Below are 123,570 nucleotides of genomic sequence, written 5' to 3'. Positions count from 1 at the left end.
TATGTGTATAATAATTACACATATATAATATATATTACACATATATATATATATTACACATATATATATATTACACATATATATATATTACACATTATATATATTACACATATTATATATATATTACACATATATATATATTACACATATATATATATATTACACATATATATATATATATTACACATATATATATATATTACACATATATATATATATTACACATATATATATATATAATTACACATATATATATATATATTACACATATATATATTAATATATATATATGTGTAATATATATATATATGTAATATATATATATGTGTAATATATATATATATGTAATATATATATATATATGTGTAATATATATATATATATGTGTAAATATATATATATATATATGTGTAATATATATATATATGTGTAATATATATATATATGTGTAATATATATATATATGTGTAATATATATATATATGTGTGTAATATATATATATATATATGTGTAATATATATATATATATATGTGTAATATATATATATATATATATGTGTAATATATATATATATATATATGTGTAATATATATATATATGTGTAATATATATATATATGTGTAATATATATATATATGTGTAATATATAAATATATATGTGTAATATATAAATATATATGTGTAATATATAATATATATATATTATATATATATATATATATATATATATATATATATATATATATATATATATATATATATATAATATTGTTGTTGGGGGTTTTTGTCCAATTTTGGTGTGCTATTTAAAGTGATTGCTGAATTTTCGGTCCAGAATTTTCATTTCGGTGCATTCCTATATACTAAGCCAGACACTGAAGCAGTAGGCCTACACCACATCAATGTTTGGCTTATTATATAGTGATAGGGGTTATGCTACATTATTGGCAATGTCTGGCTCAATGTATAGTGATAGGTGTTATGCTGTACCCCAGTCAATGTGTGCCTCAGTATATAGTGATATGCTGTACCCCAGTCAATGTGTGCCTCAGTATATAGTGATAGGTGTTATGCTGTACCCCTGTCAATGGTATGCAGTTTTTCCCAATAAAAAAAATAAATAATATATATATATTGATCCTTTATGCAGCCCGGAGCCCCCGCTCATGATTCGCTCATAATTAATTTTTGCGGTGAGAATTTCACCTTTAGAATAGACCATGGAGTCAAAAGGGTTGGAAATATATAGCTCCACCAACTTTATATGGACTGTAGAAGCATATTGTGCGCACAAAATTTTGGCTCTGGGAAAAATTTTGCACAACAGAAATTTTCTGCGCACATCACCCAAGAAAAATTAGAGGGAACATAGATTCTAAAGTATTTTTGAAAAGTGTTAACACATTTTAAAATGTATAGTATGAACAATTATAGGCAAATCTCTTACTTTCTATTGTCAGTTTTGTTTTACACGCACGTCCATTTTATTAACCTGTAATAAAAGCCTAAAAGGAACACTCCAGCCCTAGTATGCTCTCTAATGGATATGATAGGTGCATTGCCAATTTAAGTTTTAATTTGTGTCCCTCTTGTTAACGGATAGGGGTATTCTGCAGAATCCCCCTCAAATCAATTTGCCACTTTCCCGTCTCCGAGCTGAACAGGGCTCGGGGAGAGGACATGACCGCAAGCCCCACCATACTGCCATGAGTGCACGTGAGGGCAAAATGACGGCTCATTAGGTGAAGATCAGGGAGAGGACATCACTGCAAGCTCCACCACTGGGTTATGTCCACAAAGATATTGACAAGATAGAAGAGAAAGCAGATTGAAGATGAACAGAGAACATAAAAGATAGAAGAAGAAGAGCTTAGCAGAGAATGTAGGGATTCTTATAGAGAGCGTGTGAGAAAGTGAATGGAGGCGCTGGGCAACAAATTTCTATAGCAAGATCCGCCGTCCACATGCGAAAAAAATAAAAGATGTCATAAGGTTTGGACAGCAGAGGGGGCTGTAGACTGCAACTTCTTCTATAGAATGCAGAACACTTTAATATGCATTCTTCAATGGGTGCATTGGACTTTACCCTTGAGAATTTTTTTTTTTTATATAGGGATAATCTATATTACATTTTTTATGAAAGATACTCTAAAGTCCAGTGGTTCATGCTACTTTACAAGTTACCTAACCACATGTTTTGTTTAATTGTTTCCGCTTACCCTCTGCTCCTGGATCTGAGCCTTCACCACTTTGTACTCTGCAGAAGGTGGCTTTTGGTTGGCAATCAAGTCTTCTGTGTCGGTGAGCCAGCTGAGCAGTGGTTCCAGGGCATCCTGGAATTTCCCACAATGCAGTAGGGCCTCTTGCAGTTGTGTCACACGCTCTGCCACCTGTGTCACAAAAATGATCACTTACAGGAATATTTCTACATCTGCAGGAGGCAAGGGTGCGGGGGGGTTGGGAGAGAAAGGACTGGCACCATTTATTCCTGGATTTGATTAAACAGCCAGCTTGTAGACATATTTCCAGGCTGATCGAGTCAGATGGTCTCATCTCAACTCCTACACGCTGTCTCTCTGACTAGAAAATTAAATCTAAATCCTCCCACCACATCTCTGTGCAATGGAAGGTGTCAATCCTCCTTTGGCTAATACAGAATGTTAGAATTCAGATAACATACATGTTTCCCTTCACTCGCTTTGCACCGGCCTACTCCTCTCCGGCTCACAGAATGGCCACGGTGGACTAGCTCACCTTTTTGTTCAACGTGTTCCATTTTGTGTTCAGCTCTTCTGTGTCATGTTCAAGACCGTGAACATCACAGTTCTTGTCGGCACTTTGGATCAGACCCTGTCCAAGTCCATTAACCTGCTGCAATCTGACCTGAAGAGAATCCACGTGTTCTTTTTGAAAAACCTGGGGAAAAAAATCAAACTGCTGAAAGAAGCCATGGTTAACATGTTCTTTTATAACCGATTAGATGAATGCCTCAAAATACTACATGATATTCTAAAACTGCGAGAGGTTATTTTTCTTGAACTGGCAGCTGTGATCAGTCTTATCGAGATAAAATCTTGTTTCAGATAATAAGCTGGCAAATAAAAAGTCATAGTAAAACAATAATGCATCATATTTATAGCTATGGTTATTTTGTGGGATAACAAGACTGGTAAAGTGGTGAAAAAAAAAGAATATATGGCCAAGGTCTACTAGAAAAGCAGTTGGATGACAGATTTAATTCACAAGCATCAGATACCTATAACTGCAGTGACAGGAAAATATGCACGTATATCATCATGCAGTGTATTTTCTTGGTATAAGTATGAGCAATTTAATAACTTAAAAGCAATCATATTATAAAATAGCAGAAAAACAATACATGAAGTGCAGATAAAACGACACAAATTGGTAATAGAAAGTGAAAGGGATATGATCAACTAAAGTGCTTCCAATAACATCCTGAGCGGAAATGTATAGGTCGTTTACCTATACATATACCCACACGTGTGCCAACCAAATTTACTCACGATCAGGAAGAATTAACAATTGATTTCTACAGTTACAGTAATATTTTCAATGATAATGTTGCTTTAAAGTGTTTTTTTCCCCCCTGTAGTCTACTATGTGCTTGAAACATAGGGTTTAAACATAATATTCTCAAAGACATCCAACTGATTTTCTGTTTCAACCACTGAAATTACATAAAATCCTCCAGCAATTTTGAAGGATCCTCAGGACATGCACACACACAAAAAGGTATTCTAAAAACCTTCAGAGCTTTCTAAGCTTCTGCCACAAAACCGGCCGTGTGATACAAACATCAACGTTTACGTTTCCTAGAATATACGGTACATTTATTTTTAGCGGTTTACTTTTGTTCTCTTCAGATCTTTTTTTGTGACGTGTCAGTTTAATTAGCATGCTATGCCAGTGGCCCAGTGTGTGAATTAAAGAACGAGGACCATGAGATTTTAACACTTAATCGTCCACACACTGGCTATTCAAAGCACATAAAAACCGCTACGGAGGGAAAAATAAGAACCCCCAGTGCCGCCAACATAAGAGCAGGGAGAGATTAAATAGTCAGGATTGTACACCGGCGACTGAGAATTAGGAGGATCTCATCTTAAGTGCTGTTGAAACGAAAAACCACTAAATGAGAGTTATGCATTCTGTATTTCTTAGGATAACAATGGCTGTCACTTTTGGTTCCTTGCAATCCAAGGGAAAACCGCTGTAAACCAGCTCTGCATACATACAAGGCTATGCCGTGTACTATATCAAGAAAAAAAAATGTGCAAGATGTGAAACCCGCTCACATGAATTCACTTCAACTATACCCCAGCTGGCCTAGGAATAATCCACACGGATTGCCAAACATAGTAACATAGTTCATAAGGTTGAAAAAAGACCAAAGTCCATCAAGTTCAACCTATATACATATTGTGTCCCTACTGTGTTGATCCAGAGGAAGGCAAAAAACCCTTATGAAGCAGATGCCAATTGCCCCATACCAGGGGGAAAATTCCTTCCCGACTCCAAATATGGCAATCAGAATAAATCCCTGGATCAACGTTCTGTCCCTATTAATCTAATATCCATAACTTGTAATATTATTGCTTTCAAGAAACACGTCCAGGCTCCTTTTGAACTCTTTTATTGAGTTTGCCATAACCACTTCCTCTGGCAGAGAGTTCCATAATCTCACCGCTCTTACTGTAAAGAACCCCCGTCTGTGCTGGTGTAGAAACCTTCTTTCCTCCAACCGTAGAGGATGTCCCCTTGTTATAGATACAGTCCTGGGTATAAATAGGTCCTGGGAGTGATCTCTGTACTGTCCCCTTATATATTTATACATAGTTATTAAGTCCCCCCTAAGCCGTCTTTTTTCCAAACTAAATAACCCCAATTCTGATAATCTTTCTGGGTACTGTAGTCCTCCCATTCCCCTTATTACTCTGGTTGCCCGTCTTTGAACCCTCTCCAGCTCCACTATATCTTTCTTGTACACTGGTGCCCAGTACTGTACACAGTATTCCATGTGTGGTCTGACTAGTGACTTGTACAGGGGTAGAATTATTTCCTTGTCGTGGGCATCTATGCCCCTTTTGATGCACCCCATGATTTTATTTGCCTTAGCAGCAGCTGCCTGACACTGGTCGCTACAGGTAAATTTACTGTTAACTAAAACTCCTAAGTCCTTTTCCATGTCAGTCGTCCCCAAAACGTTTTTGCTTAACCAGAACTTGTACGTTATTCAACAGCACAGCCCAATAACAGTACTCCAAGTAACACATTGCTTAATATGGGGCATATTGCATAAACTTTTGGGATTCCACTCAGTGAGGCTGGCATCTAATAATGGGTCATAATAAACATGGTCATCAGACACGACCTGTTCATTTCAAATGACCTCAGCACACACAGCATTAGGGTATTTAGAATGTATTTATATATTATTAATATATTATTCAGCAACATTATCATGGCTAAAGTTACTAATAGTTTATATATGATTGCCAGCATGCAACCTGCACATTTACCGACTCTAGAACTCCATTTGAATCATTCTTTGCCATTGCGTAGGACACCCCATTTCTTCTACAGCTACTATGTACCGTGTTGCTGCTCAGTTGCTGTGGTAACCTATCATTTTACTTTATCACGAGTGATCACGGGATGCTTGTTATTCTCTCAAGATGGTGTCTTAATTCAGATATATTGCAAAGTATGCTGTGTTTCGTGCTCATAAGAATGGGATATTACTAGGATCTTTCACCTTTCTTAACTGGTTTCCACAAAGACCTACACATTCACAAGTACCTGCCCCCAAAGCAGTTAACTACACAAAGGTTCCAGAAATGTATGTATAATATAGTAGCCAGGCAAAAATAGGGGTCAGAACTGGATACACCCCTAGAGGTTATTACACATTAAAACGTGTGCTTATTTGGGCAAAATCAGGTTTCAGTCAGGTACCAGCAACACCATTATAGAAGGAATACCACCACCTATCCAAGACAAGTCAGAACGGTTGGGAGTATTTCATTATTCTATCCACTAGGGAGCCCTGTCAATTGAAACAATGGGAGAAACAGTGTATCAACTTTATAAAGAGCAAGCATGCAAAAAAATAAAGCACACGTGTTACTTAGCGTAGCTTTGTGCGGTGTCTGGGAGGATCACAAACTGAGCATATTCACGTGTGTCTGGATCAGTACGTAAGTTTTTAACCCCTATACGTTAAAAAAAAAACGTGTCTTTGAGTACGATGAATACCGATCAGCCAGGACTTCCATGCTTCTTGAGTTAGAAAGCCCATAGGCACCTGCAAGGCTGTGCAAACTGTATTGAAGCACGGCAGGCAGGTCAGGATGCAGTTGCAAGGGAATAGGACTTATTGGGACCGTATTGCACAGAGTTTCTCAGTTAGTGCTATACAAGTCAAAGAAAGGTTTAATAGATTTACAGAGCTAGGCAACTTGTGCATCACAATGCTTTCTGTCCACATAAATCCCCATCGACATGAACTGTGGCTCAACTTGCAGAATCCCTCGCCACCCAGGGCTGGCCGAGCACGCATACTCTTAGCACACGCTTTTATCCAAGTGTGTGGAAGTTAACCCAGTTAATATCACAGGCAGGGACACAACTGTGTCAATTCTACCACTAGATAACTCCAAGGCAGTTTATCACACGTATCACCCTAGGCAATAGGTCCTAAAGACATTTCACAGGAGAAAACCAGAATTTTAAATAAAGCATATATTTATATATATATATATATATATATATATATATATATATATATATATATATATATAACATATTACTTGAGTGCAGAGAATAATAGCCGTGAGCTCTTATTTTACTTCACTAAAAGGCATCTAAGAAATGAGAAGGAGGGGGCCAGCCGGAGTCTAGGGCGATACCGAGCGAGCTATTAAAAGCAGGATAAGGGGGTATGTGGATACCACATAGTAGATTAATACAAGGGAGGCTTTGAGAACAGATTTCCAGCACTGGAAAGCAGATATAAACAAAAGGAGGTGTCCACTTTTATTCCTAAATTCTAGGGATATATGCGTGGTTAACCCCCCGCCCCCCCAAAAAAGTCCTGTATATCGTGAGGCAAAAATTAGATGGCATACTTGCAGTAGGTTTGGTCTTGAATGTCCCTTTAAAAGTATAATGAAAAAATACACCTTAAATAATAATTATGGCACAAGACAAGACTATCAATCCAATTAACTCTTGCCTATCCAATCATATTAGAGATACCACCACAGGCTGGATCTAGCACCCAGGCAATGATATATCCACAGGAACAGACACATCTACCTACTGTAAAGCTATTATACACGTATGTATGTGAATCACAGTCTCTTACAAGTAAGTGAGTGTTACTGAATTACAGTAACGCGCTGAAATGTTTCTCAAAGACTAATCTTCACTGCATTGATACCTAGCAACCCATCTGTGAAACAGATTAATGTATATTACAAGTGCAATATGCTGTGGGTACTCAGTAAACAGTGCTTTGACACCTTAGCACCCAGGTCCTTAAATGGAAGAATATTCTGGAGAGTAAGAATATGAAGGCAGGCGGGCGGACAGCCTCATGGTAATAATGAGGATGTGCTATGTGTCGAAGTAGATGAATGAATCATGTTACCAACAGATGTGGTAGAATTACAGATATTATGTGAACGCGTTTGGAAGACAAACTATAGGAGGTGGTTTTACAAACTGGGTGGGACAGCAGAACTTTGAGCTTCTGGATACTTCAATTGTGTTCAAATGCTTAGTGCCCTTTGTGGGTTCAGAATTTATTGTTCAACGCTAGGTTCAGAAAGAATGTTCTGTGTCTGGGTCTCTCTCGCCAAAGGAAAAGAAAACGTTTAGCAAATTCCGATGCTGGAGAAGAAGTCGGCTCACATTACAACTCTGATGTGCTTCACAGAGAAAGGGAACAGCCTTCTAACAAGGCAAGGGGGGACCAAGCTCCCGACATTCCACGTACTATCGCTAGTTTACATTCAAATTCAAGGACCCAACTGGAAACGAGCAATACGGCGAACTCCAGCAACAGGAGGGGGCATACTTTGAAATACCCCATCAAACAAAACTCCTTGTTGAGCTTTCACAGTATCTTGCGTCCTAAAGAAAATTCCATGGCATTCTTGTCGTAGAAATTCTTCCAGCAGCAGATTTCTCTGTGCTGGATGTGCTGGAGCTCTCCGCCTACATTGAGCTATGAAAAGCACTGAACTAGTGATCTATAATTAACTGTTGGGTGAACAAACTGTATGCTAATAAGGAATGCAGTATTTTCTGCAGTTATGTAATCACAAAGTCTCATCTTTTTTTTCTGCAGATCATGCTAATCAGAATGTATAACTTAATAGGCGCTCGATAAATCATGTATCTTCTCGAAACTATGTACTGTGGATTAGTCACTTTTTGTAGTTTGGTACATGGATGCCTTTGTATATATCTATAAACTAAAATATGCAGTATCTAATATGATATTAAAACAAGGGAGCCGCTATTTTATCTATTTTGTCCTCATAATTTGCTTTTTTCCTCCCCCTTTTTTTTTTTATTTTTTTTAAAGTTAGTGCTCCACGTTGGTATAAGCTGATTTTATTGACCTTTCAAAGTTGTATGGTAATGGAAACAAGGAAGACTACAGAACAGCTTATCTAGTGCGAATTCTGATGGAGACTGAATTTGCAGTGTTAGATGCATAATACAGGCCTCAGTGGAAACCACAGGAACCGCATCCCTAGCTGTCATAAAATAAATACTGACATGCGGGACACCCACAACATTAAGAGTACAACAAACAGCACGGTAAACGATTTATATCACATAAACCATACTAAAGAGCCTATCGACATAATTGAATACAAACAGGTGAGAAAAATAGATACCTCTATATCTGGACACAGATGGTCTGCTGCACCAGAAGGCACACTACTGAGGTCATCTTGGACAGGTGAAGTGCTACATACTTGTTCTGTACTTGTGCTCTGAGAGGTGTGGTCAGGACTTAATGTTACGCAGGCATTTGAATGTCCAGTTGCCACCAGACTACTGTCCACGGAGGATGTTATTGCCATAGTCTGATCCTCTCTCTCAGATGGTTCAAGTGTCCACAGACATTTTGCTGCAGGCTCTTTGTCAGTGCTATGAAGAAAACAGGGAAGTGGTATCTGTGGTTCAACCACAGTGGGAGAGTGGCACAATTCCTCTGCTTTTGTCTGCATTGCTGAAGGATTGTCTTTGTGGTGACTTTCATATGGCCGTGGTGAGAAATTAGTTTGCAGGCTTTCTTTAAGTGCTGTGGTTGTGGGAACAGGGCCACTCTTTGACAACACACAGTTTTCATTAAAAGTTTCAAAAGGCAAGTGAAGACTGCAGGAAGACAAACTGGCTTGTGGCGGTGTAGTTGGGATGTTTTTGCTAGAAGCCGGGTAGGGGTCTTCTCCAGAATATTCAGCTAAACTGACAAGATCTTGGCTGCTAGCAAATGTGTAAGTGCTAAAAGACTTGTCAAGATCAGTATCCAAAACTGGCAGCTCTGCTGTGCTAGACCCTAAGCTTGAAAGATAATCACAGGCTGGTATTTCTGAAACATCTTGTGTCATGGTTCCAATACCATCATCCACAGGAGATAATACTGGCAAAGTTTTCCCTTCAACAGGTAGCACATTCGGGCTTTGCGCCATAGAGTCAATTATGTCAGATGGGAAGGTGTCCTCTGCGTGACTAGTGGTTGCCATTATACAGTCTCCATTACTAGCACCAGACCCGAGGAGCTTATCAGCAACAAACTCTACACTTTCTTCATGCAGTCCCCCTACTTGTCCTCTGATAACCTGTTCCTCCATTACAGCCATGCTGCTAACCACAGATGAGGCTTCAGGGTCTTGCTCCGTGTGACGGCTCACTGAAAACAGCTCTTCAAAAATAAGCATGTTGGATTCGATGCCTGTCCGTATAATTCCATTGTCGACAACCAATGTTTCTTTTCCATTTACTTTAGCTGCACCACGTTGCAATGAGTCTGTATTAATTGTTTGGTCACTTGCTTCTCCGCTGTTATCATGGCAAATGTCACCCACACAAGAAACGTGAGAACTAGGGAGATTGTTTAACAAAGTCATGTCTTCTGTCACTGAACAGTTTAAATCAACACAGTACGCTGCACTGGAGACCAGAGAGCATGGTTCTGCAAGCTCACCTTCACTTGCAACCTCACCACAGGTATAACTTGCATTAGTACCATCATTAGAAAGGGTCAAACAATCACCAGAGGGTTCTGGACTCTGCATACATGTATTTTTCTGCATGTCAGGTACAGGCGAGTTAGAATCTTCACAGCGGGCACGTGTAGGTTGAAATACTGACTCTACGTTTTCTGTAATAGAATCTACCACGTCCCGTGTATTAGTCAGCTGTGGTTCAAGAAGGTGTTCTAACTGTTCTTCCCTCTGGCTACCCTCACAGAAGTCATTAACATTAGCTGACAAGTGTTCATATGGCCACGTATTAACCAGTGATTCGGGAAACTCTGGTGAAAGCACAGGATCTTGGGAAATATCTATCTTAGCCAGAGATGTACCAGGGAAGGACACAACTGCATGCGAGTCTGAAACGTCTGCCAAACATGGATTTGTTTGCCTATCATTGTGTTCAGTAACTGTTAGATGCTGTGTCATTATTCCTCGATTGGTTTCACTGGTTATACACAATACCTCTTTCTGATCAGCTGCCTCACTTGTGTGGCAATGTGTTTCTGGTTGAGGAGTACTCGATGTTTGAATGGCAGGAGAGTTGCGGGCAGTTTCACTGCCTTGCTCTGGTTCATTTAAGATGTCCGGGGTATCCTGTAACGTAGCAGGCACAGATACATGCAGTACTTTCACAGGTTCTGTTAGTGTTGCATCGTGCTCAGGACCTGGCCTGTGAAGCTCTTCCTCTGCCAGACACTGTTCCTCCAAATCCATAAACAGCTGGTCAGAGTCTGTATCTGAGTCGGAATAGCTGCCCAATTTACTTAAGTGTTTTCTCGAGGTTGGTTGTGCACCAACGGTTGTGGGGCAGCTGTACTGTTCGCTTGTTTCTTTTGAAATTGGCAGAGGGCTTATTTTATCAGTGTTGAAGGAAGTGTGGGCTCCTGAATTACAACCTGCTGTATCCAGCGTCCTTTCTGCAGTTATAGTTAACCCTCTATCTTTCAGTTGTTCTGGCAAACAGCCCCTGCTGTTGCATGTCAGAATGGCACTTTCTTCCCTTAATGATTCCAAACTTCCCTCCCACCGCCCTTCTGCTTCCATTAGTATTAACTGTTCATCTTCCTCAAACTTCAGTTCAGATTCTGTCTTCTCCCTCAAATTTGGCACAATCAAAACATTTAGTGACTCATCCAACACTTCATCACTTAAACAGGGAGATAAGGGTAAAGTTTCTATAACACATTCTTCATAAGCCATGTCGGTGGTTTTATGGTGCCCATCAACAAGGCTGCTTTTTATAAAACTCTTTAATGCCCTAGGCCATGTGGCACTAGGAAAGCTATGCCCAGTTTTTGCACGGGTGCACAAGCTGGCTGTGTTTTCCTGCTCTAACAAAGGATCATTGTCACATTCACTGTCGTTATAATAATCAAAACTCTGGACGTGCTGGCATCTCTGGTCACCTTTATGCTCTGGGTTACCCAGTACGGCAGGAAGTAACACGGGGGTTCTGCTTGGTTCTGAGGTGGAAGATATGGATTCAGTCTGCTCACAAGGTGAATGTTTGGCACTGCCAGGGAGGAGGTGGCTGAACTCTGTCTTGTCATGCAGTGAATGGGTCGATGTGCCTGCCTCTGACACTTCACTGAGGGAAGCCTCAATACGCTCTGCAAACTCAGGAAAGTTGGGAGGCATGAATGCTTTCCAGGACCTGCGGTTGACATTTTCTTTACGGTCCGGGTTTGGCCTCCGTCGCGGGGGAACGGGGGCAGATTTTAATGTATCATTACTGAGTTTGAGAGCATCAAATATCACTCGCTCATCCAGCTTTTTAGTTTCCTGTGCCTTGGCATCAAGTGGACTAGGTGTTCCCAGAGTCCCGTTGCTTGATAAAGTGCATATTTCTCCTCGCTCCATTGTACTCTTGGATGGCTGTTTGCATCCTTGGTCAATCTGCTCATTAATCCTCATTGTATCATAAATAGACCTCTGTGGCACATAGCAGTCTTCAATATAACCATCCTCATCCTCTCCCTTCCCCAGGCAAGATGGGTTTTGTCGTAAACAATCTGGGCGGCTAAGTGGTTTACCCATCTTTCACAGTTTTTTGGGTTTAAAAAAAAAATAAAAAAATCCTTATCCTTTATATCCGAAAGAAATCACATTTGTCGACAGTTTTTTGAGCTTTATGTATCCCCATTATTGTCAGGCAATGCTTTACAAGGTCAAGTTCAGTAGACCATAGGAAATTGCTGATGATGCCAAGTACAAGTACAGTATATACATATATGCCAAACGACACCCAGACTGTTTTCAGAACTGAATAAAAGCAAACTTGGATTGTGCAGCTCTCAGATTACAATCCTGCGCAACGAATACAGGCATAATCTGTCCCCAGTGTGAGAGTAGCATCCTACTCGCCTGTTTCTTGCTCCCAGCCCTGGTCCAGCTGCAGGGAGCTGCCAGACGTGGGTGTTATTATTTGAAATGAGCCTGTGAGCGGATATTCCTGGAAGTTCACAGACAGGAAGTTCTTTAATACGGGCAAACTGTGCAGCTTCCTGTGAGAGGCACATCATGGCATTGTGTCCTGAAGACACAGCACCCTCACTCAGCCTTCCATCAGCTGTGTGCGTGTGTGTGTGTGTGTGCTACTAGATCATCCTCCACTGCTCTGTACAATACTGAAATAATCAAACCATTTCTTCCCTGCTAAGTGTCAACCCAATACCCTTTCCTATAATGGGTTACAATAGTGATGCACAGTTCATTCATCAACTGGTTAAATAAAGCTAATGGAGCTCACTCTCTCCCATTTGTGCCACTAGCACAGATAGCGCAGCACAAAGGGGGTTGTGTTGAATTTGCAGCATGCCGTGTGAGTGAGTGTGGTATGTGAGTGAGTGTGGTGTGTGTGTAGAATATGCCCCTTACCCTCTCTCTGCTTCGTGTCCAGGCAGTGAAAACTAAATAAAGCCAAACTCACACCGCACAGTCCTCCCTCAGAATAAGGCTACCCCCGCTGCTGAAGGAAGGCTGAGGAGCAGGCCTCGCTATTTCAGGGGGTTCCCCGCGCAGACAATGCCCATCAAGCAGCCCGAAGATAACGGGGACCTGTCTCCGGAACGAGCGTCGGGAAAACAAAGTTGTGCGAACAAAGAGCTCTTCCCCGCGGCTGCGCTCTCACCGAGCCGGGTAGGCAGGGCACGTATCCTGGCCCGAGAAGAGTGCTGCTGCCCGGGAGACCCGCTGCTTCAAGCGGGTACTTGAATCACTGATATCCGCTCTCTCCACTTCAAGCACCAGGGGCGGTGGATACGGTCTGAGAGGATCGGGCAGAGACGGAGACCCATCCCGTGGCTGGCACCGCCTCCGGCGCCGCCTACAGGGCTGGCACCGCCTTGAGGACCGGCTAAGGCCGTCTACGCTTGGCACCCACCCTGCTTTCAATGATCTCGCTGGCGGGTCTAGGGCCAGGATAAGCGCGGAGAGGGATGCGGTCACACGGCACTCGGCTAAGCCCAGTGTTTATCGGGTAGGCCGTAGACGGGGAGTGAAGCAGCAGGTGGCAGGAAGCTATTACTGTGGTGAGAACAGGGCCCAGTCTGCCTGGCACAGGGGAGCAAGATTACGGGCACACGTGGATGCCATCCACAGGGAGAGGAGATGAGGGGACTCTGTAAAGGAGGAGAGCCCAACACTGCTGCATAGTCTCACCGACACCCCAGAGCAAGCACACACTATCACAAACACACACACACACACAGGGACACACTATCACAATCACACACACACACTATCACAATCACACACACACAGGGACACACCATTAGTATGTCTGGCATTCCATACCATACCCCACAGCTTCAGGCTAACAAATGGGATTTATGGACGGTATATGAGATCTTGCTTGGGCATTGCATACAATAGCTAAAAATGTACTTTTATAAATGGATCCAATGCCTGACTTCAGAGTCCCAGAGAAAAAATGCCACTCTGTTGCCTGGAAATGATAGATAGCAAATGAGATCCCCACATTATTTTTACAGACTTAAGGATAGATTGTAAGCTTGCGAGCAGGGCTCTCTCCACCAAATGTATCGGTTTGTCTTAGTCTGTCAATTCTTGTCTTGTCATATCCCTTGAATTTATGTATTGTATTAAGCGCTGCGTAAACTGTTGGCGCTATATAAATAAAGGATAATAATAATAATAATACAAACAAAAGTCCTTTTGCACATAAACAGCCAAGTGAAGTATCCAACCGAATGTGACACCCAACTTTGACTGGCCTTGGGGATGTAGGAGTTAGGGCACTCGAGCATTTACTATGGGTGGCTTCTAAAAACAAACACATAACTTTTGTCTTGCAGGATCCACTTGGGAAGAAAAAGTTTGCCTGCCAAACGCCTGACAAATTTGTAGGTAGTGAGGTACACATCTGTCCGCTGCTGTATGTGAAAACCCATTGCCTTCACGTTGTACAGTCATATACCGTATGTATTGAAATACACAAAAGGACACGTTCTTGAATTACTCTCCCGAGAGCTTCCGGGAAGTTCTAATACACACTCTATACACGTTGGCTTGTGAATCTCATTGATCAACAGTAATGTGCAGACGTGCATGCCTCATACAAACCATACAGCCGCAGAGAAAGGAGGAAGTCATTGAGGCATCTGTCACTCAGAGACAATTTGTAGGTACCGAGGTTCTAGTTTGCTACTAAACCCAAGCATATCACAGACACGCATCCCACCAAATTCCAGGGATAGCACAGACGACTGTCTAACCGTGAACCCGGGTGTTTCGAGAAATGTCTGCCACAATCATGGACCATATGCCAGGCTATAAACAGCTCCCACACAGCTGCAGCCTTCCGCTGGGCCTGATCCACCTACTGATGGTAGCATGAAGCTGGGTGTGTCAGGAATCCACATTGTGATACCGCAGCACACCCAGACACACAACACTCTTCGTGAACACAACTGCATCTTCATGCATATTTCAAGAAAATAACATGGGTAAGAGTGAATTTAGCATGGCAAGGAATAGGCAAAGCTCTGCCGTCCTGACTGGCTTAGAGTTCCAGACCTTGCGTGATATGTCTTGTAGAAGACCAGTGTGATATAAATACTACGCACTCACTTATAATTTAATGCATATCTGAACAGTGATTATTTTTGCATATCCGAAGGATAAGTGTGTCTGGTTGTCCCTCATGAAAAGACCATAGCGCTGAGTTATTCACAGAAGCGCTGAGTCATTGGTTCAGAGAGTGAAAGATGTTGGTGATGTCATCTTTCCCAGTAACTATCGGTAAAATGGAATCTGTAGATCTAAGCGAGAGGACAACTGAATACAAGGCTAAATGGTTTAAAAAACATCAGGGTATTGTAGTGCCTGCAATATTATTCTGTAGCCGCACCCAAATGAATGCACTACTATTCTGGCTCAAATTAATTCCTTTGAAATTAAACAGAACAATCTGACAAACATGGAACTTGACAGCAGATAAGAACCATTTGGCCCATCCAGTCTGCCTATTTCCCCTGGCGTAAAGGCTCTGACCTCATTCTGCCCTTGGTCTTGACTTAGATTCATGATAGCTTAATGCCTAATACATGTATGTTTAAATTCGATCACGGCCCCCACTTTTGCTGGGGGGGGCTGTTTTCTTATCTACCACCCTCTCAGTAAAGTAAAACGTCTCTGACCCTTTGGTTTTAGACTATGACCCCTTGTTCTCATATTTGAAATAAACTTCCCTCCTGTACTTTGTTAAATCCCTTTATGTATTTAACTGTGTTTATTACATCTACACTTCACAAATGGAACTCCTTTAGTCTTTAATGATCATTTTTAAGCATTGAAAACCATTCACAATTTTAGTAGCCCTCCTCCAAAATGTCAATTTCCTTCTGCAATTGAGGTCTGCAGAACTTTACACAATACTCTAGGCAGGTCTGACCAGAGATATGTAAAAAAAGCAGAACTAATGCCCTGCTTGATTTTCCCAACAGCACAAATCCCTGTTGTCGCTGATAGAACGGTGCCCCTAATGCTATATTCTGCCTTGGAATTTTTAATTCCCAAGTACATTATTTCACATTTATCAACTTTAAACTGCAGCTGCCACATACTTAACCACTTATAAATATCTCCACTAAAAATATTAAAAATGATGGGTCCCAGCACTGATCCCTGAGGTACCCCACTAGTAGCAAGACCTTCTTTTAAATATACACCATTAATTACAACCTTCTGTCTCATGTCACTCAACCATTGCCTTATTCATTCAACTATTTTAACATCCAAACAGTGCAATTTTATTTACGAGTCTAATATTAGGGACAGTGTCAAAAGCCTTACTGAAATCTAGATCGGTTACCTCCACTGCACACCCCTGGCTGCCCAATCCAAAAATGTAATTAGAACAATCTTTTCCTTTCACATGGTTTTTCATTTATTTCACAACTACTGACTTAAGACTTACTGGTCTGTAGTTGGGTGAGTCTTCCCTTGTACCCTTTTTGGGCAAAATTGCCAACTTCCCATCTTCTGAAACCACCGTCAATAACTGATTACATAGGTCTGCTGACAGTTTCGCAAAGGAAGAATCTAAAGCTGTTTTAATAAAGTTGGGTGTATCCCAGGGATTGGTCCATTTTTACTTTGGAGAGTTCCAGTAGAACATCTTCCTCTAACTTCTTTAAACGTCTCCCAATTTCTCTTTTCTAACGATTTCCCTTGACCTTCCACTGTAAAGACTGAACAGAAGTATGCATTTAGGCAGTTAGCTAACCTTTTTTCCCTTTATTTGTCTGTAGTCCTTTTATACATTTTCTCCCAACCTTCTAGCTACTCAGTACAATTATATTATATGCCTTCTACAATGCTTTTTTTGTAGTGTAAACCATTTTCTAGGTTTTTTTTTTAAACTGGTTCCATTCCCCTAACTTTGTAGACTGTCATTGACCATAACGTCCTTTCAAGAACGAGTGCCCAGAACCACTATGCAGATTTAAGGTAGGGCCTTATCACTCTATACTCTATACGTTTTCTATACTTTTTCTGACAATCTTAACAATTTCAGAAAATTAATAAAGATTTAACATAAATATTTACTCAAAATTCAAAATGTGTACTTCATCCCTTGACTAACGTAATTTTGCAGTTTTGTATGGTCAAGGTGTCTATCAAGGTCTAGGGAGGACATAGGTACCTATAATTCCCATTCTCTTTAAATCCTATCTAGACTGAGCTAGACTCCAATGACTCCAGGGTACTTTTTGCCCTGTTGTCCCCTCCATAAGTTCCACCACTGGGCAGGTGCACACGATAGCCCAAGCAATTACTCTCTGCCACGGTGTCTTGGTTTGCTACGAACCCCAGGAAGCAGTTTATTACCACTGTGGCCGAGGATATTTGGAGTTGTGGTTAAGCAGTTGCTAATCTATTGATTACTACCATCAGCAAGGATTTAGTTCAAGTATTCCCTTTGCCGAAGACAGGTGACCCTAAGGAACATAGTATGATTTGCCTTTGTTGTAGCACCACAGTAAAATATAATTTTTTTTATATTGGAAACAAGAAATACATGACAAATTCTCTACTAAAGGTAATGAGCTAGTAGGAGTGTAAGAGGGAAGGGTAAGAGGGAAGAAGGAAGGGTAGCATTACTATAACCTGGGTATACTCACAGATTGCTACAATCCTCTGCGAGGATGTGATCCTCAAAGACAGGAATTAATGTAAAAGAACGCAGTGACTTGTTTGATCCGATAAATTATTCAAAAATCACAAAGAGAATCAAGGGAGCTATAACACAAGCTATAATTTTATATACATCATTACAGGTTGGTCAACATCTAAAAGGTTAATATACTTGGGGCTAGATGCATAGAACACCGTGCAAATGAGGCAAGTTGGCAGCCTCATTACGTACTTGAAATGAAGGCCACCCTTCAGCTACTCATTTTACTCAAGCTATTCCACAGTAACTCATCCATTCACCACCAAATACACAGTGACCAAGCTGCATCTGAACTTAAAACCTAAATGCAAGTTTTCATATACCTCTATTGTGTTAAGGATGTATAAGACTCCCACTTCTTTAATATATGCTCTACAGACATGTCTACTGCACAGCTACCTCTTCTTCACAATGTTGGGAATACTCTGGCTTTGATTTCTGGCCTGTGTTCCATACACTGTTAGCCTAATTTTCACTCAATTTGATTTATTGATTCTCCAAAGAGAACATACAGGCACCTGAGGGAAATGAGGCGAGATTTATTGCCCAAGTATCCTCTGCACGATGATGTTATTACTTCTTCATCTGGCCAGAGAAATCATAACTTCCTGCCATGGTATAAACACCTCCATCCATGGAAAGTCATATACACAAATATGGGTCTCTATGCCCTGTATCTGACAAAGCATGTGTGTAGGTCATGCAAAATCAAATTCTCTTCCTGCGATTGTCTACACTTCCCATGAGCTCAGTGACTACTCTCGACTTCCAGAAATCAGTCGCCAGGCCGTGAACTGTACAACCTGACTTACTCATTGTTGCCAAGAAGGTTTTGTAGTGCTGTGAAAACAAAATGACAATACTCTCTAAGCACTTTTAATTATAGCAGCCCACAGTACGGTCAATAGCAAGAAAACATTCAAATAACCATTAACAGTTATTTCCTGTTAGGAACCAAATCAAGAACCAGACAACCTAACTTCACAATACCAGAACAATTCACAGCTAACATTATCTCACATAGTCTGTGTCTGTATATCTGCCTCTTGTCTCACTTAATTGCAGTTGTTGCTCAGACAAGGTGTGAAACACCTGCCCTCCTATATGGAATGATTCTGTCTGACCACGTGTTAGGACTCACCTGGAAAGTGGCTTGCTTGGAAATGTAGCTGTGGTGGCCTCATCATAAGTTGACAGATAAGAGTTACACCTCAGTGAAACTTCAGGGACTGCAACCTTATCTCGCCTTGCAGTCAGCAGGTAACCCACCCAAACATTGTGTCCCACTCACTCTAATCCTCACCATGAGCCCCTATTTGTTCTCCTCAACCCTATTCCTCAGACACATTTTATCTCTCTTTCCAATTAACAACTCCACCATAGTCCACATATTCCCTTCTCTTCTGCCATCACCCCACATACCCTGCTATCCTTCCTTCTAACCCCCCCCCCCATCACTAACCAATCTTTAGAGAAGACATCGAATCAAACACTGGACCCGCCATTACAACCTTCTCCTGCTCCTCACCTTTCAAACAAACACCAACATTTCCTCACATTTCTATGGTCCTTCTTGTCCTCTCACCTCACCATCTGCTCTATTGACCCTGCTTGACCCTCTACAAGCTGGTTTCATCCACAGCATTCCACCGAGACTGCACTCACTAAAATTACTAAGGACCTTCTTGCCACTAAAAAAAAAGCTGACTTCTCACTACTTCTATCTCTTGGGCATCTCTGCAGCCTTTGACACAGTTGACCACCCTCTCCTTCTACAAACTGTTCAAGCTTATGGCATCCATAACACAGCTCCTTCCTGGCTGAAATCCTACCTCTCTGATCACACTTTTAGTGTCTCATTCAATGGAACTTGCCCTCCACCCCCTCAACACTATCTGTTTGTGTTGCTCAGGACTCCGTTCATGGGTCTCTACTTTTCTCCATCTACACCTCTTCCCTTGGACAACTCTTATCTTCATTCTACACCCTAATCTACATTTCCGCTCCTGACCTTTCACCCCGTCTCCTAACTCGCCTCACTGGCTGTCTTTCTGGAATTGCATCATGGAAGCTCAACATCTCAAAGACAGTTTATGGTTATCCCTGCATCCCCTCTGTTCACAGTTTCTGACATATCTCTATTACTGTTGACAACTCCACCATCCAACCAAGAGACCAGGTTCGCTGCTTTGGTGTCACACTTGACTCTGTTCTCTCCTTCATGTCACATTCATTCTTAAAATCCTAGCGCCTTCACATGACGAATTTGCCCATTCTTCTCACTTGCCTATCCAGGATTTCACACGTGCTGTTCCCCTTCTCTGGAATGCCCTAGGCCTTTTAATCAGACTCTCTCTCTCTTGAACACGAACTTCACCCCACCTTTTTTGAGAAACCAATGAAGTCAACAACCTCTACAGATCATCCTGACCCAACTCATCCCTATCCAAGCAGTCCCCTCTAACTGTTCGTAAAAGAGCAGGGCCATTTTCTGCTTTGTACCCACTTGTTTTAATTTCTCTGATTGTAAAGTGCTACAAAAATCTTCTTCTATATTATAGACGCATAAATATGTTTTTACCTAAGCAAGAATGAACTACACACGGAAAATTACAGAAACCAGGATTAAATGTATCAGTGGAGATACAAGAATGCACAATGCATAGGTGCCAACAGTAAAACCTTACAAGCCATGGTGTTTTGGCAACCAGAATTCATCCAAAACACATATTTCTACACTATGAGCTATTACGATAGTACACTACGCAGCATGAGTGTTATATTTGCAAGCTGGCAAGGTAGTTGAGATCAATGGATGTTCGTGTGGTAACTCAAATCTTTTAATTGTATTCTATTTCATCAATAAATTGAATGCAACAAGCTGATCACAGTTTACTGTATGTACAACGAATAAATAAATCAAATAAGCTAGACGTTCTTACCTTGAAATCATCCAGTTGCTGCTTGATTGTATCTACTTCAGTGCCTACCACACCCTGAAGGGTACTGCTGCCCTCTGCAGTCATGATCTGGTGCTTCAACTCATGCAACTTCTTATTGAAATCATCCACTCGTTGTAGAGTGGATTCCAGCTGCTCTTGACGATTCCTGCCCCTTTCTGTGAGTTTAACACACTGCTTGTTTAGCGTACCAAGCTCCCTCATTAGCCCTATGAGGTCCGGGCCACCCTCATTTTCTAACATCTCTCTACATTTTTTTTCCGAGCTCTCAATGTCTGATTTTAGGCCTTGGAGTGCATCTATAAACTTTTGGACAGCTTCAGTCTGGGACTTTAGGCAATCTATATCTCGTCCAACAGGACCCATATTGTCTAATTCATCATCTAGATCAGTAAGTTGGGAGAACATGTCACGAACATGAGAGTGGAACTGTCCAATCCCTTGTAGCTTACTCTCCATACTCAAGCAGCATTCATTGACCTCTCGTTTTACATTCTCAAAGTCTTGCTGCACATCATCTGCCTGTTGTATGAGAGTGGACACATCAGAGCCTTCAGGGGCATCGCCCGTTAAGCCTTGGATTAGATCTTTCAGGTATCGGATTTGAGCGTCTAAAGCTGTAAGCATGTCTTGGTGTGATCTCATATTTTCCAGATTTTTACTGCTGCATGCTTGAGGACCAAGAGCAGCATAGATTTCTAGAAGATGCTTAGCTCCTTCCAACTTTTTATCAATGTTTTTAAAAGTGTCCTTTAGCTCTCTGAGCCTTACTGCCATTTCATCAATAGACCCAGCTTTGATATGTAGTTGTTCTGTGATGCTGTCCACTCTCTGGTTGATATGGGCCTTTTGTTCCAAAATCTCATCATCATCAATTTCTGCTGCCTCAATTAGAAGGTCAGCTGAGCTGTTCATCATCTCTAGGAGGGAACGTTTCTTATCTATATCACCCTGTAGAGCTTTTGATCTGAGAAGCTGGGCCTCAAGTTGGACTGGGTCAAGAGTCACCTCCATTGCCTTCATCTGTGCCTCACAATCTTCCAACCAGGGTAGCAAATCTTCCACATGTCGTCCATATTTCTGAGCCTTTTGCAAACAATCCTTCAATCTGCTATGTCTTTCTGTTGCCTTCTTACCCAGTTCCTCCCAGTTCGCCTTAAGGCTTGTTAGATGATTCTGTAGGGTAGTCTTCTCTTCTCCAGGCTGCAATGACAGCAGTAGAGACTCACCTTCATTAATAATCATTTCATAGGATCCACTGTTTTGGTTCAAACTCTTCTGAAATTCCTCTTGGTCCTGTAAAAGGGTCTGAAGTTTCTCCAGTTTGGAAGACACAGGAGAACACTTGGCTAGCTCTATCTGTTTTTCATCCAACCAGTTTCTCAACTCATCAAACATCTGCTGGAATTGCTGGGAACTGGCGAGTGCCGACTGAAGCCTATTCACACGATCCGCTACAAGGTAGAATGTTCAACATTAATATAACATCACAGAAACTTTCAGCAGGTGTGTACTATACCAAATGTTAGAGAAATATTAGAGACATTCATGAGCTGTACACAAATAACCTATACACTAATCAAAGCTTCAACTTATTTTCTAATAATGGTATGTTATGATAAAACTATCAGAGGATTCAATTTATTACCTAAATTAATTTCATAGTACCAATTTAAGCACAGAGCTACTAACCAGCCAAATCTTCCATTCCTTTGAGGGGGAGAGCAACAGTGTCTAGTCGCTTTTGAAGCTCATCCTTCAGATATGGTTCCACCACAAGAGCAGACAATTCATTGCAAAGGAGTTGAGCTTCTGTAACTTCTTGAGCTAGAATGTCCAAGTCGGAGCGAATTCCACTGGTTTCCTGCAATTGCTGTTTCACAGCATCAGGCTGAGTGATAATGGCTGGCTGAGCTCCGAGCCTCTGACCAGCTTGCTTAATTCTATTTGTTAGACCTTGAAGGACATCCTGATATTGGGTACTCTTCACGGTGGCCTGGTCAATCTGATCAGCCCTTGAATTCAAGCGATTAGTCAGTTCTGTCCACTTCTTGCTGACCTCATGGAACTCTTCTTCCACCTGGTTGGTGGAAGGAGACTCATCTCCAGGACCGGTTAGAATCCCATAAGCTGCATGTTTCAACTCTTCATACTGGTCTTTGCGTGCTTCAAATTCCTTTAGCATAAACTGTAATAGAAATAACATGGCAGTGTTTGTACAAAGTGACAGGGCTGAATATACAAAATCAAGACACAACAGAGCAAACTACATAAATCAGTAGCTTCTATCCACAAGAGGATAACGGTTCTATGATTCAAAGTCATGCTTTGTATCAACCGAATATGTCGACTTCTCTTCTTCGATCAAAGTTTTCATTAAACAAGTGGATTTATTTCTTTACCCTGCTTATGAATAACATACCGTTTAAAATTTACATTAGCAAAGTTAATATTAAGAGGCAAGTAAGAACATTTAGGATCAACAAGAAAAAAAGGGATAGAAAGTGTCCTCCCATAACCCATGACAAGTGTTCTAAATATAAACCACCATAAAGAAAATTGATGGATTTTATGACGATCTTATCATAGAAACATTAAAATACAAAAACATACATTAATTCTCAAAGCAGTATTCCAAGGACTTGTTTATCTAGTTGCAGGTGTGAATATTGAATATGTGCCTTCAGCTTCTCAGCAGACATTTTTATGTTAACCCTGAGTGTCCTTTTCTGTGTGACTCTATGTGCAATGAAAGGTTAAGAGTGGACAGGTGGTTGGCTATTTCTTGCTCCAAGTAAGTTAAAAGAAACTGACCAAGTCTATTCAAGGACCACAATGAGGGGGGTCAGAAGTGATTGATCATCTCAGCTGCAAACATGGTCTTTGACATAAACTGACCATAATAGGATGAATGGTTTTCTGTATCTTTCTGTATGTATATTTCAGGACACTTGCTACGTAGACAGATCTTAGCACGTAGCTCTCTTGTTTGTAAAGGTATATAAGACATGTGTTGTTTTCATTGAGAGAGAGTAGTCTGGCTGATGACACTCCCTCGTGTGCACGAGCAATAAAATCTGCTTATTCAACTCTTTTGGGAAGAATCTGTGTCTCAAAGTTATTGAGCATTCACAGTTGGGGGCTCGTCCGGGATCCCACATTTCGGACTCAGGATCCAGACGGTGCAGACTCACGATCCTTTACCCAACATTGAGCTCATCTGAAAAAAGGTAAGAGGCACCTCTTTTAAAAGAAAGCCTTTAGTGTAAAGTATTGGGTAGAGGATACGGGGGTCGGCCACTGGGTACCTATCTGAATGACGGGATCCATAAGAGTTGAGTAAGTAAGATGCATGCATGTTATTCTATTTTGTATGTTTATAAGAAGTAAGTTATTGTATTGTATGGTATTGTCAGAAGTTGCAACTAAGTTGAGTACATAGCCTAACCCGCTATTGTAGAAGTACATAGCCTAACCCGCTATTGTAGAGTATATAGCCTAACCCGCTATTGTAGAGTACATAGCCTAACCCGCTATTGTAGAAGTGCATAGCCTAACCCGCTATTGTAGAAGTACATAGCCTAACCCGCTATTGTAGAAGTGCATAGCCTAACCCGCTATTGTAGAGTACATAGCCTAACCCGCTATTGTAGATTTGTGTTTTGTGTAGAGGAGAATAAGATGGGAAATCTTTTCTCCAGAGTTACCCCGGGGTCCCCTCTAGAAACCATGATTAAGAAGCATGGCAAAGAGATGGGAAAATATATGCATAAATGGAAATTGGCCTCAGAATCAGATGAGGATAATTTTTATTGTTGGTCCTCACAGGGATCTTTAAATATGGAATCCTTAAAAGGACTCTGTATAATTTTAAAGAAATACATTTCACATGTCTCCAAAAATGAATGGAGAGTGTTTTGTATGTGGTTTGGGGAAGGTTTCAAAATCTGGAGAAAGCATAATGCTCCACTTGAAAACTCCCAACACCCTCAGGCGGCCGCCAGTTCCCTTTATCCTGTTAGGAAGAAGGAAACTGATAAAAAACTGCAGAAAGAATCTCAGAATGTTGTACTTGTTGATAAGTTATATCCTCCATTGCTTACTAACAATGATATGACTATTGATGATTTGATATTTAATCCTCCCCCTTATAATCATGTTGCCCCTGGAGCTGATGCTCCTGTCCTCATTCCTGAACCTGTTCTCACCCCTCCCCATTCTGTCCCAACACCCTTTTCATCTCTATCACCCTTATCCCAATCTACTGCTTCCCCTCCTCCTCTGCACCCAATTTCCCCTCCTCCTTCTACTGATGTTAAACATCCATATGATTTAAGAAATACAGATAAAACTGTTAAAGTAAAACAGATTGCTTCGAGCACAGAAAGCATGTATCCTATGAGAGAAATAGGACAAATGGATAATGCTGGTGTTCCCTTTACCATTCATCACCCTTGGGCACCGGGAGAACTGTTAGTTCTAAAACAACAATTTCCCCGTCCTGGAGATGATATTACTAAATTTTGTGATGTTTTGAAAGGACTGATGACTGCTTATGACCCTGTTAAACGAGATTATGATCAATTGTGGCAGATTATTTTAACCAGTGCAGTTTACTTGTTTTAAAGCAGCGTTTCCTAAAGTAGTACATGATTTTAATTGGGATACAGATGTTGAATTGGTAGAGCGCAATGCTGCCGCACGCAAGACATTGAATGATAATATTATTAAAGCTTTTGTTGAAGGATTTCCTCAGAACACTGACTGGACTAAGATTAACACTGCTTCACAGGGTAAAAATGAAAGTGTTGAAGAGTTTGCGGATAGAGTTAAAAAGTTGGTGAAAGCATATAGTGGTGTGAATGACCCAGAGAGAAACGCAGAACCTATGATAGTTGCTGCATTTGTGAAAGGATTGTTACCAGAGGTAAAGAAGGGAGTAAAAAGAGTGGTGATTGGTTGGGAAGAGAAGAGTTTAAAAGATGTGGTCTCTGCTGCAAAGCATTTTGAGAAATATAAAGAGGATTCTAGAGAAAGGCAGAGAGTTGCTGAAGTTAAGGAGTATAGAGCTGCAATGAGAGCAGTGGTCTCTGCTTCACAGCCTGTGGCTGGAGGGGGAAGTACTGATCAGTTGGTGCAGCAACCTGGAGGAAACGTGACATGTTATAATTGTGGCAAACTTGGTCATATGGCTAGGAATTGCAAATTCCCAAAAAAGAATGTGAATAATGGTGAAGGTTATAGCTTTGACAGACGGCAGTTCTCTAGTGCAACCGGTCAACAGAGAGCAAAGTGGGTACCCCCACTATACAGACAGGACAGTAATGTACGAGATTGACTAGTTAACACTGACACCCATGCTCCTGCTGTTTCTGACTCATTCCCCACTATAACGGCTGAAGATGAAGGCCCATTTATTAAAGCAAAGGTACAAGGTAAAATACTGAAATTTTTGGTAGACACCGGAGCTCACCGCTCCTGTCTGTCTAAAGACTGGATAGGGAAATTTCCCTTAAACTCAGATCTGCCAGTTCTTGTAAAAGGTGTTGGTGACAAAGCAATTCCTCACCCTGTTTCTCAGCCTCTAAACTTTCAATTGGCAGGAATAAATTTACAAGTAAAATTTCTCGTAAGCCCCACTTGTCCCATAAATTTACTAGGAAAGGACTTGTTGTGTGATATGGGTTGTACCATTTCTTGCACTCCTAATGGCCATATTGTTTTAGAACTTCCTGAGTATGAGGAATTGTATTTGGGTAGATTAGAAGAAGTGATCAAAGATAGAAAATCAATGTCTACGATTGATTTTGATATTGCATATCCACTGACAGAGCAGGTTACAAATGATATATGGAAAGGGCTACCTGAATGGATATGGGCAGTCCCAGGTGATTCTGCAGGGTTGATTTGGGAAGAACCCCCGGTTAAAATAAAATTAAAACCAGGTGTCAGTTTACCCAGAGTTAATCAATATCCTCTCAGCAGAACTGCTTTGGAGGGCATTGTCCCTGTGGTACAAGAATTGTTGCATCAAGGAATAATTGTTCCTACCACTAGTCCTTGTAATACTCCGATTTTGCCTGTTGTAAAGCCAGGTTCTGATCCCCCTAAATATAGGTTTGTACAGGATCTGAGAGCTGTAAATGCAGTTGTTCAGCCCATTTTCCCTGTTGTTCCTAACCCTACTACTATCCTGTCCTCTATCCCTTCAGAGGCTAAATATTTCACTGTAATTGATCTAAGTTCTGCTTTCTTTAGCATACCTTTGCATAAAGACAGTCAGTATCTATTTGCATTTACATATCAAGGGCAACAATATACGTGGACACGTATACCCCAAGGCTACACTGAAAGCCCGGCCCTATTTTCACAGGCATTGAGACGAAATCTTAGTGACCTCGTTCTCCCTGGTGGCTCCACACTTATTCAGTATGTGGATGATTTACTTGTCACATCCCCTACTGAAGAAGTTTGTGTTGCAGATTCCTTTCATCTGTTGCAGGAGCTGGCTAGGAAAGGACATAAAGTGAACAAACAGAAATTGCAGTGGTGTCTCCCTGAAGTTAAATACTTAGGACAGCTTATTTCCCATGGTTATAGGTCTATCTTCCCTGATAGATTGACCCCTATTATCAATTGTCCAGTGCCCCGTACAAAGAAACAAGTACGTGCTTTTCTGGGAATGGCAGGATACTGTAGACAATGGATACCTAATTTTTCTGCCCTCTCTAGTCCACTGGTTCAACTAACCAGGAAGGACGTTTCTGAACCAGTCCCTTGGGATGCAGAAACTGAAGAGTCCTTTATTTCTTTGAAAAAGGCTCTTTGTGAGGCCCCTGCCCTGGGTCTTCCAAATTACAATCTAACTTTTACTCTATTTTGTCATGAGTCCGAAGGACAAGCCACAGGCGTATTGACACAAGTACATGGGGGTCAACAAAGACCTATTGCTTACTACAGTACACCTTTGGATGCAGTAGCTCAAGGTTTCACCCCGTGTCTTAAAGCAGTAGCGGCTGCTGCTGTTTTAGTGGATCAATGTCAGAGTATAGTACAGGGACATGACCTTCATGTCATGGTACCTCATGCTGTATCAGCACTACTATTGCGAAGGTCCACCCAATTGACTAACAGTAGACTGACTAAATATGAAGTGATTTTGCAGGGTACTGCAAATGTAACAATACATAGGTGTTCTATCTTGAACCCTGCTACTTTACTGCCTACAGATTTGGTAGTTCAAGATCACGACTGTTTAGAAATCACAGACATACAACAGAAACCTAGAGATCAGCTATATGAAACACCTTTTACAGATGCTGATCTAAATTTGTTTGTAGATGGCTCATCCTTCATTGACCCAAAAGGACAAAGAAGGACTGGCTATGCAGTTGTTGACTGTTTTCAGGTGATTGAGTCAGGACCTTTACCTGCTAATTCGAGTTGGTGGCCCTCACTAGAGCATGTATATTAGCTACAGGAAAGAAAGTGAACATATATACCGATTCTAGATATGCCTTTGGAGTTGTGCATGATTTTGGTGCCATCTGGCGATTGCGAGGTTACCTTACTTCATCAGGTTCCCCTATTCTTAACCATACACATGTAAAAGCATTGTTAGATGCTCTCATGATGCCTAGTGCAATAGCTGTAATTAAAATTGCAGCTCATACCAAGGGCACTGATGCAGAATCGAAAGGCAATGAGTTAGCTGATAAATCTGCTAAAGAAGCGGCAGGCTTGCCCTTCACATAACTTTTTCAAGGAGCTGCTAATGCAGACCCCACCTCACTAACAATTCCCATTTGATTTAAAGAAATTTTATTCCCAAATTGATGAGAAAACTCAGCAATATTGGGAACAAAAGGGAGGAGTGGAAGAAAATGGTTTTTACCTCCTGATTTGGCTCCCTATATTATCAGACTAGTGCATAGCCTGAGTCATGTGTCTAGTGAAGCAATGATAAAAGCTATACTAGCTGATTGATGGGCCCCAGGTATACGGCCCCTTGTTAAAGAATATTGTGAACAATGTGTTATTTGTCAACAGCACAATGTGGGTAAACGAGTACAACTATAAGGGCATGGGAAGACTCCGTGTCCCATGGGACCCTTTAGAAGTTTGCAAATTGACTTTATTGAAATGCCAAGATCTTTGTATTATAAATACGTCCTTGTTATTGTGTGTACATATTCCCGCTGGATAGAAGCCTACCCATGCCAACGTGCAGAGGCAAGAACAGTAGCAAAGAAACTACTACAGGAATTTATTCCTAGATATGGTATACCTCTGCACATCTTTTCAGATCAAGGAACGCACTTTACTGCTGATATAGTACAGGAGCTTGCTAGAGTTTTAGGTATTGTGTACCATCTGCATTGTCCATATCACCCTCAGAGTGCAGGAAAAGTAGAAAGAGCTAATGGAGTCTTAAAAAATAAGATTAGCAAAATATGCGCAGAAACTCATATTCTCTGGCCAGAAGCTTTACCCTTAGCATTAATGTCTATGCGAAACTCAGTTCATGCAGCCATAAAAGTTACACCTCACGAGCTCATAATGGGACGTCCTATGCTAGCAGCTAATTCACTAGAAGTATTAGTGCATGATCATGCTATGATAGATGACACGATTAGCGTGTATTGTAAGACTTTAATGAAGTCCTTTAAGTCTCTCAAATCACAGGTGCAAGCAGTGCGCACGGACACAGAAGACGACAAACCAATTCACCAAATCCAACCAGGAGAATACGTATTGGTCAAGAGTTTTCAAAGAAAGAAAGTTCTTCAACCTCGCTGGAAAGGCCCATATCAAGTCTTGCTTGTAACTAACACAGCTGTAAAGGTAGCCGAGATTGCTTCTTGGATCCATTGCAGCCATTTAAAGCTTGTCCCGATTCCAAGGAAATCAACAAGTTAGTCCTCCAACAGGCACAATAATCCTAGCTGACTAACCAACGTGGGAAAGCCGAGAAAGGCCAAGAGGCCACTCGTGAAACCATGCAGCAAGATATTGGAAAAGCCGAAAGAAAGATCTTAATGTTTTTTGCATGTCTTGTTATATTGTTTATGGGATTGTGCATGTCTGTAGAATATTTGTATCAGTCTAATACAGAAGTTGTCAACTCTATTGTCAGACACAAAAGGGAGGAGATTAGAGTACCATGGGAGAAAGATAATTCGTATATTGAGATAAGCAAAATTTTTTATAAAGCTTCAGGTGTTAATCAGTCATGTTGGGTATGTGGGTTTGTTCCACATACCGCAGACACTCCCTATATTGGGTATCCCTATACTAAGTCAGAAATTTCTCAAGAACTAAAGAATGGGTTTAGTTTTATAAAGCCTGAAATTGGAGATTATTCTGATAAAACAAGGAGATTAACCCTGATTAATACAGCAGATCAAGGAGGATTATGGGTACAAAGAAAGGTAGGAGAAAATTTAGTAGGAGACTCTAAATTAAATTTAAGTAGCACTTGTGTCAGATATAATTTCACCGATTATGAGTCAGATGGATATTTCTGTACCAATGACTCTAATGAACTAAACGTTGCAGAAAAGGCAATGTGGGCCCCATCTAATGATAACTGCAGGAATCACAGTTTACCCCGAAGCATCTATTGGCTATGCGGTAAGTGGGCTTATAGAATACTACCCTGCAACTGGAAAGGAAGTTGCTATTTAGGGCGAGTGTTGCCTGCTTTTACCATAAGAAAGGATCTACCAAACGGAAGACTGAGAAATCGGAGACGTGTCAATGTAAAAACCAGTACGACTGAAAATGTTCTTCTATCTATATTTCCCCAGATAGGAGTGGGATTGGCTTTAAAAAAGATAAATGAATTAGCTGAAGTATTAGATAGTGCCTTGAACTATTCCAGTGATGCCATCTCCATATTAAATGCTGAACAAATCCAAATTAGAATGATGGCCTTACAGAACAGAATGGCTTTGGATTATATTTTAGCATCTAAAGGAGGCGTGTGTGCTTTAGTTAAAGATCATTGCTGTGTGTTTATCAAAGACAGAAGTGGGGAAATAGAAACTGACTTAGATAAAATTGGAGTAATCCAGAAAAAACTACGTCAAGTTAATGAGGAATGGGATCCATTTGGCCTTGAAAGATGGCTCGGTTCACTTGGAGCAAAACTGGTGACTGGTATGATTGTGGCTTTGTTTGTTATTGTATGTGTGTATGTTTTCTTTCTACTAATTAAGTCGCTGAGTGTAAAGTGTACTGGCACTAGCCACGCAATGCCTTTGTTGGAAGGTGAAGAATCCCCCGATTTTAAAGACCCGGAAACTCTGGATGACACATTGTATGACGATCCGCATGAAAAGGAATTAATGGACGCATGGTTCACTATGCAACAAGCTCCATCTCGTCCAAATACAAATTATTGATTACTTAACAGGATCTGTTAAGAATAAAAAGGGAGGACTGTGAATATTGAATATGTGCCTTCAGCTTCTCAGCAGACATTTTTATGTTAACCCTGAGTGTCCTTTTCTGTGTGACTCTATGTGCAATGAAAGGTTAAGAGTGGACAGGTGGTTGGCTATTTCTTGCTCCAAGTAAGTTAAAAGAAACTGACCAAGTCTATTCAAGGACCACAATGAGGGGGGTCAGAAGTGATTGATCATCTCAGCTGCAAACATGGTCTTTGACATAAACTGACCATAATAGGATGAATGGTTTTCTGTATCTTTCTGTATGTATATTTCAGGACACTTGCTACGTAGACAGATCTTAGCACGTAGCTCTCTTGTTTGTAAAGGTATATAAGACATGTGTTGTTTTCATTGAGAGAGAGTAGTCTGGCTGATGACACTCCCTCGTGTGCACGAGCAATAAAATCTGCTTATTCAACTCTTTTGGGAAGAATCTGTGTCTCAAAGTTATTGAGCATTCACACAGGCTACACACTTTCTACATAGGCCACATTCATATTTAAAGGGTTCATCTTGTTAATTTTATGTTGCTGGCATTTACCAGCCAGAAACATCCCATGGCATATACGTCAGCCCACATGATTCATCCCTTGTACATTACACAGATAAAGGGGCATGTTTACCACGTCTCATATTCAAAATAATTCTGGGCCCCAGTCAAGTAACCTCTCTGGTGGAGCAAGTTAAACAAGAAACGTCCTGTGCATAAACGGATAAATCCTTCTGTAGATGCAGAGAGTCTGTAAACTATTAGGGACTGTTGCCTCATCCAGTAAGATGCTCCCCTTTACCTGAACTTGTTGCTTTTGTGCATTGAGCATGTTGGGATCAACAGAAAGGGGTCCAAGAACACTCATCATTAACTCTTTTTCTGTCAGCCAGGGGCGCAGTTGGGACGCTGCAGTCTGGAAGGTTGCCAGCTGGTTGGCAGACTCCTCAAGTTTTTGTTGACGTTCTGACGTTGCTTGATTGGCTCTGTTCCATTTTTGGTCTAGGTGGGAAGGTTAAAAAACACCTGTATACTCCTCATTTGTCATTAAATGGTTAAATACACCAACATAGTTATGCTAAATGCTGTGACAAAGACAGCTTAACACACCTTTGCCATGGGAAATTTGATAAAAAAAGTCCTATTTGACTAAATTTGGCACTCATGTTATGAATAAACCTTACATGTCAACAGCTAAAGGGCTCTGATGTTACAGAGGATCAGTCTGAGGTAGCATTGAGGTATGGCCTTTTTTCATTTTAGAAATGGGGGGAAAAATAATGTTAGCACAGCGGTAAGATTTTCAAAATGCAGATTTGGGTTTTATGGTTAATCTCCTTATTCTTCCTAGTGATGGTAACTTGGGTACAAGCTGAACCAGTCCCAGGGTGCCTATCTGGCAAACTGGGCAAATGCCAGGTTGGCTGGGGCCAGAAGCAAGTGGCTATCTTTACTGCCACTCTCAGAGAAGTCCTGTTTGAGCGCAGTATGGATACAAATGGCCACACGCTGCACAAGTGAAGGAGGGGAGCGTGAAGCCACCCAGTGTACCACTTTTCTGACACTAAGCTGGACCTTCACTTTATTGACTGATGCCTAAATGCCATTTAACTATAGAATAGTACGCACTCTGTCCTTTCCAGTCCCATATAACCATTACAATCAAACTGGCACCAAGTCCTACAGGGATTTAATAGCGAACCTGGCTTCACAAGGTCTGAGCTTTTTCCCTTCCTATTAGTACAACTTGGACAGGCAAGTGTGTTAGACTTTACACCGTGCATTACCTCACAGGTACATAGTGGCTATATACTGTATAAACACAGGGGCTCTCTTTCATTCGACTTGATGCCTGCCAGATACTTACTAAGATTTTCCAGCATTTTTTTCCAGGTTTCTGCCTCTGGAGAGTTTGGATACTTCTCTAGCAGCTCTCTCAGGGAAGCTTTCAGACTTTCCACTTTTCCAGAACTCTTCTCCAGTTCAGATATGAGCTCCTGGAATGGAAAATTGGATGGTGGAAGCCAACTGACAACATGCCAACACAGTATCTGCACAGCATAATTTTTGCATCATATATTTTATAGCAACTGCATGTGCAAGGGTGAATTTAACATTCCAAAATGAAATTCATTTTGAAATCAAAACATCGAGTAAGGCAAAAAATGGTTATTTTTGCATTGAGATTGTCTGCTTCAACCTGTGGAAATGTATTTCTGTACACTCTTTCCATAAAGCAACTATGTGCTTGTGAAACCATCTTCTAAAAAGTCTACAAAATAACTAAAAGGGTTTCTATAAGACAAGCAACACTAAAACTGTTCTAATTTATATCTGCAGCTGACAATGTAGTTGCTTTCTGTTCATTTACCTTGTTCTGTGCAGCCTGGGCTTTCACCATCTCGGTCTTTGTAGGAGACACTTTGACTGCACTTATGACATCCTCTTTAGACTCCAACCAGCTCAGCATGCAGTCAGCTTCTTGCTTAACCTTTTGCATGCTTTCCAATGCCGAGGACAGCTGCTCTTCACGGCTTTGCAGTAAACGGCCAAGATCTTCATATTTCTGACTGGTTTCAGATAAGTCACACTGGATGCCAGTCAGATCTGGAAATAAAGAAGTGTTCAGATGACAGGCGTGTGTGTAATATCTCTACACATATATACGTATTTTGAAAATGATATGTGAGATGACACAGGGAACACAGTAGATCTGCATCCTCACCTTGGCAGGTATGGTATCCATTAACATTCCCTACAGGACTCAAGGAAGCCATCAGCACAGAACCTGAGCAGGACAAGGAGGCAAAGCAGTAACAACACAACCACATTAAGATTGCAGACATAAAACGCACGCAGAAAATATGTGTACGGCTACTATAACCCTGTACCACTCTCAAAATCTCAGCAATCCCCTCAACACTCTCAGAAATACCACCATCTCTATCCAATCTTCACATAGCACCACTGCTTATCTGCATATGTACTATTACAGCATCCTTAAATCCAATAATTTATAGGGTATTCCAATTCATTAGGCAAAACTTGCAAATCAGTTTCATAAGTGACATGGTAGATGACCAGAAAATAATATAGCTGAGCAACACTTGGATACTTTTTGTCCCCCCTGGTGTTAAGAGATGAAAATTCTAATAAGTTCCAAGGGTCTTCGTGCATCCAACCTCTGGTTAATATATTATTGAAATGCTAACTTATTCAAAGTCAGATTTAACACCTCTATTTTGTTTGCGATTTATGATCCTCCATTCTTCTCTAACTCAGTCTTCTGGTTTCCTTCTCCTCACATATCCTCTGCTTACTCTGAAGACCCAGCTCTTGCTACTACCATGCTCTCCACTGAGGTTATACATGGGAGCTTGCTCCACGTACATATACTTTATAAACATATCAACATGAGTAAGCAGTAGGACAGACTCAAAGCAGTGAATTCCACACAAAAAAACACCCATAGCAGCACTAAGCCAGAAATACAATCAGTTTTTGCGTGACAGCAGCCCAAGCCATTGAAACAAACAGAAACTTGTTGTAAGAGTTCTACAAGAGTCGAGCACAAACGTGTGGCTTCTGTAACAAGCGAAGGTTTTAAAAGGACTGTGGGTAAATTTAAATATAACGTTTAAGAGGCCAACATAATTTTTATTCTGAGAACAGCGAGGCAAGTTAGGTTTGTGTCACTTTTGTGGTGCCCAAGAAAACAAACAGCTTATTATCCTGCACAGTGATTCCCCCTGACATCAATAGGAAAGAAGCCCCAGGTATGTGGTCATTATCAGGAGTGGAATCTGGTGAATTTGTCTCTAGACTGTGAGCAATCAACCCAAGCGCAACCGACCATGCCATCAGTATGAAAGCCTGTATCCCCCTTCTTAGAAAATCTATAATATAGAGAAGGGATTCTTACATATATATTTTTCAGGTGGCAGGAAAAGTGGTGGGTAAAGGGAAAAAAAAGGTAAAAGTCAAACTAAAAAGGAGGTGACAGAAAATAAGAATAGGAAAGAAGACCAAAGTTTTAAAGAGCAGCGAGGGAAGAACAGGCAGGATCGTGTCAGAACAAGAGCAAAGGACAAGAAGAAGCAATAAGAGTAAAGACAAAAAAAAAAAAAAAGAGTTGAAAAGAGACACAGAAAATGCAGATATAGTAAAACCAGGGAATGGGAAAATTGCACAAGGAGAGATTATGAAATAAACAAATTCAGGAGGGGTGGGAAGCAGAGGGGTGAGAAGACTGGGAAGGGAGTCAAAAAGCCCAGGTACTTGTCTGAAGACATACTACGCCATGAGGAGACTTGAAGTGAAGTAGTAGTAAGATCAGGATGGAGAGTGAGTGTTGTCTGTGTGCACACCCCGCCATAGGAAGCCAAAGGAATACGTTGTTAGGGTGCGTAAGGGGCTCATTACCTCGCAGCTGGCTCTCGGATGCAGTGATCTCCATAATACGGCTCTCTAATTCGGATCCCTTCTGTGTGATCGCCTCCATGTCAGGACCCTTCATTTTCCATTCCTGAAGAAGATCCTAAAGGACACAATAAAAAGGTAAAAAAAGAAACGGACAGAAGTCATAAATTCAGTTGACTTCAAATAGCATGTTTGGCCCTCAACAAAAAAAAAAAAAATTGGAAAATATAGTTAATGGCATATTCCCTCATATTAGTATAACCAGGAAAGCAGTGTATTAATACAATAATCTAAAACATTTGTATAATTATCTTATTTAAAGTTACCAAATTTTTATACATTCAGAATGAACCGTCTCAGAAAAAGCAGCATCCATACAGACACAGAACTCTTTTCTATGTAAAGAACACGGTATTGTGCTTTGTCTCTGAAGATCAGTTACCTGTATTTTCTGTAGCCTGATCTGGATCTCTTGTGTTCCAAGGGAGTCTTCTGCGGCTGGGACATTTTCTTCATTGTCCTTCAGCCATTTTCTCATGATTCCAACCAACTTCTTGAAGTGCTCTAATTCTTCCTGGCAGGACAATGCATCGCGTTCCCTGAGAGGGCAAGCAGTTATTAATGATAGTTTGTGGTAACCAGATAAAACCTGTCAGTACTCAGGCTTACCTTTCTCGTGCAGCCTTTTGGAGCTCTGAGAAGTCATTCTTTAGAGCCTGAACCTTCTGCAAATGCTCAGTGGCATCAAGAAGAACAGGGTAAGTGCTTAGCTCATTTGCTAATGTATCCAAGGTAATAAGATGCTCTTCTTGTTGCTTTATCTCTAAATTCAGCTCCTATTGATGAAAAAAAATAATCTTGTATTTAGCAATAAATACCACAAATCCTATATATGAAATGGTGGATGGGGATGAAAAAGGAGAAAAATACCTACATTCTTGCTTCTGTAGAGTTCTATGCACACCATCAGAATAATCACACACATTTTCCAACAACATGATAAAGTACACATGTGTTTGTAAGACCCGTAATAAAATACATAGTATGAAACATATACGTTTGTATGGTACATGAAACAAACCTGGATTTGTTCAGAAAACTGAGCGATGTCTTTGTCTGGTTGATTTCCAGAGGCCAGTAGCTGAAATCTGGTTACGCTAAAATCTTTTAGGTTGTCCGATAACTGTTCATATTTTTCCACTTTTGGTAATATTTCTTTCAGCGCAGACTCTTGCTGACTCTGTCTTAGACACACTTTATTGAATCTTTCAGTGACAGCCAAGAGCTTGCTCTGAAGGGCAGAGGCTGTGGCGCTGTCTGCCGTTTCCATGAACTTCGCAACCATTTCTCCAGTGGCATCAAGGCTGCCTCTCCGACTGCCGATATCTTGTCTCAATTTCTGGAAACAGACACACATGCAGGGAACCAAAATGGTCTGTCAGATGGGTCTGAATATCACAGTCACATTAAGCATCCATTATTGATTGAACATAAAACTTGTGATCCTAAAAATTTTTTAAAAAACTACTACATATATTTATTATGCAAATATAGCATGTCATTCAGATTGCTAAAGATGTCAGGTCAGGCTCGGATTGTTTTTAGGTAACTTTTCGATTGTGTTCTCGGGTATGATTCGTTAACAGACTGAAATCAGTTAGATGGAGGGGGTTTTTTTGCAAAAAGGCCATCACTGAGAATAAAAAATTAACAAAAAAATGTGTCAGTATTATAAAAAGTAAAATACTGCATTTTTTCAGATAGGCGTAAACGGAATTGCGATGAAAGTTAAGAGCAACATAAGTCTGCTTATGAACTTCATATTAAAATGTATATGTATGCAGTAAACAATAGTTTGTTCTGCCAAGGAGAGGCTTGCAAGTACGACTAATTCAGCCAAAAACCTAGGATGAACAGAGAGCTACTTATATTTTACACTCATAGTTTAAAATGTAACTTCAGTTGAGTATATAGGAGTATCTTGTTTGGCAAAGGACAGTAATTAGTTTTGTGTCTCACCGTGTTCGTAGCGAGAGATTCCTGAATGGATGATGACGACATAGGAATCTGTCTTTGGTCTTCAAGTGCCTTCTCCATTCCCTCAAGCCAATGCAGAAGATTTTCCAGGCCTTCCTGGACACTCTGAGACTGTGCTACTGATTTTTGCAGTACATCAGAATGAGCAGACATTTTGGTAGAGAGATCTTGAAATTGACTGTCTATAGAATCTGCAAAAAAAAAAAAAAAAAGTACTATTACTTTAAATACCTAAAGATACACTGGAGATATCCTGTAGTGTAATTCCATAATTTTAGGTTAATGCAGACCTGTGGTGGCCTGGATGCTCTCACAGTCTGGGGATGGGTCTTCTTGAACCTCTAGCAGTGCCCGTAGAGCCATATGAACTTTCTCCACCTGCACCTCACGTTCAGCAAGATCGCCCTGCATGCTCTGTTAGAACAGTGGGAAAGGTGGGGTGATGTTTTTACACTTCCGCAATAGAATATGCATTTTGCAAACCATTAAACGCAAGTACCTAACAAACAAACTCATCGGGCAGTTTTACCTTGGCCTTCTCCAACTGTATTTGCAATGCGTCTGGTTTGGATGCCACCGGCTCAGATAGGATGTTCTCTACTGCCGAGGCTGTATTCTGCAGCCAAGCTAACGTCGCATCAGACCCTTCCTGGAACTGCTGGAATCGACTTAGTACAGAATTCAGATGAGAGCCCAGCTTTGAGCACTGTGATGGGTAAAACAAAAAGGTTTACAAAATGTATTAGGAAGCAGAACGCGTATCACGTTAAACACCAGTAAACCAAGGAAGATACACTGTAATATTTTTACTTTTCCATTTGTTGCAAAGACTGGTATTATGATTTTTTTCATACAGGGTCCAAGATAATTCTGTTTTGGTGCAGGGAAATCTTTTAAGCTATCTAAAGTGTATTTGAACATTATTAAGGAGAGAAAAATAACATTTCCAGTCACAAAAAGCTTTCCAGAATTTATTTTATAAATTAAACCTTTTCTGCACTTTTATGATCACAGCTCGGTATGCACTAGAAATGAATCAGATAGGGTCTCGGTATCTTGACACATAAGGTACGTTTTTAAACATATGATTACCTTTGAGTGCAAAGCGCTGTATCTCTTTGAGGCATCCTCAAGTTTGTTTTTCACTAGACTTCCTGCAACTGCCACCTCAACATCTTCCTTGCACTGGTCGGCTGCAGCCTTCTCTGCCTCTATGGCCTTCTGGCCAGCTATGGTAATATAACGCAGATCTCCTTTGTGAGAAATAACATCCTCAGAAAAATCTGCTTGTTGATGGAGCAAGTTTTGTACAGCTTCCGCGTCTACTTTGCCCTTTTGCATGTTGTTTAACAACTCCTCGCTTCGCTGAAGCCAACTTTCAAACTCTCCATGATCATGAAGAAAGTTCTGCAGCTCATCTTTAAGGCTCTGAGCATGCTTCAATTGTAACTGTGCCTGGGATAGAGATGTTGAGTATTCGTCCTTTAGCCGGGCCAGCTGGTCCTGCAGCTGTTGCCGCTCCTCTGTTGGAAGGGAGCTGCCATGCTTGTCCAGGAAATCTTGCGCTGACTGAATGGTTAAGATAAAATTTTGCTGCTGGGCCCACATCTCCTGATGCTGGGTCTACAGGTAAGGACATTGAATAAAGAAACATCATTAGCTACCAGCAATGGCAAATCTACTAAATTATACATCTTAAGAACACAATATTCTTGTACTGCCAGTGATTAGTAGATATAATATTATATCTACTAATAGTCGTAGATTAGTGTAGATTCTGGTCTAAAATGAAGGAATATCATTTTTGGCAAAAAATAGCATTTTCATTTTCTTTATTTAGGTTTATTTGGACAACAATCTGAATAACAATCCCATCACTGCCACCAAAGCCTTTGCGGTTGATTCTGACACTTGCCAACCCCAAACCCCCATTTTTTGTTGTCTGCACCTTCTTCCTCTCATAGAGGTTATTAATCAGGTCGATGGCTTGGTCTGTAGCAGGACCGCAATTGGACATCTCTGATTTACTGGTTTCTCTTCCATCGGTCAAGGTGGCTGGCTGCTGTGAGATAGTAGGGAGAACCTGATGCAGGAGAGATTCAATCTTGCCCAAGTTCACTTTCAGCTCTTCCGCAGTCTTAGACTACAACAAAAAATAAAGTCAACATTCAACCCAGGCCCCCAAGCCAAGAAAGTAGTGGTAGAAAATCATTTTACTATGACAGAAATAATCAAGCATTATAAAGGCATCAACTGCTCTCAGCAGTCTTACTTTCTTGGTCTCTTCGAGAACAGCTGTGCTCACTGCAGTCTCTAGCTGCTTCTCTGCGTCTACGGTCTTCTCAAGTAAACCATGATATTGTTCTTTTGCCTGTTGAAGTTTCTTCTGGAAGGCTTCTAGCTCTTTTGGATCCATTTTTGTCTTGTTCTCCACTAGGAAATCCTCAGCTGCTTTAAGTACCTTAGCAAAATGATCACCTTGAGCTTTTACATCCTTACGGAGATTCTAAGGGGCAATGTACAATTCATACAGTTAGCTCATGTAATTTTTTATATTTCCTCTGTTAAAAAAACTGGGCAATATGACTTCTAAACTTACCCTTGTAGTACTGACATTTTTTATTACAAAATATGTTAATAAGCTGGTCACCACCTTTGTTCCAAACGTCTCAAGTAATGAGCTGGATGTGAAGAATACAACCGACGGCAGATGTGGGCAGTGTCGTACGTTACCTGCATGCTTCTGTGCTGGTCCTGCAGTGTAGACAGATCCCGATTCCCTTGAATGGCGCCATGATCGCTCACGGCTTTCTCTGTGCATTCTGTCCACAAGCTCAGCTCTTCTAGTCCTTGAGCACAGACAGCTTTCTGCTCCTGTAGTGTCTAAAGGGAATAATTTACATGAAACATGGATATTCTTAATGAATTTACAGCACACACAAAAAAAAACCAAAGGAAACGGCACAGAAAGGAAGACTCCAGAATTATAGAACATTTCCTTGCAAATCATGACAATCAAAAATAATTACATAGTTTGATTAAATTAAGTTGCTAGTACTGTTGAGTTCACCACATTCTGGAGTCTGAGCCATGCAATGCCTCTTCCTCTGTCTTAAGCAATTTTTGGATAAAGGCTGAGCACGATGTGTCCTGTCTACAATTTCCTATTGCGCAAGTCATATTTTTTATTTGCAAAGAGTGGATATGTACGCATGTACCAAGCTCAACAACTTGGCCTGTGAGAGAAACTCTTCACTGTTAGGGGAGATAAACCTAGAAAAGCAAAGCAAACAAGAGGTTAAACACAGACAGACAACATGACCGATACAGACAAGGTTAATACAAACATGTCAACATTAACAAGGCTCCGAGAGCACGTAGTACCCAAGGGGTTTCAGTCAAACTGAACACACATTTCTTTCCAATGTGTTAGTGAGAAAATGTTTCAAGCCTAAAATCCGAAGCAAAAGAAAAAAAAACTCATCCTGGTTTTTGTACGCCACACGTGGTCACACGAGGCAAGAAGGACAAAAAGAGATTGTGCATGGATACATTTCCTTCTCAGCGCACGTGAGTAATGCGGAACTGCACGCATGCTGTCTAACCTTTATTTCAGCATTGTGCTTTGCATGCCGCTGCCGCAGCTGCATCACTTCTTCTCTTGCGAACAGCCTCTCTGACAACCCCCTGAAGGACTTTTGCAGCTCATTCAAGAGATGCAGCAGAACGCGGCTCTGTTGCGGGGTCAAATCCTGAGCCTTTTCTGAAATAAATAGCTGAATCTCAAAGGCAATGTTGTCCAGTTCTAGTCTGGTATCTGCAACAGGTTGCTTCAAGCTCTGAAACAGAAAATGAGGGAACAGAGTTATTCGCATTTTGGCAGAAGTTCCTTCCCGGGTTAAGTCCGTAGATATGGGGAGATTAAGAGTGAAGAACGAGAGTGTGAGTGAAGAACGAGAGTGTGAGTGAAGAACGAGAGTGTGAGTGAAGAACGAGAGTGTGAGTGAAGAACGAGAGTGTGAGTGAAGAACGAGAGTGTGAGTGAAGAACGAGAGTGTGAGTGAAGAACGAGAGTGTGAGTGAATGTAGGCCTACGTATTTCAGGATGAAAATTCTGAGCTTTTTGCTTTGTTTTCATCTGATTCCTGGGGAGACCAGCCTTGTTTTTGTGACCTAACATGAAGCGCCAAATTTACCAAAATTCAGTAACTTTGCAATTTGTACAAATCCGAATGCACAAGTCTAGTGCTTATCATGCTAACCACACTAGTAGCAAATACATATGCCAAAATATTCTTGCCTCTACATGATTATATCTCATCAGCAGAGACTTGTAATCTCCCCCTCTGGCAAGTAATAGAACAACTGTATGTATTTGTACTTTTAGCACTGAGATCTATTCACCAATTAGAGCGCTGAAAGAGGAGCTTGCAGGAGCGTTTCAGCTCTTTCGCTTCACTATACATGAAAGTCCAACCACATTGACCCTCAGTGGCAGTAAGAGCTTGGCTGGCCCTGTATTATGTGTAGTTTAATTAGCTCCCCATTCAATTATAACAAATGACAGTGAAAAGGACAAGACAACGGTCCATTAATCTGGGTTTTGGTAATCACCTCCACAATCTCCAGATCACTCTTAAACGCATTAGGATCTAGCGCTAAGTCATCACTGGTCTTCAAATTGTCCAATGAATCTGTAGCGTCTTTTACCCACTGCAAAAGAGACTTAAGTTTGCTTTCCAAGCCTTCGTGTTCAGCTACGACTTTAGCCTGCAAGTAGAAAAGCAGATAAGCTCCATTCAATATACAGCGCCCAAGTAGTACAAATCACTTAAATCACCTCTGAATAAGACTCACCTTTGCCATCCGCAGAGCAGAGTGAAGCTGCTTGACCCTAGACTCGGAGGTGTCTCTGACAGAAGTCAGTGATTTTTCCAGGTTCTTGGCATCTTTCTCTAAAGCCCTGAGGAGCTGTTTTGGGACTTCCCGGAGCCGCCTAGAGACGATTCGTTTCACCAAATCCAACTCCTGACTCACCGGCGATAACAGGTCTTTCAGTTCTTTGTCCAAGATCTGCACAAACAATTTTTTTTTTAGAAAGCCATGCTCATGAATAATCATAGTATTGCCTGGTACGAGATGATTAGTTAACTACATATTTTCAAAAGTACAAAAGCTTTTTTAGGTCATACACAACATGCAGTTTTCGAACATGTATTCACTAACTAGTGGGTTTTGCATTGACTATTCCTTTATGAAGGTCCAACCTAGTCCTCTCTTACCGAAGCTTGCTGAAAATTGTATTTTCATACAGCAATGAATTCATTGCGTTTAAAGGTTTCACCTTGTCTACAAATCTCAGAGTTTAATGAACAGAACCATGTGTGTTTTTATTTGTTTTCAACTCGTTCTCATCAGTGCAGCATAGGCGCTCCTAAAACACTACTACTGAAGTGGTCTAGAATGCTATTCAAAATATATCATATTATTCTATGCTACCAAACTGTTACAGGCCTCAGTAGAAGTTACGCTTAAGGATTTAACTATGCAGAACTAGTATTTTCTGTTACATAAGATTTTTTTAATGTTATAAAATTAGAATGTTTTTGCTATTCTGTAAAAATGATTAACAGCTTGGTCGTGGTGGTAATTTTCCTCTCCTCATTTTTTTTGACCGTTAGTACTATTTTTGAGGTAGCGTTACGCAGGTCTAGTTATTATACCCTATATATATATGCAGATCTTTGCTTATAATGTGGGGCAGACCGAGAGACAGAAGCTAGACTTCATATTGAGTCTGACTGGTATGTTTATTTGTTTTTTTATAGGCATTCTATGTTCATTTTGGATTTTTGTAATTTTTGTGATCTTTAATAAGTAATTACTAGATTGAATTCTTAGTGCTTTCTTATAATTGTGCTCACAATTTCATTTATTGAATGTGAGACCTATTCACATGTATAAAATTGAGATTTGGTAACTTAGGGTGGAGAATAACCTCTTCTTAAGACAGTGGTCTGATGTCATAATTTCATGTAGCCCACCTGATGGTAATATATAAATAAAATTAATGTAGAAACTCAGATAAAGGTCATCTGTACCTTATGTACCAAATACAACGAAACTGCTATATATGCAATATCATGAGAGAGCCATGCTAACTTTATTAACATGAATATTGTGAATACTCGTTTGACCGCTATGACTATTAAATACAGTAACATAAAAGCCATGCCATGCAGCTTGATATGTAACCATCATTTTTATAGTAAACCCTGTAAAAAAAAAAAAAAAAAGAAAAAAAAAGATCTAACCTAAAGGCACCTTGGAAAATTGACTACAGGATTGAAAAACGGTATAACAAGCACTTGTGCGTAGCACAGTTAAGGAAGTAGACCATACTGCTGCTTTATATCGTGATTTGTAATCGTACAAACATCAGTAAGAGCTGCGAGTGAAGCCAAGCATGCGTGCCACGTAACTTATAACTACATAAAATATTGAACAGGAGGTCCACAAACACACTTGCCATATAATAATGTAAAATCATGAATCAGAAAGGACCAATATTGAAAATGATGTTACTTGTCACTTTGCCCAAGCTGACGAAGGTGTTCCTACAATAATTGTACAACTTTGTATCCAGTAATGAGACTAGTCCAGGCATGTCCAAAGTCTGGCCCGAGGGCCAATTGCGACTGATAAGGCCCCACAGATAAGTTGCCCAAATATAGATCTGTTTTTTTGATATTAAAGGCAGAGTGATTTAACACCTGTTTAGATTTGTCATCCAAGTCACAAAATGAAAAGTATGCCATTTTCAATAAACGTTGCATAAAATAGTTAATTTCCATTCCATTTTAATGGTTCAAAGAATGTCAGGCAACATGGTCGGCCCTCGCACATGTTCACTTCATCAAATCTGGCACTCTTCGAAAAAAGTTTGGACATGCCTGGACTAGTCGCACTCACCATTGGAGGCATGATACCTTGGGCAACTTTTCTGCACTGGCAAAGAATACCACAATGTATATCATCAATGTAATACTAATATCAGCATTTTACCTCTGTCTGTCTCAGCTGCTCTTGCACCTCCTGTAGCTCCAATGGAACAGGGCAAACAGGGCCCAGTCTCACTTCAATATCCCGCAGCATAGAGAGATAAGACACAAGGTTCTCCTCGTGCTCAAGGCAACTTTGTTTAATGGAAGAAGCATGAGAATCCTAAATGAAAGAGACAGTAAGGGGTCAGTTTCAAAATTCTTGTTTTAACTCAATTTGTTAAAATGTAAATATTGACGTTCCCCAGGTTCCCTATACCTTCGTTTTTTCCTGTTTCACAGGCTTTTATGTCAATGACAGACAGGGTGCTAGTGGCTCCATCTTGAATGTGGTCTCCATGTGGAAATTTATTGTGTAAATAAATATGACTTTATAAAGCATGAAGCTTTATGATGTTTATGATTTATAATGTCAAGTGCATTTAGTTTTGCAAACAAGTAGTTTCTTACATGTTCTGTTTAATCATGAAATATACTGTAGAGGTGGCTATTACAGTTTTAAAATGCTCACTGTTATCTTAAAAAAAAGCTTACATGAACAACAGTGTTGTTACAAAACAGCCACTTTGGTTTAAAGAAACATTTTTTGGAAGATGTTTTAAATGGGGCCGCAAAGCAATACAAATTATTCTTTGGACGTGTTTACAAACTTCCATAGCGCACCTAATGTGTTTTTGTTTTGGTGCATATTATGTAAATGATGTATGCAACCCTTTTTTTTTTTTTTACACCATTTTTTATAACAAATGTTTGTAACTGACCTTGGCATGTCTAATATCAAAACTCATGGTGAAATCTATAAATGGACATTGTAAATGCATGTGGCGTAGTCTACAGTACATTTATTCACCTTGGGTGTTTCCTCTGTCGTCTTTCTGGCTGTATTATGTGGTTCTAAAACTTGCTGAACATTATCTCCAGTATGTAGAGGAATTCTGTTTTGAGCGGTTCTGGTCAGTTGTGGAGGGAGCCGGCTTAAGCTGGATCCAAAAGTATCCCGTTCGCTTTCGGTCAATGAAAATTTATCATACTCTTGGTTGTCATCCTTCGACTCTTTTACATTCTGAAGAACAGACTCTGTTATTTTCTCTGGATCCTGAACTGTGTTGCTTGTATTTTCTTTGTCCACTTGCTGAAGGACATTGTTAAGTGCCGACGTATCCAGCTGGCCTAGAGTACTATCTGAAGACAAAAGCTCTACAGCCTTTAAACTTTTAGCTGTAAAAGAATTCTCTCCATTACATGTCATGCTTTGGTTAAGTAGCTGTTCATGGACAACAGCAAACTGGTCTGAGAATAACGGCTGTGGTTTTGGAGTTTCTTCAAAGAAACCTTCCTCCGTCACACTTCTCTCTAGATCTGTTTCGATCGGTTCAGCTGCCAACGTGACATCTCCCATACATGAAAATTCATTCTCTGCACTAGGCACTGGGTGTTCAATCCTTTTATTTTTAACTGAAACCTTTTCCACAAGAGTGGCATTCTTTTGGTTTCCATCCATTTCAGAGATATGAGAACTTTCACAGACTTCTAGGATCTGATTAGTAGGATCGGATTCAGTAAACGGTGAATCAATTGTGTCAAGTACTGAAAATGCTGAAAGCCTGCTTACATGATCTTCTACTTCATCCACTGCATCCTGGAGATAGGATTTATCAATCTGGTGGCTATCATCTGCCGTCAAATATAAAGAACATTGTTCCTGGATGGTTTCGGGCTGAGACAGAGATTTGTTGGTTTCAGATGAGTGCAAAAGTTTGTCATATGGACTTGTCCTCTCAATAAGTGCGCCTTGCCCATAATGCAATCTGTCCTCAGATGACACACTCCTCAAGTTAGTTTGCACTAATGTATGCACGGATCCTGGAGAACTTATTATGTTCTCCTTACAAACTTCTGGTGTGCCATTAATTTCTTCAGTCAAGTCATTAGGATCAAAAACATTTCCCTTTTGTTTTGCAAAAAGTAAAGAAGAAGCAGTTGGTTCGCGTCTCACAAGTAGCTTTTGCGATGTTAAATCAGCCGATGGACTTTCCAAAAGCTTTACATTTCTTGCATTGCACAGCTTACCGTTTGCTGAATCATCCTCTAATGAATCAGGATCTAAATCTTTCCTATACTCTTGCAGAGGAGCAATCGATTTACCTTCTGTCATTACAGTGTCTGCTCCCAAACTCTCAAACTGAAGTTTTGTGCTAGTGTTACAGTCTTGACTCGGGTGTTTTACTGCATCCGTTGAGAATGCATGATCTGTAAACTTGACTTCCGAGAGGAAATTAAGATCTAGAAATCGCTGTCCGGTAATAACGTCAATTTTACATTTCTTTACAATATCTATATATGGAATCATTTGGCTGCCTTTGGCCATACTTGAATGCGTTGAGGCTGTTACGTTATGGTGAACCTTCAGGGATCTTTCGTCTTGATTTTTAGATGCTCTCAAACCTTCACCAGGTGATATGACTGGCTCTAATTGCTTCAGACATTCATGCTCAGCAAGACCTTTAAATAAATCATGGTTAATTATTTTGTGTTTTAGAGCATCACTTGCCGAAAACCTCATTCCTGATGAATTGTGAAGTATTCCTCCATCAGCTATTTGTTTGGTCAAATGAAGAATAGCGTCCTCTCTGCTAATAACACCCTTCTTAAGGGCTTCAACCACAGATAAGGTTTTCTTAGAATGTGGATCTGTAATTCCACTTGTTTCAATCTGCAGACTAATCAGTTTTTGTTTTGTTGTTTTATCTGTGCTCTTTCCTTTGGAAGCCTTCTCCAGCTTAACGAGGTCATCTTGGTCAGAGGACTTCACCAAATTGAGACTGGAGGCCAAGGTAACCGATATTCTCTTACCTCTCTTGATATCAAATATACCACCAGTGATCACTTGAACGTCTAAAATTCTTCTGGCCATATCTTCATCTACCAAGCCAGCGATCAGGGCATCATGCACAGAATAAAGGGTATTGCTTTGGACATCGACAATACCACTAATTGCTTTGTCAGATGTAAAGACCCTCTGTAGAAGTGTTTCATCCATAAGCCCCTCATCTATTACATCTGGAATGGTTAATGGCTCACATGTCTTTGAGTCAAAGAAACCTGAAAACAGACCAAGTCTTTCCATGAGCTTTAGAGCTGTGTGACTAGAAACTGTGCCAAGAGCAACCGCCTCATTGAGAAGGAGCTTTTGATTGGAGTTTGCGTCAACTATACCACCGTGCATCAACTGCTCAGTCAGGAGAGTCAACGTATCTTCTTCTCCTAACCCAAAATTATATTTACCAGCAGCACCAGAATCTCTCACCACATTCGAGGAATTAGTTGGCTCCTTTGACACACTCTTTAATTCCAGGTCTTCTGATTTTATTTCAGAAGGCATGGGTTCTACCACCAGCTGTGCAGCACCCTTGTGATTCAAATTACTTTGAATTGAGACATCTTGCTCTTTAAAATCCGACATTATTGTATCTCCTCTGTCAGAATCCTCTGGTACAGAATTTTCCAAGTTCAGCATGATTTCCCTGGGGGAAAATGAAGGTGTTCTTTGAGCAATTGTTAGAGTCTGTGGCTGGGTAGCAACTACATATGCATTAGCAGAACTTTGTGATGTTGCATTGGAACTCTTAATCCCACTGATAAAAGAGTTGGACATATCTTGCAAGCATGAATCTTCCTCAGAAGGACTCCCCACTAGTGGCCTTTCAGGGTGTTGTAATGGCTTGTCCTCATTGAAATTAGTTTGAATGACTTGTTGGCTTTGGTTTTCTAAAGACTTTTGAAAGGAAGGAGCTGTTGGCACCTTTGTATTAGGATGAGTTGATTCCACAGATACACTGCTCCATGTTTCTTGCTGATCCGCTCTTTTCAGATTTGTATGGTCTACCGTGTCTTTATCAACATGATCTTCCTTCCTGGACGTTTCTTTCCCAACAGAAATAGAACTAGAAATGGAATGTTTTCTGTAGGCCTCTGGGAGTAATTCTGAAATACTGATTTCTTTACTGTTGATAAGCAATAGTCCACTGTGAATATTTATGTAGCTGAAGTTCATAAGTTTTTTATTAAATTCAGTTTGTTGATTTCTGTGCATATCCCAAACATTGCTCTCTGTAGGATATGTGCTGCTATTCAAAGATGCGGAGGCTGGTTGGACTCCAGTCTCCTTCACATATCCTGCTGTATGGATGCCCGTTATGTCAGGAATCACTGGGGACTGTAAAATACCAGCAGCATGTTCATTTAAAATACCACGTTGGACAGCAACTTCCCAAGACAGGATTTCTCTGTTTTCTGGCACATAAAGACCATGAATTCTTTGTCTATGTTCAAGAATCTTAATAGCCACGTCCTCAGAAAGAACTTGCTCCTGAATAGCATCTGCAATGGTTAGTACTTCCCCTGATTCAGGCCGAAGGAGGCCCCTGAAAATCCCTAGAGACTCCAAAACAAGTAAAGCGTGTCTGGACGAGACAAGACTGTTTTTCACTGCTTCATCCAGTGTCACTCTTTGTCCGGTTGCTATGTCTATAATGCCTCCATTCTGAAGCTGTTGCACAAGAAGAGAACAAGCGATATCCTGATCCATTAAATTATGTTTCACTGCTTCCTCTATAGTCAATCTATGTCCTGTTTTGGGATCAGGGATTCCACCAGCAAACATCTGAGCTTCTAGAAGTCTGATTGCCACCTGTCTATCAATTAAGCCTTCTTGACCTGCACTGAAAATGCTGACTTTCTTCCCAGACCTCAGGCATATCATATCTCCTGCGAGCCGTTTAACTGGAAGAAGTTTAAGTCCTGTGGACTCTTGAACAATGCAAATTTCCATTATTTCTGACAATGTCACTTTCTTTGCAGCATTTGGATCAATAAGACATTTAGAAGAGACCTCCAATTCTCGCTGTAGCTCTCTACCAATGAGCCCATCCTTACAGGCATTATCAATATCTGCAAGGTAGTTTCTGGATGTCAGCTTCAGTCTTCCTGTTGCAAAGCATATCGTTAAGACTCTCAGACCCACATTTTGTTGTATTTTATCTTCTTGTATTGCTGTGGTGATGGAAAAGAGGTTTTGCATTCCACTTTTACTGATGTCCACTAATTCATGAGCATGCCTAATATTTTGAAGATGTAAGAAAAGCCAGTTATCAACAAGATTTCTCTGCAAAGCTTCCTCTAATGTCAGTCTTTCATTTGCCTTGGGGTCAATCAAACCGCACAGAACAGTCTGGGTTTCCAAAAGCATTAGGCCAGTTTCTCGGTCAATGAGTCCTCTCTGCATAGCATGGAATATGGAGAAGACTTCCATGCAACCAAGGTCTATTACACCAGCTATTATGTAATGCTCCTGAAAGAAGCCAAGGTCAAAGTTAGGCTCAACCCAAAACAAACACAAACAATTTGAAATCAGCCCAAATTACACAGTGGGAAATAAAAAAGAAAACAAAGCAAAACTATAGCTACAAAGCAGTAAAGAACTCTTTCATGCATTATATTGCTAAAGCATTGACTACATGAGCATACATTTTAGGCCAAGACATTATACAGCCAGGTGCGTAGCTGAAAGCAGCAGGACCCCAAAGGTTCTTTGTAGGGAAATCATCTTGATTAGTATAGAAGCTCTAAAAAATGTAGTACTGGTGAATAGACTGAAATAGAAAGCATTGAAAGTTTTCGAGAACTCCACCCATAGATTCTGCTTGAGCCTGCTAACCCATCACCAAAAACCATCATCAGCAGAAGCCCTCCTTTACCCTAAAACCTTTTCTGCATATTCCATGCAACTTTCTTTTCTACCTTAAAAAAGACAGGATTACGTTTTCCTCTAACCAATTTCTATGATCGTGTTAGTTTTATTTTATTAATTGTGAATTAAATTATTATATTAGACACCCAGATCATAACAAACAGGAAGAAACATCTTAACGTTGCACAACGAGAGATGTTATTAAAGAAAGGAAAGAAAGATATTTACTTACCAAGGTTGAGGCGAGAGCCATTGCAACGTAACAAAAAAGAGAACCTTATGCGGAGAGGTAAAACACACGGGAAAAGCTTGGGTGTTAGCGTCCAGCATGCCAGCATTGTTTGCGACAAGGAACCCCACATGGGGGGGGATCTTCCATTCCTTTTTTTTTTTTTTTTTTTTTTTTAACACGGGGTATAAGTGTACACTCTGGACTGTTAGTTAAACTCATAAGCAGGGAAGCCAGTTATTTTTTTACGACATAAAGAGGACACATCGTGCTCAGTACAAACAGTGACCTTCCACTTTGGTTAATGGTGCTCCTCTTTTCAACAAGTTTTGTTAAAAGCAAAACAGAAAACAGACAAATGTGCAAACACTTTAGTGTCTTAAACAACTCAGGCGTATGGGGGTTAGAATGAGAGACAACAGTGAGAGACAAGACATGAACTCAGCATACGGTCCAGGCAGTATTAAACTGATATGAGAGTCGCCTGTGAGGAGTGGGAGGATTAAAGTGCGCCAACAGCTTCGTAACAAGACTACTCGGTACGACTTACTAAGCAAAAATACTGCTAAACTGCTGTAAATACAGGATTACCAAATATCATATAATAATGAAAGACATTGGCAATTCAACATCGATCGTGGCATTGATTTTATTGCAAAAGTGGGTCAACTGTTTTCCAAACTATTCCGAAAATTAGTTTCTGTTTTCATCTGGAGGACATAAATATTAGAGTGAGTAGGAAGCGCCATGGCTTATATCACGATATTAATGTTATGGGTGATACAAAACCCAAACATGAAAAGTACGTAGACATGGGTACATTATATGGGTAAATCACAGGGATTTATTTTTAGAGGGGAAAAGATAAATTAGCTATCAACTGAACATTTAAAGATCATTACACTTAACTGTCTTGTTCACTTTGAACTGATGTAGCCTCTACTCCTCGCTCTCCAAACAGGCAACAGAATGAGAACAAGTACTTTTAGAACATACAAAACAAGACCAGACTTTTCACATTATAGAATATGTATGGTCTAGCACATGTCTACACATAATATAAAATATATCAGAAAACATATACATGTGTACATAAAAAAATACATTAAATTATATGCATATAAATCAGTATAAGTGTTGTGTACCTTCTGATCTGCCTCTTGTGCCAGATGGCTATGTAGCTGCTGTATCTGGTTATCAGATTCCTCACACAACTTGTCGTAGGTTTCCTTCAATTCCTGAATCTGTTTAGAGATGTCTTCTTTTTCCCCAGCTGACAACCTGTAGACAGAGAAGGGATTTGCTGGGCATTTCAAGCTTGGCGGACAGAGTGAGTAGAAACTGGACATAAGCCCTTACCTATCACTGTTTTTGGCCATGAAGATCTGCATGGATTTCACAGAATCCAAAATGTGCTCCTTTTTAGACAAAAGATCTTCATGGAGAGCCTGTGGAAAGAAATTAAACCAAAAGAAATTTTAGGACAAGGTTCTATGACTATTATTCTGGACGTGATACAACCAATTGAAACTTTAAATTTGGGGATTATGGATCTGTATAAAAAAAGTGAGAGACTATGTAATGGAGGATGGATTAAAAGAGGCATACTATACAAAGTACAGAGGACATAATACAATTGTGGGCTTGAGGAGTGTAAAAAGGTGGCATTTTAAACTAATTGGTTTATCATACCTTTTGTTCAGAAATGGACTTCCTTATATCAACCCGATCACCTCGGGGGGGTGATAGCACCTGCGACAGGCCAGACACCCAGCTGGAGAGATGCTTCAGATCCTCAACGTGCTTCTCCTTCTCTTCCTCAAGTAGTTTCTGCAGGTATGAAGAAGAGGTTAGGATTGCAACATTAACATAGGATATGAAATCCTATGGTTTTAAAAAGGCTACGGTGTATTAAAAAGTAAAAACAAGAAGATTGGCCCTACCCAAATATATCATAATTTTAGAAAAATTGGATTAGAAAAATACAGCTGCCCAAGACAGTGTGGCATTTCTAACAAAGTTTCAGAAGAGAAGGCGAAAACAGCGTGTGCCAGGAATGAACACAAGGAAAAAAGGACTGAAACAGAACTGTCACCTCTTCCTCCTCGAGCCTCCTCAAGGAATCACTGATATACTTGACGTGCTGTGTAGTCAGAGTCACAAGGGCCGTGTACCGAGTGCGGAGGTCCATGAACTGCGCAAAGTAGAGGTGCTATTAGAACTTACTTTGAACAGGAAAACACCACCAGAGTAGGAATGTAATTGAATTACCTCTTGTGTAATGACATCAGAGGATGAAAACATCCGTCTGCGCTTCATTGGTGACTTCTGCTGTGACTCCACAAATGCTTTGTAAGTCATCAGCTGCAATTCATAATCCTGCACCCCAAAACAAAAAAATGTTATGGTAAACAGGAAAAGTTTATTCATATGGATTTTCTCAAAGTCTGCTTCCATTTTGCAAATGAGATATCTAGGTTAAAGAGTAGATAAATCTTGCAGGCTCAATTAAAAATAAAAAAGCTAGATGTGTATTATCCAAGGTGAAAATGCAAATATATTTTTAATAAGCAGAAATCACATTTCAGTCTCTGCACACGCACAGAAACCATCAGATTCTCAAACTCACCTTTACAGACACAGAGTATTGCTGGGATAGGGACTGACAATCATCCAGGCGGGACTGATTCTTTTCAATTTCAGTCACTAGAGCCTGGAGGCAAAATATAAGCAAATAATGGTTAAACCATTTGTGTACCATCGTAATGGAATTGCATGTCGGCAACCTCTTGACAATCTCCAGAGGAAATAAAGCAGGATGATGTGCTCTTTAAGGAAACTGATTTTGGACACCTTACTAATATTAACAGTAGAATATGCCGCTATACGACTGATGATACAGAAGGGGATAACAGAAAAAACTTTATGGAGCAACAACATGAAAGTATCAGAACAAATAATGAGATAAAATGATACCCCCCTATATTGTGTTTACCGTCTGCTGGCTCAACTGCTCCGATAAGACCCTCCTGTCCTCAGACTGGCCGAGCTTCATCATCTCTTGCTGTGATTTGGTGGTCTCAAGCCAGTGGATGAGACTATTGTGGCGGTCTCTGTAATTTCTAAGCACTTCTTGTATTCCAGCCAGTTCCATTTGGCTAAAAAAAAACAAAAACAAGACAGGATGATCTAGATAACGCAAATGAGGAGGAAAAAAGGTTATTTTATGAAGGGTAAACAGCTACAAGAAAATGTATAACTGAAGTATTAAAATTAAACTTCTACAAAATACACCAACTTTATTTTCGCTCAGTAAATGAAAATGTACTTTATGGTTTGGCATTTGGCAATAAGCAAGAAGGGATTAAAGAAAGAGTGAAAGACAAGGCGATTATACCGTGTCTCCATCTGAGTGTGCGCTCCACTCCATCGCTCCCGGAGCTTGGTTGTTCTTTCTAGGTAGTGCTCCACATCTAGACTGCGCTCCTGGCTCTTCTCTTGCAAACGCTCTTTCACTCCTTTAGACTTTGCAATATCTTCCTCGAGGGCAAGGATTATGCGCTCTTTTTCCTCTGCCTCTTTAAGCCATAACTGCATGATATTAAAGAGAATGGTGTAATTAATAAAGCAGCTTCTGCAGCTCATCTGTACATTGTCCATCGAGAATAACCATATTATAGCATACCTGCAGTGTATCTTGCTGGCACTGAATAGCTGCAGGATCTGCGGGAATAGAGTCCTCCTGAGTTAATCTTGCCTCAAATCCTTTAACCAGGGCTTCTGCTCCTTGCAGACTTCTGATAACCACATCTACTGTCTTTAGCCTGACAAATGAAAAGAGACAAAGTCATACATGAACAATAAGCAGAAAAAAAAAAAAAGATGTTAACCGGAAGTCTTTGGGGCTGCCTAAAATGCATAAAACTTGATGTAAATCAGTCCAACATCACTCTCTGTAATCATGGTTAAACAAAGTAGATTTAATATACAAGGGGGGCACTAAGCAAACCCCACAAAAAAAAGAAAAACTAGATTCCCTGTGCACTACCAGTGTACAATGCAGTATACAGCTATGTATGTTCTATGGAGCTGTCTAGCTCAACATACTCACTTCTCTAGAAACACAGAAGACAGCCCATACACATTCTCCATCTTCCCAACAATTAGATCCAGCTGGGAGCGCACATTTGGGGTGCTTGAGGCAGAAGGTGACTTGTGCAGGAAATGATCACACCGCTCAGAAACCATAGACAACTCGGATTTTAATCTCTTCAACTCTTCTTGCATCCTCTGTGGTACAACACAGGAATAATTACGGTTATGTATTTGATACTGAAGAGGATTCTAAATATCTAAAATTCTAAGACTGCACAGACCTCTTGCTCGGATATAAGGATAGCGTTGTCGTGCATAGCATCAGCATCGCTATTGTATGGACTCTGTAATTTCTTCACCAGCCGCTGTTCACAATCTTCCAGATGCAACTGGATGTTCTGGAGCTCCGATAAATAGGATTGAGCTACACATTCATCTTTATCTTCTACACAGAAAGGGAAAAACAAACAGCAGAACATAAAGTTATTCAAAAATCACAACTTAAAATGGGGAACTAATGGGAAAATAACTTGATACAGTAGTCAATAAAACAGTTCCTGTAAATACAAGAAAAAGTGTGAGCTCAGAACATACTAAGTTAATTCAAGCTTGCCTGGTAATGCAGCTGCACTAACCAATGTTCAATGAAGCCCATTCTAACCACAGCATTTCGGACACCAGATCTCGACCTGATATTTAATGACACTGCTAAAAACTATTTGCCATCACAGGACAGACTGAAAATTGAACTCAAATTTAGCATTCTAAATTTAGTCAGAGGGTACTTGGAAATTGCCCTTAGGAAAATAGTTATTCCACTGTCCTCTCGCAACACATGTACATGTATATAAAGAGCCTGACACAATCACAATCATCTTCTGCTACCATTGATCAGGAAGCAATCAGCTATAAAGTGGCATAAGGATGTGGTAAACAGGCCCGTGGGGCCAAATTTACAAATCCGGGTCTGTTAATAGGACTGAAATCCAGTCAATTTATCTATGGAATACAGACGACCTCTACAACAGTTCTCTACTAAACATTCCCTATCATTTATCATGCTCTAAAAAATAAAAATGGATATAGAGATAATGGTCTCAGAGACAGTAAGAGACTTACTGCTAAGCTGGGTATATTTTGAGTAACTCAGGATTCAGGACCTCAGAGATCCCTTAGTCAGATGGTTAACAACTGCCATTTAAAGAAACCTGTGAGGTCCTTTAAGGTTACATGACTCTATACAAGAAAAGTTAGATTCAACCCGAAAAGATAATACATTTTAAAAGCACGCAATCTCGATTCACATTTCTCACCAGTCTCTATCAGATCCACAAATTTCCGGCACTGTTCTTTACAATTGTCCACTTCCTGCTCCATGCTTAGCCGATCCGTTTGCGTGAAAATTTGCGAGTCCTTACTGTCTTCCAAGAAGTCATCCAGATGTGACTGGAGGATGGAAAGCGTCTGAAGACGCTCTGCCAGAGGCAGAACCCTAAGCTAAAGACAGAAGAGCATTAATTGTCGATCTAACAAATCACCAGTGGTGCTCAATCAAGGCTCACTGACCACTCACTTTTTCCACGGCCCATCCTTGCACAATATCCACATCTTTCCGAAGGTAGTGCCAGGAAAGCAAACTTTTATTATTGATGTGTAATTGGTGCCACAGAGACATCACTTTTTGATACAGCTGCTCCACCCTGCACAGAACAAGTAGTGTCAGAAGCTATCTACGTAGTGTTGCACAGGTGTAGAAAACAGAGTCACCGAGAATGTGTTACATCCGAAAATAAACTTGATTTACCTGCTAGCCATTTCTACTGCATCCTTGTTGGGAGGTGGGATGAGGAAGCAGACAGAGGGCACCATAGCCTCATTGCCTGAAGTGCTAATCACCTTCCACTTTGTCCTCTGGGAATTATCTTCTAATACACATTCTTCATTCCTTGCAATTGTTATCTAAGAACAGCAACATATTACCAATCAGAAGATGAGCACAATAAAAGCTTTGTCCATTTCCTTGGCAGGCGTGTTTCGCAAACCCATACCTCTATTTGACGATAGTCACATATGGCTCTGATAGGCAATGTGCCACTGAGACCATGCTCTGGATTCCTGGGTTTCAGCTGGACAATGTTTTTGGACCTTCCAACTAGACTAGCAACTGAGCTCCTGGACTGAATTAGCTGCTCCTTCTCATCCTAAGTAGAAAAGAAACATCTTAAATACATGATGGTTACAAAAAGAAAGAAAAACTTTGGTAGGAGAAATTTGAAGTCTCTTACCATGGAGTCCTGCAGAATGTCTTCAAGTCGATTAACACTAGTGTTCCGGTCACAGGAATATTTCCTCTTGATTGAATCCTGCAGATTTCGCAGGTAAGCCTCTGATTCCCGTACATCACTGAAGAACTGTAAGAAGAAAACGAGTGGCCAATCATTGTAGACATAAAACAGATACACCACTAAAAAGAGAAAAGTCGGGCAGTATACAACAACAAAAGTTACCTGAAAATACGCAGCATTTTCCTTCACATGTTGCTCTACACAAAGGCAAAGCTGCTGGACCCACTGCCACTGGGACATAACAGCAGCACTGTAGGCCTAAAAAAAACACATCAAAGGGATAAAGACACTCTGAAGAAACAGTAGATTTTAGACAACTTTTTACATGATAAGGAATTTGCATGCACAAGAATTTACTTTCACCAAATGTTTACACAGACAAAAGGGCTCTATCTTGGACTTTACGGTCATATACACTAGAGCTACCACACAGCACAAGTTAGAAAGTGTGACTCTTTACTTTAAGCAGACAGAGATCACACCAACACATAACGCAGATTCCATTTCATTGTTACCTCCACTGTTTGTTTTGCAGGGTGATTCTCTAGCGATAGCAACTCGGCTGTTTCCTGTAGGGACTGAATCACATCCTGCTTATCATCCAGCTCCTGTGTCAGTTCCTGTGACAGTAAATAGAGAGGTGAAGCAGCCGCCATATGACCGTATATATGACCATACAGCTTAAAGCAGGCTTGCGCGGTAAAATGGCACGCTCAATTATTTCTACTTACTGTAAAGTAATCTTTCTTAGAAGCTATATTTGAATTTGAATCACTCCAATCATATGCCAGCTCTTCCTCTTCTTTCTCGTTTAGCCAAATGATTTGCGCCGTTGCCCTGGACACAAAGTCATGAAGGCTCTGCAGGTGGCGTAGACGAAAACTGGATGTTTCCTGCGCAAGGGAACACCTTTCAGTTATTTTATACAGAGCCAAACGTCACTGCCAGTCTAAGCTGGACTGGATTTGAAAAGCACTGTGAGGTTTCGGGACTGATTTTACAAAATTTGCTCACCCTTAATTTGCAGTATTGCATTTCAAGTTTATTCAGGGTCTCTCGGTAACTGCTATGGAAATTTGGTGACATTTTAGCCTGCCAAAAAAAAAAAAAGAGCAGCATATAATATACAGCAAACACCACAACAACCCCATCTAAAAATGTCCATTCCACACACTAATTGCCAGGAAAGCAAAAGAGAGGCATGTCCCCATGAAGAAACTCTTATTACACCTAGTATAGTATTGCATAGTGGTTGAGCTCAATGTACAAACACTAGACTGTTTGAGTTGAAATCAGAACAAACCTAAATGTATACATACATCTGCTTGTAACACACTCACTTCATAACTTCTGGCTTCTCCAAGACTTGAGCTCAGCTCTTCCACACTGCTGTGCACTAGATGTTGATTTTCAAGTTGAGCCTTAACACTTGGGAGGTCGCTGCCCCACTCTGCTCGCTCCAACTTCATCTAAAACGCACACAAATACAGTAACCAGTCTTTAAAAGCACTGATTGCGTAAGCATAAAACTACACGGCCTACTAAAATGTACTGAATTCCAAAAGAACTGCATCTTCTTTACTCACATCTGCAGGACCTATTGTCTTGCCACAATCAAGCTACTTTAATTCCCTCCGTTATCCTATCTGCATCTTACAACCCAAGTACCAAGAAATCTTACACTGTTCCACCTCCATACCTGCATCTCTTCCACCCAAGCAAGGAGCTCATATACGAATCGCAGGCTGCCTTCATCTTCCGATGAAGACAAAGCAATCAGCTCTGTACGGCTCATTGGCTTCCGGAACCAAGATGCAGAAGAAGTGTGTGAAGTTTGAAGGCTTTGTTGGTAAGACGTATTCAAAGAAACAGATGTTTGTAGGTTTGAGATGGTAAAGTTCCCCTTCCTGTACAGATTAGAACATTCCAGCCTAAGGGTAAGGAGTTCATCCTGAATCCGTAGAACTCTGGTGGAAATAAAAATCAGAAGCTAAAGCGTTTCTTTCACAAGTATCCCTGACAGCAGAAAGCAAGTGTCATCCACCATTTACATATGAAACCAAGTTGGTTCTGAGGTACCCCTCTTGCATCAAAGTACTCGAAAGTTTGAGAAACTGCAAGTAAAACCAAGGTTGAGAAGACTAACATGGATAAGCTTCATTTCGTTTGAATGGCGAATTAGTTTTTTGATACTAATGTACTCGCAACTGTTTCCTACAACAAACACATTCAATAACCCCGAAGAAATACCTGAAAGCCAGCTCCTCCACCTGGAAGTATTTCTCATCTCGAAGGATTTGAACATCTGACTGCAGCTGACAGAGGAGCAACTCAATTTCTTGCAAGAACTGTACCACTTCTGTCTCTTGTTGAACCCTCTGTCCACATTCAACGTTGGCTGCATCCTAAAGTACAGTCTATATGTTATTTACTTCAAAAACACATGAAAACAGCAGCTGGGGATATACCGCATGTCACAAACGTAGCGCAAAGAATTTAAATGTTCTAAACAAGAGAAACATGATCAAATGATACAGATCAGATACCCCACTTGGAGACCAGTGTCCACCAACTGCAAACAGATTCCAAATGAAAATAAGAATAATGAACTCCCCAAAGCAACTTACAGATTGTAGTGTATTCCTTGCCAATGTTAATTTTTCTTCGCAGCTCAGACACCCATTTTGAATTCTGTTGGCAATCTGAAGTAGCAACTCCAACCTGTGAAAGCAAAGAATCTGTGACCGCTATGCCCAGATACAACAAACACTCAACGAAAAGCAACGCACAATTACCTCTCTACAGCCGGCCGAAGGACCTTCTCTCTTTCCAGCATAGAAAGGATCAGCTTCCCCCACTGTTCCTCCACATCATTTGGATGAAATGATGAGGGCAGCTTTATCCGGCCAAATTCAATCCAGGCCTAAATTGAGGAAGAGTTATAATATACGTACATAACATGAGAAAACCAGACCAGAATATGAAACTGATAACACCAAGTGAAAAAAAAACAGAGGAATGTTAAACAAATGAAACAATGAGAATTATAGTAAAGTAATAAAACACTTTAAAAGCAAATCAATACTGCAACAAAGGGGACGGAGAAAAGAATGAAAAAAACAAGAAGGGGTTAAGAGGTACAGAAAGCAAGGAAAGATAAATAACTAAACAAAGTGGTTGCAAAAGAAAATGCTCTGCTTTGTTTGCAAGAAAACGTGTTTATTAACCTGTAACATCTGGTATAGGTTTTGGATTTGTCCTTTTTCTTGTTCTTTTGCTGGGATCTCTGTCTCCTTCACATGCACATACTGGTTATAAAGTGCCTAGAAATAAACAGACATCTATGAGCACCTTTCTCATCATGCATATGATGTAAGATTCCTTCTCTATACATTAGCATGCTTTGCCATACCTTTAGCTCCACTGGGTTCTGCGGAAATGACTTATCAGACATCAGAAGAACATGCTGACGGATCCACTGCATTAGGGAGACAACCCTCTCCTGGTATTCCAGCCAGCGTGAATCCACTTCCTGCGGCAAGAAGTAATTGTCAGGGAGCTCTTTGTGTGCTTGATGTCCCAACCACTGCTAGAAAGTACCAATACTAAACGTACCGTGCAGCTGACACCGTCTGCTCCCTCTGGGACTTTGGGAAAGGCATCATATATTGAAGACACGTATGTGATAACAGACTTTTCATCGGGAGAATCCACATCCACATCTACAGGGTGAGAAACCAATGTAACATTACAAATGCACAGATGCCAACAAAGCTAAGGGAAAACAGAAAATAAAGCACTCGCCTTCGGCATCGAGCAACCTGGTGACTCCAAGGACTTCTGCTATCTGAAAAGCCTGTTCTAAGTTTTCCCTGTTACTCTGGACTTCCACCTTCTGCATGTCCACCATATCAGGTCTGAAGAAAAAGACACTGCATGAAGACCTGATCCCAAAATTAGTGTCCATTGAAACTCTCCAAGATCCAGAGAACCGGGTTCGCTTACCTGTACCGGTGAATAAGTGCATTAAACATCTTCCCGTCACTCCAGCAGGACGAGAAATTGGTGCATTTTAGCCCAATGTACCCAGCTGTCACCTTCTGCGTCCATAGGAGCAGTTTCTCCTTGGCAGACATATCTCCAGATTCCCCACTGACATAAATATCAGATATCTGCAGGAAGAGATCACAAATCCAATCACTACTAACACTTGGAAAAGCAGTTTCTCCTCATGGTGCATAAATATAGAAAGTGTGATGTTTCACAGCAGCTTTGCATCCTGAACATTTTCACAAAAACTCTTCAACATGCAGATCTGTAGTTTTGTTTGGCAGACATCTGCAAGAGCAGCAGAATCTGAAGAGACTAATTCAGAAACTGGTTATAATGAACCAATTCCCATGTATCCGCACCAGGAATAATGCCTCTTTCTGTGCTCTGCTCCACACCATCTACAGTCAGCAGGGTGCACAATCGAGAGGGCGCCACTAAAAAGGTGTCAGGACCAGGTCCCACCTGCGCTGGCTGTGAAGAGTTATCAATGCAGTATCCTGAGGAAGAATGATCAGGCCCCCATGGCCGTGTGGGAGCTACACTCCCTTTTGCTGCGGTGTCTTCTGCCATTTCCACCGGTAACATGAAGGATGAGCGAAGTCCAGAGCTGGTGACTGTGCTGGGGCAGATTACCGTGACCATAGCTTTCTGCTGTTCCTCACCCCTTACAGGTAACAATATTGCTCTGCTTTTGCCCGCACAGCCGAATTCTACCACGGCACTGACTGACCTTTGCTGGCTGTCTGCTGGGTTTTCTACTATGCGGGCTATGACTGTGGTTCCAGTTAGTGGAGATCCTGGGATAAGTGTTGGGTTCAGCAGATAAGCTCTCTGCACCTCTCCGTGCAATGTTTCTCTAACCTGAATCACTTGGCCATCTTCCTCGGGATGGCTACTGGAGCTCACAAGATCTTCAGCAGACATACATTTACCTTCCATATTATTATTATCTACCTCCACCCTCTTTTCCTTCTGTGAAGCCCCCTGGACCTGCGGCTCTCTACAGTGCACCTTTTTCTTCTTCCAAAAACGTCTTTTTTTCTTCCCAGGATGCGGCTCCTTTTTGGGCTCCTTTGGCATTTTAACACAACTGACAGTATTCCCCATGTCTTTAGAGCCGTGATGTGCTACATTTGACCCAGGCATCCAGCACAGAACAGAATCCACCCCTCACGGCATCAGTCTCTGCTTTCAGCACAGACATGTCCCCGGAGAGGGAGGGCCACACATCCCCCTTTCATCCAAGGGTTCGTCGCTTGCCTCAGACAGACATCTTACAGACTCAGACATCTCCCTGCATCTCTCCGCAGTGCACAGATCACAGCCACCTTACACCAAGCCTGGAGCTGATTGGATGCAGCTCCGATGTATTCGTGAGGTAGATAAATCCCACCCAGCATGAGGAGGGAGTCTTAGGAATAGACGGGGTGGGGGAATAAGGACGAGGTTAGTGGAAGGAAAAGGAACGTAGAGTAAAACGGAGTGAGCAGGCAAATTTAGCCTCTATGGGGGAAGCAGTGCAGAGCTTTAACAAGAAATGTTACATTGCAAAGCGTTACTGAATGCTATTTGTACATCAAATGTAAAAGCAGCAGAATAGAGGAATAATATGAACAACAGCAACCAAACTCTGTTCTGTTATGAAAAATACAACTGAGCAGATATTTTAATATTTTTTTATACACATAATATTACATAAGGTTTGGGCATAAACCTCTGCCGGGAGTCTACTCTATATCAGTTTCCTTGCTGAAGCCAGCGAAAATGGGGAAAACAGAGAAAGAGTCAACAAAATGTAATGTTGACAATTTCATGGGAAACATACATGGGAAAATCAAAAGAGCTTGGATATACCCTCGCATCCTTCTAGATTGTAAGCTCATTAGAGCAGGTACCTCGCCTTTTGGTTTCAAATTGTTATATGTCATGCACCATTACGTGTGTGTGTGTGTGTGTGTGTGTGTGTGTGTGTGTGTGTGTGTGTGTGTGTGTGTGTGTGTGTGTGTGTGTGTGTGTGTGTGTGTGTGTGTGTGTGTGTGTGTATATACAAACACACATATATACACACACACAGTCACTAAATATCAATCACACTGTCTAGCAGACTAGACCGATCACAGCTGGGTTCAATCCTCGACCCAGCCACTTGGGGAGATGACATAGTAAGTGTATGGTACCCAGGGCTGGATTGCAATAGCATCAGCTGGTTGATGCCAGGTAAAAATTAACATTAGGTTGTGAATATATGGTATAGTCTCCCAGCTGATGAGATGTTCGAAATAAACAAAAATAAAAAACACTGCAAAAGCTTAGGGTCAGATGATGAAACATTTAGTAAAATTCATATTTAATTATACGTCATCATTTAATCACTCGCCTTTCCTCCAAACTCCTTGGGTCAGTTAAATTAACCCTAACCATAATTTACAGTACAGTTTATTAAATTCATATGCCATTTTCATACCTGGAAGTGAAGGATTATGGTCCATATCAGTCCCAGGGTCAGTTTTGGGTTTCCATCTGTGATGTCATCATTCCTGATGTTTACCAGTTTTACCTAAATCAACAAATATCAGGTTCATTATGGTAATGCTGGCCTTTTGCAGGCAACGTCCCATTGGTGTTTATACTAAGGACCCAGTAGACGAGCTCCATTACCTGACGCTGCTTAAGAAAATCCAGCGCTATCTGTACATTTTGCAGACGATGAAAACGCATCCTACCCTTTTCTCTGGGCTGAAAAGCAAAAAGGCAACTGAGATAATGACATGTACAGGATCAAAAGTAGCCAGGAACATGACAAGAAAAAATGAGGGATATAGTACCAAAGCGGTGAGCGAAATGGGCAGGAAGTTAAAGGTAACAACGTTTAACAGAAGGAACACAGAGTGGGGGGAAAAGGCAGAAAAAGAGGGAGAGCAACAAAGACGAGGAATGTGCATGAGAAGACCTGTCGGTGGGTTCCAAAGAGTGGAAACAAGTGAGAATATTTGAATATTTGGGGGTTATTGGAAGGGTGTAGTGCTGTAAAAAATTGCCAGAAGTTTGTGTGTTAAAAGACACTCCACACCCAGTGTCTCCTTTTGCAGATATACAGCAGTCACTACATTTCAACACATGCAGAGTGTCATCTGGCAAACACGTGAGTTTATAAACATGGTTAGTGTGGTCCCCTCATGCTGAACATTAAACAGCACACATCACTCTCCTTCCCCAATGTGCAGGCTGTCAGATAACCCACTGCGACACCCCTAAAACCTCAGTTTTTGGGGCCTGAATAGGTTATCTGACAGAGTGACAGCTTTGGTGACATACAGCGTCGTCAGGGTTGTCCTGTGATTCCTCCCACATCAGAAGGCGGCGGGATGGCACCCGGTTGAGTCGCTGGCTCCGTGGAGCCTCTGGGTCCTTGTTCTGATGGATATGGCAATGACACTATGAGGGATATGGGAATGGTCTATTAACCGTGCATGTAAGGGCAGCAAGGAAGAGTTACTTACCAGTCTGACCCCGGACAGAACCTCCAACAAAGAGATGAGATTATGTCCATCCCTGAGATCTTCATAAAGATCATTGATGTGCTTGCGAACCTGTTCAAGTAACAAAATGGAGACATGGGTGGGGGTTTAACAGGAGAATACCAAATGATTGTATGAGATTGACAAAAAGATTTATTAAGGAGGACTGAAAGTGTAGTAGAACATGCTAGAGAAAATAAGCAAGAGCAAAAAACAAAAGATACATGTACGTGAGGCTAAGAAAAGCATACATGATAAAGTGATATATCATTATGTCCCAACATGCGTTAATCTTGGCAAATTGTGTATAGTCAATGTTATTGTTCATTTTCAATTTCCCCCAGCGCTACAGAATCTGCTGTAATAAATGTGATGCAATATGATTTCTGATAAACCATTTTATTATTTGTTGTCTTATATGGCACCATCATGTTCTGCAGCACTGTACAACGGGTAAACTGGAAATAACAAGTAGCGAAAAACATAAGTTGACTGGAAAAAAAAAAAAAGAGGTAGAGAGGACCCTGCTCAAATGAGCAAATTATATAAGAGGACGAAAAGTGAAGGTACCTTGATAAGGTGTTTGTTGACCCACTTGGTAAATGTTTTCTTCTGGACTCTATCTCTTTCATCTGCAAAGAATGGGGATAGTAGGAAGATTGAGGCATTATTATATACTTGGAGAACAAAAGGGAAAAAATGGCTTTTATTTCTAAGGTGGGAGCAATTGACCTCTCACCCTAGATAAAGAGTCTCCTGTCCGTCAGAAAAGAGATTACCATAATCCAACAAAATTCCCAGTGCAGCCCAGTGTCTGCCAGGATTAACAGACAGCCTGCATAATCCAGAAATACAGATTGATTTTAGAAGGAAGATAGGAAAACTAGACATACTTTCTGATTGAGGGGCAGCTGTATCACACAAAATGCTTTTTAGTCCAGCACCAGAACACTAGATGCACGTTAAAGGACTGACTGCACACATTAGATTAGAAAACTTCTACCTGCAACATAGAACACGCATACACAACTTCATCCTGCGGATGTTAGCTCAGCAAACGGATTATTGCTAAATATACTAAAATCAGACTTCGGTGGGGGAAGTAACTTGAGAGTGAGAACTTTTGAAACCACAACAGCACTTCTACCAGACAGCCATCTTACATCTCTACCCTTCATGGGAACTTACTGACCCATGCAGCACATCAGACACACCAGGTGGGTACGGGGTGCAAGCTGGTCCACCATTTGTCGCATAGTAGAAAGTCCTTGCACCTGGCTCCGTGTCAGGGTACCGGTCATGACAGGATCCGGTGACAGCAAGTCATTTCTCACGGGCTCCTCCCACATCCTGCAAATAGCTCACGGGAGAGCGCGCACGTGGGGCTTCTTATTAGGGTGCAAGGAAGCCGTACCCAGCCAGATGAAGGGTGCTCCCTCTTGGAGAACTGTTGGTTGCGAGTCAGGAAGCTGTAGCAGCCTGAGGCCATCTAAACTCCACATCATCTTCAGGTATGGACCCGCCCCTCACTAACTGGGACATACCAAGAAAGCCCACTTCGCTCTCCCCTCCCCTCACCTGCACCTTAGTTCTCCCAGCTCAGACTTTGCTTCGAGTAAAGTAGAGAGACAAGAACGAGTGCTGACACTTCTCCATACAGAAACGAGGGGGAGGGAGACTGCAACCTGCAATCCACTGTCCAGTTTGTCACATGCTGAAATTCCAGCATTACAAAAGCCACATATCCATCTGTCAGCACACTGAGCTGTTAGCAAGGTACAAAACCCAGGTCCCTCTGACATCAGACAGTGACACTTTCCCATTAAACACTCAAGTGCTACCAGGGCAACCCAAGTCACAGCAGCCCAAGCTGAAGCCCCTGTGTGCGGTGAGCACCATTTAAGCTCAAACATCTGGCAATGGCCCAATTTCTGCCCTTTTATGTAACTACCCCCGATTTTCATGGACACCTAAATCTTGCTAAACAAGCAGCACTACTAAGTGAGACAGAAGAGGAACAATGTAGTCACTGTTCACAGCATGCAGTATAAATGATACTTGTAAACCTCCATCCTTGGAAGTATGGGCTCACGTCATAGCTGTGAGAAACCCTAATGTCCAGGCAGGGCATTTGACCACATACTATGTCACAAGCTTAACATATAGTAGTGGCAAGAAACAAGCAAAGTATTTAAAAAAAAATGAAAAAAAAACTCTGTAATGAGTACTTTACACTCCATGATTTGCACAGACATAACATACATTCACTCATACACCCTACAAGTTCTGGTATAAAATGACACATAGAATTAGTTGGGGGGGGGGCATTTTTGAACAATTTGACGGCATTTATTGCTTTTTGTGTACTAAAGGGGAAACAACCAATTTCTTACAGGATTTGCAGGCCATCCCCAGCATGCATATTATAGATGCAGCAGTGTAACTACACAGAGGAGACAGAAGGAGGGTGTCTATAACATATATGCATTATACAAAAAGCTCACCCATTAACAATAAATGGTATTGTTGTGGAGTGTGGAGGCAGGGTAGAGGATGTGTGATGGGAGTGGGAATGCGGGTGCCCAACAGGTGAAGAGGCATCCAAGTGAACGGCATCAGATGGTCGTATACAATGATGGTTACGCTAGGCTGCCATGGGGCTCAGTAAGAGGCCCTGCCAACCCATGCTGGCCCTTCAGAGGTCTACCATTGCCCAAGAGGCTTTAATCCAGAGCTCAATAAACCCTGATCGCCATGGCGACTAGAAATCACTCTCTGGCATCCATGGTTCATATCATACTTTACGTTCTGGTTACAGCTCAGAGGTATTATGTAGGATAATCGTAGAATGAGGATATATCGGTGCCTGTCCCATAGCTTAGAAAAAGGACCATCTGCCTCAATCCCAGAGTCGTCCCTGTTGCAGAAAACATACAAAACTCGAAGGCTTTGAAAGCAGGGGTCGACAAATTTAGCTTGGTTCCAGGAGGCAGCCAAAAAATGTAGGAGCCATTTTTCCTCAATCATGTTTTTCCCCCCATCTATTTAAGGTTTTATTAATATTCCCCTGTCCTAATCCATCATCATATGTTGTCCTCAGTACACATAGATACACATAGTACGCATAGATCATTTATAAAAATGTACTATTCTACAGATAAAGATATCTCACAAAATATATGTAATAAACTATTGATACATACATTAAATATTTGGCAAATATATCAATGATAATCCATTTAATAAAGAATGGATGTTTAAGACTTGAGAAAGGGAGAAGAGCTCCCGAAAGCTTGTCATTCCAAAATTCTGTTAGTCCAACAAAAAAGGTATTATCACAAGATACTTATTCCATCTGTTTTTTGATATTGACACCACTGGATTTATATAGCTACAACCTCTACTCTACTCTACTATATATATATATATATATATATATATATATATATATATATATATATATATATATATATATATATGTATACACACATACACACACACATATATATACACACATACTAAAAATAGACATATATAAAATATATACACTTTAACACTATACATGCATACCCCGCTTTTAAGGACCTTCACTTTGGGGACATAGTTAGAGAGCAGCCACTCCCCTGTTTAAGTACGCTCGTCTTGCGAAAATAGACACAGACCAGTATGAAGCCAGCATGTCTTTTGCATGTTTGAACATTTTGTGTTTTGTGAATCTGGCACTACAATACAGTAAATCCACCAACTCTATACACTTACACACATAGTCTGACACTACACTATACAGACACCCACACACACACGCATGCATACACTACCCCTCGCCCCACAGCCACTCCTCTCACCTTGCAGAGACCTGCCATGTTGCTGCCTTTCTTCTACCTTGGGGTAAATTAATGCACGTTATGTGACTTCAATGGGGGCCTTGCAGCCCCCGCTTCCATGGCAACCTAGGGTTCGTCGAGCCCTGTCCTACATTAACATATACAAAAGCAAAAACACTGGCAAATATTTAGAAAGCTGCTCTGTGGCAAAGTGCAGAGTTGTCAACGCCAATACTTTGCATTTTGGGATTTGAATGCTGTAGAATCCTTTATCACCAGTATCTTTACCAACACTTATGAGAATTAACAAGTGAACTAAGGGGTTTCCACCTTCAAAGCTGATAAAATACAGTCATAAAGCATAGAAAATGATAGTATGGCAACAGGTGGGTTGCAGCACTCTCTGCTGGCGACAGCAAGAAAAGCGGCCTGCACTAATGAAAGGCTTTCCTCGGTCTAACAGAGCGAGTCTGGGAGGTCACTGAGGGGAAAGATGTACCCTCCCCCACCACAGGCTAACCGTGGGGGTATAATCTATGAATGCCAGGTCAGCAAACAATATATAAACATCAAAAAGAAGGTCATGTGCACAAGGTGACCCAAGCAAGGAAAGCAACAAGTATGAGCTTAGAGGGTTACTGAGGGATAACGACAAGGAAAAACAAGTGAAATGGGTAACACAATGGTGTTTCAAAGCGTAGAGCAGGGGTTCTCAAACTGCGGCCCTCCAGCTGCTGCAGGACTACATCTCCCATACTCCTCAGCCAGCCCCTTAGCTGAAGGAGCATTATGGGAGATGTAGTCCTGCAGCAGCTGGAGGGCCGCAGTTTGAGAACCCCTGGCGTAGAAGGTGTAAAGTCAGACTGGAGCATAAGAACGTTAGCAGAAAACTTCATTATGGAGTATACTGGGACCTGTTTGAAGTTATTTTAATAACAACACTTCTCTTTGGCAACAGCGCAAACAATGTTTTCTTATATACAAGGGCAATGACAGTTCTGAAACACTAGCTATAATGTTTCTATCTGAAGCATGGTGAGAGGAGCTCCCCGCTTATCACGCAGGGACACCTTGCTCTGCACTGCCTGCCACAGCACGTGACGAGAGACAGCAGAGAGGCCTATCGCACAAACGAGAGCAGAGGAAGCAAAGGAGACAGGAACACTGTAGAGGAGAACTTACGAGGAAAAGCAGGAAGCAACACAGATATTAGAATGTGTGTGATATGGGGGAGTAATGGAAAAGGCATAGGTATACTGAACATTGCATATAAGTAAAAGGATATGCAGAAGGAGGAGGGGGGTACAGAATTACTGGTGACATATACCAAGCCATACACTGCACCAATGCAGACACAGGTCCTAAAAACATATACAACAGTGGCCTACAATATAAGACAAGTAATAGTCCTATAAAGCAAACTCAATTGTCTGATGATGATAGGTTAGTGCCATACAATAGGAATTTTAACTTATAGAAATAAGAACTTATAGATTTCACTTCTTCACTTATAATGCCAACTTAACCTTTAAAAGGGAACTCCCACCATACCTGTATATTCTTTAGTTATTGTCCTGTGCTTGTAAGGAACATATGTATGAAATAAATCTCACAAAAAGTCAAACAGTAACTTCTGAATTAATTTCTTGCGTGCACTCATCTACCCATGATGCTCTATTTGAAGCCTTTTGGAGATTGGGACACAGAACCAGCTGCAATGTAATCATGTAAGTATATGCTGTAAACGGCATCAAGTAGAACTACACATAGCACGTATTATTACAAAAATAGCAAAATGCACTTGAAATCAAGGAGATACCCTTGCAGGCACACAAGTGACAAAAACATCACAAAAAACGTAGCCAGTAGTGCTAGTACACCCTCTAGGAATTAAAGGCTTTGTCCAACAAGTACAACAGTAACACATTTACAATATGACAAGAACAGGCAAAGTCAAGAACACACATACCTCGGAGATTATTTAAATCTTGCAGGAACTTCTTGTAGTTGGGAACAGTCATTGTCATCTTATGCAGTGAAGTATTAGCGGTCACCTAGTGAGTAGCTTGTACCTCTGTAACCTAGAGGTGAATGATCCCGGTAGCCAGCAGCCCTTCCTCCCCCACTGCCGTATAAATACCGGTCCTTTTTACACACAGAAACTGTGCAAAGCACCTGGGTATGTAAAGCTATCAAGAATTGATTTACACCAAAATGTGACACTTGTAATTCAAATTGACAGGTTATGTCTGCTCATGATATACACAAGGAAGTCACTTCACTCTTACGTGCTGAACTTTACACTAACCCAGCCAGTCAAACCCTCCAGCCGTAGTATCAGTGCCCTCTGAACAAACGGATCATAAACATCGCTGCCTACTTGAAATTACCCAAAGCAAACATCTATACTAGTGAAACTAGGATGCTGTATCCCGGTCAGCTGGGGGGAGTCCCGATGGCACAGTATTGTGAGCATTCCCCTGTGTTAGGAGTTTGAGGTTCGAAGAAGACTGTGCACATTAAGGGGCTGCATATGCTATGATGGGGCTGGGAGGGGGCTATAGGATTGGATTTCCTCACCTGCTCCCAGACAGCTGGCAGACTCAGGATGGAGTAAGACATTAACATGGCCATCAGACAGTTGGATTACAACAAAGTCTCATATTCACACTGTGGTACCACAGTCTCACTGCCAAATAAAAGTCATCAGCCATTGTTTCCTCTCTACAGTGAAGTCTCATATTCAGCCCTAGCCCTTTATTGATATAACTTCCTGTTCGTTTGCCAGAATATAATTAACCATAATTACCAATGGCAAGTAACCATATGTAATCATCAGAACTAATCTTGCCAACACCTTCAATAATGGTTTTATCAGTGAAATCCATTGATCAACCACAGAATATAAAATCAAGAGTCTCTAGCCGCTAGCTTATAAATAGGTATGGCTGAGTAGGACTTGAACAACCAACACACACACACACTAACCCTTAGAAACAAAGTTTAAAAAAATAACCAAAACAAAACACATAAAACCATTAGGTTTTTTAAAAAAAAAATCTCAGAAAAAGGTCTACTTTTAAAATTAGGAGTTCTCAAATCATACATTAATTGTAAAATGTCTTAATTAAATGAAAGTTAGTAGCCATCCGACACAAAAACTTTAGACGAATACAGAGTTAAAACCCCTTCATCTAATATGGTTATACAGCTCTGCCAGTGCAAAATGTTAAGAAGGGGTAACATCTTAGCGTCATGGATCCTAAATCATTATGGCTAGTAAATTACTTTGTTTCTTATACTGGTTTCTTTGTATCTATTCCTTGTCAAAGCATTTCAAACAGCCAAAGATACTTATTTTAGTGGGAGCGGTTAGAGATGTGGTCAATGGAAGGTTGTTACTTTGACACCTATTAATGATTGAGAAGACTGTTTTTATTTACACAGTTTCACTTGGCGACTACAAACCGCCTCCTGGCATCAAGGCTTTTGCAGGGCTGCCATCATTCGGTGTAGCATAAGATGTTAGTGTGTGTGTCTGTTACTGTCTGTTAGTGTGTAAATAACGTAAGTGTATGGCAAGGCTCGACAAACCCCGGGTACCAGGTTGGATAATGTATGAAAATGTAAAAACATGATTGGAGAAGAAACAAAAAGCTGACTCCTGACTTTTATGGTTGGCTCCAAATTTGTCGACCCCTGCAACAGTTAAAAAGAACCTGGCATAGTAATCCCTATACTGGAGACTGCTGCATTCCCAATTGGGGCACAGTAGGATACCACAGTGTTGGCCAAGAGCAAGTGTCATGTGGTTGCTGGGCTACAACTCCCAGCAGGCTTAGCCATCCTACCAAACACTAAAAGCAATTACTAGGTGCCAAAGTCAGGTTCTCTGTGTCCCACATAAATGCAAGCCTGCTGTGTGGATTAAACAGCCGAGAACTTTAGCCACATATAAAAAAATAAAATAAAAAAACCCAGCAACTCCATGATTAACCCCTTCATTAGAAACAGTACTCCACAAAACCTCAACTTATTCTCAAACATTCAAGATATCAGTTGGCCTATACAGGCCTCAGTTCCAGCAATTCCTTCCAATTCAGTAACAGGAACAACCGGGCATTAGCCATACCTCCCAACCCCCAAGTAGCAATGTATACTTTTTATTAACACTTCTATATGAATCATTCCCCGTCCTGCTTGGAGTCTATGCTTCCTCTTCCGAATTCCATTATTTAAAGGAACAGTCTATTACTCTTTAAACTGTCCCAATTCACATTAAAAAAGGTAGACGGAAATAAGATTCATAAGAAATAGGAACACTCAATTATATACATGGTGGCTCCATGAAACCGAAAGCGACACTAAAATGCATTCGTTTTGCTTTCGGCTGTGATCCTTGAAAGCCTTGTAATGTGAGGTCATCCAGGCTCTCTAAACTTGGAAAATAGCGTCGATAAGAAAGCGGTTTTAAGTGTCAGGGATTTTACTAGAGATGTTACTGTTAGATGCCCATATGTATATCCTAAATAGTTTATCTAGAAAAGTATTATTGGGTTTACCATCTAAAATATCCATGAACTCAAGATTACTCAGGACAGTCTATGAACTTTAACAATACTGTCTGCAGCATTTGTCAAACACTGTGTCAGGTTAGTTATTATTCTAATCTTTTACTTATATAGCGCCGACAAATTACGCAGCACTTAATACAATACATATATTCAAGGGGAAGACAAGACGAGAATTGACAGACTAAGACAAACTGATACATTAGGTGGAGAGAGCCCTGATGGCAAGCTTACAATCTTGAGGGAATGTAAAACCATCAATCATCAAAGCCAAAGCATGTAGAATTCATTGGTATTAACATGGGATGATAAAATCCACTAATCGTATGGATGCTATACATTCATTGCACTACCCAAATGTATACATATCCCTTTCGTGGCCAGAGCTTTTTTGCCATTTGTAGCATATCTTTGTTCAACCATTTTTCCCCTTTTCCAGGTTTGTGTACTGACACAAATTGTTTATTTATATTATTTTATTTTTAGACAATTTTTTTTTTCCAGGAGGTCTCTCAAGGATCTCTCTTGTAACTAGATAGTACCCTTTATGATGTCATGGTGCCATCCCTGGAGTCCATTTACTTACTGACTGATATTTACTTTTTTTTTTAATTCTCATAACTATTATTATTATTTTTTACCTTTTTATATTTAGCGGTCTGATTAATGTAGCTGTAATTCTAACTCTCTCACTTCATTATTCATTGTGAACACGCACTTAGATTTCCTATCACTTCGACTGACGTGACAATGTATCCCAGCATGCAACAGACCTTCTCATTTCAGATTCGCTCTTTAATAGCTTTTTAATCTTGGTAGCAATTTTAACTCCTACAGAAAGCTAGGAATAGAGGAAGTTAACATAATTGCCCACAATGCTAAAACACATAGCTCTGAGCCATGTAGCCTTTTATTATATTAGAGTAATTTTCAACATAAAGCTACAAGAATCAAACATCGCACAGCCTGATCATGCAGATCATATAGGCCGGTGCCAGGAGATGCAGCCCCCTGTGTTAGACCAATGTAAGCACGCGGATCTAATACTGTCACTTCTAACAGAACATTATTGTGACTGTGTGCAAAGATTTTTTTTTTGGCACATGCCCTTTATTTTTTCTTAATAGCTTATTGTCCTGCATTGACATTGAATAATAGTTGACATTGAAAGTCATTTCCTCCGATTCAAAATAGCCTGGTAAACCTCTGCTTCCAGGCAAGTTCTTGGGGCAGTTTCCTCTCTAATCTGCGTGTCAATTTTTAACCTTGCTCCGAATGTATTAGTGGCCAGCACTGGATTATCACCTGTAGCTTGGGGGTCATTAGGAGTAACCTAGACAACCGCACACAACAACTACTGCCACTTACTTTATAGTATGCGAGTCTAGAACAGCAAAACAGAATCCTCTTCTGTAGGATTCTGATCCGTTCAATGTCTTTCTATTCATTAAGGAGAAACAGGATGCTGTATGGCAAGCATGCGGTGCACACCACTGTATAGTGGTGCATGCCTGGTCTATACAGGTAAATCACTTGGTTTTCTAAAGGCTTTTCACTAGGTCATAGTTTCATACTCAATATTGCAGTGCAGGTAATGGAGACATTTATTGCTTTGAAAGGGGGCATTGTTGTTGGTCAAAATACGCAGAATATAAGAAAGTAGCTTTTCAGTGAAAGGGTTGCAGAACGAGAGGTAGAGGTTACTATGGCAAGGGAATTTCAGTATTAGAGTATCCTGAAAATAAGAAGAAGCCAAGTAATGCGTAAGGTATTGTAGCCGGTAAAAAATGGTCTTCTGGTTCGGCTATAGTCACATTCCTGCTTCTATTGCTTCCTTAACACAGCAGTCCCACACATCCCTGCAATGCAGGAGGCACACATTGCATTCATAACTCAGGCATACAGGAGACACGTCCAACACAGAATCATAAAATCTCTCCCAATGCAGACAGGCCGAGAAACACGTTACAACAAGCACAAAGAACATACGAGCATCTGACTCGCGTCTCGGTAACTTATGGCCACATGAAACACAGTTGTTCACAGATTTGGAACATGTGAAGGGTTAATAAAGCAAATTTTGTAGACACCAGAAATTCCAGTTGGGGGAGAGACAGAACAGCTGGGAATCCCATAACCAGTTGCTAGAAAATCTTATAACCAGCTGCTGCACCAGTAAAACCAGTCCCCTTACAAACCACCCCAGCATGACCAGTTCCTCAAACCAGAAACACCTTATTAAAGAGTAACTGGTCGCACACATATTAATCAGACAACTGAAATATACCCGTCAACGTTCTCAAGACAGCAGAGCGTGATCCTTTTATGGGTGGATGTTTGGAATACTTCAGTAGTCAAATATTTCACAGATTACTGGGTATATACAATAAACATGATCACACCCCAGGTAGGCACATTCTCTTCTCCTAGCATCCAAGTCTGATCATTTCTCTGTCCCTGTATCCAGTGTCCAGGGCTCCTGTCTGTTCAGTCCTCGTTTACATTTGAGCTCTGTGCAAATAATCAGTGTGACAAGCGCTCCTTACGTTCATCCTTGTCATATCTTTATGCCGCTTGCCGCTCAGTAGTTCAATTGAGCAGCACCCTTCATTCAAGCTCTCCCTGCATGTGTACTTTCCCCACTATTCCGGTACTTTCTATCTCTAACACCATGAGGCATGTTATTTGAAAAGCATTCCTTGCCCGTACCATGAGCCAAGCATCTTAATCTAGCCCGTTTCGTGAAGACAAAGACAATCCCCGAATATATTTAGCATTCCATAAGACTATAATGTGAAAACACGAAGAACTCGAGAAGTTGCATAATAGGATACAATTATATGTTCGGTGAAAGCAGTTACCTTTTATAACAATCAAACTAAAAAGATAAATTCTTTAAACACTAATTGTATTAAGGATCACAGCTACCTGGCTCCTAGGATTTAGCGTGCCAATGTTTAGTAAATAAACCAGGTTTCTATGAGAGGGAATAAAAGCTGGACCATAACTACAGATTGTTGCTAAAGTTGAGGAAATCAAATGGATTTTAAAACAGGAATTCATAATGTTATCAGTTTAAGGGAAAAGTGCTTTAAAATTCCACCTAATGAAAAGCCTTATAGGATAGATACTCACAGAATGCGGTTTATATCCATACATTACCATGTAATCCCCGATTTATATTGGGAGTGCTTTTTCATGGTTCTAGTCATAAGTAAAGCACACAATTTTCATTGAAGCATAACAGCACTAATACATGTGTAAACAGTCACGTTTTTACACCAGACATGAGTTTTATGTTTGTAAATGTGCCTGACATTGTGTATACTGCAAAAAAACAAACTTTTTCACTTTAAAAAAAAACATCAAAAACAATGTAGCCCAAAAGCACTTTTTCATTTCCATTCTGTCATATTTGAATATGCCTATCATGCAGAATTATAATTTTTTCTTCTTATACGCATGTATGTTAACTAGAGCTCACGTGTTCATTAATTGTAACAAAATGACCAATAAAGGAGAGCCAACAGCTTAGCTCATTTAATCCCCAGTCTGTTGCACTTCCTCAGCACACCCTGGCTATGCTTCTGTGGCTAGTTCCAAAAAAACCTTAGCCAATTGAACTATCCAACCTTAATCAATGTCCTCAGAATGCCCAAGAAAAGGAAGCTTCTTATCCCACTCATCGCAAAGAGATAGATAGATACAGGGCCGGCCTTTGGGGTGTGCGACCTGTGCGACCGCACAGGGCGCCACACTCCAGGGGGCGCCGCCGCGGGGTCCGGCGCCGCCGCCGCCCGACGACTACGCGGGGTCCGACGCCGCCGCGGGGTTCGCTGCCTCCCCCTCTGGACCTAGATTAAAACATCGGGGGGGGGGGGGTTTGTTGTTTTTTTAACTTTATTTAAAATCCTCCATGTTAAATAGTTTTTTTTTTACTTTATTTAACATGGAGGATGTTAAATAAAGTTAAAACAAACCAAAAAACCCCAATGTTTTCATTTATGACCCGGGCAGGGGCGCCGAGCGGTTGCTCGTGAAGTTCTCAGCAACCGCTCGACGCCCCTTACTCTCCGTGACTCCGTCGCGGTGCCGGCAACTCATGTTGAGCGCCGGATTATTCCGGCGCTCAACATGAGATGCCGGCAGGACTCCTCAAGGTAAGTTAGGATAAGGAGAAGTAGGGAGAGGGGGGGTAGTTTGAAGGGGCAGAGGGGGGGTAGTTTGAAGGGGCAGGGGGGGTGTAGTTTGAAGGGGCAGAGGGGGGGTGTAGTTTGAAGGGGCAGAGGGGGGGTGTAGTTTGAAGGGGCAGAGGGGGCTAGTTTGAAGGGGCAGAGGGGGGGTGTAGTTTGAAGGGGCAGGGGGGGTGTAGTTTGAAGGGGCAGAGGGGGGGTGTAGTTTGAAGGGGCAGAGGGGGCTAGTTTGAAGGGGCAGGGGGGGTAGTTTGAAGGGACAGAGGGGGGGGTAGTTTGAAGGGACAGGGGGGGGTACTTTGAAGGGGCAGAGGGGGGGGGTAGTTTGAAGGGGCAGAGGGGGGGGTAGTTTGAAGGGGCAGAGGGGGGGTAGTTTGAAGGGGCAGAGGGGGGGGGTAGTTTGAAGGGGCAGAGGGGGGGTGTAGTTTGAAGGGGCAGAGGGGGGGTGTAGTTTGAAGGGGCAGAGGGGGGGTGTAGTTTGAAGGGGCAGAGGGGGGGTGTAGTTTGAAGGGGCAGAGGGGGGTGTAGTTTGAAGGGGCAGAGGGGGGGGTGCAGTTTGAAGGGGCAGAGGGGGGGTGCAGTTTGAAGGGGCAGAGGGGGGTGTAGTTTGAAGGGGCAGAGGGGGGGTGTAGTTTGAAGGGGCAGGGGGTGTAGTTTGAAGGGACAGAGGGGGGTGTAGTTTGAAGGGGCAGAGGGGGGGGGTGTAGTTTGAAGGGGCAGAGGGGGGGTGTAGTTTGAAGGGGCAGAGGGGGGGGTGTAGTTTGAAGGGGCAGAGGGGGGGTGTAGTTTGAAGGGGCAGAGGGGGGGTGTAGTTTGAAGGGGCAGAGGGGGCTAGTTTGAAGGGACAGAGGGGGGGTAGTTTGAAGGGACAGAGGGGGGGGTAGTTTGAAGGGACAGAGGGGGGGTAGTTTGAAGGGACAGAGGGGGGGTAGTTTGAAGGGACAGAGGGGGGGGGTAGTTTGAAGGGACAGAGGGGGGGGGTAGTTTGAAGGGACAGAGGGGGGGGGGTAGTTTGAAGGGACAGAGGGGGGGGAGTGAGGGGGGGCACCAGAGGAGTAGTTCGCACAGGGCGCCAGAACACCTAAGGCCGGCTCTGGATAGATAGATAGATAGATAGATAGTTAGATAGCAACCGCTCGACGCCCCTTACTCTCCGTGACTCCGTCGCGGTGCCGGCAACTCATGTTGAGCGCCGGATTATTCCGGCGCTCAACATGAGATGCCGGCAGGACTCCTCAAGGTAAGTTAGGATAAGGAGAAGTAGGGAGAGGGGGGGTAGTTTGAAGGGGCAGAGGGGGGGTAGTTTGAAGGGGCAGGGGGGGTGTAGTTTGAAGGGGCAGAGGGGGGGTGTAGTTTGAAGGGGCAGAGGGGGCTAGTTTGAAGGGGCAGGGGGGGTGTAGTTTGAAGGGGCAGAGGGGGGGTGTAGTTTGAAGGGGCAGAGGGGGCTAGTTTGAAGGGGCAGAGGGGGCTAGTTTGAAGGGGCAGGGGGGGCTAGTTTGAAGGGGCAGGGGGGGTGTAGTTTGAAGGGGCAGAGGGGGGGTGTAGTTTGAAGGGGCAGAGGGGGGTGTAGTTTGAAGGGGCAGAGGGGGGGTGCAGTTTGAAGGGGCAGAGGGGGGGTGCAGTTTGAAGGGGCAGAGGGGGGGTGTAGTTTGAAGGGGCAGGGGGTGTAGTTTGAAGGGACAGAGGGGGGTGTAGTTTGAAGGGGCAGAGGGGGGGTGTAGTTTGAAGGGGCAGAGGGGGGGTGTAGTTTGAAGGGGCAGAGGGGGGGTGTAGTTTGAAGGGGCAGAGGGGGGGTGTAGTTTGAAGGGGCAGAGGGGGGGTGTAGTTTGAAGGGGCAGAGGGGGCTAGTTTGAAGGGACAGAGGGGGGGGTAGTTTGAAGGGACAGAGGGGGGGGTAGTTTGAAGGGACAGAGGGGGGGTAGTTTGAAGGGACAGAGGGGGGGTAGTTTGAAGGGACAGAGGGGGGGGTAGTTTGAAGGGACAGAGGGGGGGGGTAGTTTGAAGGGACAGAGGGGGGGGGTAGTTTGAAGGGACAGAGGGGGGGGAGTGAGGGGGGGCACCAGAGGAGTAGTTCGCACAGGGCGCCAGAACACCTAAGGCCGGCTCTGGATAGATAGATAGATAGATAGATAGATAGTTAGATAGTTAGATAGATAGAGAGAGAGAGAGAGAGAGAGAGAGAGAGAGAGATTATGATAAAGAGAAAGGCATCAAGACAGAACAAATTAACTTGTAATAAATGGAGAACAAAAGACAACTGGTGATACAGCTCCAATCTTGGCTGTTGCCCAAGATGCTGCCTGCTCCATCCAACCTAGGACCTGGCCTGTAAGTGCTGGCTGCCTTTTGATGGTGGGCACTAGGAAAATGTCCAAATACTGCCCATGTTTTGGTGCATCTAAATTTACAATGTCAACTATTATTTTACACAGTTTCTGCCCATTGTAGACATCCATGGAATTTGTTATTAACAAGTAATCCATCTGCTCATGATTGATCACCACACGAGCAGAAACCCCATGACCAACGCAAGTGTGTGCTTGCTTTTGCATTCCCTTATTCTGTCTGGCTCTACCACGATTCCAGGTGAGGTATTCCATGCACAATGTATTCTCTGTAAACATTTCATATTCTCACAGATACCATCTTTCAAACTCAAGCTTGAGTTAAAGACCCTTTGTTTTAAAGGTAATTTTGAAGTATGTGGGAGAAAACCCACAAGCCTCAATGCATGCCTCTACCATGCGTTCCACTAGTCCCACCCCTGGTCTGTCCTCATCCCATGACAGATTAAAGAGATGCAGGAAGGAAGCTTATGTCTGGGACACACCTGGTTGTCCTAACAGCGTCTATCCTGGGGGGGGACACACCCTCTCTCGTGCGTTACTTCCTCCCAGTCTGACACCTCTAAGCTCAATTCTCAACTTTATTAAAATTACACGTGTCCTTAAGTATGCAGCTTTTCCTTAATCACATTGATGAACAGGAATTTTATCATTTATAGTTAAATATACATCGGTTCTAGATTTCAGAGTCGGAACATCACCCTATGTTACCCTTAGTATTTTGTTTTACTAGCCTATCAGGATTCCTAATAGAGAGTGGACCTATCTCCCACAAATACATGGATCAGATCCATTAAGGGTTGTATATAACACTTTATGTAGACAGTGTTCTTATACAGACTCCCAGAGCACTATATAGATGAAAATACCTGGCCGCTGACAGCAAAAGATGTGCCCCAATTGTGGGGAGAGCACAACATCATGAATTCTGTTGCGCCTTAGACTTGATTCGTTAATAAGTCGAGCATTTGGCTGTGTGATTAAGACTATTGGGGAGTTTGTGTTCCAGATTCAGCCAAGATAATAATAATGCTAAGTTGCATTAGAACCTTTAAGAGCAAAAGGGACAACATTCTTGAAAATGTTTTAAATTTGACACTAGCATTAAAAACAGAGGGAGCCCCCCTTAAAGCATACACACCGGCATCCATTCGCTGCCAGCTATCATGTTTTACCAGCCTATTAGCATGGGCAAAAAAAAGATTTTCTCTTCTTTCTCATCTATCTGATCATTAAACATGTATTAATGGGAAACATATACAACATGAACATTGGGATGTCTGAGATTTCATTGGGGGTTTGTAGTGCGATTTTCATCACAAATAGCAATGGTTTTGGGAGATGAAGAATAATAGTATACCTTATTTCTCTTAGGCATACAGCAGAGTATTCACTACATTTGTTTGTTCCAAGGATAACGCTTTAATTTAACCACTTCACAGTGCTGTTTCATATTCCTCCTTGTGTGTTTTATACATTCCACACTGCCCCTTACTGTTCTCAGGCCTCTACCTTCCAATCTCTGTTATATCTATACAATGGCATCATCTTGTACAGTCATCTTATGACATCAAAACTGTCAAAAAAAGTCTCCGGATCAATACCGAGATGCATTGATATACTTGGGTTACAGCCTAGGACTTCCAATTATGTATAAATGATTGAAGTCAATGGCACACCTCCAGGGCTCAGGGTGAGTGTTATTACTCACCTTCTCAAACAATATGTCTTATAACGCACGATGAGACTGCATCTTCCCCTAGCCTCAATGGCTCACCCAGTTCCAGAGGAGCAAACAATATGTGTGCCACCTCTTTGGCAATGAAAAGTCTTATTCTTCCGTAAGCACAAAGCATTCTGTTTAGTTATTCCTGTGGCACCAATCTATCAAGACTGTGATCTCATGAGATCATCTTTAAGTATTTCTTTATCGTCTATTCACATCCCATGTAAACAATATATAAATATATTAATGTATATAGAGTTTTATGATGTAGGAGAGTGCTACTCCCACAAATATTATTATTGTCAAAGTAATTGGTTTACTTGTGTCATTGTTACACCCAAAATTGTCTACACTTGTCCCTGATACACCCATGTGACCTGCTTACTCCTTTTATTCATATAAAACAATAGGCGGCCAGTGTTATGCTCCAACGTTGTCAATACCCCCTAACTTATCAAAAGAGCCATCATTAAGAAACAACAGAGGTTGCCGTGCGTGCTGGGCTGTCACATATCACAGGCTTCTATCTATGTCATTACTACACCCATAACTTTTCCCGGTCACTGTCCCACCCAGAAACGTTCCATATTTATCCACTGTTACACCCCAAGGACTATCCCTTGAAATAATAGCTGCAGAGAAGACTGTGCCTTATGCTGGAGGAGGACTGTGACTCCATTTACAGTAACACTGACACATGCCAAAAATCCCCTCCTCATGTCTCAGTTAAGCCGCACACGGTGCCTCAGAAAACACCTCACACCAACCCCCAAAATGCCCCCTTTTTCCTGTCACACCCCAGCACTAGCTGTTATTGTTCAGTGTCGGGCTAGTCCTTGTCACAAGCTGGACCTATATCTCTGCTGTCAGACCGGCCCCAGTAAACATCGCTACGATGTCTCTCGCTCTTGTCACAGGCTCTCTCCCATCACATGCCACCTAGCTATACCGTCTCTTATTTCATATCACAGTGCTGTGTCGCCTCTTTGCTGTCTCGTCCTGCTTGCACCTAACAGGGTAGCCGGGAGGTCCCCGAGCACCTTTAGGACGCGCAGCACATCAGCCCTCGGTATTCCCTCCTCAGACGCGTCTTGCCCCGGTACCTTTGTATCTCTCTAGCACTCCTTCATAAGCGCGCACAAACTCATTCTCCTGGCTCCGATCCGTCGGGAGTTGTCCCGGGATATACCCCGACATGACGCCCGCTCCGCCAGCTGTGTGCCCGGTACCCGCCGGACAGTCGGGTGTCTGTGAATCCAACTTCCGGCTCCTGTCCCCGCCCCGTAAGGAAAAACCGAGGAGGACACCCTGCTGTTCGAGGGGGAACTACACCTGGCAAGTCAGTGATAGACAGACACCCAGTGGCCATTGGCGGAACCGCAACCTGGACCTAGGCTGGGAGACGAGGGCCATCTAGTTGTGACTTGAGTATTGGAAGCGAAGAACGGCTGCGTCCATTACTGCACCACGTCGACAGGTAAACCGATGAGAATAGTAGTGCTCAACATGAAATATAAGTCCACATTCGAAAGTATAACCTAGGGAGGTAGTTGACATCTCATCATCGTTAGATGTACCTGATTGCACATGGTGTGCAGCTCAAAGAAAATTTGCTTTTCCACCAAAATTTCTCCTTAAAAACAGCTAGCTAACTGATAAAAAACATCATTTACGCAGCCTTATTGCTAGAAAAGCGCAAAAGAAGTCAAAGGAAAAGCACAATCGCATAGATCTATGGGCAAACTTTGATGTGGAACCAGGCCCTTGAGGGATCAGTTTTTATAACTTTTTATACATAAAGCTAATCAGAAAAAAAATATCTGAAGCTACATGTGTGAGGAGTAAAAATAGTAAAGCGCCACGCTCACCTGCATCCAGACCAAGGACCAATATGCCGCCAAACATCTAACGGTACAATATCTACGAGACCAGAAATTAGGACAAATAGGGGCCCTCGGGATCATTTCTTTTACAGCGACCTTAAGGTCAGGGCTGATACACAACACATATCACAGTTAAACTTCAAACATAGAAAAATAGAATCTGACGTCAGATAAGAACCATTGGGCTCATTTAGTCTACCCATTTTCCCTGATGTAAAGACTTAGACCTTAATCAGTCCTTAGTCTTGTCTTAGATTCAGAATAGCTTTATGCCTGTCCCATGCGTATAAATTCCCTTACTGTATTAACCTCTACTACTTCTGCTAAGAGGATGTTTCACTTATCTCACTAAACTAAAAGTGAGTACAGTGAACACTTTCTGGGCTCAAGCATAAAGCATAAAGATGGCTCTTATCCCAGTCCCTTGCGGGCCTGCCCTTTCTTCAGAGCTACTCAAGAAGGCAGGTGAAAGATCACCCAGATTTCAAATGCTCGGAAAAATACCCCTCGTCTTATAGTCGAGGTTGTCTTATAATCAGAGCTCAAATAGAAGTCTCCCTGGCAGCCGGTGGACGTCTGCACTGTGTGCGCAGACAACCTCCACTGCTGTGAGTGACATGATCTTCTGGTGCTCCACAGCGCTGCAGTATCCTCCTCTCATGCACCTGGTGAACGTATGCGTGATGCATACGTTGCCCGCGGGCCCCCAACTTCACAAAGCAACATGTCCCACAGTGGCACCTTTGTCTTAAACAGCTTGAGAGTGCCACCTTTGCCCCAAACAGCTTGTGAGTGCCTTTGCCCCAAACAGCTTATCTGTGCCATTTTTGTCCTAAAACAGCTTGTCTGTGCCATCACTGCCCCCCCCCCAAAAAGCTCCTGGCACTCCCCCTATAAATAAAGTTTACAATACTGAATAAAATCCGTGATCCAAAGTGGGCATGTAACCTATAAAAATAGGGGGTGCAGGACACTTGGAAGAGATTGTCCTATAAAACTTCTAAATTAATCTGACCTCCACTAAACATAAAGCTCTTTTCCCTGACTTCAACATTACTGAAAATGATACCTATATATCTCTGAAGCTCTCTTACAAGCTACATACATAATTTTGTATTTGGTCTATCTCTGCAAGCAAACCTAAAAGTCTCCATGAGGGTTACAGGCTTATTGCTCTAAATCTGCAGACAGATTTAGATGAAATAACACTCCCAACCACTTTCTCCTAAAATCATTTTGTCGAAAAACCATCAGTAAAATCCACGCTGTATTAGTTGGGATTAAAGAGATTTCCAGATCAAGCCAGTTTTTCCTCCCACCCTAGTTTTTGCTAAAAATGGGTGGGAATGCGGTATAAAGAGGGATTATACCGCATGTTCATAATATAACTGCCAGTATATAATATTAATATAAAAAATAACTATAGAATGATATTCTTAATAGAAGGATCAGAGAACAAATGATGTTAATGGGTATCCAAAATAAGCTCCTGCACTGTGTGCTCACATCAGAACCAACGCCCTGGAACAGAGTTTGAATGCATTTTTTAAATGCTTCTTATCCATTCTAAAATTGGCTAAGGAATATATAAGACAGTTCCTGGGTTTTTACACAGATGCAGCCATGAGATGTTATTAACGAGACTGTTAACATTATCGGTCATTTATCCTTAAAAAAACAACCTCACTAAAGAAGAATGTTTATTAAAGTACTATCTTAATACACATTCTTAAAAAAACACTTGCCTAAGGTAGAAGCTGCAGCTCTGCAAGCTGCCCTCTTCTGATTTAAATTAAGAAAAGCACTTTCAGTACAAGGCGTCTGAATAGAGCCCTGCCCTCAGCATTTGATGAGCCAGTGCTGGAGTTGACTGGCAGTATTTCACATGCAAGGAAAATAGCTGGGGGAGTGGGGGAAATGCATATAGGGGAATTCTGCAAACTCCCCTATGCACTACCAAAAGGGTCTCAATCGGGGCTGGATTAACGTAGGGGCTGATGGAGCTGCAGCTCCAGGCCCCTACCTGAAAATAGGCCAAGTCCTTGTGGGCCGTCCACACTGTCCCTAATGCGGGGCAAAACCTTGCAGGATTGCCAGCGCCCTGCCGCTCACCTGTGCGTTGCTCGACAAACTGTGTGAGCAACGGCTCTTGTACTGCCCAGGGGAAGCAGAAACCCAGCAGAGTCATCACATGACCCTGCTCCGTTCCTGCTTTTCTTGTGCGTTACAAGCGAAGTGCTCGCACAGAGCGCAAGCAACACAGTGGGAAGCAGCGGCCCCAGTGGAAGATTTCTTTTGAGGACTTCAATGGACAAAGAAGATCTGGCCCTTCCTCTAGTTTATCCTATGGGGGAGTGCAGTTCCACACAAGGAATATTGAGGACCCGGTGTCTCCCATGCCCTTACTTTTGGCACCTTGGAGCATGATCACCTAACATCACACAACGAATTGAATCACAACACCTTGGGCTTCAGAAAAAAAAAATATACAGCCTAGGGAGATGTACGTACAGTGGCAAGAAAAAGTAAACCCTTTGGAATTAATGTATAAAATTGTCTTAAAGTATGATATACCGGTAATCTTTATCTAACTAATGAACAAACAAGATTGTAACTAATAACACACAAATGATTGTTTTGTTTTTCTCCATATTGAGTACATTATTCAAACATTCACAATGTGGGCAGGAAAAAGTATGTGAATCCCTAGGCTAATCACTTAGTTAATTTGAGTCACAAGTTAGCAAACCTGGAGTCCAATCAATAAAATTGGATTGGCATAAAAAAGAAATAATTGGAACTGGTTAACATCTGTTCATGAGTCTTCCATATGCAAAACACTGAAAACACATGGAGACCATGGCAGGACACCAAGGAAGAAGCTGTTGCGCTGTTGTTTGCCTGAAGTTTGACAATCCGCAAAGCTACCGGGAAAATACTTTGTGGACTGATGAAACCAAGTTGAAGAACACCCAGCACTAGGTAGGGCTTAAAAAGATCACGGCATACCCACATGAAAAGATCATCTGAATGGTGGTATGATGTATGAAGCATGATGATTTAGGGATTCTTTGCTGCCTTGGGGCCTGGGCAGCTAGCCATCATCCAAACTGTATCAAGGTATCATACAGGATAAAGTCAGGGTGGGTGCCGGCCAGCTTAAGCTCAGAAAAAGTTGTGTAGTACAGCAGGACAATGACCCTAAACATCAAAGTAAGTCTTCTACAGAATGGTTTAAAAAAGAAAATACCTCTTTTTGAGAGCCCAGACCTTAACCTATTGTAGATGCTGTGGAATGACCTCAAGAGAGACGTTCACACCAAGCACTCTAGGAATATGGCTGACCTTTAGCAGTTCTGTAAGGAAGAATGATCTAAAATTCCTCCTGATTGTTGTGCAGGTCTGATCCGCAGCTACCAGAAGCTCTTGTTTGAGGTTATTGCTGCCAAAAGTTATTAAATCTAAGAGTTCACTTAGAATTTCCACCAGCACTGTGAATATTTAATGGGTGTGTTCAATAAAGACATGAAAGATTCTCGTGGTTTGTGTGTTAGCTTGAGCACATTGTGTTTGTCTATACTTGTCAATCAGATCACATTTTATGAACAGAAAACCTGGTAGTTCCAAAGGATTCACTTACTTTTTCTTGCCACTGTATATCCATTTGTTATTATTATTGCAATTAATAATCAAAAATAAAAAAAACCATCAAATAAAAGGAATACAATGCTGAAAATATATCTGAAGTCCCTAAACATTTTTGTATTCAATACATATGCAAAGTAGCTCTCAGTTGTGATATGTAACAGAAGGGTTGAAGACCCATGTTGTGTGGTAACTAAGGAAGACTAAGGAAATTCTGTTAAGTATTTACCCCTTCCCTATTTAATCAATTTTTGTTATTTGTCATATTTTTATGTTTTTAGATCATCCAACTAATTTTAATATAAGGCAAACACTAGGCAAAAACAACACTAGTAAACACAAAATGCAGCTTTTAACTTGTCATTTAAGATAAAGAGTTATTTAAAAAACATCCATGTAAAAAAGTAATTGTCCCTCTAAACTTAATAATGGGTCCTGCCACCCTTGGCGGCAACTGCAATCAAATGTTTGTGATAACTGGCAATGAGTACCATATTTGCTCGATAATAAGGTGACCCTAGTTATAAGTCGACCCCCCAAAATTTGAATATTAAGGAAAAAAAGAAAAAGCCTGAATATAAGACTGCCCTATAAGAAAACAGTTTTACTAGTAAATATTAAATCATATGTAAACTATTTTTTCATATTTAATAAAAACTATGATTGAGACAAAATGCATTTCATGTTTTTATTTCCTTTTATTTGCCAACCTGCCCCCAGATATGCCTTATAACCCCCCAGATACGCCTTCTACCGCCTTATATGGCACTCTGCCCCCCAGAAATGCCTTATATCCCCCTATATGCCACTCTGCCTCCCAGATATGCCTTTTAACTCACCTATATGCCACTCTGCCTCCCGGATATTCCTTTTAACCCCCTATATGCCACTCTGCCTCCCTGATATTCCTTTTAACCCCCCTATATGCCACTCTGCCTCCCTGATGTGTGATGCGCACAGACAACCTCCGCTGCTGCTGCCGGCACTTTCGCCAGGTCTTCTATGAATGAGCACCGGAAGGTCATGTGATGCTTGCGCTCCGTCATAGAAGCCCCAGATGAAGTGCCAGCAGCAGTGGAGGTTGTCTACGCACATCGCAAAGACTTCCACCGCTGCCAGAGAGGAAGATTCAGGTCTCTTGCAGCGCTGTGGGGGATCTGGATCTTAGTCTTGTAGTCAGACCTCTATTTGAGGTCTGATTAGAAGAAAACCTCTGAAAAAACCCTTTCCATCGCTGTGGATGTCAGATTTGTTTTAATTCAACCACGCTGGAATGTTTTCGATCATTAACTGCCTTTTTAAGGTCATGCCACAGCATCTCAATCAAATTTAATTCAGGACTGAGAACCTTCATTTTGTTTCTTTTGAGCCATTTAGTGGTGGACGTGCTTGTGTGCTTCGGATCATCATACTGCTGTATAATTGATCTTTAGGTCACAAACTGATGGCTGGATATTCAGGATTTTCTGGTAACAAAACTCATGGTTCCATCAATTATGGCAAGTAGCTCAGGTCCTGAAGCAACACCACACCATCACAATACCCCCTGTCGTGTTTGCCTGTTGGTATGATGTTCTTGTTGTAGAATGCTGTGTTGGGTCCCATTTTTTTGTGGGATCATGAACACTGACATTAGATGAGGCAAGTGAGGCCTGCAGTTCTTTAGATGTTTGTCTGCGATCTTTTAAGACCTCCTGGATAAGTCTTTCATGTGCTCTTGGCAGAATTTTGGTACGCCAGCCACTCCTGTGAAGGTCCTACTGTTTCAAATTCTCTCCATTTGTTGGTAATGGCTCTCATCATGTTTCACTGGAGTGATGGCTTTTTTACCCTTTAAGACTTGAATTTCTTTAGATTGCTTCATTGTATGCTGCTTTTTGAAACCTTTTACCATATTTCACTTTGCAAGACAGGTTCCATTTAATTGATGTTCAGATTCAGGGCTTATAACAATTGAGAGCAATTATGCTTTGGCCAATTCATATAAACAAAACCTCTCATTTATATTATGTTTATATATTTGTTGCCAACTTTATTAGGTGAGAAGCGCAGAGGGTTTTTTGTTTTTTGTATACACTGTACAGCTAATACGCTTACAATACAATTTGCAGCATGCTCACACCTGTTTGGTAGGCCTCGTATTACACATTTGTATTATTTCATCTTAGCGCACCGACATTTGTATCTTCTCTGCTTGTAATAATCTTGTCTTGGTGTGTCTAATGAAACTGAACTCAATTTACAATTCAATTTGGTTAATTGATTTATTTAGTAACCAAGGGACATGCAATAATTTTAAAACTACATTTTCTGTTTATTTGGATTATCTTTGTCTAATATTAAAATTCGTTTGATAATCTGAAACATTCATGTGTGGCAATGATGCAAAAATAGAAGAAATTGGGAATACACTTTCACAGCAGTGTATGTTGCCTCTCTTTTAAGTAAAACTATTGCACTAATGACTCTCCATTCCAAGATGCCTCAGTATTAGCAACTCAAAGTAAGCACTCATCATAGCAACGTTACCATGCCTCCACCCCTACGATCAAACCAATGTAGCTAATAACAATGTATTCAGAAGTGTGACTGATGCAAACTGCTTATTCATGAATTCAGATCATGTAACTATAATCTCCCTGTTTAACCCTATCACTGCCAGAGAGCTCACAGGATACTAATGGGGAAAAAAACACACACTCCTGGGCTTCACTAGATGCTAAGAAAAAAATGTTTAATATGTTTATTGTATCAAATTCGAATGCCTAGCCACTTTAAAATTGCCCCACAGTTCAACGCTGTGCAAGCAGACATAGGGAAATGGTGATGGCCGCGGAAAGCAGCAGGAAATTCTACTGAAATGGCAGATGTTCCTAAGCATTAAATAGGCAGCTTTAGCTCACAAAAGTATGAGGTTCTGCAGAGCTCCTGCTGCTGCAGAGCGGAGGATAATGTTTCTTCATCAAACACACTGAGCAGTGATATGGGCGAAACCCACACATCTGAAGACAAGCTGAACACCAAATATACACTTGGATGTTATCCTTAGAACAAAGGCAAGGAGAAGCGGGAGTGAACCAGAGACCCCCTTCCCCCATGCAAGGATATCCTCAAAAAGAGCTCTGTTACTATGGCAACCAGAAGAATGGCTGCTCATGGTTAGGAGTTTCCATGGCAACAGATAATGCAAAATCAGCTTCCCATCAGTATTTAATCCTCAGGACACTACTGTTTTTTTGTATAAACAAATGCATATTTATATTACATACACAGCCCTTCCCAAAAGCACAAACACACAAATCATTTAGATGAAGTATTGTTAGGGAGGGGATCATGACATCAAAGGTAAGGAATGCATGTTACACATTCAATATATATCAACGTATGCTGCTACAAGTTATGTATGACATATATAGGCTGCCCTGCCAAACTTCTCCAAGTAATGCTTTGTTTTATATTGTTTGGGGTTTTTTTAAGTTTCTCAGTCTAATCCCATAAAAGACACAAAAACGTGTGTGAACTTATTGCAATGGTAGTCACAATGACATCATCTCCCTTAAACTCATTAAAGAGGAGGTACCTTACCTCACCCAAGACATCAACCTTATATAGCCAGTGAGTATAAGAGAAAACTCTAGATGCAGCAACATCTCTCTGCAGAAGAGGACCTCACTAGATACTCTCTAGGGATAATGGATAGCAGCTGTGACTTATAATAATTAAATGTGTAGTATGCTGTAGGACAGGAATTGTTTAGCTCCAGCATCAGATTTTGCAGACTTTGTTGAGCACACTCAAATGCCAGCCTAGAGTAGGTTATTGGCTTTGTAATAGCTAAATGTTGCACAAGACAGGTGTGCATTTAAGTGTTGAGGGCAGAGCAGTCAAACTGTCAGCCTCTGAAGGCTGATGGAGAGAACTGTAAGTATGTTTTAGTACATCCGTAGTCAAAGACCCAAACATTTTTCCTTGCAAGGTGGCATCTACTTGACAACCTACAGCTCCATAACAGCTATTGGCCGTAACGTCTTTTACAGGGATAACATAGTAGCTACAGGTTATCATAGCAACCGTTACACAGTGTGCACTTTCCTCACCTGCAACCCTGACCACAGCTCTCTCTGCAGGATCCAGCACTGAGTCCTTGCTCTTCCTCTTCTTCTGTTCATGGCGTGGCAGATTCCAAGGGAGAGTATCGCCTGGAGGACACGGTGACAAACTTCCAGACCTCTCACTGCGACAGGACCTTTCACTACGGTATGACCTCTCACTGAGAGTTTCTTCATCTGAGGATGACATGGCTGTACAGGCGTACATACGTCTCTCTAGGTATAGAAAAAAAACTAGGTCTCAATTGCAAAGGAAATCTACTACTGTAAATATCTGTCTTGAGTCTAATACAAACACAGTGATTGTACTGATGATTGCACTGTAATGTGTAGATAATAGAATGTGCAGGTAAAAGATTAGGTGTGAAATAATGTGGATCAACACAGTGATGATGTGTGGGATGACATGTTACACGGGACGTCATTCAGTGAGTGAGCACAGGATGCATGACAAGTGTCAAAATACCAGGAACAAGCTGGCCAAAGGTATAGGAGACAAGAGTCTAGGACTGTCTTGAAGGTAGGTCAAATGGGCCAGATGGACTTCAAAGAGACTTAAACCAACTAAGATGGATAAAAGCAAAGACAAGAGTGGAAAAAACAAAACATTGAGATGTAATGAAGAAGGATGCTGTGACTCAGAGCTACTTAGATGACAGAGGAGAAGATAAAGGATCCTAGGACAAGGACCCTATAACTTACAATACTTGGGAAGCATGTGGGGCCCATAAACACATGATTCCCATGGTTCCATTTACTTGACTGTTTTGTGTTTATGCTAATCACAGGTTAGATGTAGGACATGCTACACATGTCTGTACATAAGCCACATTATCATATAAGGTTTTCGCAATAAAAATAAATTGTCCAGCTTCCCACACTATAGTATGCTTTCCCATAATGCATGACATAGCGAGCTGAGATGGACTTTCTTTATATGTGCTTAAAGACACAGGATCTTAAGTACTACTTAAGATGGTCCCTAAATTGTAATGCCCACGCACGCATAAGGCAACAGTGTAATGGAAGAAACATGGCATGCTCTTTCTCACGCTATAAAGTTGAGATCTATAACATATATCACCGGAGTCAATTGAAATAAGCATACTTGTTTTGCAATGTTGCGTGCCTGCTTAGAATCTAAACATTTAATTACCTTTTGTGGTGGCACACAGCCCTTTAACTTGGAACAGGTCTGCACTTCATAATGAGAAAGTAGACATGAAATGATAGGGAACAAGGTCTAAAATGAAACTAGTATGGGAACATTGGTTGAGGACAAGCAGTGAAATTAAGTTATTGCAATCCAGTGCATTGAGGTATGAGGTGCTGTGGAAGGGGAGAGTTTTTTTTATACAATAAGGAAACTGGGGTTCATGGGTTGTTACAAATGCTACCATAAATTAAAGGTGACATCATAGTTTGTCATTGAGATTAATGTGCTAGTGTGTGAGTTGCAGTGAGCAGGTGAGATACACTGGCTCTTTTACAGCTGATGGAGGAAGAACACCAGCAACACATATTTTATGACAGGACCTGTCATCTTGAATGATCCCACAATTGCATGTGCCTCAAGACAGCATGACATCACATTACACTTATTTTGCATTAAAACATTAACTGAGATGATGTAATCTCGGGTCTGTGGTTTCATTTCATTGCAGGTTATGCAGTGATAACAGAGGTCTGATACATTATAAAAACTCCTAATGCAATGCAGAAGTTAGATCCTTGTTGACTTTGCATATCACATCATCATATTGCAGAATTGCACGTCTGAACATATTCTATTTGAATAAGGCCCACTGATAAAAGCTAGGCAAAGAGATCTGACATGCAACCATAAGGAGTAAGGGAATTAACATGGTGACATAACCTTACAACAATTTACAGAGAAGACATTGGATATGGCATAATGAAAGCACCTTCCATATGATATGACCTATATGATGACAAGGTTGTGGGTGTTATATGATGACGAGTCATTGCATATGAATGCACCTTTCATGATGATTCATCTTTATGTTGCAATGTTATATAGTAGCCTGTATTATGGAGTATGCTATATGTAATATGACCCAACATGGTACATGGTGAATGGATCCTGCATGCTAGTGTGGCAGTCACTTACCCCCTTGTGACAGGAGGAACCTAAACTATGGGGGTGTGATGTGTTCTGTGTACAAATCCCCCAAAGAAAGGAAGCATCCAGGCGAGAGGGCACTGTCACATCCAGTGGCTGTCAGAAACAATGTCTCACCCAGCGAGACAGCCAGTGACCGCTTACAACCAGGAAACAAATATGACATCCAGAGCAAGCCTCAGAATGCAAATTCAGTCTAGGCACAACATCAAATGAAGAGACAGCCAGGCAAATGATACGACATCCAGAGACAGCCAGTGCCACTGTCACGTCCGGAGACAGGCGCTCGAAAGTGCCAATATATAACAAGAGATACAGAGGAACAGCAAGAAATAACAGATGAATGTCCAGGCGGAAGATCAGAACGTTATTACACTGACAGCACCATCATCAGCAAAGGCATATCACATGCAGTGTGTGTGACTGCGGTGCATCCACAGAGAGACAGCCACACGATGCACAATAGGGAAATCGCCAAAGCTACGACATCCAGGTATTTACAGAAGGGTCGATAAAAAGGACGTCCAGGGATAGACGGAGACCTCCCCACTCCAGAACCGGTCTGTGCTCCCGATAGGGAGGGGCTGCTGTACAAAGAGCCTCACCCCGATCTGTGCCCGTCGTCCGTGTACATGTGTGAAAGAGCGGCACACGTGTGTATCACAGACTCGTCACTGCACACATATGACACATACATACATGCTCCATTTGGGTACCAGTGACTGCAGTGAGACGCTCCAGCGCTGTGTGTGAGGAATGGGGAGGGGCGTGGCCAGCTGTGAGGAAATCAGGAGATCCCCATCCGTTAAACACACACCTTATCATCGAGCTGTCTGCATGTTCTTCAACTACCCCAGGCCCATTGGTTATCCTTCTCTTTCATGTGGATGTCTCTCTATCGTGTATCTTTATGCGCAAACACACATTGGAGATATATAAATATATAGAGATAAACACAATTGATATATATATATATATATATATATGTATATATATATATGTAAATATATATACATACATACACACACATACACTATATAGAAATATAAATATGTAGAGATAAACACAATTAATATATATATATATATATATATAATATATATGTAAATATATATACATACACACACATACACTATATGGAAAACGTGACATCCTGACACCAACAGGGACTTCACATTCTAAATACATAGACATTAATATGTAGTTGGTCCCCCCTTTGCAGCTACAACAGGTTTTTTACTCTAATGGGAAGGCTTTCCAATATGTTGGAGTGTTTTTTGTGGAAATGTTTGCCCATTCATCTAGTAGAGCATTTGTCAGGTACCAATGTTAGATGAGAAGGTACCTGAGGACCTCGCAATCTCCATTCCAGTTCATCCCAAAGATGTTCAATGGGTTGAGGTCAGGGCTCTGTGCGGCCAGTCAACTTCTTCCACACCAAACTCATCCAATCATCTTTATGGACCTTGCTTTGTGCGCTGGGGCCCATTCCACAAAGTAGGAAGCATAGCATTGTCCGCAATGTCTCGGTATGCTGAATTATTAAGATTTCCCTTCACTGGAAGAGAGGGGCCAATATTAATGCCTATGGAAGTTTGAAACTCTTCGGCTATAGTGTATTGGTGACTTTTAGACACCATGTACCTCAACACTTGGTGACCCTCTCTGTGACTTTACCTGGTCTGCCGCTTCATGGCAAACACTTCCACTTTTTAAGAATACCACTTACAGCTGACCGTGGAATATCTAGCAGGGATGACATTTCACAAACTGACTTATTGCAAAGGTGGCATCCTTTCAGAGTATTACGCTTGAATACAATTCACTGAGCTCTTTAGAATGACCCATTTTTCCACAAATGTTCGTACATGCAGACTGCATGGCTAGGTGCTTAGTTTTTTTACACCTGTGGCAATGGGTCTGATTGAAACACCTGAATTTAATAAGAGTAGCGTCCCAATATTTGTGTCCATGTAGTGTACATGCATACTCCCTCCCTTACCCTCTGCAAGCCTCTCCCTCCATCTCTCAACTGCAGCTTTCCTTTCCGGCAGTGAGCACCCTCGCCTTTAACTGCGGGGTCACATAACCTTGTGTTATGGTGGGCTGGTCCATGGGTACCACTCTTTGGGTGGGAGGCCACATTAACACACAGGGGTGGGCTGACCTCGGGCCGGTCCAAAATTGTTCACAAAGGCCTGGGTCAGCCTGCCCCTGTGTGTTGCTGTGGCACCCCTGATGAGAGGCACCTGGGGCGGACTGCAGCCCCAAATACGTCACTGCTCCCGGGGCTTTTATGCAAAACGGCGAAGCTTGCGGGCACACCTTCTCCCTTGATTGGTGGAACAGGAGAGAGGCCATTTTGCAGGAGTGCACCGAGTGGCCAGTAATGCAGATAGATTCATAGAGAAAGAGAGGTGCAGAAACGCTTCTCTTTTTCACAAATCTATCCAGAAAGAACCCCTGGGACCCATGTGAGAGTAGACTCTGGGTAGGGGCTTTTTATGCCGCTTCTTGTAAAATGCAGCCCTGGTGCTATGTAGCCCCTTTATAGATACGTTTCATTAGTCATAATGCCCAGCTGGGTGATTATTAATGAGCTGACAGAAGAAAGAATACAGAAAACAGAAAAACAAGGTGAGGTAAGACACGGAAACAGAAGTGGTTGTCAGAGATGGTATGCAGACATCGAGAGAGAGAATGACAGTAAAATAAATGACGGAATGCATACCAAAATTCGTATCTCTCTGCTTTGTTTTAGGGTGAAGCCAAATAGTTCTGCAAAGCATTATAGAGAGATGGAAGGCTAGGAGTATCTCAGTTTGAAATGTATGTAATATTAATAAAATAAAAAATAAGGTGGCTGTTCTGCTAAACTGTTTTATGATCCTCGGGGTAACATGAGTTCAGTAAACTTGGAAATGGGGTTATCACCCTTTCATAATATTCTTGTTTCTATGTCTGGATTCTCCCTAAGGCACCTCATTGGGATTCTGTATAGTGAGGACATGGCTTCAGCCTGGGCATGTGGGTCAAGTCCCAAATTTTTTCCTAGATTTTGCTAAATCTGCTCACACAAATATATGTACACTCACCTACATCCAAACACACTCTCCCTCACGTATACAATATACAAACATACACACACACCCATGGCTGAGAACTTTCTAAGTGAGCCGACCCTGACATGCTAGAAATATTAACCCTTTCATAGCCAGCCATTAAGATTCAAATGTGTTAACCAAATGGCTCTGGTACTGGTCCTCAAGGAAACTTTGACTAAGTCATTACTTAAAGATACACTAAATTGAGTACATGCATACATGTAGGACCATTAACCATAACATAATGGTAACAAAATGACCGACTGGGAATCTTATATATGATCACAGCAGTGTAGAATAGGAAGGAGACAGCTCCAGACTGTGTGACCCTGAGAATTTGTCCCTTCACCCTGAGGTTCCCCCCGCATACCATACACACCTATAATACATGCATACACACCTACAACGCTTAATGTGCATGAAGCTGGTCTTAGTGCTGTCATCTTATGCACTGTACATATTTTCTCTGATCACGCTTTCACGTAGGCTATGCAATTCAGCTTACATAACTATTAATTTTGCAATAATAATACATTATTATTATCCTTTATTTATATAGTGCCAACATTGTACCCAGCAATTGGTAGACTAAGACAAACTGATACGTTAGGTGTATAGTATATATTATTAATTTGTATTTTATTTAGTGTACTGAACTGTAAAATGTAATATCTGGAAGAGTGACAAATGTGTTGTAATTAAAAAAAGTTAAAGGAAAAAGGGTCTGCCAAAATCACAGTTCACCTTAGGCCAGGGGGCCTTAAGGAAAATAAGACAAAGTTTTCTTGGAATCTGAAGACTAATATTGTCTATCAAGGAATTCAAACACTGTATAAGGAAGTGGACACCTGCCCTAATCACTCTGTTGCGGCAGAAGAACTTTATCATTGCTTCTGTACCTGAAAGAAATTACAATGTTAAGCCTTACCCCCGAAATGGCGATATTGGGGTCTTGAGTGATTATAGGTACTCCTATCCTAAATTGTTACAGATTATTTTGGCTGCAGTCCAGAAGGCCATTCTTCACCAATCGAAACACCGTTTCATAATAAATTTGCCATTTAAGATGGACCCACTGGAAGCTACCTTACAGAACAGGGAAAAAAAATCACAACCTGGTCCCCTTATATAAACCTATTAGATTTAAGCCCCAAATTCTTAATAATTCCAGCACACAAGTTGTTTTTGTGAACAGGCCTTTAGGGATACACTCCATACAGCCAGAATCTTCCTGGAACCCATCTGGGAACCACACTACTTAAAGCTTAATATGGTGAACGCATAAGGATCGAGGTACGACACCCTGGAAATAATTACACATTTGTAACAGTGTTTGATACGAATAAAACGTGTTAAAGTTATTGTTTGCGTTGGTTGAAGAAAAAGGAAGGACTATTGCTGTTGATGTTCACAGCTGGTATGTCTACTTAACAGTCAAACTCATCTCAACAGGTTATGCTTTCTTGGTGCACTGACATGTACCATCAAAATAAAATAAAGTCACAGTGAATCAGACAGTTTTATTATGGTGCCTGGAAAAAGAGCTGTCTAGATTAAGCAATCATTTTACTGTCTTACTAGCTATATATTTAAGATGGATAGGGGCATACTAGTTCAAGAGAAGACGCGTGCATTGTAGGATCAAACCACAGCCAATTACCAACAGGTTGAGCATGAAATGCTGATCTCAACCTATTCAAAGTAACAAGTACCGTAATATGATCTGTTGTGCGGGGTTACAAATAAGGCTTAAGTTTGGTGGAAAGGGCAAAGAAATCTTTTTTTAAGGAAGTTTTTGAGGGGAGGAAGAATAAATACAAGGTAATACAATGCCTCACGGTGTGTAAATTGTGTTGTTTGTTCATGACATGAGATTTCTTTTCTGTGATCAGGTGCAGTTATTACGGGTCGTGAATCAGTGGTTTCTCAGGTTTCTGTTTTTCAGGAAGGGGCATAGAATACTGCACTTTTTAGTGCTGAATTACCTCCGGGTTTAGTTTCAAGAGATATTGTAGTAGAAACATCGAGGAAAGATTTTTTTTTAGGTTTGTGTACTGGAAAGAGTTTTATATTAGTTATCAGATGTGTACGCACTAGTGATTTGTCCCATTTTTAACTGCATTTTGTAGCATTTGCAAATATGCACAGGAAAACATTCTCATAAAATGAAATGTATACATTCCATCATTTATGTTTTAACCCAAATGATTGTGGGTCTGTCATGACATGATATATTAGGCCGACTAGCCGGCTTGCGTGTTAACATGTATAATTTGTGGTCAGACTAAATCCTAAAACCAGCAGGTGAGGGAAAATGCACTGGAGCCATTCTTGAACACAATTGAAACCAAAAAGGAAATGCATTTGATGACACTAAAAAGCATATGGAACAGTTTAATTATAAGAATTATGGGACATCCACATAGACCGAACATCCAGTGCACATCAAAAAGACAATCTAGGGCCGTTTAGGGGGACATAAGTATTTGTGTTGTCAAGTCACTTAGGGCTATGCTCATATTGATTTATTCGCTAAAGTGGGAGCTTGAAGTAGTGATGGGGTATCAGCACACGAAAACCATTATGCATTATTAACGATGTGTGAATCAGATGATTTCTAGTATTCTAATCAGTTTTTCTGAGGTTTATATATTTCACAGGGTGCTGGTGAAAGGGTGTATTCTATTACACTTCACATTTGGTAGATTTGTATTGTTATAAATCAGTCTCCCTTTTATGTAGGCAGTATGTACATAACATCAAATAATTGTGTACAGCAGCTGGGTGAAGAAAGAACCTTGATCTACATTTTGTTTTCGGACAATCAACTTCATTTACCGGAAGTGCAATGCAGTGCAGGAAGAGATCAGTCATTGACATGTATCCTCCTACACACGCTCCCTTCCCACTTTACCTCATCTAGGATCGCCAAAACAGCTTGTAATGGTGGCTACAAGTGGCAAAGACGAATCCTACTGAAACTTCGGCACTATTGACCTTCATTAGTATGAATGCAAGGAACAAGCAATTTTCATTCAAAAACAAGGTTTGTACGAATCTGAATGTACAAGTCTATCTACCACTTAAGTGATTAGAATAAAACTGAAACACACACCATACTTGGGCTTGTACTGAACATTTTAATAAAGTTTATTTGGAGGTGGCTTGTCTTGGAAGTCAAACAACATAACGCGAGTTTCAGTCCTTAGAATCATGGGGAGTTCTCCTCTTTGCTGAAATCAGGAGCCTTGTATTTTCCTTCTTTCTCCAGCTTCTTCTTTTGATTTTGAATTGCCAACAGGCGCTGCATCTGTGAGCATGAAACATTTATTGAATACCGTGAACCCGGACTGCACTATTAACATTATAATTCCTTATCCATCCTCTAGACCCAGTGTTGTACATATCATTTAATACGTGCAGATGCCCCCACTCACCGTTTTGGTCCTGTGCATACACTCATAGAAGTCTTCATATTCTAGTTTGCACTCCTTGCGTGCTCTTATTTGCCCGATTCCACTGGAGCATTCAATCCACTCTTTTTCAAATGTGTGGCATTTTGCGACCTGACGATATGGCTGTTCTGTACTCTGAAGCAATAACCACTTATCAACGTCGATCCCCAACTTGCCTTGAACATCGATAAGCGGCATGGCTAGTGGAAGGAGATGGATATTTCATTTAAAATAGATATTCTCAGGAATGTATGCATACATACAATTTATTACTCACTGTCCAATGAATGTTAAAATAACAATTGCTCAAAACTGGAAACAATGTCTTCACTTACTTTGGGACACAATTATACAAGTCAGCCTCCAAAATTAGAATAGAGAGATCCGCCATACTTAAATTCCCCAACAAACTATTGAAACTGGACAAAATAGACAATAAAATCTCGCCTGTTGCACAAACTTAAAAAGGAATTTTTTTGGCTCCTATAACTATTAGCTAAACTATCTATGGCCCAAGCACTACCCATACCGGCGGCCTGCATCTCTTCCGCACACCCAATTTTTTTTTTCTGTAGATACCTATAATTATATATTGTTGATAATTCTGAACTTGCGCAACTAAATTAATATCCGTATGATCAAGGTATTGTATACCCTTTGTACACCTGCTAAGCGAACTAAATGGAGAATGCTGTGTTGAATATCTACACAAATAAATAAAGGGCATAAGATAATAGACATAAAACATGTCCCCCACTCCATTTCTGTGATCTACATACCACAGCGCAGCTTGTAATATACGGATATAGAATATTGTTAAATATTAAAATGTTCTGCTGTAGCAGTAATGTTATTCTACCACTACCATTGCTCATAAGCTTTCAAAGTACATTGTCTTTCTAGTTCAGTACCCCAAGTTTTAAACACAGTAAAACTTTTAGAGAGAAAAAAAACGTATGTACTTAAGCATACAGGGATACCAATATGGTCAATTTAGTTATGCCAAAAACCACGTCAGTTTCCGAAAGGGACACCTCAGCCATCATATGCACTTTAATGATAGCTGAGCGGTCCGTGTTGCAAATGCTAGTAACATGATTGAAATATCACTTCAATAATGTAGCATAATAATTCATTGTGTGTGTTTACTCTGGAAATGAGCATTATATGTACATAACTACTAGGACATATGCAACCTGGATGTATACCATACATATATATAGAGTGCCCTTGCGCTTACAGTCTTCTATGTAGATATGCTAAGGCACATTCTCATTTTCCCTGGGCAGCAAGTAGGATCACATCCTTGGTTGGCTACTGAAGATGGAAGCCTGCACAAAACTGCAGGCTCCCAACAGACGTGGTAGAGGCTAATATAGTGTGTCAATTTAATCATGCATGGGACGGCATAAAACTATCCTGAATCTAAGCCAAGGCCAAAGACTAGTTAAGGTGTGAGTCTTTACATGGGCAACGTGCAGACTAGATGGGCCAAACGGTTCTCGATGGTCGTCAAACTCTATGGGTTTATGAGGAAACCCCATTGTGTGAAGCTGTCAACAGCACTTACAGACACACTCTAAAGGAGTGCATTGGAGTTCAAAAAGTTCCATTTTTGTTCAATTAGGAGAAACAACGGCCCGTTCCGATGACCTAATCCTCGATAAAATACACAGCAAACAAAACATATATGATACCCATATAGTTTTCAATACATGAAACAAAAATATAAAAAAAAAACCCACATAGGCAACCCGAATAAAAGCAAATGAGCTACTTAGTGACCCGAATAACTACTCTCAAGTAACCCACACCCCACCCTCCACCATTACTTTTGACAGTCCACACCGATTATTTGAAATATACACTAAAATGCCTATATCCGTATATAACATGACTTTCCAGGCCGCATTACCACAGTGACCTCCTTAAAGCACCATAATGACACCAGTTCTGACAACCCCCTTCTCTGTTTTGAACCCAACCAGAGACCCATCGCACACGAATGGAAATCAATAAATCTCGTTTCTAGTTGTTTACGCGCACGCAACAAAACTAGATTTTTTTCTAAGTCGTTCGGTCATATTTTCACCTGAGCAGCTTCAGACGTCCTCTGTTGCAAGCCTTTCACCACAATGCTGGCCGTAAAGCACGCGTCAACGTAAGGGAGTGCAGATCGCCATGTTTGATTCAGGCAAAAGTATGTCTGGATACTGCACGAAACCGAGGCGCATGCTGCGCATTACTTCGCATACATTGCCTTTTCTATATTAGTAATGATATCATTATTTATCATATTGCTCATGTATTTTAGCCATCCTTTCATTTGATACACGGAAATATTTGGCCAGAATTAAAAATGTCCACACGTCCAGCCCCATGGTCTTCATTTAGCACACACTCCCCCTAGCGCTCGGAGGTGTGTACTGTACTGTACCTCTTTTTCTGACTTTTATTTTATCATCTACATTATATTATTTGTCCTGAGTTTATAAATACCCGGTGTTTTTATGTTATTTAGTTTTTTTCAAGTTATAGGGCAATAAGTACAAGTAGCATATTGCTATTTGAAACCATACTACCCCCATGTCATTTTTGGGACTAGGGTCGGCCCAAGACATAATGCCGTCTGGGGCGAAGTTTAAAATGCCGCCCCCCCCCCCCCATTATCTACCCTTCCTCTGCTGACCCCCACCATTATCTACCCTTCCTCTTCCCCCCCCCTTGTACTTACCTTTCAGCAGTCCTGCGGCGAGTCTCCCTGCTCGGTCTCAGTGCCGGCTTGTAATGCAGAGCGACGTCATCTTCCGGTGCTCAGCATTACAAGCCAGCACCGAGACCGAGCTAGAGGGCTCGCAGAGGAGAGAGAGAGGGGCGCCGGGCAGGTACTGACAACTTGGTAAGTGAAAAGCACTCGGTGCCCTCTCTCTCTAACTTCTCGGCTTTAAAAAAAAAAAGGGGCTTGGGGCGGAAAAGTGCCACCCCTTCAAAAGTGCCGCCTGGAGCAATTGCCCCACTCTGCTCCATGGTAGGGCCGGCCCTGTTTGGGACATATTTGAAGTCGGGCATATCAATTTAACGCATCAACCCATATATGTTTGAAACTAGACAGTACAGTGATACCAGCCATGGGTTTGTTGGGTTGTTTAAAAGGGTGAAAGGCCACATATGAGGCATGCACAAATTACACCCCAATATGTATTCAGCAACATCTTATGGGTACATAGATCGCTTTCTACACCCCTTTAAACTCATGACGCGAGCCACGTCAACTGTCACCAACGGGATCTTTTCCTATAACATGCCTGGCACGCCAATTGTTATCAAGGGGTTAAGGAAGCTTTACTAAGGTGTGTATTATTAGGTGGCCTTGATTCGTGACTCAAGTGCAATGGTGGCAGAATAGTGCAGTTTGGTAAATTCCAGAAAATGAAACTGCTTCATCCATGACATAATTTGTTGGATAGGTGGGTATTTTGTGTTATCAAAGTAGAATGATGAGGATGCATTAACTAGTGTGGGGATACAAGGAGGGGATCACTGTGATTTATTAATGTGCTAACCAGAAGTTGCCAATAGAAACCTAAACAGGGAATGGTGAGAAAATGAAACATACAGGACAACCAATGTGAGTAATATAACCCAAATGCTGAATGAAACACATAAAACATGAGTGCGTTTTGGGGCAGAGCAAAATGGACCCTTCACAGGGGCAATGACATCTTTCCCTTGGTTTTGATACATCAGCCACATGTAACCTGCAGGCAACCACACAATACAATATTACATCAGCACTTTTGCAAGCCAGAGCATCCTCAAACTATTGATGCTGGGTGGGAAGGATTATCAGGTAACTTACTAGGACAAATACGTTTAGAAAGATTATGGCCCACTACACATTTATATAAGGGGAAGGGATACTATATATGGTGATCTGATGCCAGTATAGTAGAGAGGAGCATGGTCTATAATGTCACCAAAGTGTTGTGTTTTTGAACCTAACCACCTCGCAACTATTGGATGAATTATTACATCCTATAGAAAGTGGTCTAGACAATCAAGAACATAATGGTATGTCCTATGGTTTTTGCAACAGCGGGGACATTTTTCTGCTGGTACATGAAAGATTGGGCTGTCTCATGAGGTTACCCCTATCATCACAAGCAATGAATTATACAGGCTGTTAGATTGAGTGTAACAGCACTTGGGCTATCATGTAGAATGTCCAAACAAAAGTTTTTTTCCAGAGGTTCTATACAGGTTGTCTTTTCGGTCTTGTATTGGTTGGTTCGTTCAGAACCCTGATGTTACCTGCTGAACACTGACCTAACCTCTGGGTATTTTCACTAAGCTGTTATGTTAGTTATTTGGATGCTAGTAGGTTCTGAGACACTAAAACACATTTGAAAAATTAGCCCCAAACCTAGGGAAGGAGAGAAACAAAAGAGCCATTTGAAACAATGTTCCCAAACCCAGAGAAAGGGGAGACACTAAAAACAAATAGAAATTGTCCCAAAACCCAGGGAAAGATCTTCATTCTGATATGTGCAAGAAATATGAAAAGGTAGAAGAAAAAACCCTTAAATTCCATTAGATTTGTGGTCGCGTCGGCCCACATTGAAAGGTGAGGGACTTTAAGGCCCTTGGACATTGTGCATTCATTTCATTTCAGGTAATCCAATGTGTCTATCCCAAAATGTGCACAACGTGTGAAAAGGTAGAACCCCCCCCCCCCCTCAACTTCTGTGTTCCCATTAGAGTTTTGGTTCCTGTCAGCCACCTAGAAAGGTAACTAGGATGTCTTTGAAATCTTGAAGGGGTATGCTTTTAAGGAATATATAGTTTTAGAGGGTTAAATTAATATTTGGGACTTCTACTGTGTCACAAATAAGACGTGGGCCCAGTAAAGTGATCTGTCATAATTTGAAGTTTGAAAACTGAAACGCCCATGTTATGGTTTTGACCCTACAATGTCTCAGAAACATAACATCCATGCATGTGCGGTATTGCTGTACTCGGGGGGGGGGGGGGGGTGTTACTGAATACAAATCAAGACTTCTTTTGTTCTGTCACATATCCACTCTATATTTTGTTTCTTTTGTCACACCAATTTTAAAGGGTGCCGGTGTAAAATCAGCTGCATGGGACAGGTCAAAATGCCCTAGTTTTTTAAAATATAGTTACGTGAGGTTAAATTGAAATATGCGACCTCTACCGTGTCTTAAATGAGATGTGCATGTTTAAATTTTGAACCCGCAGTGTCAAAAAGTCATGCCCTACCCATGCATAAGGGGTATTCCTGTACCCAGTGGGTATTTTCAAATACAAATCACAAGTTGTTTCAGTAATTTTACATACCAGGGAAATGTATTCAAATACTGTGTTTGTATAGAATGTTTTGGGGTTTTTTTTAAATGAAAAAAAGTCTTTTTACTGCAATGTTTGGGACAGATTGGTCCTGAAATCATTAACCCCTTCGTGACAAAGGCTGATTTAATTATTTTTTTTGAGGTTTTTTTCCCCCACACGTTTTACTTTATGTTTCAATTTATAGCTCCTGGTATATGTCACACAACACCTCTATGTGTTCAGCAACATCTAAAACAAAACAAAACAGGAGTCTAGGAAAAACTAGACAGCTCAAGAGAATCAGGTTACAGGCATTCTGACCTGTTCCATGCAACCAATTTCACACCAGCATCTTTAAAAATTGGTGTAACAAAAGGCAAATATTTTTCACATCCACTTTGCAGCTGCACCTTTTTTTTTTTTTTTTCTGGAGATGTTGCTCCTCCTGAGTACAGTGATACCCCACATGAATGTGGTCTGCCTGGCTGTTTTGGGGCAAAAGGGCCACATTTGAGGCTGAATATTTTTCAATGCTGAACTTTATTTGGTGATCCTGTGCCCATGCCCTATTTGGTACATCTTTGAGTCTGGCCAATTCAATGGGCCCAATATAACCATATATTTTTGAAAACTAGACAACCCAGGGTATTTCAAATACTGGTATTTTAACTCTTTCCTTGCACTAATTCTACCAGCAGCCTTTGTCAAAGTTAGCAGTAGTATTTTTTGAGTGCATTTTCCCCACACACGTTGTACTTTAGGTATAAATCTCTAGCTCCTGGTATATGCCACTATCACACAACACCCCAATATGTGTAACATCTCCCGAGTACAGTGATACCCCCCACGCATGGGCTTGTCTGTTTGGGGCAAAGGGTGACATTTGGGGCATCTGTATTTTTCAGTTGCCTTTAATACACAGAATGCTGACACATAGCGTCATATCCCCACTGTTTCTCAAAGGTGTGCAGCGCAGTTTATTGAATTTGGGATGCGGGCCACGGAGAGTGGCTCGATGATATTAAGGTTAGGAGAATGATGGCCAGTCCAGAACCTTCACCTTTTTCTGCTGTAACCACTAGAGGGTCAATTTGGCCTTGTGCTTAGGGTCATTGTCATGTTGGAGTGTCCCATACACAGTTTTCACGGAGAAGAATGCAAATTGTATGCCAGTATTTTCTGTTAATACCCTGCATTCATCTTGCCATCAATTTTCACAAGATTTCCTGAGCCTTTAGAGGTCACTTCACAAAAACAATCACAGGGAAGACTCACTCAACTACAGGCAAGCAACACCAAGCATAAGTAAGATCTCATCAAACCAACGTCATTTATTTTTTGACTGGGTAACTAAAAATAGGCCAGTGTGGATAAATACATATCTAGGTTTTTAGGAAGGCATTTGACAACACCCATAATAAATAGTGTTTGGATGTTAAAAAAGGTTGAATGGATAGGGCAATGGTTGAGTGCCAGGAGACCGAAGCTTGTAGTTGATATATATACAGATGAAGGTCTTGCCACTGTGTCTTTACATGAGATAACTATAAAGGTAATTGCATATTTTCCCAGAGACACAGAGATTCTAAAGCATTTAGTTTATAAGTTACCAAAATCTGTTATTCACATTTTCTCCCCACATAGCAACATGGATGGCATCTACAAATCCCCAATATCCACACGATGCAGCAGCCGCTCTCACCCACACATAAAATACAATAGTACAAATCTAGAGGCTGTTTTACCAAATTTAATAATGCAAAAACATGGAATGGACAGTTTAACTTAATTAAGGATATTATAAAATCTCCACAAAACTTTCCCTTTAATGTATGAAAATAGTTTCTAGAACTAAATATCACCAACAACCTTTCCTCTTTTTCTGTGAAAATGAATAGTGACAACAAAGCAAGTGATATGCAAGAGAACTAGTGTCTTGTCAAGAAAAATATTCTTTATTTGTGTCTCATGAAAACCAGGAAGCAGTTTACTATTTAAGAAAAAGATGATGAACTTAAACGAAGGATACCCTACATCATTGGCTGTATATTATCAGCCGATCAATGTAAACAGCACAGTGGAGACAGAGCTGCTTTAAAGCACAGACAATGTGTTACTAGCCCTAAAGCACGTGTCACCATTCCGTGAAACTAAAAGGGAAAATCCACAGGGTTTTACTTCACTTATTTCAATAAAGTTCATGCTCTAAGTAGGCAGTGGTGCTTTTTGAGAATCATGTATTTACAGATACCTTTTCTCTCCAGAAAGAATGAAACTTAAACAGAGATGACCAAAACTATCACGAAAAAGTTTTAGCTCTGGAAATAAATATAAAACATCCCACAAGGTGGAGCTAAAACAAACCCTATAACTGAAATCAAAAAATAGAGAAAATAAAAATAAAGGGTCAAGCCTCCACAGGCGAGGCAGATCTAGACAGAGGTTTGGGAGGAGAACCGACTTCTGGTTTGGGAGGAGAACCGACTTCTGGTTTGGGAGGAGAAACGACTTCTGGTTTGGGAGGAGAAACGACTTCTGGTTTGGGAGGAGAAACGACTTCTGGTTTGGGAGGAGAAACGACTTCTGGTTTGGGAGGAGAAACGACTTCTGGTTTGGGAGGAGAAACGACTTCTGGTTTGGGAGGAGAAACGACTTCTGGTTTGGGAGGAGAAACGACTTCTGGTTTGGGAGGAGAAACGACTTCTGGTTTGGGAGGAGAACCGACAGCCATGGCTTCCTCCTCAGATTCTTCTGCAACAGCAATACTTTCAGGAAGTGGTTGAGGAGGAGGAGGAGGAGGAGGAGAAGGAAGAGAAAGGGGAGGATCCTCAGCAGAGTCACCGGTTCCTCCTTCAACTTCAGCTTCCTGGTCTGATTCGGTGGTGAGTGCAACAGTGTCGTCTTTCTTGCTTTTCTTGGAGGGCTCCCCACTGCTGCTTCTGTCATCACGGCTACGCTTCCCACTGCGCTCTTTGCTGCAGCTACTACTGGAATGCCTGCTGGATCCATTTCTTTGCAAGTTTTCCTCGCTGTGGCTTCTCTTTCTGTCATGGTGCTCTTTAATTTCTTCATTCTTGCTGCGGCTTCTGCTTCGCCTACCTTTGCTGCGGCTTCTGCTTCGCCTACATTTGCTGCGGCTTCTGCTTCGCCTACCTTTGCTGCGGCTTCTGCTTCGCCTACCTTTGCTGCGGCTTCTGCTTCGCCTACCTTTGCTGCGGCTTCTGCTACGCCTACCTTTGCTGCGGCTTCTGCTACGCCTACCTTTGCTGCGGCTTCTGCTACGCCTACCTTTGCTGCGGCTTCTGCTACGCCTACCTTTGCTGCGGCTTCTGCTACGCCTACCTTTGCTGCGGCTTCTGCTTCGCCTACCTTTGCTGCGGCTTCTGCTTCGCCTACCTTTGCTGCGGCTTCTGCTTCGCCTACCTTTGCTGCGGCTTCTGCTTTCTTTACCCTGGCTTCTTTCTCTCACCCTTCCTTCATTACTTTGACTTCTTTCTCTGGTAATGCTATCCCTCTTCTCCTTACTGTCGCGCCTACTGTCTTTGCTACGGCTCCTGCTTGCTTCCACCCTGTCTTTGCTTTTGCTTACCCTCTCCCTCTCTTCTTTGCTGTGGCTTCTGCTGTCCCTCTCCTTTCGTTCCTTACTCCTACTTCGGCTCTGACTTCCTCCTCTATCAGTACTAGCACCTCTTTCTTTAGCCTTCTCCCTGCTACGACTCCTACTCCTTCTGTCCCTTCTTCTGCTCCTGCTGCGAGAGTGTGATCTAAAATTTGGAACATACAATAAATGTTACTAAAACTTCCTTGTGTTTGAAAGCTGTCTGTAATACCCCCTTGGGTATGTTTCTATGCCATTAAAGAAATACTATTCACATTCTCTACTAACCTTGACCGGGAGTGGCTGCTTCTGCTTCTTCGTGAGCGGGATCTATATTGGAATGTGGCAAAAAGGATTGTTTTAATAAAATAATTTCCCTTTTTTTTTTTTAAACATCCATATGTTTTTCGATTAAGCAAGGATGAAAGTTACATGAAGCACTGAGAAGTAAAACATTTAACGTATACAGCAATACAACAAATGTACTTCTATTGCATTCTACTTTATAGAATACACCTGTCATTGAAAGATAAAGTGTGTCACTTTTTAAGAGGCAACTTCACATTTGCTACTCAAGAAATCGAGTAGCAAAAGTATAGGTGAAGAGTTACACAAGGTAAGATGTACACATTATCTCTGCGGCCTCAGGTTGGACAGCATAGACTGTGCACCCACAATCCTCTACGTCTTATCAGAGAATGCAGACAGGATCCTGCGATATAATCAAAGGCTGTTTGGCCAAGCACGCTAGGCACCCAGGAAGCCATACTCACCTGTAATTAATCCCGCTATCCATACAGACATGTTAAGGTACATTACTGTGAAAAATAAGTCCAACATTTCTTCAAATATTAACCACCCGTCCACCAAAAAAGTGGTGCTAATTTACGGTGGAGCCTACACAGAAAGTCTGATTTCAAAGTAGCACCATACTATATTGTTGGGGTGCCAAATTAGGCTCATTTGAAAGGTAATTTAAAAGCTCTTTATTCTGACAGCACAAGTCAAAGGGCTTTTTCACTTTTGGGTAAAAATTATGTGTTTAAAGGGAGGGGTAACCATCTGGATCAATCCAGTTAAGGAACTCATGAAAATGACAAACAATGGATCTATTTAACAAGCACTGTATTTCACCAACTGAAACACCCAGTTAACTAATAAGGATAACTATAAATTAGTTTATTCAAGCACAATAACAAATAGATACAGGGACAAAGCTACATCAAGATGCACTAATCATTTCACAGGAAATAGGATGTGTAGATTCTTACCGTGAACGGCTGCGGGAAGAGGATCTCTTGCCCAACGAGCCAGCTCTATCCTCCACAAGACGTATCTTACGACCATTGATCTCCGTCCCATCAAGCTTCTCTAACGCCCGCCTCATATCCGAATACGAACGGAACTCTATGACCCCCTCATTCTGACGCCTGTGGTGTGCATCCGCAAACGTTACCTCTCCAGCTTGACGCATGAAATCCTACATAACAGAGATGGTTTGGAACTTAAAAGATCAAAAACACAAAGCAGTGAGGGTAAACAGGTTCCAGATAAAGATACAGAAGCTATATATATATATATATCAGACAATTGCAACATTAAAGATGAATGAATAGCATTGGCTTTAAGAATGAATGTAAAATGTAAAGTCTCCACTCCCCTGAAATTACTTTATTATTATTACTCTCAAGGAGAGTGGATCTAGTACCAAGTCTCAGTTACTGGGAAGTTACTTTGATTTCTTTGAGAATATGCAAGCTTCTTCCTGTGATGTATTTTGACGTCACATGTCATACTAAAAGGGACACTTCAGCCATCGTACGCACCCTAAGAGCTGAGTTATCCCAGTGGTCCTGGTTTCAAATGCATAGGGGGTTCTGCAGAATTTCCCAACAGGCAATTGCTTATTTCACTTTCCAAACGAATTACGGTGAGTTTCTATGTATTGAATTAGATATTGAATTAATTCATACTATAGTCCATTATCTATTAATTTACTCACATGACTATTAGTCATTTGACCTATTTAAAATTTAGGCTGACTGGGCCTACATAGCATACGGATATAAGTGCACACCTGAGCATGCGGTCTTTGACCTGTTGTGTTTCACACGGGTCTCCAATATTTCACTATTTTATCTGTATTAACCCCTTCGTGACAAAGGCTGATTTTACTTTCTGTACCCTGTGAAGAACCCTGTCTGATCTTCACTGTTATTATTATATTTATGTGTACCCTGTTTGAATGTGGCTGCAGCTCCAGCCTTCAAAGAGACGATCCTATAATCTGGCTGGGGCTCTTAATCAGCCAGCACAGCCCTGTCTGCCCAGACGGCACCCGCATTACAGGGGGGATAACACAGGTGAGGGAAACCCATTGTATCCCTTAATCCCCTCACCTGATACATCCCCTGTATACCGATGGGATTTGTGAGGGGATGTGGCTGATGGGATTGGGTTTGGTGCACAGTGAATGGAGATTGTATATAAATTCTGTGTGTTTGTAATAAAGAGAGTTCTGTTTTTAACCTCAAAGCATGAAGTCCTGTCTCATGATTGAGGGAAGTGCTGGTCTGTGACTGCATTCTTCGGACAGCCACAGCGTGTCCGCTTACTGGGAGAGGGAAGGAGCAGACGGGTGGATGTGTCCAGTCTGTGTCCGATCCGTCACATTGGTGGCAGCGGTGGGATCTACTCCTTCCAGACCAGACCGGACCAAAGCAACTAGCCGCAGAACAAAGTTATACCCTGGCGAGGAAGAACCAAACGGATCCACAGATGGAGTGGATTGAACAGTCACCGGTATGCGGGGTGACTTGGAGGGGAGTCGAGACCCTCGAACTGGAGACTCCAGTATGGGAGTTTGAGAGACGGACACGAGCCCGGCTCGTGAGATGGAGAGCGGCCCTAGAAAAGTGAAGCGCCCAACAAGGTACACATCTGCCCACCCTAGAACAACGAATCAGGGACCAGGTGAATGGGAGGCTCTACTTGTTCGGGGGACCTGCGTCTCCAGGTGAGGTTGCAGAGCTAGAGAGGCTGTGCTCAAAGAGGAGTACCGAGCCATATACTGGGAAGCCCGAGGCCCGCAGCGAAAATCCAGAAAGCCCCATTCTCCTGAAGGGATGGATGTTGGCGGGCCTGGCCTGTTGTGGGAGGCATTCGAGGAAAGGGGTGTCTTTGGCAATGGCAACATGGACCGATGGTGGGACATTAGTGACAAGCGCCGGAGAGCCCTGCCGCCCACTGCAACAAGTGAACTCAGCCAAGACCTTGAGAGACTAGTAGACAGAGAATGGTGCCTCGAGGCAGAATACTTGGCGCTATTCGAGGGGAGCTACGCCCTGCAGTGTGAGCCGACAGATGTTACAGAGCGAGCTCCGGAGGCCGCTCACTGTAATTGGCAAGCCTCCGGACTTGAAGGTTCAGCCACTCTGCCCCTGGTATTGCAGCCCGAAGAAGTGAAAGTGGGCAATCACTTTTGGGAGGAAGTCTTCCGGGCGATTATGGACCGCATGCAGTCGCCGGAATTTGAGGCAGCGGTCTATGGGTTTCCACTAGAGGCGGCAGAAGCGCCAACAGGGCAGAGGGACGCTGTTCTCTGACCAGCACCATGCGCCCCTCCTACTCCGGCTGAAGCGCCGGCAGCGGGGCAGAGTGCCGCTGGCCTCTGCCCGCTAGCAGGGACCCACCAGGGCAGTGCGACGCGATCCTCTGCCCAGCACCGCAAAATGCCAGACCGGCAGAAGAGCCGGCCACGGGGCAGAGTGCTGCTGGCCTCTGCTCATCCCCCAGCACAGTGTTCCCGCCGGCTAACGAGGACCAACCAGAAGTGCTGGCACCCGGAGAGAGAGTCGCTGACCTCTGTCCTGCGCCAGCAATCCTTGCTCCGGCTGAAGCGCCAGCAACAGGGCAGATTGCTGGCCTCTGCCCGCCCCACAGCGAAGGGTCCCCACCTGCTAGCAGGGAACCACCAGCGGAAGAGCTGGCCACAGGGCAGAGTGACACTGTTCTCTGCCCAGCACCAGCAGAAGCACTGGCAACCGGGCAGAGCGTCGCCGACCTCTGTCCTGCACCAGCAATCCTCGCTCTGGCTGAAGCGCCAGCAACAGGGCAGATTGCTGGCCTCTGCCCACCCCACAGCGAAGGGTCCCCACCTGCTAGCAGGGAACCACCAGCGGAAGAGCTGGCCACAGGGCAGAGTGACGCTGTTCTCTGCCCAGCACCGTTCCCTGCACCAGCAGAAGCACTGGCAACCGGGCAGAGAGTCGCTGACCTCTGCCCTGCACTGCTTACACCCCCATTATCTGGCTCTCCCCAGCACGAGCATCCAGGAGGGGGCGCAGGCGGAGACCCTCCCCAGCGGCTGTCACCAATTATGGGAGGAAGGGCAACCGGCACTCCTCCCCAGCGGTATGGTCCAGTGGGCAAAACGAGCCCCAGCTCGGAAAGCCAGGTAGGGGTAAGTGAAACTGCTGCTGCTTTGGAGTGGGCTCTTGTTGTTTGGGTGGGGGACTGTGGAGCTGACTCGGGACAAGCCCGTAGTCAGGGTAACCATGGGAGGGTTCCATCAGGTTGGGAGGGAGCCGAGTCTGGGCTGAGGGCCCAGAGGGGAAAGGAAGCCCTGGAGAAAGGTCTCCCATGCCTGCAGAGGAGACTAAAGAGGGCTGCCCACTGGAGAGGCTTCTGGGCTGGCCTCTTACCCTTTGACTACGGGCCAGGCCTAGGAGCCTGGGTGACTGACATGGGGCTGCAAGGGTGCACCAGAGGCCGCACGCCCGCTCTCCCTACCCCGCAGGACTAGAGACAGTAGAGGCCCGGTCATCCCCAAGCTGATCCGTTTGCCGGACGTTTGCACAAGAGGGGAGTAATGTGAAGAACCCTGTCTGATCTTCACTGTTATTATTATTATTATATTTATGTGTACCCTGTTTGAATGTGGCTGCAGCTCCAGAGAGACGATCCTATAATCTGGCTGGGGCTCTTAATCAGCCAGCACAGCCCTGTCTGCACAGACGGCACCCGCACTACAGGGGGGAATAACACAGGTGGGGGAAACCCATTGCATCCCTTAATCCCCTCACCTGATACATCCCCTGTATACCGATGGGATTTGTGAGGGGATGTGGCTGATGGGATTGGGGGTTGGGTTCGGTGCACAGTGAATGGAGATTGTATATAAATTCTGTGTGTTTGTAATAAAGAGAGTTCTGTTTTTAACCTCAAAGCATGAAGTCCTGTCTCATGATTGAGGGAAGTGCTGGTCTGTGACTGCTTTCTTCGGACAGCCACAGCGTGTCCGCTTACTGGAAGAGGGAAGGAGCTAACGGGCGGATGTGTCCAGTCTGGGGCACAGGACAACCCGTCACATACCCTTCGTGACAATGGCCGTTTTAACATTTCTGCGCTGCTCGTGTTTAGCTGTAATTTTCTTCTTTCCCGTTTACTGAACCCACACACATTAGATATTGTTTTTTTCAGGACAAGGGCTTTCTTTAGATGACATTGTTTTGATTGTATCATATTATTTACTATTAAAAAAAGTATAAAATATGGTGAAAAATTTAGAAAAAAATGACTGTTTCTAACTTTTAGTTGAAAAATCTTTTACTCATCTATAAAAGGTAATGAAAAAACTTGCTAAATAGATTCTACTATTTGTCCTGAGTTTAGAAATACCCAATGTTTTTATGTTTCTTTGCTTTTTTCTACACATTATGGGGCAATAAGTACAGGTAGCGTTTTGCTATTTCATTTTTTCCAAATCTGGTAATTCTTCCCCCCATGTGCCATTTTGGGTATATTTGAAGCCGGCCCACGCAATTTACCCCATCAAATCATATATTTTTGAAAACTAGACAGCCCAGGGTATTCCAAATGCTAGTATTTTAACCCTTTCCAAGCACTAATTCTACCATCAGCCTTTGTCAAACTTTATGGCAATTTTTTTTGCATTTGTTTTTTCACACACATTTTACTTCAGGTATGAATAAACAGGTTCTGGTATTTGTCACTATCATAAAACAATATCTGTTCAGCAACATCTCCTGAGTACAGCGATATCTCACATGAATGATTTTGCCTGGCTGTTTGGGGGCAAAAGGGCCACATTTGGGGCATGCACATTTTTCAATGTTGAACTTTGGCATTTGGGGATCCACTGCCCATGCCCTATTTGGTACATCTTTGAGCCGGGCCATTTCAGTGTGCCCAATAAAGCTATATATTTTTGAAAACTAGACACCCCAGGGTATTTTAAATGCTGGTATTTTAACTTTTTGCATGCACACATTTTACCACCAGAATTTTTTCAAAGTTTGCGGTAGTATTCTTTTGTGTGTATTTTTCCCCCACACACCTATGTTATGTATGAATTTACAGCTCCTGGTTTATGCCGCTGTCACACGACACCTCAATATGTGTTCAGCAACATCTCCTGAGTACAGTGATACCCCACATGCATGGGTTTGTCATTTTTTGGGGGAACTAAAAGGCCACATTTGGTACATGTGCATTTTTCTAATTGGAAATTAGATGTGTGGCCATCCTCCCCCCCCCCCCCCCCCCGTGTTATTTGGGACATTGTTGAACCCGGCCAATTCATTTTACCCCATCAAATCATACATTTTTTTTTTTTTAAAGTAGACACCCCATGGGCATTTAATATGCCAGTATTTTAACTCTTTGCATGCGAGAATTGTTTTACGCTTATATGCTAATTTTAGGACTTGCTCACAAAAATATATTTTTTAGGTATATATTTTATTTTTTGTGCCTTTTTTTTTAAAAAAAATGTTAACATTTTTTTTCAACTTGAAGGTTCCCCTGATAGTGAGTGGGAAATTAGTGAGTGGGAAATTATTTGTACATTTTACTGTTTTTTTTTTTTTACTATTTTATTCTAATTATTATTAATTTTATTTTTTAATTTATTTTTACTAATCACACTAGGATTAGAAAGCTGGGTTCCATTGACTTGCATGGTTGAATGCAGTACCTGTATTAAACCTGCAATTGGAGCCACAGTTCTCTAGAGGGTCTGGAGACCTTCTAGCGAACTTTTTCGTCTTTATTGTTTTCCATAAACTGATGATGGTGAAGATCACCGGCAGCGGCCATCCAGAGGTAAGTGTTTGGTGTCGCTGGATGCCTCCTGATCGAGGCATTCCAGCGACACCATTTAAGTGTAGGAGGTTATCGTTGATCGCCTCCTAAACGCTTTTAAAACGGGCGTACGCGGCGTTGTATGGCGGATGTTGACGCCCCGGGGAGGGGCCAGAGATGGCCCCTAGTGGCGATCGTGGCGTTGCTGAATGCCTCGAGGTCGAGGCATTACAGCAACGCCGTTTGGGTGCAGAAAGCGATCTACGGTCCTGGCACGTCAATTGTCGTTAACGACTTGATTTTCCGTGACGTGCCCGGACCGGCAATTGTCATCAAGGGGTTAATGCAATACTGCTTTGGTCTAGCATTAACTGTGTGAATAAGCATCCCTTTTACAATTCATCTATGTAGTCTACATCTCGCCATCATTTATGTGAAGCTCTAGAACTGTATGTGACATAGCCGTTTACATTGATTTATTTTTACATAAATCTGAAGACCAGGCCAACATGTGCCTTTTACAAGAAGAAGCACATAAGGAGTTTCAATTCATAGAGAATTTGACGCTTTAGTGCATAAGCCCCTAATGAAGCAATAAAAAAGAAATATCCAAAGTTAAAAAATGAAGCTTAGAATCGAGACAAAGTATTCACAATTCCAGCCACAAAGTTTCACCTTAAGGTCCTGCCAGCTGCACCGTGAAGACAGGTTCTCCACCCTCAGTCGGTACATTGTACGGACTGGAGGGCCGAACTTGTCACCGCTGCTTTTATGGAATCCATAACCGCCTGGGACAGAGATAGGAGAAGAATATTCAGAGGTAGCTAGGACACACATGAAAAAACTACCTAAAACAATGAGATGTCATCAAGACATCATGTTGTATTTTTCATGTACTATGTGTGTGCATGCAAGTGCCTGTACCCTTGTGTAAAGTAAAGTGTCCCACTACAAATTCTTGACATTTTCTGCCCCACCCTGCCCCAATATCCAAATTATCCCTGTGACCTCCCACCCTCCACTTTATTGTTGTGCACTTCGTGGGTGCCGTTGTATACAGCTCACTCCAAACCCACTTACATATTTACCCCATGCACCCAGCACTCACCTGTGAGCAGGGGACTCCAATCAGCCACCCGCGCTCCCTCTGCCTGCCCCACGTTGGACGGCTGCCCTGGGCCCCCCGCGACTGGCAAACCCAAAGCGTTCCCCAACGCGCGCGCCCCCCCAGCGGCACCTCCTCGGATCTCACGAGAAGAAGAGAGAGGAGGGGATGGAAGAGGCTGCGAGGGAAAGAGTGCTTGGAGGAACGCTACATGCGTCATCCTCATGATAGCCTCTCAACACACTCTTCACAGCCTCAAACTGATCAAAGAGTCGCACTTATTGCATGGCGTCCTCCCCTTTTCATCACCATATTTAATGTCCCAGATGGGATTTTTGTTTTTAAATCTGTCATAGGTGCTTTATAAGGATGAAAAGGGGAGGATTTTTAAAATAAAGCTGCCACACAATACTTGCATTGAGGCTGACCTACTTATACTAGCTATACAAAATACATCAAACCCACCAAAACACAGAAAAAGACCAAATGCAAGACATTTACATTTTAGAAGAATTGCCTACAATAGCAGCTCCCTGATCAACCAAAGACCACCAATGGTTCTGTTTATCAGTAGTAACAATAAAACTAAGTATTCCTTGTATCACCTACTGGTGGTCCTTGAAGGACAGTTTGAGAGCCACGTTTTCGACTGATGCTATATAACTAAGGAGAAAATACCACGAATACTTCTACAAACTATATATGCTAAAGGCAACTCCAATAACAAATAGAATGAAAAACACTTTGCTTAGAAGATATGACCAGCCCATGCAGCCAACCTAACACGGAATTTAATGTGCATGTAAGTTCACACTGCATTCTTGTTCAGCAGAGATTACTGTATTTAACAGATATGCAGTATGAGAAAGTTTACAATGGGCATGAGACAGCCATGTCTCACGTCACATATGTAACTGCTTGAATGAACAAAACAATCAAATAGGATAATCTGAATATCTAAGCTTGCTTTATCAGTTTCATGTAGTTTATGGACTGAACACTAAGTAAACTTACTTTCTGAATCAGTCTCCATTAAACTATCTAAAGAACGTTAAGCAAGGGATGACAGCAAAAGCCACATACAGCTACAATGCTGGCATGACAAGGTGCACATTAAATCTGCAGCTTTTGGACAGTAATCTGGGGCATGATATTCATTTATGCTACTGACCTTTAGGACTGGCCAGTGATCAGTGAGCTGGGGTCACATCCTCTTGTTCTGCTGCTGAAACTTCTCCGCACAGCTCAGGAGTGGTAATAAAATGAAGATACGCATACCTAAAATTCGCTTGCGCTAAGCCACACAAAACCGCGCTGAATACTTACTGCGGAAATCCCTCCTTGGAGCACGTGCGTGCTCCACAATGACACGCTCACCACACAGGTCTCTCCCATTCATTTCGTACACCGCATCATCCGCATCACGGAGATCCTCAAACTCCACAAAGCCATATCTAAAAAGGAAAATAGGCAAAAATGTGAGCAGCAGGCATAATATTTTCAGAAAGCATCCTGTTCTCCTGAATTCAGCATCCTGAATCTTCACTATATGGGAAGCATGAAAAAATAAATATTATAATTGCTTTTGCAGGGCTTTGCATGCAATCATCATTTCAAATGAAATCTAACAGCTCTTAAAAGTTAATATAGCTAATGAGACACTCCAGACATCCTGTGCACCTTAATGCATATGCTTGTCATGTAGCCCCTGACATTTCATGCAGTGCCTATTGGTAGCCCACAGAGAGATTCTTCTGCATTCCCCCACTATTTGCCATACAGGAGATGTCACTTCTCCTACCAAGTCAAATACTGCCAGTCAGCTCCAGCCCTGCCTTGGCTAACTTTGGAGAGAATCAAAAATAAAAAGCCGATTTTATTAGGAAATCAGTTTAAAATGGCAGACAATTTAGTGTGCCTAACACCCATACTACCGAAGTATGCATATTAAAGTACTCAGTGTCACTCAGTGACAGCTTAAGCAGTCAACTGATAGCAAGAAAGGGCTCCCATTGAACCCAATGGAAAGACTTTGCACATGCGCACTGGGGAGACCCCAGCGTGCAGCCTTCAGCAGAGCCAATTGGTGCAGAAGAAGGCGCCAGAAAGGAGTGCAACCGGAGTCCGGAACAAAATTACATAAGTGAGGCCCTTATTAAGCCCTGCATTATGTACGGACACGCTGTTTTGTGTTAGCAATGAAGCGCTGTACAAACAGTTGGAAATTGGAAATATAATAGTGGCAGGGCATCGCTGAAAAACACTCTTGTACGTGACCCCTCACTGAACCCGGAATGTTAAAAGTGAGGTGAGCGTCCACCGTCGCAGACTAGTATGTTGTCCTCTGTTCCGTACCTGCTTTAAACCTTACCAGACCCACGCGGTTACCCTACCTCACCTATAACCGTCCATGTAAGTGAGCTCTATGTAACTCGCCTCCAGCATTGCACGAACGTTCAGTCTCTTGCAACAGGGTATTTACCCGTTTACTTGCGAGCTGCGCAACTTACCCGTTTTTCAGATCCACCTCCACGATTTTCCCAAAGCCTTTGAAAAATCGCTCCACATCTCTCTCCCGCGCTCGATGACTCAAGCGGCCTATATACACCCGCGGCATAGAAGAGGACTTCGACATGGCTGTCTGTTGCTTGGCGACGAAATCCCGAGATACCGGCACAAAAAAAAAATAGCCAGGGCGAGCGCTTGGCTTCCCCGGGAACCGCTCGATGTAGCAACAGTACTGTCAGCGCGGGCTTCCGACCGGAAGTTGGAGAAAACGAGCTGCAAGCGCACATTTGGGGGCGGGGTGTACTGTATGTCACATTCTTCGTAAAGGCAACTGGGTTCGACACACTAGAGACATAATGTTGTAAATTGGCAATGGCCATTTTCTTGTCGGTCGTAATTCTTAAAGGGGAACTGCAATAATTTGACGGACAGCTACGCGTCTGCGATGTGTATGCGGATTAATTGTGTTATCTTAGACTAGGGTATTAGACAAACACCCCAACAGCTTGTTTCACCTTCTTCTTACTTTGATCAGGAATTGATGCTCTGTCATTATAAGGCATCTCTCCTGCTGTGTTGACTTTGGGTATCCCAGTGCCATTCAGGGTAACAAGGCATGGCTCCTGACAGAGAGGAGACCAGACTGTCATCAGACATGCCATGGATTGGCATGGAAAAATCCTGGCGTGATAGCATGATCGCTACGCAGCTATAAGACCGTATTAATCTTTATCAGGTTGCAACAATTTTGAAGCAAAATAGCTGCCAAGGTGGTTCCAGATTGATGTAAAGTACATTTTATATACAGTAGAAAACAAACTAATCTCACAACTGCTTTGATCTTGCAAGATCATCAGAGACGGATAGCTAAGAGAATGCTGCACATTTAGTACATCAATAGTTGGTCTATAGATAGCGGACAACGCCGAGATGTAGGGTTTATTTATTTTATAATTATGTCATTAAAGTTAAGCTTTAGCTCTTTTTATTCTTACTCTGAGATGTTTGGACAATGTAGGTAGGGGTACTCCTTTTTAGGGACTGTTGCTAAAAAAAAAGTTCAGTGACGGTTATGGAATGAAAACTTGGGATATACTAAACACAGAAGATTCAATAAAAAAAAATGAAGCGAAAAGGGTATTTTTTCGTCCAAAAGTTCATGGAAAAACCAGCACCAAATGATTTTGTCCTTAAAGGACGGTGGTGTATGGCGATACCGAAATAAAATTAGACTACAAACTGGAATTTTCAGTAAATCATGAATATAATATCGTCGATCCAGAAACAGGTACTCACACACAAACAACTGGGGTTCTCAATGGGTTTAGGGATCGGCCATTGTCCTTAAGGAGTTAAATGGCGTAATAAGAAACATTGTGGAACTACTCAACGATTCATCCAAGCAGAATTCATATGGCGACAACTTATGATACAAGAAAATCTTTTTGATTCAATGTGTGATTCAATTAAACGCTATTGGCCTCCAGAAATTAAGTAAATAATCACGTTTGTAGTATTCATTTTGTCAAGAAGGTTTAGTAAAAATAAAATTATTTGTTTTTAATAAAAAAAAATATAGATGGTGCCCGGATAATACTCAAGTACTCTTTTTCTTTTAGTTGGGGATATAGAGACTAAGGTTCATTTCAGTTTTATATTTCTATTTATCATCTCTAGTTCCACGGAGAGCATCTTCACGTATCATCCCTCGCGTTATCAATGAGCCAGTCACTGTTGTCTCTGGAGGTAACAGTTGGTGTCTCTGCTGCCCTGCTACATCTTACTAGATAATAGAAAGAGCCGATTAGCTAATATCCTATAATCCCCTTCTGCAGCATCATGGACATCAATCTTAGGACAAAGAGCAGCTCCATGGTACGGTAAGAAATATGTCCACTGGGATTTGTTTGTGTCAGAAGAATGATATATATATATATATATATATATATATATATATATATATATATATATATATATATATATATATATATATGAGATGAGGAGGGTGGCATTACATAGGGAGGTGTAGGAAAGGGTTATATAAATAGGGTCAGATACCAAGGGAAGGCTATATAAAGATTTAAGAAGGAAGAGGTTACACTGAGATATTGAATCAGTTGTATAGATAATTAACAGAGGTTATAAAGAGATATCACATATAGCTATAGGCAGTTTTGAAACAAGCTGTGTAAACCCAGTAGAGACATGATATGTATTATATATTAAAAAATTCAGTGCTTTATAATCCAGTGATGAGGACACTATTATAATAAGTGTTCAGTGTGCAGCATTTGATAATTCCTCAAGTCATTATTGGGAGGGGGGGTATTAACAAAAAACAGGAAAAAGTAATATTGAGATCAGTTGCATTAAAGTATATGTGTCCTTAGATTTTATAACTTTTGTGGACATTTTTCTCTGCAGGTAATCTGTGGCCATTTCCTCTTGTGCCTTATTATATTTTATACAGTGTTCTACATGACATGCAGCGTTTGTACAGGAGCTATGGGGTAAGATCGAAACCTCAGCTTGCTACACACGCACACACATTCTTATACTTACTTGAAGCACACGCAAGATAAGTTCTGGTTGGGTAAATGTGATGGAAAACCCCCTTCACATGGAATCCCCTGCAAGGGATTCTGGCCAGGTATATATAAATACGACCAACAATGATCACCATTATGCCTCTTTATACATGGACTCCTTGGAGCGCATGTACGCTGTACTAGACAGCCTTTAGACAAAACCCTGGACGGAGGTGCAGAAGGCAGATCACCACTCATGTACAGCTGTTTCATCCTTTATGGGACTCATCAGCATGAGATTGGAGACTGGCTTACTGCTTGAGGCTTGGGGCAATATGTGAAGCACACACAACCAGTGTAAGTAAGCGGTAAGCCAGTATCCAACCCAGGGCCGGCCCAAGACAAAATGCCGCCTGGGGCGAATTTTAAAATGCCGCCCCCCCATCTACCCTTCCTCTCCCTCCATCCCTGCCGCCCCCCCTTGTACTTACCTTTTAGCAGTCCTGCGGCGAGTCTCCCTGTTCGGTCTCGGTGCCGGCTTGTAATGCTGAGCGCCGGAAATGAGGTAATCTTCCGGCACTCAGCATTACAAGCCGGCACCGAACAGGGAGACTCGCCGCAGAGGAGAGAGAGAGGGGCGCCGAGTGGGTACTGGCAGATTGGTAAGCGAAAACCACTCGGCGCCCCTTTCTCTCTCTTTCGCTTAAAAAAAAAATTAATAAATAAAAAAAAGGGCTTCAAAAGTGCCGCCTGGAGCGGTTGCCCCACTCGGCTCCATTGTCGGACCGGCCCTGATCCAACCCCATGCTGAGCATACTTATGGTACAGATAAGACCCAGAAACATGGTCCCTGTGTACATTAGCTCTCCATGTTTACAGTGTCCAACACAGCACCCTGGAGGGGCGATGTCCTATGTGGATCACGGCTACTCCCTTCTAACACGTCTGCCAGACTAATTTTCTTATCTGCTGCCCCATATGGTCAGTTCCTTCACTGGCTTCTTAAACCATCCAAAATTCACTTGATACTCCTGCCCTTACTTAGAGAGCCATTTACATCGCTGCAAGAAACTATTGGTTCTCCCATCCTCTTTGCACAACTGACTTGTCCACATCACCCTCACTACAATCAAATCATGCTCCCAAGCAGTCTCTCATCTTCTGGCTCATTCCCCCTCAACTGCCTAGTAGACTGTAAGCCTGCAAGAGCAGATCCATCTTTGTCTTCTCTGCCAGTATGTTTTATGTGTGTTAATGGTATCAACAATTTTAATGTTATTGTTCATTTTCACTATTTTCCTATTGTAAAAGCACTACAGCATCTGCTGGAGCTCCAAAAATAAAGTTTAATGTCTTTGTTCCACCTGTCTGGCCAAACATATTTTTCCCACCCAGTACCACCCCTCTAAAACATCACCTACATAATGCTGTCTTGCTTGGCTTTGTGTTTTCTCTTTTGCTACGATCTT

General features: G+C 41.8%; 3 protein-coding genes across 3 annotated transcripts; all 3 read right to left on the bottom strand.

The window, feature by feature from the left end:
- Positions 1–2,221: 2,221 nt before the first annotated feature.
- LOC149286297 (microtubule-actin cross-linking factor 1, isoforms 1/2/3/4/5-like) lies at positions 2,222–91,397 on the bottom strand (the record flags this gene model as incomplete). Its single annotated transcript, XM_089494327.1, has 59 exons — positions 91,196–91,397; positions 65,482–65,543; positions 64,894–64,983; positions 64,052–64,129; positions 63,858–63,950; positions 61,346–61,512; positions 61,145–61,257; positions 60,956–61,062; positions 60,753–60,872; positions 60,568–60,663; positions 60,136–60,263; positions 59,968–60,061; positions 59,591–59,745; positions 59,040–59,307; positions 58,681–58,809; positions 58,355–58,432; positions 58,072–58,233; positions 57,856–57,960; positions 57,503–57,598; positions 57,281–57,406; positions 57,044–57,196; positions 56,800–56,954; positions 56,569–56,695; positions 56,309–56,492; positions 55,277–55,440; positions 55,012–55,190; positions 54,586–54,724; positions 54,298–54,491; positions 53,896–54,058; positions 53,530–53,613; positions 53,172–53,279; positions 52,996–53,094; positions 52,593–52,730; positions 52,260–52,348; positions 52,046–52,181; positions 45,773–50,272; positions 44,927–45,085; positions 42,719–42,934; positions 42,476–42,631; positions 41,467–41,700; positions 40,595–40,744; positions 40,134–40,367; positions 39,810–40,004; positions 38,954–39,484; positions 38,391–38,567; positions 38,152–38,275; positions 37,844–38,052; positions 36,906–37,223; positions 36,494–36,660; positions 36,267–36,423; positions 35,828–35,942; positions 34,131–34,193; positions 33,777–34,012; positions 33,273–33,402; positions 32,208–32,407; positions 22,655–23,150; positions 20,945–22,416; positions 2,757–2,918; positions 2,222–2,392 (listed from the first exon to the last, which is right to left on the bottom strand). Coding segments are annotated over exons 1-59 (15,153 nt in total), but the record flags the coding sequence as incomplete, so codon positions are not given.
- An 8,268-nt stretch (positions 91,398–99,665) lies between these two features.
- Positions 99,666–100,107, bottom strand: LOC149286296 (NADH dehydrogenase [ubiquinone] iron-sulfur protein 5-like). Its single transcript, XM_089494326.1, has 2 exons — positions 99,892–100,107; positions 99,666–99,764 (listed from the first exon to the last, which is right to left on the bottom strand). Exons 1-2 carry the CDS (start codon positions 100,105–100,107, stop codon positions 99,666–99,668), a joined length of 315 nt encoding a protein of 104 aa, XP_089350452.1.
- Positions 100,108–107,665: 7,558 nt separating this feature from the next.
- Positions 107,666–119,682, bottom strand: LOC149286295 (uncharacterized). The gene is made up of 6 exons (XM_089494325.1): positions 119,576–119,682; positions 118,392–118,519; positions 116,636–116,748; positions 110,128–110,336; positions 108,100–109,022; positions 107,666–108,009 (listed from the first exon to the last, which is right to left on the bottom strand). The coding sequence occupies exons 1-6, from the start codon at positions 119,680–119,682 to the stop codon at positions 107,666–107,668; spliced, it is 1,824 nt and encodes a 607-aa protein (XP_089350451.1).
- Between the last annotated feature and the right edge of the window lie 3,888 nt (positions 119,683–123,570).

Source organism: Sceloporus occidentalis, unplaced genomic scaffold (genome assembly GCF_023333645.1).
Source record: "Sceloporus occidentalis isolate IW3139 unplaced genomic scaffold, rSceOcc1.0.p SCAF_71, whole genome shotgun sequence".
In the NCBI taxonomy this organism is placed as follows: Eukaryota; Metazoa; Chordata; class Lepidosauria; order Squamata; family Phrynosomatidae; genus Sceloporus; species Sceloporus occidentalis.
Note: the sequence above shows the minus strand (reverse complement) of the source record. Positions and strands in the feature narration are given on the sequence as shown.

Excerpts from the sequence above, each read along its gene's own strand:
- LOC149286296 (XM_089494326.1), bottom strand. The coding sequence starts at position 100,107 with ATGCCGCTTATCGATGTTCAAGGCAAGTTGGGGATCGACGTTGATAAG. Across the intron at positions 99,765-99,891 it reads GTATGCACAGGACCAAAACG|ATGCAGCGCCTGTTGGCAAT; the intron begins GTGAGTGGGGGC and ends TCATGCTCACAG.
- LOC149286295 (XM_089494325.1), bottom strand. The coding sequence starts at position 119,682 with ATGCCGCGGGTGTATATAGGCCGCTTGAGTCATCGAGCGCGGGAGAGA. Across the intron at positions 116,749-118,391 it reads TCCAAGGAGGGATTTCCGCA|GCGGTTATGGATTCCATAAA; the intron begins GTAAGTATTCAG and ends TCTCTGTCCCAG. Across the intron at positions 108,010-108,099 it reads TGAAGTTGAAGGAGGAACCG|AAGAATCTGAGGAGGAAGCC; the intron begins GTGACTCTGCTG and ends TTGCTGTTGCAG.